Consider the following 144179-nt stretch of genomic DNA (forward strand, 5'->3'; position numbering starts at 1 on the left):
GATGTGGATGAGTTTGATAATCTTGATGAGATTGAGTCTTTGGGAGGGATTTCCTGAGGTCGAGGAGACCCGGAAAAACAAACGTTTCCAGACTATGGGTTCTAAACCTCCCCGGGCGTGTAGATCTCAATCTGCTTATGCTGACTCAATGCTGGATACATGGAAAGGTTTGCAGCAGGAGGCTCCGGGAAAGAAAGCTTTGATACTTGATGAAGAATTGCCCAGTTCATTGCTGAAATTCTTTTTGAATCCAAATGGCGGGAGATGAATAGAGCCGGTTTTGATGATGTTATTAAAGATTGCACTAGCCTCTAAGGCCATGTATAATTCTTTCTTGTTCATTATTTTTATCTTATTTTTTCTTTGACTTATTTTTTATTCTGTGACCTTTTGTTTGTAGCTTGGTGTGTCCATGGCCGGGTGGCCGCTATTTCTTATTAGGAGCTAAAGCATGTCCGGGAGGTCATTGTTGAGAAGGATAAGGAGCTGGTAGAGTTAAATTCTGGAATTGTTGATAAAGAAAATGCTCTTTCTGGATAGAACAAGCATATTAATGATGTATCAACCCGAGCCAAAACTGCTGAGAAGGAAGTCCAAGACCTGAAGTCCGAGATTGTTGAGCTCCGGAAATAGTTGGCGGAGTGGAAGCCGGAGACCGAGGTAATTGAGGCTTATAAGATATCTGAAGAATATGACAAGGCGATTTCCAAGGCCGGTGCTCCTGAAGTTGCTCTTTGCTGGGTTGTGGCCGAGAAATATATCAAAACTGACCCCGAGACTGACTGGGAGAGCTTTTGCCAAGAATTTATAAAGGTTAAACAAGACACTAAGGCCGGACTTGGGGAGCCTTAACCCTTCGAAGGTCCTTGCCCAAATTTCCTTCCAGAAAACCTTACTCTAGATGTTTAGTTACATATTTTAACTTGCTAATTGTGAACTATTATCGATAGTTCGTGCTCTGTTGTGTAAACTTTTGATTTCTTGTTTGTATTATTGCTATACTTTTTCCGGTCATGTGTTGACCCTGGTCTAATTGTTGTTTTAATCATTTTGCTGTTTATTGCTATTATTTGTTTCTTTTTGCCTTAGAAAATTTCTAAGTATAAATTGAGCCTGAAGTCCGGGTTCAAGCATGGCCCCATACTAGAGTTTCTTTTTTCCTTAGAAAAATATTTTCTAAGGAAAAATAATGCTTCTAGTCCGGGTTCAATCATGGCCCCGGACTAGAGTTGTTTTTTGCTTTAGAAAAATATTTCTAAGGAAAAATGATGCTTCTAGTACGGGCTCAAGCATGGCTACGGACTAGAGTTGTTTTTTTCCTTAAAAAATATTTCTCAGAAAAAATAATGCTTCTAGTCCGGGTTCAAGCATGACCCCGGGCTAGAGTTGATTTATGCCTTAGAAAAATATTTCTTTGGAAAAATAATGTTTTTAGCCCGGGTTCAAGCATGGCCCCGGGTTAGAGTTGGCTTTTTGCCTTAATAGAATATTTCTCAAAAAAATAATGCTTCTAGCTCGGGATTAATCATGGCCCCAGAATAGAGTTTTTGCTTTAGAAAAAGATTTCTAAGGAAAATTGATTCTTTTAGTTCGAAATCAAGCATGGCTTCAGACTAGAATTTTTTTTTGCCTTAAAAAAATATTTCTCAAGAAAGTAATGCTTCTAGTCCGAGTTCAAGCATGGCTCTGGACTAGAGTTGTTTTTTGCCTTAAAAAAATATTTCTCGGGAAAAATAATGTTTCTAGCCCGGGTTCAAGCATGACCTCGGGTTAGAGTTGACTTTTTGCCTTCGAAAATATTTTTCATAAAAAATAATGGTTCTAGCCCGGGTTCAAGCATGGCCCTGGGTTAGAGTTGGCTTTTGCCTTAAAAAAATATATATATAAGGAAAATTAATGCTTCTAGTTCGGGTTCAAGCATGGCCCCGGTTAGAGTTGGCGTTTTGCCTTAAAAATATATTTCTAAGTAAGAATAATGCTTCTAGCCCGGGTTCAAGCATGGACCCGGGTTAGAGTTGGATCTTTTCCTTAGAAAAATATTTCTAAGTAAGAATAATCCTTCTATCTCGGGTTCAAGCATGTCCCCGGGTTAGAGTTGGCTTTTTGCCTTAAAAAAATATTTCTAAGTAAGAACAATACTTTTAGCTCGGGTTCAAGTATGCCCCCGAGTTAGAGTTGGCTTTTTGCCTTAGAAAAATATTTCTAAATTTGTATAATTCTTTGAAAAAAGGAAATCGTCATTCATTGATATATAATTTTTTTTCCTTCATACAATAGCTTGGATTACAAGGAGATTGCTTGCCCTTGGCTATAACTTCATGGTTGCTTTGATTATTTTGCCTTTTCCTATTGATAGAACTTTCGAAGCCTGAGTCCATGCCAGATGTTAGGGATCTTAGATTTATCCGGGTTTATTAGCTTGTAGGTTCATGGCCTTAAGACTTCTTTCACCTTGTATGGCCCCTCCCACTTAGGCATCAAGTTTCCTGTATTGGTGAAATCCGAGGCTTCTGTATCTCGAAGTACTAGGTCTTCAACTTTAAAGTTTTTAACCCTGGACCTCTTGTTGAAGTGTTTCTTCATATTTTCCTTGTATTTTTCCATCCTTGATATAGCTTGGTCCCAGACTACATCAATGAGTTCCATGTTTTTCCTTAGCCCCTCCTCATTCGCTATTTTATCAAAGTTTATTGCTCGATGAGAAGGGGAGCCCACTTTGATTGGAAATATTGCTTCCATTATGTAAGCTAGCGTGAAATGGGTTCCTCATGTGCTTTTCCCAAGACTGGTTTTGTACGCCCATAGTACGTTAGGCAACTCTTCTGACCATTTGCTCTTGCTTGCTCAAAGTCTATTTTCAATGCCCCAGAGGAGAATTTTGTTTGTGACTTCTACTTGTCCATTCCCCTGAGGGTATGCTACTGATGATTTTTTGTGTTTGATTCCCCGCTCTTGGAGATATAATTTCTGACCCGATGAACTGTGGTCTATTGTCTGATATCAGGACCCTCGGGATTTCGAACCTCATCAAAATGTTGTTCATAAATTTTATATAGTCTTGATGGTTGATGGTCCGCATCACCTTCACTTCTACCCATTTAGTCATGTAGTCGATGGAAACTAAGAGATATCTCAGGTCTCCTTTGGCCAGGGGAAAAGGTACCATTATATCTATCCCCCAAACATCAAAGGGGATTGAAGATAAGACTGAAAAGGGTGGGCTGAGCTGAGACACATTGCTGAATAGTTGGCACTGTTTGCATTCTTTCACGAACTCAATAGCATCTTGGTGAATGATAGGCTAGTAATAACCTTTCCTTATGATTTTATGAGCAGGGCCTTCACGGATATATGGTCCCCACATATTCCCTCATGGACTTCCATTAAACAATACTTAGCTTCCATCGGCCCAACACATTTCAGGATTGGGGAGGAGAAGGTCTGTCGATAGAGTAGTCCTTCTTTCAGAAAGAACTTAGTTGCCTTAGCCTTTAATCTTTGAGCTTTTCCTTTATCTTCTGGAAGCTCTCCCTTTTCCATGTAGTTGATGAAATGAGTCATCCAGCTCGGGATTTTGTCTATCTCCAAGACCTCTTCAGTTTCTATTATTGGCTTTTATAATTATTCGAAATAAACAGAGCAGTCCAGGTCTGATAGTTCTGGACCACCTTGGATAGAGCGTCAGCCTCTGCATTCTCCTCTCGACAGATTTGTAGGACTTGGTGTCGGGGTATCAATGCAAGGTAACTCTGAACGAAAGCCCGATACTTGGCTAATATGGGACATTTCACTATGTATTCTCCATTTATTTGCTTGACTATGATCTGAGAGTCACTATAGATGTTTAAGTCCTGCACCCTATGGGTCCTGGATAGTTTTAGTCCCGCAACTAGTGCTTCATACTGTCCTTGGTTTTTTGTTGCTGGAAAGCCAAAGGATATAGCAGTTTGGATCATGAAGCCATCAGGGCTCTTCAGGATGAGTCCGGCTCATGACCTTTCACTTGTTGAAGATCTGTCGACCTTCAGAGTCCAGGCTCCCAGGTTAAGAGTTTGGTTACTTTCTGGGTCAGTGTTCATAGGTTCGGGCTCAGCTTCTGGAAAGTTGCATTCAATGATGAAATCAGCAAGTGCCTGAGCTTTGATAGCAGTCATGGGAATGAAGTTTAGGTTGAACTGACTTAGCTCTAATGCTCAATTCATAAGCCTTCCCGAGACGTCTAGTTTATGTATTATCTTCCTCAAGGGATGATTAGTGACAATCCGGATCTCCCTTCCTTGAAAGTAATGTCTGAGCTTCCTTGATGCTGTAACCAAGGCATAGGAATATTTTTTCAAACTTGGGTATCTGGTCTCGGCATCCTTCAGTACTTGGCTTACATAATATACTAATTATTGTTTCCATTTCTTCCCGAATTAGTGCTGCTCCTACCGCCAGGTTGCTGTGCTCTTTGACAATCCGGGCTCCAATTTACTTCCTTCTTGTTGTTGGCTCCTTTTAGCAGATCAAAGAAAGGAAAGCATGTCTTTCTTCTAGTTTTGATACAAACCTCCTAAGTTCGGCTACTGATCCCGCTAGCTTTTGCACATCCTTCTGGGTTCGGGGAGCCTTCATCTCTTGATTACCTTTATTTTTTCAGGATTGTCCTCAATCCCCCTGTTGCTTATCATGAATCCTAGGACTTTGCTTGCTCCCACTCCGAAGTTACATTTCTCTAGATTCAGCTTTAGTGCATGCTTCCTTAATTATCGAAGCATTCTTTACGATCACCCGAGATTTTTGTGAATTTTACAATCATATCATCAATATATGATTCCAAATTTTTTCCGAGCTGTGACTTAAATATTTTATTCATTACCCTCTAGTAGGTTGAGCCCGCATTCGTCAACCGAAAAGATAGCATGATATAAGCATAGACTGCTCTGTGGGTGATAAATGCCATCTCTGAAATGTCCTTTGGATTCATCTTGATTTGGTTGTATTCGGAGAAGGCGTCCATGAAGCTTAACATGAGGTGCCTGAAGGTGGCATCTATTAGTTGCTCTATGTTTGGCAGAGGGTAGGGATCCTTTGGGCATGCGTCATTCAGGTCAATGTAGTCCACAAACATTCTCCATTTGCTATTGAGCTTCTTCACCATGACTACATTAGCCCGCCACTCCGGGTATTTAATTTCACATATAATATCTGCTTTGAGTAATTTCTCCACTTCTTCATCTATCACCTTCAGCCTCTCCAAGGCAAAATTCTTTTTCTTCTGCTTAACCGACTTCCTGCCCGGGTTCACATCCAGGATGTGCATTATTATGGATTCGTGCAACCCGGTCATTTCTTTTGGACTCCAGGAAAATACACCAACATGCTCTCGGAGCAATGGTATCAATTTTTCCTTAAAAACTATTTCGAGCCTGGACCATATCTTCACCTTCTTGGAAGGATTGCTTTCATCGATTATGATAGTTTCTGTTTCTACTGCAGCCTCCACCTTTTTTTGGTCCTGGGTTGAGACCATGTGCTCGAGCGGGCCTCGACATTCTTTTTCATGTAAGTTTGAGCCTAGGATGATGTCCTTGCTTGTTTGATTTCCCTTAGTTTATTCATTCCAAAATTGGTTGCTTTCATAGTAGGATTGCCCTAGTCTAGAGACAGGTCTTCATCATGTTGGGTTTCGTTCGCAATCGCAGCGAAAAAATTGAAAAAAATACGAAAAACGAAACCCTAAACACAGGATCCATGCGAAACATGATATTTAATTTGGAGATTAGATGTTTACCTTAAACGAAGCTTTAATAATAGTTGAATAATGAAGGTTCAAGCTTGAATCACCACATCCACGAGAAAAGAAGAACACATAACATCTTGAACCACCATGTATCCCGTATGTACGATCTACATCTCTATCGGTATCCACACGAACACTTGATCTTCGAAGGAGGAACGATGTACTAGCACCCAAGGTTATTTCTCCCTATCTCTCTCTTTCTCAAAAGGCTAGGGTTTTGTCAAAACAACATTAGGTTAACCAGCCTAGAAAAAGATGTATTTATAGAGCACATAAACAGGCTTTCTAGCCCATAATCTAATTGAGCCTTTAATTTATTTAAAATTTGAATTCTAATTTAAATAACTAATTAAGTCATACTTAATTAATATTTAAATATAATTCGAATTCAAATAAATTCAAATTTCTTGTTTTATTAATTAATTAAGTCCAACTTAATTAATATAATAAATAAATATGAATTCATATTTTATTTAAATAAATTCTCCTTCAAGTGTTCTTTGTGTGTGACCCTATAGGTTATTATTACGTTGGCAATAATTTTATTATCCAATAATAAAATTATAAACAATGAGCGGCATCTAGTAATGCATCATTACTACCCAAGTAATAATTATTAATCGGTAATTTGATTAAACCTTTTGCGACAAATGTTCCATGTAATATAATCCTTTTAACCTTGATATTATAGATTAAACTCGAGGCATGGTTTGTGTCATCCTCTTCATAATTTAATCTTTATTTTCTTGATCGATGAGTAGATTATATTAAACAAATCAATATTTGAGCACGACCATACATTTCATAGTCTCACTCAAACAAGAGGCCAATAATATCACTCCTAAAATAGGAGGGTTAAATCTCATCTAGATCATTCATATTTCTCACACGATTCATAATATATCCAATGTCCACCTTTATCATTACCCGATTAAAGGTAACTTTGGATGGAATCAAAATATATCAATCCACGTGTAGAAATATTATAATTTCAGGTCATAGGATCATTACACCATTGTCACTATGAGAATTACTTATGACACAATTATAATACTCCATGTAGAATTCTCATGGTGGGTCAGTCCAGTACACTGTACTCTTACATGTACCTATACATTGACTTTAGTATCCCTATACTTATGACCAATGAGATATGGTCATCATTCAATCAACATACTAGTCTCGATGTATTATTATTGTCCTTAATAATAATACTCGACTAGGGACCTTTAAGAATATGATACACATAAATTATATAATCTCATGTTCAAGTCACGTACTTGCAACTATATAATTTGTATCAAAATTCTAAGGACATTTATTATGCTAACATTCGCATCGCAGTAAATAAAGACATAATAAATTATATATTGAATAATCAAAACATAAGGACAAAATAATGTTTCCTAAACTATAATGTATTGCCTCTAGGGCACCTACACTAACAATCTCCCACTTGTACTACAGACAATCATTTATCCAATACCCATTGCACTAGTGTGACCTTAGCACTTTTGCTGTGATTAAAGTGTAGTCTGTGGTTCTGCTTATAAATTATTTCAATGCACTTTGAATATATGTATATATATACCTTTGTAGAATTTGTTACTGTCTCATGCTATGAATAAAATCATCATTGTGGGTCTGTAATCAAGCAAGTGTAACCTATTACAACTAGCTTCTTATCTTCTCCATACACTAAGAATGATTTTGTAGTCCAATCATTCATCATTACATCCAGTGACCTTCACCTGTATTAGACTTTTATAAGCTCGTCATGTTCAAAGCATACGAGACATCAATGAGAGTATATATCATTGCATACATTATAGAACCAATTGTTGATGCATATGGAACTTTACTCATACGGTCCTTATCATCCAATGATTTAGGACTGTTTTATTTTGAGATCGATATCTCATGAGATATTGGGACAAATCCCCTTTTGCCTCTTGCATTACAAATTGATGCAAAACTTTGTCAATGTATGTACTCTAACTTAGGCCGATCAATCTTCTTGATCTATCTCTATAGATCCTGATCCCTAATATATAGGTCGCATCGCCTAAGTCTTTCATGGAGAAACTATTACTCAACCAAGTGTTAACATCTTGTAAAGAAGGAATATCATTCCCTATCAATAATATATCATCAACTATAATACTAGGAATATCACATGGCTCCCACTAACCTTCTTGTAAACACATAGTTCATCTTTATTTTGAATAAACTCAAACTCATTGACAGTTTCATCAAAAAGAATGTTCCATCTCCTCGAGGCTTGTCTCAATCCATAAATAGATCGACACAACTTACAATTTTTTCCGGCATCCTTCGGATCGACAAAACCCTCAGGCTGTGTCATGTACACATCCACATCTTCTTTAAGGCTCTCATTTAAGAAAGCAGTTTTGACATCAATCTGCCAGATCTCATAGTTATAGTAAGAAACTATAGCAAGCGAAACCCTGATGGACTTGACCATAGCCACTAGTGAAAACTTTTCATCATAGTCAATACCATGAATTTTCTTGAAACCTTTTGCCACTAACCGTTCCTTATAGGTCTTTACATTACCATCCATGTCGGCCTTCTCCTTGAAAACCCACTTGCACCCTATAGGTTTTACCCTGTCAGGTGGATCCACCAAAGTCCATACTTGGTTAGTATACATGGATTCCATCTCAGATTTCATGGCATCCAGCCATCTCTTAGATTCTAGAGTGTTCATAGTCTCTTGGTAGGTGAGAGGCTCATCTTCGTCCGCAAGCATCAAATCACCATCTTGAGTTAAGAGAAATCCATAATATCTCTCGGGCTCATGGCGAATCCTACTAGACCTATGAACAACCTGTGTTTCTTGAGCAGTATTGTACATTCTGCTCAGGTTCTTCCATTGGTTCAATGTTATCATGTAGGTCTCGAACTTTATCGAGGTCTATAATCCTCCCACTATTTCTTTTAGAGACTAGCTCTCCTTTTAAGAGCACATAGGTTCGAGCAACAAACATTTTGTTCTCAGAAGGATTATCGAAGTAATACCCTTTAGTTTCCTTTGGGTAACCCACAAGATTACCTATTGCCAATTTACGTCGAAGCTTGTCTGAGATAAGACATTTCATACACGCCTTACATCCCCAAATTTTTATGAAAGACATATTTCAATGTTGTTCGGTCCATATCTAATATAGGGTATTTTGAACCATTTTAACAGGAACATGGTTAAGTGTATATCAGCCGTTTCTAGGGCACAACCCAAAAAATATATTGGAAAATCAACATGTTTCATCATCTATCGTACCATGTCCAACAAGGTGCGATTTCTCCTCTCAATGACCCCACTCCAATGAGGTGTTCTAAGAGGAGTGAATTGTGGTACAATACCACACTCCTTTAAGTAATCATGAATTTCAAGACTTAAGTATTCATCCTCTTGATCATATCACAGAGGTTTTTATACTTCTACCTCCGACAACTTGCTTTTCTACTTCAATCTTATATTCTTTGAACTTTTCAAAAGAATCGGATTTGTTCTTCAAAACATACATGTATCCGTATCTACTGAAACTATCAGTTAATATAATGAAGTGCTAGAAGCCACCTCTTGCCATCATGTGTATAGGACCATATACATCACTATGTATTATTTCTACGTGTTAGATGGCCCTTTTGAAAGAGATGTGTCCTAAGTCCAATCATGTATGATGATTTAGGAATAACTTTTATGTAATCTATTTTGATTTCATTGATATTAATAAAAGACTTGTTTTGGTTTTATTGCGGGCTTTATCTATTTAAGTGTTTAAATAAGATATACCATAGTTTAGAGTAAAGCTTTTTATGGATTATGATGAGATCATAATAATGAGACCTAGAAGATGATAACTCTAAACTTAAATATTTCCTGGTCGTAGGATTACTAACTGGTAATTAGTAATCCACAAAGATCGGTACATACTATGCTTGCTTCATTATGAAGAATGTCTGTTCTCATAGACATTTGTGTGGTGACACTATAGCTAGTATGTAGGTGCTTATTATAGAATAAGTTCACTGAACATGACTCACACAGCTGAACAGCTGATGGAGTTCACTCACGTGTCAGCAGTTGTTCACATAGTGATAGTTGTACAAGTATCCTTAGACTTGAGGTCGTCATAGTCATCTTGTGTACACTGAACTATGCTTTGGTTTAGTTCTTAGTCTCCAGGGACAATTATAAGGGCTCTACTGGGTATAGGAATTTGTACACGAAGATAGTGTATGATCAATAAAGGATCTACCCCTTCCAGTGAAGGAAGAGAATGTTCAATGCTGATCCACTTATGCTAGTTCTGGAATCTCTGGCCAGTGTGAATGAAATTAGAAAGGAGTTTCTAATTTACATTAAATAGAACTAAGCATAGTGAATGGGAAAGCAAATGATTAAATAAGAAAGGCTTGACACAAGTTCCATGCCTTGTATTTAATCGTGACATTGCAGGGTAGAAGGAATTGATTGTACAGTAACTACTCACTAAATAGGTTCTTGGTATTCTAAGCAGTGAATTCTTATTATCCAGATAGTCGCGATATACTGAGAAGTATCCCTCACGATGTAGAATAAATATGATTAATTTATTAATTAATCATATTTAATGAATTAGAGAATTTATATAAATAATGATAAAATAGTTTTTTTATTATTTATTTCTACTACCGGCTTAATATTGAACCTACAGGGTCACACCATAAAAGAGAATGATTTAATGGTGGAGGAATTAATTAATAATGGCTGGTAATTATTTATTTGTGAAATAAATAATTAATTAGCAGATTTAATAATTGATTAAATGAGATTTAATTAATTCTTAATATTATTAATTAAGAATTTAATTTTGAAAATTAAATCAAGTGAGAGAATTATTTTTCTAAAGTGTTTAGAAAAGGGATTAATGATTAAAAGGTGTTTTAATTATTAGTTAATTGGTTAATAAGAATAATCAATTAAAGGGTTAATAATAATAATATTTTATGAAAAAATTTCAGCTGAAAATTTTGCCTATAAATATACTATTATAAACCCTATTTGCCTCAACCCAAATAATTAACCCTAATTCTAAAGTAGAACAAGAGGGAGACTACTAATTCTCTCAGCCTCTTCCTCCTCCATCACATTGTACTCTTGGTGGATACTGGTGGAGTGCTTCACACTTGAGGAGCAGCTGCTAGGGATTTCCGTTCATCGTTCTTGGATCGCTATTAAAGACCCCCATCTTTCCATTAACGTAAAGCTTCTTAAGGTAAACATACTGAACTACGAATTAAATATTATTTTTCGCATGGATCCTGCGGAGGGTTTCGGTTTTTTTAAGATTTAAATTTACATTTTCGTTGCGTTTATGTGATAAAAACCCTTCAATGGCATCAGAGCTACTTGCGAAAAGTTTTTAATTCATTTATGTGTTTAACTATTTTCGATATATGAGCATGTACGTGATTCGCCATGATTTGATGTTGATATAATATGCTTATATATGTATGGTTTTGAATATATGATATTCATGTGAGTTATATAATCATAAGATGATTATGTAATCTGTATATATACTGATATATACATGATTTATGTTTGTTATAATTATGAGAATTATATTAGATACGGATTCTGAATTGGCTGCTGCATATTTGCTGAAATCTGGGTCTGGTGTCCGATTTACGCAAACGAATACCCTATTCTATAGGTAAACGAGCGTCTGAACAAAACTGATAGCTAAATCTATCAGCGACTCGTCTGTAAAGCGTTTGACGTCGTTTACTGCCCGTAAACAGTGATTCTTGTTTTTCTGATTTGATTCTGATTTTTCTGATTTTTGTCATATTTTTTTTATGATTAGATCATGGATAATATGATATGTTAAGATCAGATTATGTGTTTTAACATGCTTTTATGTGTTGTATGAGCATGGTGGATAGTTATGGCCTTTCGACCTTAGTGTAATGGTTTTGGTTTTGGTTTTAAATACGACTTGCATGTCGTCAATCTTTGTAATCATAAATCTCGAATGTAACTCGAGTTATTCTTGTAAGTTCATTAGATTAGTTTTACTTTCAATCTATGTAATTTAATTGAAGACTCAAGAAGGCTATCCAATGGAGTGATACAAAGAAGAAAACGAGGCATACAAGCAGTCTAAACAAAGAAGAAGACTTATGTAATAAGTAGTTGTATTTATTTCCATCACCATATTAGATTGACCTTGATCTTTATCATGAGCTTGATAAAGATCACATAGGATGGGGCCATAACCAAACACATTTACTTTATTTCACTTTACATTTACTTGTTTATTTAATTTTATATGTGAGATATATGCCTATGTTTATCATGCGATGATAGATTTAGGTGAACTTAAATTAATATAAGGCGTGCTCTAGAAAATCTAGAATAGGAATCGTTTCTTGCCTTAACAATAATATTATGAATACAATCATGAGATTCTTGTGTTTATGAAATACGTAATTAAATATGAATTTTTAATATTGAGAGAAAGGATGATTCTGTCAAAAGCAGATTTCTATCTGTAAGAAAGGGCTATTAAGTGACGCCTCTTGACAATGCTCCCCCCGATCTGGGAATAATCTGATTATCGATTATTGATTTGAAATATTTAATTTAAAAGGAAGAATTTCTTTATAATATGATTATGATTGTAACATAATATAATCCCTCTAAAATTAAATAATATCAAGTAGTAATTGGCCAATGACACAACGGGCTTGTGTCGGTCATAGCCTTCCAACATGGTAGAAAGTGGTTCTTATTTTTAAATCATTATCGTTTCGTGCTACAGCCAAGGGCTTTGATTTCGAAATAAGAAATACTTGTCTATTACATAGAGATGTGTACATTGAATTATAATCTAAAGGTCGTTACGTGCTACAGCCGTGGGCCGTTGGAGACTGATTCTATTGTACGAAATGTTGGGTTAGAATTGACTTAGAATATTGAGTTTGTCGTGCTACAGTCGTGACTCAATTATTCAAGAGGCTAAATTTTATTAGGGAATAACATAAGATGTAATTGACAAGAGTTGTCTGCCTATTGAACATCACATGACGTTTCGTGCTACATCTGAGGTTGTGTTATGGAATGTAGGATCCCTATTCCCACTAGCATTATGAATGCTTAATTTTCACTTAGGGGTTGTATAAATTAGATAAACTAGTGGGAGCCACTTATGAATAAAGACCCGATTCTTATAGTGTCTTGAAATGAAATTGAATATTTGCTAAGTGTTGTTATGTGTTCATCATTTACAGATTTACTATATTCGTTATGTCTTCTGCACTATCACTCCAGAGTATACTAGATGCTCACAAGTTGACTGTGTTGGATTTTTAACGCAGCGGGGGCATGACAAAACACTTTTACACATATAAAATCCAAATAAAAGCATACAGATCATGAATAAAAATTCGAGGGATCGAATCTAACCTTTAAAATTAATTCAGAGACAACGATCAGAGATCCTTAGCAGTTGCTCCTCAAGTGTGAACCACTCCACCGGTATCCACCAAGAAAACGATGTTAAGGAGGAGGAAGGAGGTGGAGAGAATTGGGTTTTCCAAACTTTTTGGGTTTTCGGGTTAGAATAAAATTAGGGTCTATAATAGTGTATTTATAGGCAAAATTTTCAGCTGAAATTTTTCCATAAATATTATTATTATTATCTCATTTATTATTCTCATTAATAATTAAAACACCTTTTAATCATTAATCCTTTTTCTAAACACTTTAGAAATAATTCTCTCTCTTGATTTAATTTCCAAAAATTAAATCCTTTAATTAATAATATTAAGAACTTTTCTTAATTAATTTATAATCAATTAAATCTCATTTAATCAATTATTAAATTTGCCAATTAATTATTTATTTCACAAATAAATAATTATTTAGCCATTATTAATTAATTCCTCCACCCTTAAATCATTCTCTTTTTATGGTGTGACCCTGTAGGTTCAATATTAAGCCGGTAGTAGAAATAAATAATAATAAAACTATTTTATCATTATTTATATAAATTCTCTAATTTATTAAATATGATTAATTAATTAATCACATTTATTCTACATCGTGAGGGATACTTCTCAGCATATCGCGACTATCCGGATAATATGAATTCACTGCTTAGAATACCAAGAACCTATTCAGTGAATAGTTACCGTACAATAAACTCATTCTACCCTACAATGTTCCGATTAAATACAAGGCATGGATCTCGTGTCAAGCCTATCTAATTCAATCACTTGCTTATCATTTACTATGCGTAGTTCTATGCAAATTAGAAACTCCTTTATAATTTCATTCACTCTGGTCAGAGATTCCTGAACTAGCATAAGTGGATCAGCCTTGAACATTCGCTTCCTTCACTGGAAGGGGTAGATCCTTTATTGATCATACACTATCTTCGTGTATAAATTCCTATACCCAGAAGAGCCCTAATAATTGTCCCTGGAGACTAAGAACTAAACCAAAGCATAGTTCAGTGTACACAAGATTACTATGATGACCTCAAGTCTAAGGATACTTGTACAACTATCACTCTGCGAACAACCGCTGATACGTGAGTGAACTCCATCAGTTGTTCAGCTGTGCGAGTCATGTTCAGTGAACTTATTCTATAATAAGCACCTACATACTAGCTATAGTGTCACCACACAAATGTCTATGAAAACAGACATCCTTCATAATGAAGCAAGCATAGTATGTACCGATCTTTGCGGATTATTAATTACCAGTTAGTAATCCTATGACCAGGAACTATTTAAGTTTAGAGTTATCATCTTTTTAGGTCTCACTATTATGATCTCATCATAATCCATAAAAAGCTTTACTCTAAACTACGGTATATCTTATTTAAACACTTAAATAGATAGAGTCCGTAATAAAAACAAAACAAGTCTTTTATTAATATCAATGAAATCAAAACAGATTACATAAAAGTTATTCCTAAATCCTAATACACGATTGGACTTAGGACATATTCCTTTCAATCTCCCATTTGTACTAAAGCCAATCACTCTGGTATCTAATACCCATTTTGACGATCAAAGTGACTTTCATAAAGTAGCTTTGTGAGTGGGTCTGCTATATTGTTATGTGTGTCAACTCTATTTCAATACAACACAAGAAATGTTATCACGCTCCCACTAACCCTTTTGTAGACGCATGGTTCATCTACGTTTTTGATAAAATCAAACTCTTTGATTGTCTCATCAAAATGAATGTTCCATCTTTCGAGAAGCTTGATTTAAACCACATATGGTTCGCAGCAGCTTACACACTAGGTTTTATTTCCCTTGGAAAGAAAACCATTTGGCCATCTGCCAGATTTCATAGTCATAGTAAGCAGCATTCGCAAGCAAAATCCGAACTGATTTTAACAGGGCTACAGGTAAAAAGTTTCATCAAAGTCAATCTATTGCCTTTGTTTGAATCCTTTTGCCACAAGCCTGGCCTTAAAGGTCTCCACCTGGCCATCTGCTCTAATCATTCTTTCGTATACCGTATACATAGATTCCATTCCGGATTTCATGGTACTATGCCATTTCTCTGAGTCAACACTACTCATAGCCTCATTATAGGTCACAGGGTCGTCATCTTCAATGATCGATAACTCATTGTCATTCTCAATGACAAGGCCATAATACCTCTCAGGTTGGCGAGACATTCTTCCTGACCTATGAATGGGCTGTTCCACAAAAGGTTGTTCAGTCAGAACAGGTGTTTCCACTTGATCCGTAGTAGTTTGTGCTTCTTGAACTTCATCAAGTTCAATTTTGCTCCCACTGTTTCCTTCAAGGATAAACTCCTTTTCCAAGAAGGTAGCATGTCTGGATACAAACACCCGATGATCGGTGTAAAATTAATACCCAAAAGTCTCTTTAGGATATCCCACAAAACTACATTTTACGGATCGATATTCCAGCTTATCTGGGTCAACTTACTTGACATAAGCTGGACATCCCCAAATCTTAACGTGTTTAAGACTCGGTTTCCTTTCTTTCCATATCTCATACGGAGTTTGAGGAACAGATTTGGAAAGCACCTTATTCAGTTAATATGCTGAGGTTTCCAATGCATAACCCCATAGGAATACTGGAAGATTCTCATAGCTCATCATGGACCGAACTATGTCTAACAAAGTTCGATTTCTCCTTTCAGATACCAATCTGGAGGAGTCCAGTGGGAGACTATACCATTTACTTAGAGATAATCTAGAAACACTCCATTAAAGTATTCACCACCTCGATCTGATCGAAGAGTTATAATACTATGTTTGGTTGTTTCTCCACTTCATACTTATATTCTTTGAACTTTTCAAAGGCCTCAGACTTGTGTTTCATCAAACACATATCCGAATCCAGATCTATCATCTATGAAAGTAATGAAGTATGAAAATCCACCCATGGCTTGCGTAGACATTGGTCCACATACATCTGTGTGTACCATTCCTAGCAAATTTGCAGTCCTCTCTCCATGTCTACTAAATGGAGACTGCAGTGCCACAATGAAGTGAGATTTTCATCATCCCTTTTCTTTTATTAGTTTGTTCAATCTGAAGTAAATTATGTCACATTTATACAGACCATTATTTAAAGTACCACGTCCATAAAGAATATTATCTCTAAGAATAAAACATTCATTATTCTCAATAATAAATGAAAATCCAGCCAAGTCTAACATGGGAATAATATTCCTCACAATCGAGGGAACAAAATAACAATTATTTAAAATAATAGTCTTGCCCGTAGGCATATGTAAATGAAATGATTCTACATCTTCAGCAGCAACTCTTGCTCCATTTCCCATCAGTAGAATCACCTCCTCTTCCTCAAGAGTCCTACTTCTCCTTGGTCCCTGCAACAAATTACAGATTTGATAACCACAGGCGGTATCTAATACCCAAGTAGAAATTTGATTTAATGACATATTCACTTCTATCATGAACATACCTGAATCAGAAGCGGTAGTCTCACTACCCTTCTTCTTCAATTCTGCAAGGTAAACCTTACAGTTCTTCTTCTAGTGCCCCACCTTGTTACAGTGAAAGCAAACAACTTTGCTCTTGGGGTCTTCAGCTTTTGGTGGAACCGGCATTTTCTCACCTACTTTCTTCTTCTTGGAAGAGTTCCTCTTCCTTTTCTTAGGATTGGAACCTTCACCAATTAGAAGAACAGAACTCTTCTTAGGGGGAAAATTCGATTCCGCAGTCTTCAACATGTTGTGGAGTTCAGGCAGGCTGACATCCAACTTATTCATGTGAAAGTTCACAACAAACTGCGAGAACGAACTCGAAAGCGATTGCAAGACCAAGTCTTGGCTCAGCTCCCCATCCATGGCAAAACCAAGTTGTGCAAGACGTTCAATCAAATTGATCATCTTCAGTACATGGTCATTCACAGATGATCCCTCAGACATCCTACAACCGAACAGCTCCTTCGATATCTCATATCGAGCTGTCCTCCCTGCCACATCATACAACTCTTGTAGATGCACGAGGATAGTGTGAGCATCCATATGCTCATGTTGCTTCTGTAGCTCAATGTTCATGGAAGCTAGCATGATGCATTGAGCAACATTGGCATCATCTATCCACTTACGATACACAACATGTTCATCATTATGTGCATCACTAGCAGGTTCAGTAGACTTAGGTGAGTCAATCACGTATTCCAGCTTCTCAATCCTGAGAACAATTCTCAAGTTTCGAAGCCAGTCAGCATAATTAGGACCAGTCAATTTATGAGCATCTAGTATGCTCCTGAGTGATAGTGCAGAAGACATAATGTATATTGTAAATCTGTAAATAATAAACACATAACAACACTTAGAAAATATTCAATTTCATTTTAAAAACACTATATGAATCGGGTCTTTATTCATAAGTGGCTCCCACTAGTTTTCCTAATTTATTCAACCCTCTACGTGAAAAATTAAGCATTCATAATGCTAGTGGGAATAGGGATCCTACATTCCATTACACAACCCCGGCTGTGGCACGAAACGCCATGTAACGTTCAATAGGCAGACAACTCTTGTCAATTACATCTTATGTTATTCCCTAATCAAACTTTAGCCTCTTGAATAATTGAGTCACGGCTGTGGCACGACAAACTCAATATTCTAAGTCAAGTCTAACCCAACATTCCGTACAATTGAATCAGTCCCCAAAGGCCCACAGCTGTGGCACGTAACGACCTTTAGATTCTTATTCAATGTACACATCTCTATGTAATAGACAAGTATTTCTTATTTCGAAATCAAAGCCCTCGGCTGTGGCACGAAACGACAATGATTCAAAAATAAGAACTACTTTCTACCATGTTGGAAGGCTAAGACCGACACAAGCCCGTTGTATCATTGGCCAATTACTACTTGATATTATTTAATTTTAGAGGGATTATATTACATTACAATCATAATCATATTATAAAGAAATTCTTCCTTTTAAATTAAATATTTCAAATCAATAATCAATAATCAGATGATTCCCAGATCGGGTGGAGCATTGTCAAAAGGCGTCACTTAATAACCCTTTCTTACAGATAGAAATCTGTTGTTGACAGAATCATCCTTTCTCTCATATCAAAAATTCACATTCAATTACGTGTTTCATAAACACAAGAATCTTATGATTGTATTCATAATATTATTATTAAGGTTATGAAACAATTTTACTATACTAGGATATCTAACAAACGCCTTATATTTATTTAAGTTCACCTAAATCTATCATCGCATGATAAACTAAGCATATATCACATATATCAATATGAATAAACATCAAGGTAGGCATGTTACATCATCTAGCACATTAGTCTAAGCATTATACATCTCTATGTATCACATGAAGCATTTCAAATCAATTCAAACGATCAAAAACAGCTTTAAAACACTTCATGGAATATAAACAGTTCAAAACTTTTATATAAACTAAAATTGATCACTCCATTAGATCCGTCTCGAAAAAACGAATCCAACGGTATATTGCACGCCTAAAACGGAGTTACGAAACTCCCAGAAAATCAATTTTAAAATCAACAGACGGGCTGTAACGCATTACAGGAACGCGTTACAAGCCCTGTAACGCATTCCGGTGATGCGTTACACCCCCTTTTAAGCCATTAAAGGGTGTAACGCATTCCGTGAATGCGCCACAGGTGTGTAACGCATTCCCGGAATGCGTGACACCCCCAATTTTTTTTTGTTTTTCCTGCAGCAGCCGCCGTTTTCCTCAGTTGATGTGCTGCCGTACTCTTCTTTGCTTCCGTGCCATCAGACAGACAAGACAGCAGCAGTACATATGCAGATGTACAGATATATACTTTATATACAAACTAACAATTTATATATATATATATGTGATTATTTAATTACGAATTTAATTGCAAGAACTTTAAAAATTCATAATAAAAAATCTATACATCCTAAAATTATGAAAAAAATACCCAGACGATCTACAACACTTGTAGAACCCAGATTAACATTCAAAATTATTATAAGAAACGATTTCTCATCAGAAAAAATTAAACCAGGATATAACTTGTAAAAATCATAATTAATTCATACAAACACATAAAATTCTGAAATTTTTACCACAGAACTATATGCATACAACCTATGCTCTGATACCATTGTTGGATTTTTAACGCAGCGGGGGCATGGCAAAACACTTTTACACATATAAAATCCAAATAAAAGCATACAGATCATGAATAAAAATTCGAGGGATCGAATCTAACCTTTAAAATTAATTCGGAGACAACGATCAGAGATCTTTAGCAGTTGATCCTCAAGTGTGAAGCACTCCACCGGTATCCACCAAGAAAACGATGTTAAGGAGGAGGAAGGAGGTGGAGAGAATTGGGTTTTCCAAACTTTTTGGGTTTTCGGGTTAGAATAAAATTAGGGTCTATAATAGTGTATTTATAGGCAAAATTTTTAGCTGAAATTTTCCCATAAATATTATTATTATTATCCCATTTATTATTCTCATTAATAATTAAAACACCTTTTAATCATTAATCCTTTTTCTAAACACTTTAGAAATAATTCTCTCTCTTGATTTAATTTCCAAAAATTAAATCCTTTAACTAATAATATTAAGAACTTTTCTTAATTAATTTATAATCAATTAAATCTCATTTAATCAATTATTAAATTCGCCAATTAATTATTTATTTCACAAATAAATAATTATTTAGCCATTATTAATTAATTCCTCCACCCTTAAATCATTCTCTTTTTATGGTGTGACCCTGTAGGTTCAATATTAAGCCGGTAGTAGAAATAAATAATAATAAAACTATTTTATCATTATTTATATAAATTCTCTAATTTATTAAATATGATTAATTAATTAATCACATTTATTCTACATCGTGAGGGATACTTCTCAGCATATCGTGACTATCCGGATAATATGAATTCACTGCTTAGAATACCAAGAACCTATTCAGTGAATAGTTACCGTACAATAAACTCATTCTACCCTACAATGTTCCGATTAAATACAAGGCATGGATCTCGTGTCAAGCCTATCTAATTCAATCACTTGCTTACCATTTACTATGCGTAGTTCTATGCAAATTAGAAACTCCTTTATAATTTCATTCACTCTGGCCAGAGATTCCTGAACTAGCATAAGTGGATCAGCCTTGAACATTCGCTTCCTTCACTGGAAGGGGTAGATCCTTTATTGATCATACACTATCTTCGTGTACAAATTCCTATACCCAGAAGAGCCCTAATAATTATCCCTGGAGACTAAGAACTAAACCAAAGCATAGTTCAGTGTACACAAGATTACTATGATGACCTCAAGTCTAAGGATACTTGTACAACTATCACTCTGCGAACAACCGCTGACACGTGAGTGAACTCCATCAGTTGTTCAGCTGTGCGAGTCATGTTCAGTGAACTTATTCTATAATAAGCACCTACATACTAGCTATAGTGTCACCACACAAATGTCTATGAGAACAGACATCCTTCATAATGAAGCAAGCATAGTATGTACCGATCTTTGCGGATTATTAATTACCAGTTAGTAATCCTATGACCAGGAACTATTTAAGTTTAGAGTTATCATCTTTTTAGGTCTCACTATTATGATCTCATCATAATCCATAAAAAGCTTTACTCTAAACTATGGTATATCTTATTTAAACACTTAAATAGATAGAGCCCGTAATAAAAACAAAACAAGTCTTTTATTAATATCAATGAAATCAAAACAGATTACATAAAAGTTGTTCCTAAATCCTAATACACGATTGGACTTAGGACATATTCCTTTCAGACTGGTCCTAATTTTGCTGACTGGCTTCGAAACTTGAGAATTGTTCTCAGGATTGAGAAGCTGGAATATGTGCTTGAATCACCTAAGCCTACTGAACCTGCTAGCGATGCACATAATGATGAACATGTTGTGTATTGTAAGTGGATAGATGATGCAAATGTTGTTCAATGCATCATGCTAACTTCCATGAACATTGAGCTACAGAAGCAACATGAGCATATGGATGCTCACACTATCCTTATGCATCTAAAAGAGTTGTATGATGTGGCAGGGAGGACAGCTCGATATGAGATATCGAAGGAACTGTTCGGTTGTAGGATATCTGAGGGATCATCTGTGAATGACCATGTACTTAAGATTATCAATTTGATTGAACGTATTGGACAACTTGGTTTTGCCATGGATGGGGAGCTGAGCCAAGACTTGGTCATGCAATCACTTCCGAGTTCGTTCTCGCAGTTTGTTGTGAACTTTCACATGAATAAGTTGGATGTCAGCCTGCCTAAACTCCACAACATATTGAAGACTGCGGAATCGAATTTCCCCCCTAAGAAGAGTTATGTTTTTCTAATTGGTGAAGGTTACAATCCTAAGAAAAGGAAGAAGAACCCTTTCAAGAAGAAGAAAGTAGGTGAGAAAAAGCCGGTTCCACCAAAAGCTGAAGACCCCAAGAGCAAAGCTGTTTGCTTTCACTGTAACAAGGTGGGGCACTGGAAGAGGAACTGTAAGGTTTACCTTGCAGAATTGAAGAAGAAGAAGGGTAGTGAGACTATCGCTTCTGATTCAGGATTGTTCATGATCGAAGTTAATATGTCACTAAGTCAAATTTCTACTTGGGTATTAGATATCGCCTGTGGTTCTCATATTTGCAATTCGTTGCAGGGACTAAGGAGAAGTAGGACTCTTGAAGAAGAGGAGGTGATTCTACGGATGGGAAATGGAGCAAGAGTTGCTGCTGAAGCTGAAGGATCATTTCATTTACATATGCCTACGGGCAAGACTATTGTTCTAAATAATTGTTATTTTGTTCCCTCGATTGTGAGGAATATTATTTCTATTCCATGTTAGACTTGGCTGGATTTTCGTTTGTTATTCAGAATAATAAATGTTCAATTCTTAGAGATAACGTTCTTTATGGAAGTGGTATTTTAAACAATGGTCTGTATGTATGTGACGTAGAGCATAATTTACTACAAATTGAACATACTAAAAAAAGAAAAAGGGATGATGAAAATCTCACTTTCTTGTGGCACTGCGGACTTGGTCATATTAGTGCAAATAGGCTGCGGACATTGCATTAGGAAGGGTTACTTGACCCCTTTGATTTTGAATCATATCCTACATGCGAGTCTTGTCTATTGGGTAAAATGACCAAATCTCCATTTAGTGGACATGGAGAGAGGGCTGCAGATTTGCTAGGATTGGTACACACAGATGTATGTGGACCAATATCTACGCAAGCCATGGGTGGATTTTCATACTTTATTGCTTTCATAGATGATCGATCTAGATTTAGATATGTGTATTTGATGAAACACAAGTCTGAAGCCTTTGAAAAGTTCAAAGAATATAAGTATGAAGTGGAGAAATTAACCAAACATAGTATTATAATTCTTCGATCAGATCGAGGTGGTGAATACTTGAATGGAGAGTTTCTAGCTTATCTCAAAGAAAATGGTATAGTCTCCCAGTGGACTCCTCCATATACTCCACAGTTGAATGGGGTATCTGAAAGGAGAAATTGAACTTTGTTAGACATGGTTCGGTCCATGATGAGCTATGTGAATCTTCCAGTATTCCCGTGGGGTTATGCATTAGAAACCTCAACATATTTACTAAATAAGGTGCCTTCCAAATCTGTTCCTCAAACTCTATATGAGATATGGAAAGAAAGGAAGTCGAGTCTTAAACACGTTAAGATTTGGGGATGTCCAACTTATGTCAAGAAAGTTGACCCAGATAAGTTGGAATCTCGATCTGTAAAATGTAATTTTGTGGGATATCCTAAAGAGACTTTAGGGTATTACTTTTACACCGATCATCGGGTGTTTGTCTCCAGACATGCTACCTTCTTGGAAAAGCAGTTTATCCTTGAAGGAAACAGTGGGAGCAAAATTGAACTTGATGAAGTTCAAGAAGCACAAACTACTACGGATCAAGTGGAAACACCTGTTCAGACTGAACAACCTTCTGTGGAACAGCCCATTCATAGGTCAGGGAGAGTGTCTCGCCAACCTGAGAGGTATTATAGCCTTGTCATTGAGAATGACAATGAGTTGTCAATCATTGATGATGACGACCCTGTGACCTATAATGAGGCTATGAGTAGTGTTGACTCAAAGAAATGGCATAGTGCCATGAAATACGAAGTGGAATCTATGTATACCAACCAAGTATGAACTCTGGTTGAGGCGCCTGAAGGTGTTAAGCCTATTGGGTGCAAGTGGGTATACAAAAGAAAGATTGGAGCAGATGGGCAGGTGGAGACCTATAAGGCCAGGCTTGTGGAAAAAGGATTCAGACAAAGGCAAAGGATTGACTTTGATGAAACATTTTTGCCTGTAGCCCTGTTAAAATCAATTCGGGTTTTGCCTGCGATTGCTACTTACTACGACTATGAGATCTGGAAAATGGACATGAAAACGGCCTTCCTCAATTGGAAACTTGAAGAGGAAGTGTATATGACACAACCAGAGGGTTTTCTTTCCAAAGGAAATGAACACCTAGTGTGTAAGCTGCTGCGAACCATATATGGTTTAAAGCAAGCTTCTCGTAGATGGAACATTCGTTTTGATGAGACAATCAAAGAGTTTGGTTTTATCAAAAACATAGATGAACCATGTGTCTAAAAAAAGGTTAGTGGGAACGCGGTAATATTTCTTGTATTGTATTGAAAGAGGAAATGTCAAGAGAGTTGACACACATAACAACGTAGCAGACCCACTCACAAAGCCACTTTCTCAAAGTCACTTTGATCGTCATAAAGACAAGATGGATATTAGATACCAGAGTGATTGGCTTTAGTACAAGTGGGAGATTGAAAGAGATGTGTCCTAAGTCCAATCATTTATGATGATTTAGGAATAACTTGTATGTAATCTGTTTTGATTTCATTGATATTAATAAAAGACTTGTTTTGGTTTTATTGCGAGCTTTATCTATTTAAGTGTTTAAATAAGATATAACATAGCTTAGAGTAAAGCTTTTTATGGATTATGATGAGATCATAATAATGAGACCTCAAAAGATGATAACTCTAAACTTAAATATTTCCTGGTCGTAGGATTACTAACTGGTAATTAGTAATCCGCAAAGATCGGTACATACTACGCTTGCTTCATTGTGAAGGATGTCTGTTCTCATTGATATTTGTGTGGTAACACTATAGCTAGTATGTAGGTGCTTATTATAGAATAAGTTTACTGAACATGACTCACACAGCTAAACAACTGATGGAGTTCACTCACGTGTCAGCAGTTGTTCACATAGTGATAGTTGTACAAGTATCCTTAGACTTGAGGTCATCATAGTCATCTTGTGTACACTGAGCTATGCTTTGGTTTAGTTCTTAGTCTCCAGGGACAATTATAAGGGCTCTACTGGGTATAGGAATTTGTACACGAAAATAGTGTATGATCAATAAAGGATCTACCCCTTCCAGTGAAGGAAGAGAATGTTCAATGTTGATCCACTTATGCTAGTTCGGGAATCTCTGGCCAGAGTGAATGAAATTAGAAAGGAGTTTCTAATTTACATTAAATAGAACTAAGCATAGTGAATGGGAAAGCAAATGATTAAATAGGGAAGGCTTGACACAAGTTCCATGCCTTGTATTTAATCGTGACATTGCAGGGTAGAAGGAATTGATTGTACGGTAACTACTCACTGAATAGGTTCTTGGTATTCTAAGCAGTGAATTCGTATTATCCGGATAGTCGCAATATGCTGAGAAGTATCCCTCACGATGTAGAATAAATATGATTAATTTATTAATTAATCATATTTAATGAATTAGAGAATTTATATAAATAATGATAAAATAGTTTTATTATTATTTATTTCTACTACCGGCTTAATATTGAACCTACAGGGTCACACCATAAAAGAGAATGATTTAATGGTGGATGAATTAATTAATAATGGCTGGTAATTATTTATTTATGAAATAAATATTTAATTAGCAGATTTAATAATTGATTAAATGAGATTTAATTAATTCTTAATATTATTAAATAATAATTTAATTTTGGAAATTAAATCAAGTGAGAGAATTATTTTTCTAAAGTGTTTAGAAAAGGGATTAATGATAAAAATGTGTTTTAATTATTAGTTAATTGGTTAATAAGAATAATCAATTAAAGGGTTAATAATAATAATATTTTATGGAACATTTTCAGCTGAAATTTTTTGCCTATAAATATACTATTATAAACCCTATTTGCCTCAACCCAAATAATTAACCCTAATTCTAAAGTAAAACAAGAGGGAGGCAACTAATTCTCTCAACCTCTTCCTCCTCCATCACATTGTACTCTTGGTGGATATCGGTGGAGTGCTTCACACTTGAGGAGCAGCTGCTAGGGATTTCCGTTCATCGTTCTTGGATCGCTATTAAAGACCTCCATATTTCCATTAACGTAAATCTTCTTAAGGTTAACATACTGAACTATGCATATATATACATATTATCTCACAATATAATCATGTCAATCATATACATGCTCATATATATCAAAAATTATAAACATACAACCGAATTAAAATGTTTCGCAAGTAGCTCTGATACCATTGTTGGGTTTCATTCGCAATCGCAGCGGAAAAATAAAAAAAATACGAAAAACGAAACCCTAAACACAGGATCCATGCGAAACATGATATTTAATTCGGAGATTAGATGTTTACCTTAAACGAAGCTTTAATAATGGATGGATAATGGAGGTTCAAGCTTGAATCACCAGATCCACGAGAGAAGAAGAACACATAACATCTTGAACCACCACGTATCCCGTATGTACGATCTACGTCTCTATCGGTATCCACACGAAAACTTGATATTCGAAGGAGGAACGATGTACTAGCACCCAAGGCTGTTTCTCTCTATCTCTCTCTTTCTCAAAAAGGCTAGGGTTTTGTCAAAACAACATTAGGTTAACCAGCCTAGAAAGAGATGTATTTATAGAGCACATAAACAAGCTTTCTAGCCCATAATCTGATTGGGCCTTTAATTTATTTAAAATTCGAATTTTATTTTAAATAACTAATTAAGTCATACTTAATTAATATTTAAATAAAATTCAAATTCAAATGAATTCAAATTTCTTGTTTTATTAATTAATTAAGTCCAACTTAATTAATATCATAAATAAATTTGAATTTATATTTTATTTAAATAAATTCTCCTTCAAGTGTTCTTTGTGTGTGACCCTAGAGGTTATTATTACGTTGGCAATTATTTTATTATCCGATAATAAAATTATAAACAATGAGCGGCATCTAGTAATACATCATTATTACCCAAGTAATAATAATTAATCGGTGATTCGATTAAACCTTTTGCGATAAATGTTCCATGTAATATAAACCTTTTAATCTTGATATTATAGATTAAACTCGAGGCATGGTTTGTGTCATCCTCTTCATAATTTAATCTTTATTTTCTTGATCGATGAGTAGACTATATTAAACAAATCAATATTTGAGCACAACCATGCATTTCATAGTCTCACTCAAACAAGAGGCCAATAATATCACTCCTAAAATAGGAGGGTTAAATCCCATCTAGATCATTCATATTTCTCATACGATTCATAATATATCCAATGTCCACCTTTATCATTACCCGATTAAAAGTAACTTTGGATGGAATCAAAATATATAAATCCATGTGTAGAAATATGATGATTTCAGGTTAGAGGATCATTACACCATTATCACTATGAGAATTACTTATGACACAATTATAATACTCCATGTAGAATTCTCATGGTGGGTCAGTCCAGTACACTGTACTCTTACATGTACCTATGCATTGACTTTAGTATCCCTATACTTATGACCAATGAGATATGGTCATCAGTCAATCAACATACTAGTCTCGATGTATTATCATTGTCCTTAATAATAATACTCGACTAGGGACCTTTAAGAATATGATACACATAAATTATATAATCTCATTTTCAAGTCACGTACTTGCAATTATATAATTTGTATCAAAATTCTAAGGACATTTATTATGCTAACATTTGCATCGCAGTAAATAAAGACATAATAAATTATATATTGAATAATCAATTAAAACATAAGGACAAAAATAATGTTTCCAAAACTATAATGTATTGCCTCTAGGGCACCTACACTAACACATCAATCACTACCATGACTTGGTTGCTTTTTGGTTCTTCAAAATCTGGCATGGTTGCTTTTGGATCTGGGTTGGATTCAATGACTTGAACCTTTTTTCCCCATCCTTCCCTCGAGTGAAGACGATGCTTCTTATGACTTTGTTGCTTTCGAAGGACTGTGGCCTTCCTTTTATTGTCTTAGTGAGTTTCTGCCATGACCAGGGCCTGGCTATAGCATCTTTCTGTGACTTCATAATCTCCTTTGACTTCTATGACTCCAGTCGGGGTTGGGAAATTGATTTTCAGGTGGGAGATAGAGGTTATTTCTTACATCCTAGTTAGAACCGGGGCGCCCAATTATAACATTATAGGATAAGGAGTATTGATCACATAGAATTTTATGACATGGGTGACTTGGTTGGGAGCAGTTCCAAATAGAACAGGCAGGTACAAGGTCCCCTGGATCGGGACCAAGTTGTTCCCGAATCTATAGAGTGGGTCCTCCCAACACTCATTTGAGTGGATGCTCCCCATCTGCATTTGATCCACAGTGTGCTTAAAGATAATATTAAGTGATGAGCCATTGTCTATCATCATTCTTATGACTTCATTGTCGAAAATGTCCAGAGTTACTACCAAAGCTTCATTGGGATTGACCTCTTTATAATCTTTATTGCCGAAAGAGATTATCCTCTCCGGGAATGACTGAATAGAGAGGACCTCATCCTCTGGGTCTGGGCCCCAGTGGGGGGGGGAGGACTACATTCACCACATTTTTTCTCTTTCTTGATTCTTCTCCTTTCTGATTAGTATTCCGAGATATATATTGGCTCAAGTTCCCGTTCTTGATTTTCTCCTCAATGAAGTACTTGAGAGATAGGCAATTTTCCGTCATGTGGCCATGCGTTTCATAATAATCACTTCGTCGATTATAAGGTAGGCTCTTCGGGGAAGTCTGCTTTGGCTTTGGCGGATAGTAAAATGACTTATCTTTGATCTCCTTCAGAATTCCCCCCCCCACGGGTCCGGTTTAGTGTAGTCCAATCCGGCTCCTGCCTAGGCTTCCTGGATTGCGTAATTGGTCCTGGGTCACTCTTGGATTTTGCCCTGGGACCAAGTCTTTGGAATATAGGAGTACTCTGCACCACATAAGTCTGTTGGCTTTGTTTGAACTTTTTGTCCCGATGGTAATCCCCTTTCGGTCGATCATTAGAGTTCTTTCTCCTGGATCCCCCATTCCAGGTCATCCTCATAGCTTGGAGCACATCGGTCTTCTTGATGAACCTGGAGGCCATGACTCTGAGATTCTTTTTTGATCAATTCCACTATGTACCTTTGGTTATGCTCCGGGTCCAAGTTCCACCGGAAAATGCTTATATCTTCCCGCTCATCTAAGTTGTAGATCTTATTGATTGCTTCCTAGAAACGCCTCATGTAGGTTGAGAGAGATTTATTGTCATATTGGCGGATAGTTTCCAGATGGCACATGTGTCTTGTTAGCTCGGAACCTTCCAGCCGTGAATGCTTCAGAAGGGGATCCGACCGAACCATCTCTAAGCCCCCTGAGAGTCGATGCGAAGAATCTGAACTTTGTTAAGTCATTATAGTAGTAATCTCGGCAATTTATTTGAAATAATTCAAGTATTCTTTCGGATCCCCTAGCCCGTCAAATGAATCGAAGTTATAATGCTTGAGACCTCTTTGTCGGGGAATGGCTTCTAAGAAATGGCTAAAGAGTGTTAGAGTTTACCCAGACTCCATTCCAGAGTCCTTCTTCATCTTTCTTCGCAGTTCATAAATCATATCTTTGAGGTCCTTCTGCCCCTTCTCATCATCATCGGAAATGACTTGAGGGTGGGGTCCCTCCGGGTCCTCTTGGTCCTGGGCTTGGACAGTAGCTTCTCTTCTTCTAGCTGCATTCTTTTCTGAATCTTGAGCCCAAGCTTTGCCTCCTGCTCTCTTCTGATCTGCTATCTAACTTCCTCCAACCTCTTCTGCCTGGTTGCTTATGTCTTTTTTTTTATTACTTTGGGATTTTTGATTATTCTTCCCTTTGGCCCCAATTCGGTCAAAGACAGAAGGCCGGGATTGTTGAGAGTCCCCGGACTCTTCTGGATTATCTTCCTGCTCGGCTTCTTCTTGAGCCCGGGCCTGCTCTTCCATGTAGAGCCGGATTGCTTTAGCCAGTTCATCGCTGGTTAGGTTGGCCATGTGATCCTCCTCCACTGGAACATTGGTGTACTTGTCCTTATTTAGCTCAATAAGGTTCCTGGCATCCCGGGGTGGTATTACTCTCTCCATAACTGGGGTGTGGGTTAATGGTTGCTCCTAGAGAGTGTCTCGGTTTGCTCCCGGGTCCTGTGCCTGTGTAAGGACCTGTTCCTGGACCTGGGTGCTTGTAGAGGGTCTTCCAGCTGTACTCTTACTTTCTCTAACCATTATCTCAAGTATACAAACAACAACCGACCAAGATTTCAAGCTACCAATGTAGATCTAAGGTTGCCTTTCAACAATAGTAAAAATTACCCTGAACAATAACAAACAAACTTTCTGGGTTTAATTAACAATATCGCAGAATAACTATAACTTGGTTTAAACCACACAGGTAATGTGCAAAACGAAGCAGATCTGGGCTCTAAAACAAACAAGACTATCTATAGCACCCACAAACATGACTTAAATAAATAAAATGAGGCCCACACAAAGGTGACGTAAAATAACGAGCACACACAAACATGGCTTAAATAAAAAGAAGTCATACTTATGACAGGGCTAGGTTGTTTGGGTTCTTACAGATTAAAAAAATGGATTATTTTAAGAGTTTGCTGATGAAGGTGAGTCCAGGAGCATCGAGACCCAAGGACGGGGAGCCCCTCCTTCTAGCGCCAAATGATAACTCCGGTGTGCGGGCTGCTCCTTCCGACGCCGCGCCTGAACCCTTCTTGCGGTTGTGGTGTAGCTGTTGTGGGGTATTTGCAAAATAACACCGGAGAGGAGTTTGAGTTCCGCGGCGCCTCCGGTGTGAGAGTAAGAACTCGTTTTGAGAATGTGAAGATAGATACGAATGTAAGGCGGCTGTGTGTGTATATGAGTGTGTAAGAGAGCGTAAAAATTAACCCCCAAACCTCTCCCCATTGAGCTATTTATAACCCAAGGGTTGAGTTTGGGGGTTGGTACTTTTGAATCGTGGCTGTCGATTTTGTGGGCGGAGGGCACCTGGGTAGAATGGATGTTACACGTGTCTAGGTAGGAATGGTTGAGAAATCTTCCAAGAATCTTCTAATACGTGCATTAATTATTCTCGTGATTGATCAATAACAGTTGTCATTGTTATGCATTTGGACATGTGTCTCACGTGTTGGGCTTCTTGAGGCTTGGGCTGCGGGGAAGTATACATCGCTTGTATGTTATGTAAATAGTAGCAACTCGATTCTTATTAACTTAAACACAAAAAAAGGGTCTGATATGCTTCATCTCGCGTTTTTAATCAGGAGACCGCGGTCAACACCTCTTAGGGCTCGCGTTCTAGTTCAAGTTTGCCATCAAAATGCCTCTCTCCGGTAATACCCAACCACATTCTGTTTATTTCTGTAGCATTTGTATTCAAGATTATTGCACTTCGTTTTCAAGCTGTAATGTGACCAAAGCCTGGTCCTGGTCCCCCCTTTTTTCGCATAAAAACAATAAGAATTTGATCACTTAGCATTTGTTTCAGGATGGGCCGGAGACTATTGCTATGTCTCAGACACTAGCTAGACTTTAATTCCGTGGGCCAATTCAAGCATTTCTGTTCCTCAAACAATCAACACTATATCTCGATAAATGAATATTCGATAAATACTATGGCACTGAAATCTCTTGTTTTCCAAAGTTTTTTCCCCCTCTTTGAACCTTGCATTTAGGATCAAATATTGAAATCTTTTCAAATTAAAATTCTTAGAGCAACTCCGATGGGCACTCTATGTATGCTCCCAAGTCAAATATTAACAAAATTAAGACAAAAATGAATTCCAACACACTCTTAAACATTTCCTAAAAATTGAAGAACTCTAATTTTTTCCTCGAAGAGCATATGTTGTCTCCTAAATGAATTTTATACTATATATAATATAGAGATGTTGTAGAATTTGTAGCTTGGAGAAGTGCAGGTGACCTTTTATGAATATAAAATAGAATTAAAAAAAATTGAGAATTTTTTGAGAAATGTTGTTAGAGTCATCTCCGGTAAATTGACTTAGGAACCCATTAAATATTTTTTATAAGGAGTTTTGCAAGCTTATTACTAGTCAAATATATGAAGAGAAGAAAAAGGCAAGGATTGAACATTTGATTTAAACCTGAGTTGTGATGGGAAAACTGAAAAGGTACTTACATTATGAAGGTGTCAATAATAATAATAATATTGCCTACCTCAGAAGGACCAGTCACTAATTACAAATGAAGACAAAAAGTAACAACTAACATGATTGCTTGAATAATTATGTATATATTCAAATCTACTCAGATCCAAAGAATTTATTGTTAGGCTTATCATGAAGTGACAAATTGTCCAGGATTAGATCAATGGTTAGTTACTACTTTAATTAACTCTGTAATGTGGTTCAACCATAAATTTAAGGCTGATCTCAATATGATGACAGCTGCCAGCCTGCCACTATGGAGAACTGGTGCTATGTTTGTGAAACTCGAGTGGGAGGGACCTAAACCAATGCACTACAAGATACCCACTACATTTACATAGACATATGTGTGAACAAGTTCTTGGTACGTAGACGATTGTTGCAGTATACTTTTAAGTGTTCAGTGGAAAAGATTATTACTTTTTTTTCTTATATGCTAATATCGGGAGCCCATGGTTATGTTCTGCATCTGAGGCAAAAAAAGATTTTTATCTTTTCGCGGAATGTATGCTACAACATATATCTCGGGTACCCTGAGTACTTATATCAGATTATGAATATGTAGTAAGTCCCAATCTTTTTGTTTCCATTGCTTAGCTATCACTCAGTGACAACTATTTAAAAAGACAAAGAGGAGGCTAAGATTGTTAAGTAATTGACTTCTCAGCAGAAACCAAGGAAAATGTGGGCTGAAAGGTGACAAATATGTAAATCAGAACCCACCATCATCCTACTTATATGAAAAGTTTACAGTTTCTTGTCTACATATATACACTACTGAGCACATTTTGGGGACAAAGAAGCACTGTGAACAAAAACCATCTTGTCAAGTTCAAACTTTAAAATCATCCCAAGAGGGAAAAAGATTCAAGTTTGAGTTTTGTTGATTAAATTGGAAAGTATGGAGAAGGGTGTTGTTTGTGTAACAGGTGGAACAGGATATGTAGCTTCTTGGCTGATAATGAGACTTCTTCAACAAGGCTATGCTGTCAACACCACTGTCAGATCTCACCCTGGTAAGTTTTTTCATTGTTTCCAAATTTATACAGGTTCCTATAGTGATTCTTTAAGTGTACACAATATTTTTTAAGCTATTATTTCAAAATTTGTACAGTGTGTTATGTTAGGAGCATTTTATTTTTTGGACTAATCAAACAGTAACCTAAATAGGAGTAGCTATTAGGAGAAGATTTGAATATCCTTAGGCATTAGAGACCCTTCTTTTGAAAATTGTAACTTTAGACTGACTTGCACCGTATGTTATCCGAAAATTCCTTCAAATAAAAGATTTTGGATGTTTAGGGCAGAGATGGGAATCAAGCATCCATTCACGTAGTTAACTCATGACAAAATCTATTCTCTCCAGGTTTATGTTGTAAACTTAATCACCTCATAATATTCAATGTTATGAAATGATTTTCTCAGACAAATCGGGACGTAATGATTTTGCTGAGAAGGGTTTACTGTGTTTGATGAGGTTCTTTTTTCTTCCTGATTCTATTTATCGACTACTGCCTTTAGTAATTGAATAAAGCTGCCAAGAGTATATTTAATATTGTTCCTTAGGAATGTTGTCAGTGCTTTCAAGAAATGAAGTATACTTTAATAATCTTATGTTGTAATTTTTTGTTCTGGGGTATTTGTATGTTTCAAACATAGCTAAAATTCTAGTGTTTTGATCACCTTTAGACCAAAAGAAGGATGTCAGTTACCTCACAAACTTACCAGGAGCATCAGAGAGGCTTCGGATATTTAATGCAGATCTTGACAGACCAGAAAGTTTCAGTGATTCAATCCAAGGATGTGTTGGGGTATTTCATGTTGCTCACAATATAGATTTTGAGGGGAAAGAAGATGAAGAAACAAACACAAAAAAATCAATTGATGCAACCATAAGCATTTTACAGGCGTGCCTTGATTCAAAAACAGTTAAGAGAGTTGTTTACACTTCAAGTGGATCTACTGTCATGTATAGTGGAAAAGATTTAAGTGTACTGGATGAGACAACATGGACCGATGTAGATTATCTTAAATCCCGAAAGACATTAGGAGAATCGTACTACATTTCCAAGACATCAACTGAAAGAGCAGCATTAGAGTTTGCAGAAACGCATGGACTGGAGCTTGTCACTGTAATTCCTACTTTCATTCATGGTCCTTTCATCACTCCTCATTGCCCTGGTTCAGTGCACACATTAATGACAATGATATTTGGTATGTGCTCTGCTCTCCTATCTTGTGAAATTCAACACTAATTTATCTCTTCATTGCTAGTAAGAACTTAAACTCAAATAGTTTGGCTATATGGGCTACAAGATAATGTCCTATTTAAGGCTATACTATAAAATCCGTTTAACACTTGGTATAAATGACCAATCCAGCAAACAGAAATGTCTGTTTTAATTTTTCTTTAAATCCGGGCAACTACATATGCTAAACCTTGTTAGTCCTGCAAAAACATGTGACATATTGTTCAATGTTCTCAATTTGAGCAGGTGATAAGAACATATTTGAATTTTCTGCTTGTACCCCCTTTGTGCACATAGATGATGTCGTTACTGCACATATCCATCTTTTTGAATATCCGAAAGCTAAAGGTAGATACATATGCTCAGCTGTTGATATAACGCTAGAGGAGTTCCCCAGATTTCTTTCACAACGATATCCAGAATACAATGTGTCGTCAAACAGGTAAAACCTTTTTTTATTGTAAACTCTATCTTAGCTAATTGTCAAAAACGTTCAACTCAGTGATGTCATATTTATGTTTCTGCAGTTTCCTAAAGAATGTCAAAGAGTCTAAGATTTTCAAACTTTCGTCAAAGAAGCTCCTAGACACTGGATTCAAATATAAATATGGACTTGAACAAATGTATGATGATGCAATTGACTGCTGCAAACAGAAGGGTCTTCTGTAATCCAAATCTGGCAAAGTTCTTACGTATTTAGTAGTCCTACCATAATTTACACTAAGTGTTTATTCCCCTATTGCTTCTTACTTTTCTTTAAAATTTAATTTTCCAAATGTTCTTAACTTTCGGTTTTAAATATGCATATGTTTTTAATTATCTTGGATATCAAGCATTTCCTTGCTAGATTGGATTGGATTTGAATGCACAATTTCTTATCCGTTCATCGATCTAAATATATATCATATGATCTTTTTTTTGGCAAAAGACTAGTGTTCACCAAAAATAACCTTACATGTTCTGAGAGCAGGGTAATGTTCTATTCAATGTGTTCATATGTGTGAGATTGGCCTGCATATTTTCAGAGCACAGCCGTGTACATTACAGTTTTGTTTTCCGTTAAATACATATCGTATTTGTTACTGAGAAAGCAAGGTTTGTTAAATGATGGTTACATCCTTGATGGTCCGGGTCTTGGACAGGTGACCAGATCCTGTCCGGTCTAAATTACATGTCCATACCGGAATTGTGTGTCTAATAGGCTGATCACAATTCTCTACAAGTTGAACAATTATATTTTGAAATAATATCTATTTTATACTTAAATATAAACTCCCTCCCTCGAGATACTCTAACAAATTCTATGGATTTTTGGGAACAGATTTGGAACCAGTCGTTTCTCATATTTTAATATAGTACATTATAAATACATGCAAAAAATGACAGTAGGCTAAACATGGAACCCTAGTAATAACCAATAAGCCGCCATCGATCCCTGCACAGCCATCATCCCTTGTTTGTTGATAACCTAATCAACATCAATGGCTTCAACATTCAATGACATACCAGATGAATTATTGATAAAGATATTTTACCTACAACCCATGAATTCTCTTGTACTATTGAGGAATGTCTGCAAATTATGGGATCAAATCATTAGCAGTGAATATTTCAATGGCTTCCTTCTTGCCCGAGAAAGAACCTCCTCCAACACAAGCAAATATCTTCTGCTCGAAGGCTTCCGTGGCTCCAAATCAACAAGTCTCGTGGACAGCGATAAACATGTATATTATGATATCCCATTGAAAAATTTTGTGTGCTACGGAATTTGTGACGGGTTATTATGTTTGTCTCCTATTATAGATCGTTCAAAGGCTGCAGACTCCGCCATAATTTTATGGAATCCCATCTTCCGCAAAACACTTCCTCCACTAGAAATCGAGGATGAGAAGCTTACCTATGTGTGTTTCGGGCATCACGATGATGATTACAAGGTAATCAAGCTTGTACTTTTTCGATGCATGTACTTTGTTTGTACCTATAGTTTGAGCAGTGACAGTTGGAAGGTTAAAAAATTTGATGGCGTTGTTTCTCGAGATTATAATTATGAGTATCTGCTACGTTCCTGGTCTAAGCGATTTTCAAAGGGCAGGTTGGTAAATGGTGCTGCATATTTTTTTCAAAGTTCACGGGAATATTATAATCCTAGACTTTTATCAATCGATATAAATTCCGTGATAGTTCGAGAAAGAGAGTTAGAATGCCTGGATAGTCGTGGTTCTGACTTCATTTTGGAAGAATATGGAGAATCACTAGCCTTTATACAATGTATTCTTACGGATGGTGATCTTGAGTGGAGGGAACGTGATGGTGTAACTGTTGCGATGTGGGTATTGAGAGAGAGTACTGATAACTCCTTTTCATGGGAAGAGATGCTAGTGGTCGAACTGAAAACCGAAGCACAAAACAATTACGACTTTCAAGCACTGGGTTTTATTAATAAAGATGAAGTTGTTATAAGGCGAACGGCTCCAAATGCAAAACAAAAGTATTCATTTTTCTTATACAGTTTAGAGAATCGATGTCTACAGAAATTTACAGCTCCAGAGCCACGTGCAACAATGGTGCAGTCCTTCAGTAATGGTCGAGTTAATGGTGAATTCAGTGGTTTTGATAATTCAATGGAGTATTTTAAGCCCGTCTCTTTACCTTAATACTTGGAAACCTACGATGAAGGAGGCGGCTTCAACTTCTAACAGCTATGCTGCGTTGGCTGATTCTTGTGGTGATGTCCTGGACGAGGATATGTAGTCTGGGTGTTGCTTCCAATTGCAGCAGAACACCCTTAGTTAAAGGCGTTGATCTGTATTCTGTATATGTATATGTGTTTACTTTTTGGCTTGATTTGTTTAACTGTTCATTGATCGCGATATCTGTGATATGTCTAGTCACGTTTCTCATTACAAGGTAACCAAGCTTGTACCTTTATTTTCCACGTATGAACTATGTTTGTATATGTAGTTTGAGCACGGGTAGTTGGAAAATTCTGGAATTTGATGAACTTTAAGGGAGGTGGCTTTCGACTTGAAATAGCTATGATGCATTAGCTGATTCTGGTGATGAGAATATATGGTCAACTGGATGAGGATGTATAGTCCAAATGCTGATTCTGTTATTCTGTTAGAAAATTAGAATTTTAGAACTTAATTTAATTATGTTCTTGATATTAATCCTAAAATCTAATGATTGGAAATTGTTCAATGATATTTGAACTTAAATTTTCATGTATGGTTTTAAGAATTTTCTTAATGAAATCCATAGAGAAATAGAGTTGAAACTAGTAGTTTGTAAAAACTTGAAATGAAGAATGTGTCATTTGTCCCACATTAAAAATAAATAAAGTGAGGATTTTATTTATTTGTGATTTAATTTTTTAATTAGAATTAATTTATCAGTCGGACTGGGTTATTGTATCTGTTGGGCTTGGTCACTTTGTAAGTGGGCTGAGTCAGATTCATCATGTAACTGATAAATAAAGATTCATAATTAAAAACATTAAAACTGATTTAATGTGTGGATTAAATACAAAAGCTGTTACATTTTATTTAAATTCAAAATCAGCAGTTTTGATTTATGTATTAAATGAGCAGTTTTGATTTCTGATATTAATGTATATTAAAGTCTATTAATGTCAAGGTTGTAAGTTACACTTAGCCTCTATTATAAATAGAGGGCCTAAGTTGTTGATGAAACATACCACACAACATTCTCTTCTCTTCTCCCTCTCTGCATTTTCTCTCCCAGAAACACAAGTTCGAAGTGCTGTAGGTTGGTTTTTCCGGCGACTGAGGTGCTGGTCGAGGTGGAGGTTTTGTTGCTGCTGTTAACATCAACTCCGAGCTGTTTTATCCTGGTGGAGATATTGCACGCATCCCAAACGCAGCAGGTAGGGGGCAATATTTTCTTCAAGAGCAGCCAGGACTTCGAGTAAGGCCTGGTGACTCAGCTGTGATCATTTTCTTGGTTTTTTTGTATCTGTGTACCATTATTTTCAGACTCTGTTGAAAGCTATGGTTTCGGGTACATCTTCTTTTCTCTCTTCGTTATTTCAGTTACTGATTTTGTTTACATGCATGCTTTTTTTGTTGACTGTGGTCTTGGCCTGAACTTGCTAAATTCTTTATACACTTGCCTCTATGTTGCAAGATTTGTTAGTGAAATTTTCAACATTCTTGAAGAGAATATTAGTTATTTAGAATTTAGCATAATGGTTAACGAAAGTGAGGTTATCGTTGGTGGTGGTAGCAGTTCGGGTGCAACTGCTGAGACCATTGATTAGACCACCTATAGTTTCCCACAAGCTGTTGAACTAACCGGTTTACCGGAGAAATTCAACGGTGGCATTGGCTTTTCTCGCTGGCAGAAAAGGATGAAGTTGTGGCTGACTATAAAGGGTCTGTGGCCGGTTGTGGAATATGAGAAACCAGTAGTGGATCAAGAGAAGGCTGACACAGTTACAAGCTTAAATTGGTGTTTTGGACTTAAGTTGTTGGTATTTTGATGTGTTTTTGTGTTAATTCATTTCAGGTATCAGTTATATGAAGAAAAGAGCTTTTAAAGGAAATATGATGAAAAGTGATCAGAATTGGAATCCAAGGCCATTGTCAAGTTGTAGAGAATCTCAATAGCTTCGCGTGGGCAGTTGAATCGCCTAATTCTGATGAGTAGAACTCAAGTTATGGTCAAAACAAGATTCATCAGAATATTTTTCCAGTCAGTAGCTGAGCGCCCGCTCAGCAGAGCTGAGCGGCCGCTCAGGAGAGCTGAGCGGCCGCTCAGGGCGCGGCTGGTCGCTGATTTCGCTGAAAAAGCCTTTTTTGAGTAGAATTTGACGATTTTAAGGGTCCAGGTCCACTAGGGGCGTATATATACTTAAAAAAAAGGGTTTTCATCATCCGGGAAGATTGGGATACGAAGAATAAGACCTAGAAGCATAGAACAACTCCGAAAAAGAAGATCTTGTTTTCAACTTGTGATTCTTTAAATTAGTTGTAACTTTGGATGCTCGTTTTCGTTCTTGTTGAACCTAGATCTCGTTTATTCGTACTTTGATTATTATTTAGTTTATTAAGACCTTATTTTATACCATGCTTTCATTGGAACCCATGGTGACGATGAGTTCGATTATGGGCCAATCGTTGTCATGGGATTCTAGCGGATTTACTTATGGATTTCAATAATTAATTGTTTCGATATCTTGGTGTGTGGTGATTGTATGATATCCTAGTATTGGTTGTGCTTATTCGTCTTATGTGCGTAGCTAACATATAAGATAGCGTGTTAATCTCTATTGAAGCGACAGTGAATATAGAGGTTTAGAACTTGCCATGCTAGCATAGGTTCATGTATGTGTATGCATGATTCGTAGGTAACTCTAACCGTTTTACTTGCCCTATGTAATCAAGATAGATAACTTGTGCTTAAACCATTATATTGTCAAATTCTATAGACATATAGGGTCTCAATATAATTGGTGCCTATTCAGCTTCTATCTCTTTTGTGGATGTCTGGTAGAATGGTACTCGTGCAACGAAAGTTGGCGTTTATCAGTTTCGTGTTATCTGATTAGTGTCCTCACCATCACATGCTAAGGTTAAGAACGAGAAGGTTATTGAACGAAGTATTTAATGAAGTTAGAATCCCATATTTGTCATATATATTAATTCAACCTCAATTCTCTTAGTTAATATTATTTAGTATAATCTCTTAGTTTAATAAAAACCCAATTTGTTATTTGTCTTAGCATTGAGCGATAACCATACATTGTTGCATAGGTGCATAAATTGAACTTAACCTAAACCAGTCTCTGTGGGAACGAATCTGATTTATATCTTATACTACTTGCGAACGCGTATACTTGCGTGAATATTAGCGCGTATTTTCGCCCTAACAAGTTTTTGGCGCCGCTGCCGGGGACTCGGTGTTAATTTTTAGTTTATGTGTTTGTCATCAGTGGTTGTTAAAGTTCAGTGACTCGGATTCTTTTACTTTCACGGTTTACTTGTTTGTGTTTCAGGTACTCATTACAATGGGAGATCCAGTAGCACGAACGAGAGCTTTGATGAATTTTTCTCAACCCAAGATCAATGACATTCAATCTAGCATTGTCAGGCCAGCTATCACAGCTAATACCTTTGAGATCAAGCCTGGCATAATTCAATGGGTACATATTTCAGTCCAGTTTGGGGGTTCTCCAATGGAAGATCCCAATACGCACATTAGGGATTTCATTGAGATCTGCGACACCTTCAAGTTCAACGGTGTTTCCGAAGATGCTGTGAAGCTGAGACTATTCCCATTCTCTTTGAGGGACAAGGCTAAGAGCAGGTTACACTCTCTACCAGCTGGTTCGATTACTACTTGGGAAGATCTTGCTCAGAATTTTCTTACCAAATTCTTCCCTAAGGCGAAGACAGCTGCAATGAGGAACGCTATTACTCAATTTGTGCAGCAAACGGGAGAATCGCTATGTGAAGCTTGGGAGCGCTACAAGGAGATGCTTAGGAAGTGTCCTCATCATGGAATTCCTGATTGGATGATCATCACTTCTTTTTATAATGGGTTGGGAGCACAGTCCAGACCCATGCTCGATGCAGCATCAGGCGGAGCACAATGGGCAAAGAGCTATAAGGAAGCTTATGATCTAATTGAACTGATGGCTGCTAATGAATATCAGTATCCAACCCAGAGATGTCCACAGGGCAAGGTAGCAGGAGTACTTGAGGTGGATACAGCTACGGCTATCACTGCTCAACTAAAGGCGTTGTCTATGAAGATCGATTCTCTGGCTAACTATGGTGTTAAGCAGATAATTAGTGTTTGTGAGCTGTGTGCAGGTCCGCATGCGACAGAGCAATGCGCTATATCTAGCGACTCAGCTCAGTTTGTGAGCAACTTTCAGAGATCGCAACAACCAGTTCCAGACACTTATCATCCTGACAACTGGAATCATCCTAACTTCAGCTGGAGCAACAATCAGAATGTGATGCAACAGCCGTTCCAGCCGTTTGGAAATAAGCTGTTCAACTCTCTTGGTTTTCAGCAACAACTCCAACTTCAACAACAAACTCATGATGCAGGTCTATCTTCGAATGAAAAATCTGAATTAGAGGAGTTGAGGCTTATGTGCAAAAACCAGGCTCTTATATGCCAAAGCCAAGCTGTTTCTATCAAGACTCTGGAGAACCAAATAGGGCAAATTGCTAATGCCTTATTGAATCGGCCACCAGGAATGCTTCCTAGTGATACGGAAGCCAATCCAGGAAAGAGGGAAGTTGAAGAACATGTGAACGCCATCACCTTAAGGTCTGGAAAGGTCGCAAGCCCCCAAATTCAGCAAGACAAAGAGCCTGAAAAATCTCAAGATTCAGAAAATGCAGTTATGGCTGAAGAAGATGTGCAGAAGGAAGTAGAGGTGGAACCAAGGAAGACTAGTGTGGAACACACTCCTCCTGAGGGTAATACAGGGGAGAAACAGATTTATCCTCCACCTCCTTTTCCTAAAAGGCTGCAGAAGAAAAAGCTGGATAAGCAGTTTGAGAAGTTTCTGGAGGTGTTCAAGAAACTTCATATCAACATACCTTTCGCTGAAGCTCTTGAGCAGATGCCTAGCTATGCGAGGTTTATGAAAGGTATTCTCTCTCGGAAAGTGAAGCTCGATGACTTAGAGACCGTTGCTCTAACGGAGGAATGCAGTGCTGTGCTGCAACAGAAGTTGCCTCCGAAGCTTAAAGATCCTGGAAGCTTCACTATTCCTTGCACCATCGGAAACTTGTCGTTCGACAAGTGTTTATGTGATTTAGGAGCTAGCATCAATCTGATGCCCTTATCTATCTTCAAGAAGCTTGGTCTGCCTGAGCCGAAACCAACATACATGTTATTATAACTAGCTGACCGTTCCATCGCTTATCCACGAGGTATAGTGGAGGATGTCTTGGTCAAGGTGGATAAACTCTTCTTCCCTGCTGACTTTGTAATTCTTGATTTCGAGGAAGATAAGAAGATTCCCATTATCTTGGGAAGACCATTCTTGGCTACAGGCCGAACTATGATCGATGTGCAAAAAGGAGAGTTTTCGATGAAGGTTTACGATCAAAAGGTCACTTTTAATGTGTTCAAGGCAATAAAGTTACCCACAGAAAAAGAAGAGTGCTTTAAAATAGAGCGGGTCGACTCAGTTTTTGAAGATGAAGGAGGAGTAGAACAACTACAGGTTTTGAATGCACCTCCGTGGGAGAAGAAGTTGGATATGCCATTCGATTCTCTTGGGTTAGCAGAGCTGAAAATATCTCAGGAGCGTTTTGAACCATTTACTCAAGAAGCTCCCATACTTGAGCTCAACCGACAGCCAGATCACTTGAGTTATTCATTCTTAGGTGCACCCCCTGAGAAGGGGTTGGGATATATCTTTGATGATGTAGAGGGTAGCCGAACGGATCCTCCAGTGCCTATAGAGGGTTCTTCTCATGTGCAACAGGTAGTTGATAGGACTGGTGTTGGTGATGAGCAGTACAGGCGAGTAATTAGGCGTATGGAGGCCATGCACGACATTCACCGTCATTTTGCTGAAGATTTGACACACGCTTTCGGTACTATTTTCCGAGACACTAGTGGCGAGGTTGATTGGCCACCTGATCCTCCACCCGACGAGGGTGATTCTCCCACTAATTAGGTAAGCCTGAAATCCTTATTATTACCTTCAATGAGGACATTGAAAATTTTAAGTTTGGGGGTGATAATGTAAGTATTAGTAGTGTGTGTCCATATAGATTCATATAGATTCATGTTGCATGTTTAGTTGTAGTTCATTCATATTTTTGTATGATTGTTCATTTAGGACATATTTGTTTGTTTTTATGTAATTTCATATAGTTGCATTTTCATGCATATTTAGCATGATCCCTTAAGATGAACTATGATATTTGATAAGTTGATGTTGATTTCAGTATGGTGATGACGAATAGAGGGATGTTTAAGTCCTAATAAATTGATTTGCATGCCAAAAACAAATATTTTCACAAAGTCTTATAGGGTTACTTTTGATCTAGATCATGATCATAATTGTTTGTTGTTGAGATTTAATCACTTGGTTATATTTAGAATTTGTGATCTTCTCGTAGTGACGTAAAAACACTGATTCTTTTTATCTGGAGAAAAACTTGGATTTCATTGCTAGTTATTGTAAGGCTAGGTGTCAAATGGCTAGTAGCCGGCTCATATTTTTATGAGTAGTCTAGGGTTGAATGAGATGGAGCGAAATGCACTCATTCAGAAATTGTTGAAAAAAAAGATAAGAGAAAAAAAAAAGAAAAAAAAAGAAAGAAAAAAGTATGTGTTTATGCATAATTGATCAAGAGTGAGCTCTTTAATACTCGAGTTATTAAGTTCTAGGGGACTTTGTGCCTAGTGACCTAAGGCTTTTATAGTCTAGGATCCGCTAACCTAACGCTCGCTACATGGGTATTATTGTATAAGTCTTTTGGGACCTTATTCATTGCACGATCAAATAAGCATCTTTGTTATGTGTTCAATAATAGTGTGAATCCTTGTATAACTCTAGTAGAAATAAGGTGTTGTGAGTCATAATGCGTTTATTGCCTATTCTGTTTATAAACTTTTGATTGTTTCGATGATAGATAAGTTATGGTTATTGATCTAGTATCGAGAGTATATCAGTTAAGCATCCACACACGCACGTTTCTGGTTAGTGAGTTGGTTTGTGGGTTTTATTCGAACTCTGTTTCAAGTTATTGCATTCTTAGAGGCATTGGCTTATTCATTTGGTTATGGTTATGGTTATTCAGAGGGGATCGATTGAATTATCATTTAGTTGCATTCACATAGTTGCATTCATGCATTAGGTTTGTTTTGTAGTTTTGAGTCTGTTTATGCTTGAGGACAAGCATCGATTCAAGTTTGGGGGTGTGATAAGTGGATTTTATATCCACTTGGAATGCTTTATTACAAGCTTAAATTGGTGTTTTGGACTTAAGTTGTTGGTATTTTGATGTGTTTTTGTGTTAATGCATTTCAGGTATCAGTTATATGAAGAAAAGAGCTTTTAAAGGAAATATGATGAAAAGTGATCAGAATTGGAAGCCAAGGCATTTGGAATTGCACAAAAAAGACTATTTATCTCAGAGAGGTCTGCGTAAAATTCTAGGAAAACGTCAACGGCTGTCAAGTTGTAGAGAATCTCAATAGCTTCGCGTGGGCAGTTGAATCGCCTAATTCTGACGAGTAGAACTCAAGTTATGGTCAAAACAAGATTCATCAGAATATTTTTCCAGTCAGTAGCTGAGCGCCCACTCAGCAGAGCTGAGCGCCCGCTCAGCAGAGCTGAGCGCCCGCTCAGCAGAGCTGAGCGGCCGCTCAAGAGAGCTGAGCGGCCGCTCAGGGCGCGGCTGGTCGCTGATTTCGCTGAAAAAGCCTTTTTTGAGTAGAATTTGACGATTTTAAGTGTCCAGGTCCACTAGGGGCGTATATATACTTAAAAAAAAAGGGTTTTCATCATCCGAGAAGATTGGGATACCAAGAATAAGACCAAGAAGCTCAGAACAACTCCAAAAAAGAAGATCTTGTTTTCAACTTGTGATTCTTTGAATTAGTTGTAACTTTGGATGCTCGTTTTCGTTCTTGTTGAACCTAGAACTCGTTTATTCGTACTTTGATTATTATTTAGTTTATTAAGACCTTGTTTTATACCATGCTTTCATTGGAACCCATGGTGACGATGAGTTCGATTATGGGCTAATCGTTGTCATGGGATTCTAGCGGATTTACTTATGGATTTCAATAATTAATTATTTCGATATCTTGGTGTGTGGTGATTGTATGATATCCTAGTATTGGTTGTGCTTATTCGTCTTATGTGCGTAGCTAACATATAAGATAGCGTGTTAATCTCTATTGAAGCGACAGTGAATATAGAGGTTTAGAACTTGCCATGCTAGCATAGGTTCATGTATGTGTATGCATGATTCGTAGGTAACTCTAACCGTTTTACTTGCCCTATGTAATCAAGATAGATAACTTGTGCTTAAACCGTTATGTTGTCAAATTCTATAGACATATAGGGTCTCAATATAATTGGTGCCTATTCAGCTTCTATCTCTTTTGTGGATGTCTGGTAGAATGGTACTCGTGCAACGAAAGTTGGCGTTTATCAGTTTCGTGTTATCTGATTAGTGTCCTCACCATCACATGCTAAGGTTAAGAACGAGAAGGTTATTGAACGAAGTATTTAATGAAGTTAGAATCCCATGTTTGTCATATATATTAATTCAACCTCAATTCTCTTAGTTAATGTTATTTAGTATAATCTCTTAATTTAATAAAAACCCAATTTGTTATTTGTCTTAGCATTGAGCGATAACCATACATTGTTGCATAGGTGCATAAATTGAACTTAACCTAAACCAGTCTCTGTGGGAACGAATCTGATTTATATCTTATACTACTTGTGAACGCGTATACTTGCGTGAATATTAGCGCGTGTTTTCACCCTAACATATAGTGGCAAACACGATAGTTGAATTTCGAGATGCGACATTCTTTGAGGATGTCTACCCTATGAAGACTGGAATACCTGAAACGATTTCTGAGGAAGATCCAACTCACACATCAAGTTCTATTCCTATCATGTGGAAAAGATGACAAATGTGGGGGCGGAACCTAGTAGTAGCTCTTTTCCTAAGGAACTAGAGGAACCAAGGAGAAGTAAGCGTGCAAAGGTAGTCAAGGATTTTGGAGGTGATTTCATCACTTACAATATCGAGGACGAACCTTTAACTTTCCGACAAGCTATGGATTCTTCTGAGTCAAGGCACTGGAAGGGCGCTGTGAAGAGTGAAATTGACTCTATTGTTTCTAATGGAACATGGGAGTTGGTTGATCTCCCTCCTGGGTGTTCTACTATTGGGTGCAAATGGGTCTTTAAAAGGAAGTTGAACCCTGACGGCTCAATAGACAAGTACAAAGCTAGACTGGTAGCTAAGGGTTTTAAGCAAAAGGAAGGAATTGATTACTTTGATACATACTCTCCGGTTGCAAGAATGGTAACAATCCGAATGCTTATAGCATTGGCTTCAGTCCATGGTCTTATCGTCCATCAGATGAATGTAAAGACGGCTTTTCTTCATGGTGAACTTGAAGAAGAGATTTATATGGATCAGCCTGAAGGATTTGTTGCATCAGGCAATGAAAGAAAAGTATGTAAGTTGATCAAATCCATTTATGGCTTGAAACAAGCTCCCAGAGATTGGCATAAAAAGTTTGATGAAACTGTATTGCCTTTCAGTTATAAGACTAATGAAAGTGATAAGTGTGTCTACACTAAAGTTAAAGGTAATGAGTGTGTTATTTTATGCCTATATGTGGATGACATTTTACTGTTTGGAACCAATATTGAGATTATTAACGAGACTAAAGAATTCTTGAAAAGGCATTTTGAAATGAAGGATATGGGTGAGGCAAGTGTGATTCTTGGAATCAAACTGATTCAGTCCCCTGAAGGAATAACCTTGACCCAATCTCATTATATAGAGAAATCTATACTTGAGAAATATGGTTATTCACAGTGTAGAATCGCTAGTACACCCTATGATTCGAAAGTTGCCCTTGTCAAGAATACTTCAGAAGTGCCTGTGTCTCAGTTAAGGTATTCTCAGATTATTGGGAGCTTGCAGTATCTTGCTAACTGTACTAGACCAGATATTTCATATTCTGTGTCTAAATTGGCTAGATATACAAGCTGTCCAAACAGAACTCATTGGGATGCTCTTGATAGAGTACTTAGATATCTAAAAGGCACAATGTACCTTAGTTTACACTTCAGGAGGTTTTCTGGTGTGCTTGAAGGGTACAGTGATGCAAGTTGGATAGCTAAGAAGTCTGGTTCCAATGGAGTGACTGGATACGTGTTCACCTTGGCTGGTGGAACAATATCCTGGAAGTCAAGCAGACAGACTATAGTTACCCGATCTACTTTTGAGGCTGAGTTGTGTTCACTTGATGCCATAGGGACGGAGGCTGAATGGTTACACAGACTTATGTCTGCAATACCTGTAGTAAGCAGACCGCTTCCTGCTATTGCTATTCACTGTGATAGTCGAACAACTATCGACAAGATTAGCAGTAAAAAGCATAATGCTAAAACTAAGAGACACATCCAAGTTAGACTTAAGTCTATAAGGGGTTTAGTGACTGATAGGATCATAGCTATAGAGTTCATAGGAACTCAGAATAATATAGCTGATCCTCTTACTAAAGGACTGGAACCTGCAGTGGTCCTTAAGTCAAGGTTGGGGATGGGACTGTCAACCCATCATAATTCATCAACAGTGGGAACCCAATACACATGAGAGGAGATCCCTCGAAGTGTATTCAATGGTTAATAACAAGCTGTAAGGATGAATTGGTAGTACCTTTGCTACATAGTTGATAATGTAGTATCTGAGTCTATCCCCTGTAAACCTAGAAGGTACTGACACTGCTAGAAAAGCAAGAGTGTTAAAACTCTGAATGGGGTCAAGTCATTTGACGAGATAGAAGCAGTATATCTCTGGAGATGCCCAGCTAAGCGAATGTAATTGTGTGGTCGCAATTAGAGGATAGGGTTAATCCTTGAAGCATTCGACGAACAGGATCGAGACATGACCATTAATGTCTCAAAGCCGTAGATTGGCACCATAGCCTTTGACTTGTCGTCGTCTATGGAACATGGTTATACTAAACGGATTAAGATTCAAGGTGAAACATTCCATCTAAATCCGATAGCCATTGAAGTAGAGGACTTAGGAGGGTTCAAACCCGGAAGGGTACCTACTCTGAAAAACAAGTCATGATGAAAAACCTGATCGTATTTCTGTATGGATTTGTGGGGGATTGTTAGAAAATTAGGATTTTAGAGCTTAATTTAATTATGTTCTTGATATTAATCCTAAAATCTAATTATTGGAAATTGTTCAATGATATTTGAACTTAAATTTTCATGTATGGTTTTAAGAATTTTCTTAATGAAATCCATAGAGAAATAGAGTTGAAACTAGTAGCTTGTAAAAGCTTGAAATGGAGAATGTGTCATTTGTCCCACATTGAAAATAAATAAAGGGAGGATTTTATTTATTTGTGATTTAATTTTTTAATTAGATTCAATTTATCAGTCGGGCTGGGTTATTGTCTCTGTTGGGCTTGGTCACTTTGTAAGTGGGCTGAGTCAGATTCAATGAATCTGGACATGTAACTGATAAATAAAGATTCATAATTAAAAACATTAAAACTGATTTAATGTGTGGATTAAATACAAAAGCTGTTACATTTTATTTAATTTCAAAATCAGCAGTTTTGATTTATGTATTAAATGAGCAGTTTTGATTTCTGATATTAATGTATATTAAAGTCTATTAATGTCAAGGTTGTAAGTTACACTTAGCCTCTACTATAAATAGAGGGCCTAAGTTGTTGATGAAACATACCACACAACATTCTCTTCTCTTCTCCCTCTCTGCATATTCTCTCCCAGAAATACAAGTTCGAAGTGCTGTAGGTTGGTTTTTCCGGCGACTGAGGTGTTGGTCAAGGTGGAGGTTTTGTTGCTGCTGTTAACATCAACTCCGAGCTGTTTTATCCTGGTGGAGATATTGCACGCATCCCAAACGCAGCAGGTAGGGGGCAATATTCTCTTCAAGAGCAGTCAGGATTTCGAGCAAGGCCTGGTGACTCAGCTGTGATCATTTTCTTGGTTTTTTTGTATCTGTGTACCATTATTTTCAGACTCTGTTGAAAGCTATGGTTTCGGGTACATCTTCTTTTCTCTCTTCATTATTTTAGTTACTGATTTTGTTTACATGCATGCTTTATTTTGTTGACTGTGGTCTTGGCCTGAACTTGCTAAATTTTTTATACACTTGCCTCTATGTTGCAATATTTGTTAGTGAAATTTTCAACAGATTCTTCTGTTGGCCCTTAAACTGAGCCTTCACTATGGTGTTCATCATAATTTTCTAAAGAGCATCTATGATTTTCTGGAGTCCAACAATACTGTACAATATATGATGATAATTGGACTTGGACAAATGTATGATGATGGAATAGAATGCCTGAGATGAAACAGTAGGGTCTTCTGTAAACCATTTTGAAAATATTGTATGATAATAATACTTCAACACGGTTCTGCTGCTAACACCACTAAACTTGACTTGATCGAGATTTTTGTATATTTACGATTTTTTTCTAAAATAGAATAAAATCCTAAAACTGCTTTGGCTAATGAAGCTTCTGAAACATGGCTATGGTGATAGAACCACTATCCTATCCTGATTTGACGGTTTTGTACAGCTGAGGTTCAAGTTAGGGTTCTTCATATTGTTCTTCATATTGTTGATCGAGTCACTACACTTCCTCCTGTGATTCACGGCCTCGTTTTTGTTCAACCACAACATTGTCTTGCTATAATTATAAACGTACAGTTATACACTCTGTTTATTACTACTCTTCTTGTTTCATCCACACATCAAAATGTCCTTGTATGATTTTACATAATAATAATAATATAAAGTGTGTCAAAACCAGAATACAAAGTCAATCTCAATATTCCTCAGGGTGACAAGACCTTGTTTTACATTGGGGAGTTTATACACTAAATAAGCTTTATCTTTTTGTATTCCCTCATCTCAATGATCAGCAATCGAAAACAAGGGTTTTTCTTGTCTGAATCCAATTTGAAACAGAAGCTTGCTATTTACGCTGAGGGTTCAGTTTGTTTTGCGGAAACCATTTTTAGAATAAAATGTTTTCTAAATTTTATGGCGTTTGATTGCTGATTGTGAATTTATCATCTGGCATGTTTTGACACTTAGATATTTGTTTTGGTGGAACATGTTATGGCCTCTCTTCTCTTTACATAAATTACTCAGCAGTATCTAGAATGACCAAACCGAAGGCAATCATTTTCCTTTTAACAACCCATCAAGGCCCTAAGGTTGACCTGTAAAGACGAGCCAATAAACAACAGGACCAACATATCTAAATGGACGCTATGTATTCCCAAAGAGATGGAGATTTGGAAACACAACGATGCTTGTTGTCCATATAATTTGATAGCCACAATTACAGTGTCCTAAAATACATGCGGGACAGTTTTAATTCCAGTTTTCATTTAATATTCTAACGCAAATTTATAGTCTTCATCAAAATATATATTCTGAGAGGGAATAATTGTAAAAGTGAAGTACATACCGAATATATTTGACATTGAAGAGCCCACTGATCCCGGACAATGAGGTGTAATAGTAGGAACTACAGTGACAAGCTCCAAGTCATGCGTTTCTGCAAACCGTAATGCTGCTCTTTCTGTTAATGTCTTAGCAATGTAGTATGGTTCTCCATATATCTTTAGAGATCTAACAAAATCTACATCTGGTGTCCATGTTGTCTCATCAACTACGTCCAGATTTTTTCCACTTAATATTATAGCAGCTGAGCTTGCAGGTGTATACAAACTCTATTGGATTATTTGAATAAAATTCAAATTGATCTTTGATTGTGTTTTGTAACTTATATTTTAATTTGTGTAACTCCAATACTAATGAGCTAGTTTTAATTTTGTTCATTAAAGTGTAGGTTACAAATTAATGACTTGTAAGTTACAAATCTTTCTTCCCCTAAAAATAAAATCTTTTACTTCATTATTAGAGGGTGGAAAAATAGCTGTTATTTTCTTCTTCTTTTTTTCTTTTTTTAGAGCTCTAGGTTCTGTTTCTGTGAGATAGTAGCGATGTTTGTTCAGTTCGTAGAAGGCGGGTTTGTTAAGTGTTTGAAAATCACCTTTGTTCATTGTATCCTGGGAGACAGAAGCCAATCAACCTTCAAGTATCACACGGAAGGGGCTAATTTGTTTAAAGGAGAGCGTGGTTTTCACGTGACTCGAACGATATTTTCGGTACTTTGTTATTATAATCTTTTCTACAGGTATACTCGTTTTCTATACTCCCTACAAGGTTAAAACAGATAAAATAATGTTTATGGATTAGTTTAATGATAAACTAGTTGATTTGATTTATATCAGGGAGTATAATGAATTTTCTAATTTTTTAAGTGTGTTTGTTTGTATAACTAGCATGTTTCCGTAAATTCTTATTTATTAATACGGGATGGTTTATTTGAAGTATGATATGTTTGATAATTAGTTGGAAATATTTTAATCTCAGACTTGTTACTTACTGATTCAGTTAGGGGGAGATCCGTTAATGCTTTTAATATGTGACATTATATTGGTTCTTGTTATTTTTTTATTTTTGTCATCCTAGAATGATAATAGTTTTATAACTTTTAGTTTCCCGGTAGTGTTCAGTCTTTGTGTTCTTGCATATTTAGATGTCTATGCTTTATTTTTTGATTTTACAAATAAAAGCATGTGATTGGGTTATTTATCACATACTTATATATAAGACATAATCATCTTTGATTTGTTTTAGATTTAATTTGCTTGGATTTAATATATGTGGTAATTAGTGGGGGAAAAAATTGTCCAATATTTTTTTTCTTGTATATTAAATTTGTTTTAGCATAATATCTAATTTTTAAAGATTTAGATTTTGTATTTAGTTCAGCTATTGAGTTATATCATGATATGTGATTTTGTTTACTATTGCATAAGTGATATCATATCAAATTATGATCAAGTCACTTGCTAATTTTCGTACGATTATTAATTGGAGTTAATTGTTTATTATTTATCTGTGACCTTTAATATATTTGGTGTAGTTAATAACCTGCTCTAGCATTTTGATAAATATTTGCAAGTGATTATTTGTTTTTCGTGTACATGCTTAATGTCGAACTAGTGATATAAATCATGTATTTATAGGTGTGCGATTTTTTTTAGGGTTTTATTTGTATTTTGTGACATATCTTGGTTGTTTAGAAAAAATAGTTTTATATTGGAGTGAAAACCCGCTCGATGTGTTGTGCAGTGATATGCATTACAAGTGGCATCCGATTTATTATTTTTTAGACATAATATATAAATACTGCATGATAGCATGATTAATATATTTATATTATTGTCTCAATATTTTTTTAATTTGGAAAATATTAGTTGCTTACTGAGTTGATTTGCTCAACTTGTGTGATTTTTTATTTTTATGTAAATATTAATGTGTACAGATAAAATGCAAGTGAGTTTGGAGTAATTCGTTAATATATATTATTTTTATCGGTCCCACAGTGGTAAATGATTTAATATTTTGGATGGTGTTATTATTGGTCCAACGAGAGAGGGACGTCATTTTATTTTTAAGAAATATAATATGACGTACTCTATTAGTTACATTCATGTATTGTGTTGATCGTGTAGAATAATAATAGTCATATTAAATGACTTCCTAAATTTAAATTGGATCTTTGGCATGACTATAACTATTTGGCATTTTTGGATAAAGATGCAGAAATAATGATAATTTATTTTTCGAAATGTTAGAAAAAAAATCCGAATAAGTTTGGGGTCGGCACGCGATATTTATTTATCTGTTTAGATTTGTTTCTCCGGTTAAATTATCAAATCTCATATAGGTGTCGGTCTACCACATGTGCTTTTTACGGTAGTCTAAGGGATACCTGATAAAGCAATACTGATGAGAGTTTTGAATATTTTGTTAACCCTAACACATCGGCTGATAGAGAATCATCGAATATGGGTTATTTAAATCTTATATTCCGTGCATTTGAAATAACGGGAGTTAGGAACCAACTTGCTGGTGTGGGGAATAAGGCTGCTCAGGCAGTGCCTAATACGGTGACCCTTACGGTGCCAAATACGGTTGTACTGGTAAACGCTCATGCGGAAAAACCAGAGAAATTCAGTTCAGTGGGTTGAATGTCATGAGGTGGCATGAAATATATTATTTTATCTGAACACCTTGAACCTGGTGAGGTTCTTAAATGAGGATGCACTTAAACATAAATAAGATGAGTCAGAAGTTGAGCTTTTTAGTGCAGTTCAAATTTGGAATCACTCGAAATTCTTATAAGTGTGGGGGTGCCTTGCAAAGGTTCTTGTACCAGAGTCAAAGTGGGTAAAAATTGGTCTAGGTATGGTAAACTGTATTTTTATTGGGAATGTGCCTAATCATGGGGCATATAAATTTCTTGTGTACGAGTCAAAAATCCCTGATATGTACAAGAATAGAATTCAAATATGAAATATTGTCAAAATCAATGACTTCAAATAATGCGATTGAGTTGCTAATTTGGGGACGCTCAAGTTGAGTAACTAGATCATTCTGAATAATCAATTTGAGAATGCTCAAATTTGGTAAAGTGAAATCACTAATTTTTGGGGAATTGAAAATTAGTAAAGTTATTTATGAATTGGAGCATTGATGATTGATTGAGTTTTGAAATAGACTCTCATGGAATGTCGAGGCGTATTCATCATTGAAAGAATTCTTTTAGCAATTACTCTCGACTAGAGTTATCACTATTGACTATAATAAGTCACAAGATAACGCTGTGAATCCGCCAACCAAAGGGTTAACAAGAGAGATAGTTGAGAAATCATCGAGAGGAATGTGTCTAAAGCCCATAATATAAGTCGTTACAAAGGAAACCCAACCTTGTTGACTGGAGATCTCAAGATCTTGGTTCAATGGTGTTAGGTCACACAACACTGTAAAAGGGGGTTGAATACAGTGTTATTACAATCAAATCGATTTCGAACGCAAGTAACAGTAAACAGATATATCCAATATAATAAACTCTGTTACAATGGAACTGTTTTCTCTCAGTGATGAACAAATATCACTAAGAGCTGCTAGGTTATAATGTATGATCTTCTTGATAATGATAACACATATAGTGTAAACCTATGTCTGTATTTATATAGTACACAGTTACAAGATAACTTTTAATTGATATGGAATATAATTCTGTCTCCTAAAATATATCAGTCAGATATCTTATACAAGTCTTCTTATCTTCTAACTCTTTCCATGCATATCTTCTTTTGTTTTAGTCTCGATCTTCTATCCTGTATATCAACTTCCTTCCTTAACTGTAAGTCCTCCCGTACTTAAGTTCTGATATGACCTTAAGTTCTGATATCTATCTTGTGACTTCCAGTAAGTACTGATTCCAGTAAGTCCTGATATGTCCTGTTTGTTAAGATCTGAAAACTAAACATGAAACATATTAGACATGACATCTCAAATATATCTAACAATCTCCCTCAACTTATAAATTATGCAAAAATATATAAGTTAATAGATTTGATGATGTCAAAAACATTTAAGTTCAAATACAACAAGAGTTTAATAAGACTATTAACTACAACTTACAGAACATGTAGCTTTACCAACATCACTGGATCAATCTGAATCCATAATGATTCTTAACAAAATATTTTACCAGCTTATCTTCAGCTTTTCTCAGAACTTCAACTAACTGTGCTTTGACCTGCATCAGTTCTTCATCTTTGCTGTCAACAATTTGATAAATGGCTGTTCTGAGAGCTTGAATTGATGTTCTTTCAAGTCCATCACCAAGTCTGATAACTCTAGGATTTGAAGAGTCTTCATTATAACATAAACATCTTCCTTTTAGAATAACTTCCACCTTAGCAGAGTTCTTCAGCATAGGAATTTCTCTTCCATCATCTTCAGTAATCATTGGAATGTACTGAGAAGCCTTTGTACCAGATATTCTGAGAAGATCTCTTATAGCCTTCGAAATATATTCTGACCATCTTCTTGTAATTTCAGATTTTACTTCCAGAAGATAGTGAATATGTTGAAGCTCTCTGACTGACTTCTTTAGCACATCAGTATCAGCTAGTCTGTAAGTTCTTCCATAATTGAGAAATAAGATAAATTTCTCTTTTAGATTTTCTTTATCATGAACATCTATCACAATTTGAGCAGACAACACTTTGTCAAGGTGCTTTTGTTTGATTTGTTCATATAATTTGTCTCTCAACATGAAAAGATCTCTTAGAGTAACTTCTACTCCTATTTGTATCTTTTCTTCATCATAACCTAATCCAGCTCTATCTCTAGGTTGCTTGGCTCTCAACCCAAACGCTGCGAGTTGATTAATCATAAGATTGGACTTTGGTTCAACTGGAGTAGCTTTCTTCCATAACAGCTTCTTCTTATCAGCAATTGTCATCTTTTTCAAATCAACTTGAGCATTGTTAGTAGTTGATGTCTTGATAGCTTGATCAGAATTTGCTGTTTCTTCTGTAGCTTGCTGTTCTTCATTCTGAACAACTCGAGCAATGTCATAAGTTATTTTAGTTTCTTCAATTATCTTTCTTCTCTTCAGAGTTTGAACAATTTCATCTTCTATCAAATCATGATCATGCATTATAGCTTGATAGACTGGAATGGAAGAACTTATCTTTTTCTGAATCTTTAAAGGTTCACCAACCTTTTCTTTTCCCTTTGACTTCGGATCAATCTCAACTTGTGATCTAGTCTTGGACTTTGAAGCCTCAGAATTTGACTTTTCCTTGATCACAATGCCTTTTTCCTTAGGTCTTGGAGGTTTCTTTGCATCAGAAGCTTTAGACTTTAGATTTGTCTTTTCAGCTGCAAATCTAGCTTCTTCCTCCTTGAGAGTTTCCAAATCCATTCCTGGATTTTGTTTCAGAAATAATCTTCTAGTTATCTCTTTATCAAGTGTCTGGATTTTAGGATCTTTGTAATAAACAGTAGTCTGCTTCCCCTTTAGCTTCAGAGTTTGTAAAAACTTTTGAGAGTCTTTAGATCCTGACTGAATCAGGATATCAGAACTTGACATCAGACTTTGCTTATCAGAACTTGACTTCATACTTTTAGCATTCACAGCATCAGAACTTGACTTGTTCTGTGTAGAAGATTTTCCTTGAACTTTTCCTTGACCTCTGCTCTTATCAGAGTTTCCCTGGTCATCACCTTTGTCATCCTTCTTCTTCAGTATTTGAGTAGGTGAGCATTTGGACTTAACTACCTTCTCCCCCTTTTTGGCATTATCGGGAAGTAAGAGAGAGAGAGAAGAAGTTTAACTGAAGATTGGATCTCATCCAATTGAGCTTTCTGAGAAGCTTGATTTTGTAGGACCTCGGTAATTTGGGCATGTTGCTTCTCTTGAATCTTCTCAATGGCTTCAATTTTCTCAAGAGTAGGTCTTATATATCTGTTCTTGTCAAGCTTGATCTGTAGATCTAGCTTATCAGCATTGTCCTTTAGTGTATCAACCTTATCATGAGTAATGGAATGTAGACCATGAAGACTTCTTGTACTCATAGCTGTAACCTTGAGTTGAGTCTTGAAATCAGAATTTGACAATAACTCATTAGCTTTTGACACATGTTATGTCAGAGTTTTGGTGCTTAGAATAAAATCTGATTCATTCCACTTCTTGGTCCACTCAACTCCCCTGTGAGTTTATTCCCAAGGTACATGAGCATCCTATACAACAAATTTCTTGACAAATTCTTCCTTTCCCAGAATAGGATTTGGAGTCTCAACGGAAACACTGTCTTCAGAACTTGAGAAAGATTCATTATTTTATGACAGCACAAGAGTGTGTGATTCAACTGGAGATTCAAGAATAACATCATCTAAATTCTGAGCATCAGAATTTATCTCCAGAGCTGGTGTGGTTGGTGTAGATGGTATCTCAACATTTAAAATTGGAGAATGAGTTGAAGATTCCTGAGCCACTGTAGATGGAGCTTCCAAAAATAAAACAGTTGGTATAATCAGCCTTTGAAGATCAATTTCAGGACTTAATCCTGAACCTTCAACTGTTGTCTCTCTGACTGGAGAAATAGTAGGATTGATCACTGTATTAGGAACAGTGTCTTGAGCTCTAGCTGGAAGGGCTTCAATGATAATTGGCTCTTTTGAGATCAGAGATTCCTGATCCCCTTCCTCAGCTTCTTCAGTATCTTCTGATGGAGATTTAACATTATACCTCTTTGCCCTCATTTTCTTCAATCTCCTTGCCAATGAAGGAGTTGCTGTTGCAGCATCAGAGCTTACAGATTTCCTCTTCAAAGTATCAGAACTTTGAGCTGCAGTTTCTTTCTGAGAAGTAACATTCTCAGCTTCAACTGTCACAGGTTCTGAAGCATGAACCTGTGCTTTGTTTTCACTATCAGATTCATCTCTGAGAATCATCTTCCTTATCTTTTGTGGAGGTTGAGGAACAGACTTTGCCCTCTTAGAAGGTTTGGAAGATGAAGGTCTGATGGTGTATGCTGATGGTTGAGATGATTGTGTTGGTTTGAAATATGTTCTGATAGTTGGTTGTGGTTGTGGTTGAGAAGTGTGAGGTGTTTGGGTAGTGGTGGTGGGTGCTGATGGTTCAGGTTCAGATGGTTGGACATCAGGATATAGTGCAGTGTATGTAACTGGATCATAGGTTATTAAGGCTTGTTTGACTGGATAAAGGAATTTGGAGGGGTCTTGACACAACCTTTTTATTATCAGTAGATAATAAGTCATTAAAATCTCTTTTAGCTAGTCTAAATGGCGGAATTAATTCAATGGCTAATTGGGGCTTATCAGTACAACAAAAACTATAAATAAGCTGACAGAATCTAGCAAAATAGACAGTATTCCTATCTTCTGTCATCCTATCCCCAATAAAGCCTAAAACGGCACTTGCATAATCAAAATTAGTTTGATTAATGAGAGCATACTGATAAGTGGCATTTTATACCACTTAGAACGTCTTAAAATGGCTTAAATTGGTGTCTTGAAATCAAGTATTTTGTGTATTTGATGCGTTTTTCTAGTGTTTATGCATTTCAGGGTATTAGTTGCATTTCGGAGAAGGAATCATCAAGAATAAGCCTTGGCGTGTGTACACCATTACGAGAGGAAAAGAACGGGCAGATTACGGTGAAGAAACGGAGCAAACCTGGAAATTTTCCAGTAGGGTCCTGCGCGCCCGCGCAGCAATGCTGAGCGGCCGCGCAACAGCCTTGCGCGCCCGCGCAGAAATGCTGAGCGGCCGCGCAGGGTCGGGGAAAAAGATATATTATTTTAGACTTCTACTTCTGTTTGGCTTCCAACTTCTATGTAATCTGAGTTTTATGGGACTATTATATAGGTAGATTTGAGACGTTTTTCACAGAGTATTAAGAGGAGATTATGTTTTAGATTGTGTTTTGCAAGAAGCGAAGGAGATAAGGAAGAAGACCGATTTAGCACACAGCAACGAAGAGGAAGCATATATTCTTGTGATTCTTGTTTTGTTGTAACGTTGGATGCTAGTTTTCTTCCTTTGACTTATTTACTCTTGTGACGTACTCTGTTTTAATATAATTAGTTTAGTTGTTATTTTCTTGTGTTTGTTTATCATGATTTCATATGAACCCATGATGGCGATAAGTTCTATTATGGGCTAATCGTGATCATGGGGTTGCAACGGATTTATTATGGAATTCTTTAGTTAATTGTTTAATACTTTAGTGTGTGATGATTGCATGATATCTAGTATTGGTTGTGCGTATTCGTCTTATGTGCGTCGCGAACATATAAGATAGGGTGTTAATCTCTTGTGAAGCGATGGTGGATCTTGAGATTTAGAACTTGCCATGCTAGCATAGGTTCATGTACGTTGTGCATGATTAGTGGGTAACTCTAACAGTTTTATTTGCCCTATATAATCAAAAAGGAATAACTTGTGCTTAAATCGTTGTGTTGTCAATTTCTGTAGACATATAGGAACTCAACATAATTGATGACTATTCAACTTCTATCTTAATTGTGGATGTTTGGTAGAATGGTATTAGTACAATGAAAGTTGGCTTTTATCAGTTTCGTGTTATTCGATTAATATCATCACTGTCACATGCTAAAGGTAATAACTATGGCTATAGAAGGAAGTAATAATGAAGTTGTGATCTCATGAGTGTTTTATTATTGATAAATTGAAGTGTTAGTTAAGTGGTTAATTAAGTAGTTAATTATAGTTAATATTTAATCAACAATTTTAAGTGTTATTATCTTAACATTGAGAAGTAGTCATACATTGGTGAGTGAGTTAAATTAGACAATAACTTAGTCTGAGTCTCTGAGGGAATGAACTAGAAAGTATTCTATATTACTTGCGAACGCGTATACTTGCGTGAATATTAGTGCGTGATTTCGCCCTAACAAGTTTTTGGAGCCGCTGCCGGGGACTCGGCGTATTTGTTTAGTTTATGTACTTACCATCATTGGTCATTAGGACTCAGTGATTAGGACGTAGTAGTTAATTACTCTTTTCGGTTGTGTTTCAGGTACTTTAGCAAACGTTTATGCAAACTCGTTCTCGTGCTCGCAAGAGGACCTTAGATACAGCTGAGGAGAAAGACGAAGTTCTTGATACACCGGAGAAGTTAGATTTTGAGGATTCGGATTCAGGAACTGAGCAGAAAGAACCAGTAAACATGGGAGATCGTATTGTTCAAGCTGATCCAGCTCTTATGGATTTTTCTCGGCCTAAAATTGATGACATTCAGTCAAGCATCCTTCATCCGGCTATTCAAGCTAACACATTTGAAATCAAGCCGGGCACTATTCAGATGGTGCAGAATTCTGTTTCTTTTGGAGGAGCGGCAACTGAAGACCCCAACATGCACATAAGGAATTTTGTCGAGATCTGCAGCACTTTTAAGTATAATGGCGTGACTGATGAGGCTATCAAGTTGAGGCTTTTCCCATTCTCACTGAGGGATAAGGCTAAAGACTGGTTACATTCTGAACCAGCTGGGTCAATCACTACGTGGCAAGATCTTGCGCAAAAGTTTCTGGTGAAGTTTTATCCAATGGCAAAGACTGCTGCTATGAGGAGTGCTCTTACTCAATTTGCGCAGCAACCTACAGAATCTATGTGCGAGGCTTGAGAACGCTACAAGGAAATGTTGAGAAAATGTCCACATCACGGAATGCCGGATTGGATGGTAATCACTGGTTTTTATAATGGTTTGGGGGCCCAATCTCGGCCCATGCTCGATGCAGCAGCTGGAGGCGCCTTATGGGCTAAAAGCTATACTGAGGCGTATAATCTTATCGAGACGATGGCTGCAAATGAGCATCAAAACCCAACTCAGAGGATGACGTCAGGCAAGGTAGCAGGTATTCTGGAAGTTGATGCAGCCACCGCTATTGCAGCCCAGCTCCAAGCGCTATCAATGAAGGTTGATTCTCTGGCTACGTATGGAGTTAATCAAATAGCTATGGTTTGTGAGCTTTGTGCAGGTTCTCATGCTATGGATCAGTGTTCTCTTGTCAACGAATCTGTTCAGTATGTGAATAATTATCAGCGACAACAGCAGCCTGTGCCAGCGACCTATCATCCTAACAACAGAAATCATCCAAATTTCAGCTGGGGGAATAATCAGAATGCTATTCAGCCACCATATCAGCAAGGAGTAAGTAAACAGTTTAACCCATCTGGATTCCAGCAACCACAACAGTATGCTACAAGGCAATCATATCCTCAACAGGGAAGTGCAGCTGCACCTACTAGTGCTGATTTTGAGGAACTTAAGCTGTTGTGTAAGAGTCAGGCGGTTTCTATCAAGACCTTGGAAAATCAAATCAGTCAATTAGCCAATGCAGTGCTCAATCATCAACCTGGCACTCTTCCCAGTGACACGAAAGTACCAGGCAGGAAGGAAGCCAAAGAGCAAGTCAAGGCTATTACCTTAAGGTCTGGAAAAGTAGCTGATGCTGAAAAGGCAAAAGAAGTCGAAGCTGAAGTTAGGGATGAAGAATCTAAGCAAAAGGAGAAAGCGGCGGAACCAAGGAAGACTACTGTTGAACACACTCTGCCTGAGGCTAATACAGGGGAGAAACAGCTCTATCCTCCACCACCTTTTCCTAAGAGATTGCAGCAACAAAAGCTGGATAGACAGTTCGGGAAGTTTCTGGAGGTGTTCAAGAAACTTCACATCAATATACCTTTCGCTGAGGCTCTGGAACAAATGCCTAGTTATGCGAAGTTTATGAAGACTATTCTCTCAAGGAAGGTGAAACTGGATGACCTTGAAACCGTTGCTCTCACGGAAGAATGCATCGCTGTTCTGCAGCAAAAGTTACCACCAAAACTGAAAGATCCAGGAAGCTTCACCATTCCTTGCACCATTGGCAATCTAACTTTTGACAAGTGCCTTTGTGATTTGGGAGCAAGCATTAATCTGATGCCCTTGTCGATCTTTAAAAAGCTGGATCTGCCTGATCCAAAACCCACATACATGTCGCTACAATTGGCTGACCGTTCCATTACTTACCCAAGGGGCATAGTTGAGGATGTGCTTGTCAAGGTGGATAAGCTCTTCTTTCCTGCAGATTTTGTTATTCTGGATTTTGAGGAAGATAAGAAGATTCCCATAATCTTGGGGAGGCCTTTCTTGGCTACTGGCCGTACCTTGATAGATGTGCAAAAAGGGGAACTTACTATGCGGGTCCAAGATCAGGATGTGACCTTCAACGTATTCAAGGCAATGAAATTCCCTACAGAAGATGAGGAGTGCTTAAAAGTGGATGTGATTGATTCTGCAGTTACGTCGGAACTCGATCACATGCTAATGTCTGATACATTGGAAAAGGCCTTAGTGGGGGAATTTGACAGTGATGATGAAGATAGCAACGAGCAATTACAATATCTGAACGCTTCTCCCTGGAAGCGAAAGCTGGATATACCATTTGAATCTCTTGGTACTTCTGACCTCAAGAACGCTGAAGGGAAGCTCAAACCATCAATAGAGGAAGCACCTACCTTGGAGCTCAAACCATTACCTGAACACTTGAGGTATGCTTTTTTAGGTGATTCATCTACGTTACCTGTTATTATTTCAGCTGACCTTTCAAGTAGTGAGGAAGTGATAGGGATAAATAAATTATGATTGTATAATTAAATACTGCATTAATTGTACAAGCTGTGGGCTGTTAGGCCCAATAAAAAGATATATGATACTCAGACCAGAAAGGTTAAGCCTGATGGACCAGATCAGGCCTGATGGAATAAAAAAGGCCCAAAAGCCCTGATTATTAATTAATTTCGTAATTAATTAATAAGGGACAAAACAGATGTTGAAAAGAGTCCCGATAAGGATATAAATCTTTGGAGATTAGCCTCAAGGGGACCTAAAAGGATAAGGAATCAGTTTCCTACTATCTAGGACTCCAAAGTCCATTCTAATTATGAGACTTGCCCACCAAGTCTCCTATACCAAGTCCAATTCAAGGACTCGCAACATCTATATAAGGGGCCTCACCCCACAAATCAGAACTACGTTTTTTGGCTTGATTCTCTAATTCACAGAGATACGTAGGCATCTCGTAAAGGCAGAATTAAGCTACGATACACGAGAGCAGCCATTAAAGGCCTTGAGCTCCCGAATCTTAGTAATAAATACAGCAAATAACAACCTTAGTTTTTTATCCATAACATTTGGCGCCGTCTGTGGGAAACACAACAACAACCATGGCGAGAACACGGAGAACAATTGGAGCTCTAGAGGAAGGAACACCATTAGAGATAACCCAGGTGATTTCATCAACCGTGGAGGTTCCTCCCCATTCAACTTATGCATCTACTCAGGAGGAAGCCCAGACAGGGGCAACTCAACCCCAGCTACAAGGGACAACTCCCCCGATTCAAGGTACGAATCCTCAAGTTCAACAAATACATATACCTGTGAATTCTCGACCCGTCGGGTATGAATATTCAACTATTGTTACTACTAACCCCCCTTATGGGATGCCCCTTCACCCTGAGGTTGGAGGAAGCGGATATGCTGGGCGAAGCGAAGCACGAGGGCGGTCGCCCCCCTATATACGAGGTTTGGATCCTATCCCTGAGGATCGGGAATTTTCTGGTCCATACACTGAGAGAGACTCCGAATCTTCGGATGTTGAAGTGGCCCCGAGAAGGAGGCGTCCTGGAAAAGAGCCAATGGCCGATGGAAGGCAACGCCCCAAAGCACCCCAGGGGCGAATCCCCAAGAAGTGCAGGAAAAGATCAGGGCTCATGAGGCTGAAATCCAAAGGCTGAGGCGTGATTTGGAGGCTCACCAAGCCACCAGACCCCACATACCTCCTAGGGGGAGAAATCCTCCTCCTATCATAGACCTGGATGGTCCGGTAAGAAGAAGGGCTGCTGTCCCAAGAACTGATCCAAGCAATCTCCTTCCCCTTGGAGATCCTGATGATCCAACTCCACCCTTCATAGAAGAGATAATGAATGCCCATATCTCAAGGAAATTCAAGATGCCCACTATCAAAGCCTATGATGGCACGGGAGACCCCGCTAATCATGTTAGGACATTCTCTAATGCACTGCTGCTGCAACCCGTGAATGATGCTATAAAATGTCGGGCCTTCCCTCAAACCCTGTCGGGTATGGCTCAAAGATGGTACAGTCGCCTACCCCCAAATTCTATTGGATCATTCAGAGAATTAAGTCAGGCTTTTATTAAGCAATTCATCAGTGGAAGAGTCCATGAGAAAAGTTCAGCATCTCTTATGAGTCTTGTGCAGGGAGCTAAGGAATCCTTAAGAGATTACCTGAATCGTTTTACAAAGGAGGCTTTAAAAGTCCCAGACCTTGATGATAAGGTAGCCATGATAGCACTGCAACAAGGAACTAGGGATGAGTTTTTCAAGATGTCTTTGGCCAAACGACCCCCTGAGAGCATGTTGCAGCTCCAAGAGAGGGCAGGGAAGTATATCAAGGTTGAAGAAAGTATGAGGAAGACCGTAGTAAGTAATGAGCCCACTGGAGGCAAGAAACGAAAAACTGATTTGGAGTATATCGCTAAGGACAAATATCCTAGAACTGAACAAAACCCTGATTCAACCCCCAAGAAGGGATGACCTGGGCAAAAGTTCACTGAATACGCTAAGCTGAATGCTCCTAGAAGTCAGATTTTGATGGAGATTGAGAAAGACAGAGATATTCGCTGGCCTAAACCCTTGAAGGCTGATCCCGCCAAGCTAGATAAGGGCAAGTATTGCAGGTTTCATAAAGATGTTGGCCATGACACCGATGAGTGTAGGCAATTGAAAGATGAAATTGAGTTTTTGATTCGAAAAGGAAGATTGAACAAGTATACTGGAGATGGAGGGGACAGAAATAATAATGGAAGGAAGAACTTTGAAGATCGTAGGAGGGACCAAGACGATCAGGGGCAAAACCCCCAGCCTAGAGGACCAGTTATAAACACCATTTATGGAGGGCCGAGACCTCGAGGGCCTGTGATAAACACGATCTTTGGAGGTCCAACTGCTGCTGGATTGTCCAAAAATTCCAGAAAGGCATATACTAGAGAGGTTATGCATATTGTTGGAGAAGCCCCGAAGAGGGCCAGGACAGAAGTAACATTGGCTTTTGATGATTCCGACCTAGAGGGTGTGAAGTTTCCCCATGACGACCCGCTGGTCATAGCACCAATAATAGGAAATAGCCCGGTTAAGAGGGTCCTTGTGGATAATGGTGCTTCTGTGGATATCTTGCTCCATGACACCTTTCTAAGGATGGGGTATAATGACTCCCAGTTAACACCAACCGACATGCCGATATATGGATTTGCTGGAGTAGAATGTCCTGTGGAAGGGATAATCAAATTGCCAATCACCATAGGTACGGAGCCAAGGCAAGCAACGCAGATGCTGGATTTCGTGGTGGTAAAGGATAGTTCAACTTATAATGCTATCATGGGGAGAACAGGGATACATACCTTCAAGGCAGTCCCCTCTTCCTACCATTCAGTCATGAAGTTTCCCACCCGAAACGGGATTGGAGAAGAGAGAGGAGATCAAAAAATGGCTAGAAGCTGTTATGTGGCCTCTTTGAGGGCAGATGGAGTCGGGGGGCAGGTTCTTCCTATTGAAGATATGGATGTTCGAGAAAATGATGAGAATAGAGGAAGGCCAGCAGAAGAATTGGTTTCGGTTCCTTTAGACCCAGAGAATCCTGAGAGGACGACTTTCATTGGAGCCACATTAGAGGAGCCCCTTAGAGGGAAGTTAGTGAAATTTTTGCAAGAAAATAGTGATGTGTTTGCATGGTCAGCAGCTGATATGCCAGGCATAGACCCGGAGTTAATTACTCACAAGCTAAACGTAGATCCAAGCCGGAAGACAGTAAAACAAAAGAAAAGAAATTTTGCCCCGGAAAGACAAGAGGCTATAAAGCAGGAAGTGGAAAAGCTCTTAGAGGCTGGTTTCATTGAGGAGATTCAATTTCCGGAGTGGTTAGCAAACCCTGTAATGGTGAAGAAGGCTAATGGAAAGTGGAGGATGTGTATAGACTTCACCGATCTGAATGATGCATGCCCCAAAGACTGTTTTCCGCTGCCTAGAATTGATACTTTGATTGATGCCACCGCTGGACATGAGATGCTGAGTTTCATGGATGGGTTTAGCCGATACAACCAGATCAAAATGCATAAGGATGACATTCCAAAGGTATCATTTATCACTGACTTTGGTGTTTATTGTTATCTTGTTATGGCGTTTGGTCTCAAGAATGCAGGAGCCACCTATCAAAGGTTGGTAAATAGAATTTTTAAGGATCTTATTGGTAAGACTATGGAAGTCTATGTTGATGACATGTTAGTCAAGAGTCTAGTAAAGACTGATCATATAGCCCATTTAAGGGAAGCTTTTGAGGTCCTGAGGTACCACAAGATGATGTTGAATCCGACGAAGTGTGCTTTCGGAGTAGGATCTGGAAAATTCTTGGGATTGATGGTCTCGAAGAGGGGAATTGAGGCAAACCCCGATAAAATAAAGGCAATCCTGGACATGGAACCCCCCAAAACTGTCAAGGATGTTCAGAAGCTCACAGGAAGGGTTGCTGCGTTAGGACGATTCATCTCCAAGTCAGGAGACAAGTGCTTGTCATTTTTCAAGTCACTAAAGAACATCAAAGACTTTGTATGGAGTGAGGAAAATCAGAAGGCATTTGAAGAGTTAAAGAAGTATATGGGCCAGGCCCCGTTGTTGGCCAAGCCAGTTCTGAATGAAGTTTTATTCTTGTACTTGGCTGTTTCAGAGAGCGCCTTGAGCGCCGTGTTGGTTAAGGAGGAACTGAAAGTCCAGAAACCCGTATACTATGTCAGCAAAATTTTGCATGGTGCTGAGTTGAATTATTCAGCCATTGAGAAATTCGCTTTAGCCTTGGTAATGGCTTCAAGAAAGCTGCGTCCTTATTTTCAAGCTCACCGGATTGAAGTGCTAACAAATCAGTCACTGAGAAACATCATTCACAGTCCCAAGGCAAGTGGGAGACTGATTAAGTGGGCAATAGAGTTGGGAGAGTTCGATCTCAAGTATAAGCCGCGCACGGCTATAAAAGCCCAGGCACTAGCTGACTTCGTGGTGAAATGTACCATACCCAACCAAGAAGTCGGGGGCAGGAAGATACCATACCTCAAGACAAGGGAGTCGATAATGGGGACAAAGAGAAGGATGATAAAGAATATTGGGTTCTCTATTTTGATGGGGCATCAAAAACAAACTCCAGTGGAGCAGGATTGGTTTCGCAAAGCCCTGATGGATTCTTAATTGAGTATGCTATGAAGCTAGACTTCCCAACCACAAACAATGAGGCAGAGTATGAAGCCCTGATAGCTGGCCTTGGTCTAGCTGGGACACTTAGAGTCAAAAACTTAAAGGTCCGTGGAGACTCGAAGCTGATCATATCCCAGGTAAAGGGAGAATTTGAGGCAAGGGATGAAACGATGGCTAAGTATGTCCGCCTAGTAAGGGCTGTGATGACCCAATTTAATGAATGCCATGTTGAACACATTCCAAGGGAAGAAAATGTTAAGGCAGATGCGCTATCAAAGTTCGCTTCGTCTGAGATTGAAGAAAGTTCAGGAAGTGTGTACTTCCGTGTTTTGAAGACACGAAGCATAGATGTTAAACTAGTGGCTCCCATAGGCTTGGGGACGTCATGGATTGATCCCATCAAGGCTCACATTCAGACCGGTTGGTTGCCAAGTGATGCAATTGAAGCACGGAAGTTAACTGTTCGGGCACTAAGGTACTCTTTGATAGATGGGATTCTTTACAAAAGATCTTTCGTGGTTCCCTACTTGAGGTGTCTCAGGCCCGATGAGGCACGCTTGGCTCTTGAAGAAGTGCATGAAGGTATTTGTGGACAACACTTGGGGGGCAGGGCCTTGACTCATAAGATAACCCGTTTAGGCTTCTATTGGCCAGAAATGATGGCTGATGCCAAAGAATATGTGAAGAAGTGTGATCGCTGTCAGAAGCATGCACCAGTTGTTAGACTACCCCCCGAGATGCTGACCTCTATCAACTCCCCAATCCCCTTTGCTATGTGGGGGATGGATATTCTAGGGCCTTTCCCTATGGCCACAGCACAAAGGAAGTTTCTGATTGTAGCCATTGATTATTTCACTAAGTGGATTGAAGCCAAGCCCTTGGCCAAAATCACAACTAAACAGGTTGCACAATTCCTGTGGGAAAACATTATGTGCCGATATGGAATTCCCCGTATCCTCGTCACTGACAATGGAACACAATTCAACAACGAGGAATTCAAGAAGTATTGTGAAGAAAATGAAATTGAGTTACGGTTCACCTCTGTGGCTCACCCACAAGCTAATGGGCAAGCAGAAGTAGCGAATCGAATAATCCTGGATGGATTAAAGAAAAGGATCGAGAAGTCAAGAAATAATTGGGTGGATGAGATACTTCCCATATTATGGGCCTATAGGACTACCTGTAGAGTTACGACAGGAGCAACTCCCTTCATGTTGGCGTATGGGGCAGAAGCAGTAGTTCCAGTAGAGATATCACATTCCTCTCCAAGGATTCAGGCTTTCAATGCAGAAGAAAATGAGGAAGGGCAGAGGTTAGCCCTGGATCTGATCGATGAAGTGCGAGATACGGCACATGCAAAGGTAGTAGAATATCAGAAAAAGGCTTCATTCTACTACAACCTAAGGGTTAAAGAAAGGTTTTTTAAACAAGGCGATCTAGTCTTGAGAAAAATAGAGGCTTCTGGTGTCGGACAGAAAGGAAAGCTAGCCCCAAATTGGGAAGGGCCGTACAGAGTCAAGAGCGTTCAGGGTAGAGGAACCTACAAGCTAGAAACTATGGATGGTTTTGAAGTCCCGAGGACCTGGCACGCACAAAACCTGAAGGTTTACTACGTGTAAGATAGGTGAAGTACGATTCTCACTTGTCATTATGACAAGTAGGTTTAAAAGCACCTTGAAGCTTTGCTTGCGTAGGATTTTATATTCCAGTAGAATTTACTTTGTCTAGTTATTATTAATTAGGGTCGAACCCATGCTATGTAAGGTTTTGAAAAACCAGACTTCATATTAAAGAGTTTGAAATTATTTCAATCTAAGGATGTTTAAGATTCAAATGCATATTAAGATTGTAAAGTCAAAACAGAAAGAGGCAAGAAAAGCAACATATAGAATACAAGCCCCGAAGGGTAATAAGTTCTGAATACGATTAAGTCAATACATAGAAAGCCACAATGGGCCAAACAAGAAAAACAAAATACTCAAAGATCCTTGAAAAAGTCATCATCGATGTTTCCTTCATTGGCAGCAGAAGAAGGAACTGGAACAGGATCAGCACCTCGAGGAGAAACAGCTTCGGCCTCGGCAGAAGAAGCAAGAATAGGAGAAAGAGGGATATCATCAAGAAGAGGCTCTTTCCCAGGAATATCAGGGACTGGATAGGCAGTGAGAGTCACCTCCGGAATCTTCTTCCCAATCTCCTCTACTATCTGCTCCCAACAGCTAGAAAAGGTCTCCGGGAAGTTAGCATCGTACTCAGCATTTAGGACATCCTGAAAGTCCTGAGATGCCTTATACTCAGCTATCACCTCAGCTCGGGCCCTTTGAGCATCCAGCTCCAGCTTACGAACTTTCTCCTTCTCGTCCGCCAGCTCCTTCTCTACCTCACGGAAACGAGTGAAGTTGGCCTCGGAAGCCTTGAGGTACCTATCCCTGTCCCTCTCAGCAATAGTTAGGCTGGTCCTCACATCCTTCAAATTGTGAAGGGCATCCTGGAGATAGGTATTCATCTGCACGAACATATCAAAGTACAGTAAGTAATAATAAAAAAAAATAGTTAAAAAAGGAAGAGGCTTACAGAAGCCACGGCCTGAGCACCCAGACGTTCAATCTGTAGGTCATCAGAAGACTCGACGATCTCAGCCCTGTCACGAGGCGTGATCACACTCTGAGACCAAACGGCGGCAGCCTCGGAACTCCCTACCACCGTGTCCCTCCTCTGAAGGCCCCAAGTGACGGTGAAGGGAGAGTTATCTTCATCAAGGCTAGGAGGCCTCTGGGATAAAAAAGTAGGGACGGCCTCCTGAACCGTGACTGAAGGGCCGTCACCAATCCTAACCCGCTTGTCGCGGTGGCTCTCAACAGCAGAGCCCTTGGCGGCACGGGCCTCCCGCTTCTTGAAGATCGTGTCCAAAGCGGCCCTAGCTGCAGGCAAATACGAGCACGTAAGAAAAATGACAAATAGAGAATGGAGGAAATGGAACAAAAAGGGGAAAGAAATACCCTCGGGACCAAGGTCACTTAGACCTAAAACTTGCAAATTACCCTCTGAAAGGATGAGAGCGCAATGGTGCAAGTTATCAGCAGTAATGGCCTTGATGGCCGCATCCTCATCTATCCCCAATTTTAGGTCTCTTAAAGACCCGTCTATACTTTTTGAGAAGTTGGGCCTGAAAAAATGGTCCCAACCCTCCTCGGAATCCAGAAATATATAAAACCACTCACTCTTCCATGTTGGATACGAGTCGGGATTGGTGCCAGAAATAAAGCAGGAACGAGCCAAGGATCTATGAACTATTTTGACCCATCCTTGGTCCTCAGAAGCATTTACAAATTTAAATAAATAACGAAAGACACAAACATTTGGCTCAAAACCGTGTTTACGAGATTGGGCCATATAACAGTGAATAAAACGCCAAGAGTTGGGTGTGAGTTGGGTCGGACAGACTCGGGCCTCAGCCAAAAGGCGAAAAACAAAAGGATGAGGAGGTAGGCGAAAACCAGCATAGAAGGTTTCCTTATAGACCCGAATGGCCCCAGGTTTTGGGTAGCAGGCCCTATCATTTGGGCCTGGAGCCTCGGCCCTATAAGGGTGAGAAATGCCAAAAAGGCGGGCTATGGTACCTACTTGATCTGGACCAAATCTAGAAGGATAATTATATGCATCTAAGTGTAACATGTTAGGAAAGGCTTGCCCAAATTCGGTTAAAAGATCCCTAAGAGAAATAACTGAGGAATGTACAAGAGATTTTTTACCTCGGCTGGCCCTAGAGGGACGGGCAACAGCTTGGGGGACATGGGAGTGAGATGAATCGGAATCCGCCATGGATGAAGACAAAAACCCAGGAAGCTCTTGAAAGTAAGTAAAGAAGATGAAGATTCAAACGGAATCTTCAAAATAAGCCCAGAAAGCGGCGGAGTAGAAAGCCGGAAATCGCTTGGAGGTGGCGATTCTTGAGAGACTAATTGCAGAGTTGAAATTTAGAAATTTTTGAAAGTGAAGTGTGAGAAATGAACTCACACTCCACCTCTTATATAGAGGAGCTCAAAGATGTACAAACGGGCCTGGGCCTAAGAAAAAGGCGGGAAGCCCATAAGATTTGAATTTTGAAAAGATTTAAAATTAAAGTTCATTGAATGAATCAAGGCTCGAACAGCCTCAACAACGCCCAGGATGCATCGTCCCTAGACGTTGTTAGAAGTATGGCTCCTAGGCGTGGTACAACAACGCCCAGGAAGCATTTGTCCCCAACAATGCTCAGGATGCATCGTCCCTAGACGTTGTTAGAAGTGTGGCTCCTAGGCGTGGTACAACAACGCCCAGGAAGCATTTGTCCCCAACAATGCTCAGGATGCATCGTCCTTAGCCGTTGTTAGAAGTGTGGCTCCTAGGCGTGGTACAACAACGCCCAGAAAGAATCTATCTTCAACAACGCCCAGGACGCAAGTTTCCTAGACGTTGTTAGAAAGCTGTCTCCTAGGCGTGGGTGCACAACGTCTAGGATCTATGAATGCATCAGCCTCCAACAACGCCCAGGACGCAAGTTTCCTAGACGTTGTTAGGAAACCGTCTCCTAGGCGTGGATCAACAACGCCCAGGAAGCATCAGCCTCCAACAACGCCCAGGACGCAAGTTTCCTAGACGTTGTTAGGAAACTGTCTCCTAGGCGTGGATCAACAACGCCTAGGATGTATTGAGCAGCAAAAGTTCTGTTTTTCTGATCATTTAATTAGAAAAATAAGAAAATTCCTTAAATATTTTCTGAAAAATGTTAATATTTTCAGAAATAAGGAATAAATCCAGAAAATTAAAGGATAAATCCCAGAAATTAGGGAAAAAATCCAGAAATTCCTTAAATATTTTCAGAAAATAGGGAAAAATCCCAGAAAATTAGGGAAAATCCCAGAAAATTAGGGAAAATCCCAGAAAATTAGGGAAAAATCCAGAAAATAAGGGAAGAATCCCAGAAATAAGGGAAAAATTCCTGGAAATTAAGATAATTCCTGAATAAAAGGAAAAATTCATTGTAAATGTGTAGGTCGCTCCACACTTTACGGAAAAATGAAACCCTGTAAGGGAACGAATAGACTTAACTTCTACGAAACCTAATCGATGTTTCCCAAAAGTTGGGGGGCAAATGATAGGGATAAATAAATTATGATTGTATAATTAAATACTGCATTAATTGTACAAGTTGTGGGCTGTTAGGCCCAATAAAAAGATATATGATACTCAGACCAGAAAGGTTAAGCCTGATGGACCAGATCAGGCCTGATGGAATAAAAAAGGCCCAAAAGCCCTGATTATTAATTAATTTCGTAATTAATTAATAAGGGACAAAACAGATGTTGAAAAGAGTCCCGATAAGGATATAAATCTTTGGAGATTAGCCTCAAGGGGACCTAAAAGGATAAGGAATCAGTTTCTTACTATCTAGGACTCCAAAGTCCATTCTAATTATGAGACTTGCCCACCAAGTCTCCTATACCAAGTCCAATTCAAGGACTCCCAACATCTATATAAGGGGCCTCACCCCACAAATTAGAACTACGTTTTTTGACTTGATTCTCTAATTCACAGAGATACGTAGGCATCTCGTAAAGGCAGAATTAAGCTACGATACACGAGAGCAGCCATTAAAGGCCTTGAGCTCCCGAATCTTAGTAATAAATACAGCAAATAACAACCTTAGTTTTTTATCCATAACAGGAAGACAAGCTCTTAAGGATTTTGAGAGAATTCAAATCGGCTATAGGATGGACCATAGCAGACATCAAGGGGATAAGTCCTTCATATTGTATGCATAAAATTCTGTTAGAGGAAGGTAGTAAGCCAACTGTGGAACAGCAACGAAGACTGAATCCCATCATGAAGGAGGTGGTGAAGAAAGAAATTCTGAAATGGCTAGATGCAGGCATCATTTATCCTATTTCTGACAGCTCGTGGGTGAGCCCTGTACAATGTGTTCCTAAGAAAGGAGGTATCACTGTGGTTGCAAATGAAAAGAATGAGCTCATCCCTACTCGAACAGTTACAGGATGGAGAGTATGCATGGATTATAGAAAATTGAACAAAGCCACAAGGAAGGATCACTTCCCTCTCCCATTCATTGATCAAATGCTTGACAGATTGGCGGGACATGAGTATTTTTGTCTTCTAGATGGTTATTCCGGGTATAATCAGATTTGTATTGCACCAGAGGATCAGGAAAAGACTATCTTCACTTGTCTATTTGGCATATTTGCTTTTCGTAGAGTTTCGTTTGGGTTATGTGGTGCCCCGGCCACCTTTCAGAGATGTATGATGGCTATATTCTCTGACATGATTGGAAATAACGTCAGAGTGTTCATGGATGACTTCTCCGTCTTTGGACACTCATATGATGAATGCTTGAATAATCTGCGCGCCGTACTCAAAAGATGCGTGGAAACTAATTTGGTGCTTAATTGGGAGAAATGTCATTTTATGGTGCGTGAAGGCATTATCCTTGGGCATAAGGTCTCTAGCAAAGGTCTGGAGGTGGACAAGGCCAAGGTGGGAGTCATTGAAAATCTTCCCCCACCTAATTCGGTGAAAGGAATCCGTAGTTTTCTCGGTCATGCGGGTTTTTATCGGCGATTCATCAAGGACTTTTCAAAGATATCTAAGCCGTTGTGCAATTTACTTGAGAAAGATGTGCCTTTTAAATTTGATGATGAATGTTTGGCAGCATTCGAAACTCTCAAGGAGAGTTTGATCACGGCACCAGTTATTACAGCACCAGATAGGACAGAACCGTTTGAGATGATGTGTGATGCGAGTGACTATGCGGTAGGTGCAGTTCTGGGACAGCGCAAGAAAAATCTCTTCCATGTGGTCTACTATGCGAGTAAGACTTTAAATGGGGCCCAATTGAACTACAAGACTACTGAGAAGGAGCTTTTGGCTATAGTCTTTGGCTTTGAGAAATTTCGATCTTATCTGTTTGGTACGAAAGTGACAGTATTCACTGATCATGCAGCTATTCGCTATCTGGTTTCTAAGAAGGATTCGAAGCCGAGACTCATTCGTTGGGTGCTTTTACTTCAAGAATTTGAGTTAGAGATCAAAGATAGAAAAGGTACTGAGAATCAAGTAGCTGACCATCTCTCTAGGTTGGAGAATCCCGATTCTACTTCACAAGATAGAACGTTAATCAATGAATCTTTTCCGGATGAGCAGTTGTTTGCAATTCAGGAGGAAGAATCATGGTTTGCAGATATTGTAAACTATCTTGTCAGCAATATAATGCCTCCTGATTTGACATCCGCGCAAAAGAAGAAGTTTCTGCATGAGGTGAAGTGGTATATGTGGGATGAACCATATTTGTTTAGACAGGGAGCTGACCAGATCATCAGGAGATGTATCCCGTTCTGTGAGACGGAGGGGATATTACGAGACTGCCATTCCACGGTTTATGGTGGACACTATGGAGGTGAGAAGACGGCAGCTCGTATTCTGCAAGCAGGTTTTTTCTGGCCTACCTTGTTCAAGGATGCTCATCAGTTTGTTTTAAGGTGCGATCGTTGCCAAAGAGTGGGAAATTTGTCAAGGAAGGATGAGATGCCATTAAATGTGATGCTTGAAGTCGAGGTCTTTGATGTATGGGGAATCGATTTCATGGGGCCTTTTATCTCGTCTTGCAATAATCAGTACATCTTGCTGGCAGTCGATTATGTCTCAAAATGGGTCGAAGTTAAAGCTTTACCGACAAATGATGCAAAGGCAGTGCTAAATTTTCTTCATAAGCAAATTTTCACAAGGTTTGGAACACCTCGGGTAATCATAAGTGATGAAGGATCGCATTTTTGCAACCGTAAGTTCACTTCTATGATGCAGCGTTATAATGTGAATCATCGAGTAGCTACTGCCTATCATCCGCAAACAAATGGTCAAGCGGGAGTGTCTAACAGAGAGATAAAGCGCATTCTAGAGAAGGTTGTTTGTCCGTCAAGGAAGGATTGGTCTTTAAAGCTCGATGAAGCTGTTTGGGCTTACAGAACAGCATACAAAATTCTACTTAGGATGTCACCGTTTCAGTTGGTGTACGGTAAGGGATGTCATCTACCGGCGGAGCTTGAGCATAAGGCCTACTGGGCATTGAAGAAATTGAACCTGGATTTAGATGCAGCTGGTAAGAAAAGAATGCTTCAGCTTAATGAACTTGATGAATTTCGACTTCAAGCGTACGAGAATAACAAAATGTATAAGGAAAAGGTGAAGAGGTGGCACGATAGGAAGCTACATCCTAAGTTATTTGTGCCAGGGCAACAAGTTCTGTTATTCAACTCTCGGCTCCGACTTTTTCCTGGGAAGTTGAAATCAAGGTGGTCTGGACCTTTTATTGTCAAAACTGTGTTTCCACATGGAGCGGTGGAAATTTTTGAGAATGATTCGGACCAAGCATTCAAGGTTAACGGTCAGCGGTTGAAGCACTACTATGGGGACATGGCAAACCGAGAGGTGGTTAGTGCCATGTTGTTGACTACATGAGAAAGGTGCGGAACGTCAAGCTAATGACGAAAAAGAAGCGCTGCGTGGGAGGCAACCCATGAATTGTTGTTACAGGAACCCTTAGAAGTTAATAACCTATCCAAAAACACAAAAAAATCAGAAAACAGGGGCTGAAAAAAAAATTCCAAAGACCCTCTGCGCGCCCGCGCAGCTATGCTGAGCGGCCGCGCAGCTTGCTGCGCGCCCGCGCAGAAATGCTGAGCGGTCGCGCAGGGGTCGAGTTCCAGAATTTTTTTTTTTACAGTTCAGAAAAAAAAAAAAACAAAAACACACAAAAAACCCATCACAGCCCATAAACCCACGAATTCTTTTCCCATTACCCCATGATTTTATCCCTCAACCCCACTCCTAATTTAATTTAACCTACTCCACACCCTATATATACATACACCTATCCCACATATCTCCCACAAACTTCCTACACTTAAACCCTCACATAAACATCAAAAATCAGTTCTTACACACTTTTATTCACAAATCAATGGCACCCAAGAGAGCACGCACTATTGACAGCAGCAGCACAGTTCCTACTGCTGATTCATCAAGGGGTACTGCTGCAAGTCCTCGGTTAACTGACAGAGCCGCGGAGGAGGAGTACACTAGGCTGTTGGGGAAGCCGATTCTGAAGGAGAGGGGGTTTTTACCATCAGGGAGGGATGATGAGTTGTTGCCCATGATTGCAGAGAAGGGGTTGATAGCTTGTGAGTCACCCGAAGTAGTACTGATGAGTGTTGTTCGCGAGTTCTACGCGAACGCGAAGGCTGAAAAGAATGGGTTTTCTGTAGTTCGTGGGCTGACGGTTGATTATCATCCTGCGGCGATTCGCCGTGTGATTGGACAGCGAGAGAGGAAGCCCGAGGAGGAGAACTGGAATGAAAAGACTGCTGAGGACTTTGACTTGGATTTGATTTGTGCGACTCTCTGTCGACCGGGCACAGTTTGGAACCGCAGTCCAGCCAATAATGAGTATCGTCACTTTCCGGCGATCGCCATGAACAGGTATGCCCGTGCATGGAATGCATTTATATGTGCTGATATTTTGCCTTCTTCACATGCACACGAGGTCACAGTTGAGAGAGCACAGTTGTTGTGGGGAATTCTGAATGAGGAATACTATGTGGACCTTGGTGAGTTTATCTACCAAGGAATTCTGAAGTTTTTGAGGGGAGCAAAGCATATGAACATCCCTTATGCATCCACGGTTACAAAGCTATGCCGTGCAGTAGGAGTGAACTGGGTGGCTCATGAGCAGTTGCAGTTGCCAGCAGCTCCGATAGATTCTGACACTCTGAATGGGATGCAGGAGTGGACCGGTGGTGAGCCTGAGGAGCATGGGCTGGGTTATCGTCTTCCAGGAGGGCGTCCAGCACGAGGTGCTACTATGGCCAGGCCAGGGCATGGTGAGGCTAGTTCTTCGAGAGCTCAGGAGGGTGCTGGGATGGGTGATGCCCAGTATAGGAGGCTTTCACGGCGGATGGATGCCATGTATGAGACGCAGAGCAGGTTTGCTCAGGAGCTCACCCTTGCGTTAGGGACTGCTTTTCGAGGCCTTGGAGCTGATATCCAGTGGCCAGTTTTTGGTGAGGACTCTGCATACCCGCCGCCTGATACTCAACCCACTGAGGGTGATGATGATGATGACTCCGAGTAGGTATACCCTGTGTTCCTTTCTACTACCTTCACTGGGGACAGTGAAGATTTTAAGTTTGGGGGTGGTAGTTAAGGAATATTTTGTGTGTGTCATATAGCTGCATATTCATGATAGTTAGTTCATATAGTTGCATAATTTTTGCCATATAGTTTTTTTTATATATATAGCTTTATTTGTTTGTCATATCATATAGCTCATGCATATACCATGATCCCTTTTGCAATGATTTATCGACTGAATTGTGATATTGATGCGAGTGTAGTGATAGCATTAAAGTGATATTAAGTTGTGTAGGTTGATATGCATGCTAGAAGCACTTGTATTGTCACTAAGTCTTAGAGAATGCTTAAGGACTAGATTGTTGTTATGATCTGATTATTTTCGAGGATAATCTATTTATTATGCTTAGAATTTGATAATAGGTTCTTAGTGGTAAAGGCATGAAAAAGAAAAAAAATGGAGTAAAAATGGAATTTGTTGCTAGTTGTGGCTAGGCGTCAAATGGCTAGTAGCCGGCTCGCATGTTATGCGAGTAGTCTAGGGTTGAGCAAGATGGAGTGAAACGCACTTGCTCAGAGTTATTAAAAAAAAAAAAATTTGCAAAATTGATCAAGAGTGGGCTCTTTGGTATTCGAGTTATTAAGTTCTTAGGGGACTTTGTGCCTAGTGACCTAAGGCTTTTAGAGTCTGGGATCCGCTAACCTAACGCTCGTTACATGGATACCATTGTATAAGTCTTTTGTGGACCTCACTCATTGCACGGTCAAATAAGCATTTGAGTTATAAATAAAAAGCACGATTCTGTAGTAAGCTCCAAAGTTCTTGTAGTGTTGTATATCACTTTGTGCCTAGAATTTTTATTCTTTGTATAATCGTAGGATTGCCTTGAGGATAGTCTAGTCATAGTAATTGGTCTAGTTCCAAAGCATATTTGTTAAGCATTTGCACACACCACGTTTCTGGCTGTATGTCCGTTTGCATGAGTTTATTGATCTTTAGTGTCTAACTGCATTCGTTGAGACATGACAATTTGGTTGGTTAATTGTAGTAAGGGGGATCGTTGCATTTTCATATAGATTGCATTCATGCATATTTTTATTTGTTTTTGAGTCTGTGACGCTTGAGGACAAGCATCGATTTAAGTTTGGGGGTGTGATAAGTGGCATTTTATACCACTTAGAACGTCTTAAAATGGCTTAAATTGGTGTCTTGAAATCAAGTATTTTGTGTATTTGATGCGTTTTTCTAGTGTTTATGCATTTCAGGGTATTAGTTGCATTTCGGAGAAGGAATCATCAAGAATAAGCCTTGGCGTGTGTACACCATTGCGAGAGGAAAAGAACGGGTAGATTACGGCGAAGAAACGGAGCAAACCTGGAAATTTTCCAGTAGGGTCCTGCGCGCCCGCGCAGCAATGCTGAGCGGCCGCGCAGCAGCCTTGCGCGCCCGCGCAGAAATGCTGAGCGGCCGCGCAGGGTCGGGGAAAAAGATATATTATTTTAGACTTCTACTTCTGTTTGGCTTCCAACTTCTATGTAATCTGAGTTTTATGGGACTATTATATAGGTAGATTTGAGACGTTTTTCACAGAGTATTAAGAGGAGATTATGTTTTAGATTGTGTTTTGCAAGAAGCGAAGGAGATAAGGAAGAAGACCGATTTAGCACACAGCAACGAAGAGGAAGCATATATTCTTGTGATTCTTGTTTTGTTGTAACGTTGGATGCTAGTTTTCTTGCTTTGACTTATTTACTCTTGTGACGTACTCTATTTTAATATAATTAGTTTAGTTGTTATTTTCTTGTGTTTGTTTATCATGATTTCATATGAACCCATGATGGCGATAAGTTCTATTATGGGCTAATCGTGATCATGGGGTTGCAACGGATTTATTATGGAATTCTTTAGTTAATTGTTTAATACTTTAGTGTGTGATGATTGCATGATATCTAGTATTGGTTGTGCGTATTCGTCTTATGTGCGTCGCGAATATATAAGATAGGGTGTTAATCTCTTGTGAAGCGACGGTGGATCTTGAGATTTAGAACTTGCCATGCTAGCATAGGTTCATGTACGTTGTGCATGATTAGTGGGTAACTCTAACAGTTTTATTTGCCCTATGTAATCAAAAAGGAATAACTTGTGCTTAAATCGTTGTGTTGTCAATTTCTGTAGACATATAGGAACTCAACATAATTGATGACTATTCAACTTCTATCTTAATTGTGGATGTTTGGTAGAATGGTATTAGTACAATAAAAGTTGGCTTTTATCAGTTTCGTGTTATTCGATTAATATCATCACTGTCACATGCTAAAGGTAATAACTATGGCTATAGAAGGAAGTAATAATGAAGTTGTGATCTCATGAGTGTTTTATTATTGATAAATTGAAGTGTTAGTTAAGTGGTTAATTAAGTAGTTAATTATAGTTAATATTTAATCAACAATTTTAAGTGTTATTATCTTAACATTGAGAAGTAGTCATACATTGGTGAGTGAGTTAAATTAGACAATAACTTAGTCTGAGTCTCTGAGGGAACGAACTAGAAAGTATTCTATATTACTTGCGAACGCGTATACTTACGTGAATATTAGTGCGTGATTTCGCCCTAACAAGTTTTTGGCGCCGCTGCCGGGGACTCGGCGTATTTGTTTAGTTTATGTACTTACCATCATTGGTCATTAGGACTCAGTGATTAGGACGTAGTAGTTAATTACTCTTTTCGGTTGTGTTTCAGGTACTTTAGCAAACGTTTATGCAAACTCGTTCTCGTGCTCGCAAGAGGACCTTAGATACAGCTGAGGAGAAAGACGAAGTTCTTGATACACCGGAGAAGTTAGATTTTGAGGATTCGGATTCAGGAACTGAGCAGAAAGAACCAGTAAACATGGGAGATCGTATTGTTCAAGCTGATCCAGCTCTTATGGATTTTTCTCGGCCTAAAATTGATGACATTCAGTCAAGCATCCTTCATCCGGCTATTCAAGCTAACACCTTTGAAATCAAGCCGGGCACTATTCAGATGGTGCAGAATTCTGTTTCTTTTGGAGGAGCGGCAACTGAAGACCCCAACATGCACATAAGGAATTTTGTCGAGATCTGCAGCACTTTTAAGTATAATGGCGTGATTGATGAGGCTATCAAGTTGAGGCTTTTCCCATTCTCACTGAGGGATAAGGCTAAAGACTGGTTACATTCTGAACCAGCTGGGTCAATCATTACGTGGTAAGATCTTGCACAAAAGTTTCTGGTGAAGTTTTATCCAATGGCAAAGACTGCTGCTATGAGGAGTGCTCTTACTCAATTTGCGCAGCAACCTACAGAATCTATGTGCGAGGCTTGGGAACGCTACAAGGAAATGTTGAGAAAATGTCCACATCATGGAATGCCGGATTGGATGGTAATCACTGGTTTTTATAATGGTTTGGGGGCCCAATCTCGGCCCATGCTCGATGCAGCAGCTGGAGGCGCCTTATGGGCTAAAAGCTATACTGAGGCATATAATCTTATCGAGACGATGGCTGCAAATGAGCATCAAAACCCCACTCAGAGGATGACGTCAGGCAAGGTAGCAGGTATTCTGGAAGTTGATGCAGCCACCACTATTGCAGCCCAGCTCCAAGCGCTATCAATGAAGGTTGATTCTCTGGCTACGTATGGAGTTAATCAAATAGCTATGGTTTGTGAGCTTTGTGCAGGTTCTCATGCTACGGATCAGTGTTCTCTTGTCAACGAATCTGTTCAGTATGTGAATAATTATCAGCGACAACAGCAGCCTGTGCCAGCGACCTATCATCCTAACAACAGAAATCATCCAAATTTCAGCTGGGGGAATAATCAGAATGCTATTCAGCCACCATATCAGCAAGGAGTAAGTAAACAGTTTAACCCACCTGGATTCCAGCAACCACAGCAGTATGCTACAAGGCAATCATATCCTCAACAGGGAAGTGCAGCTGCACCTACTAGTGCTGATTTTGAGGAACTTAAGCTGTTGTGCAAGAGTCAGGCGATTTCTATCAAGACCTTGGAAAATTAAATCGGTCAATTAGCCAATGCACTGCTCAATCATCAACCTGGCACTCTTCCCAGTGACACGGAAGTACCAGGCAGGAAGGAAGCCAAAGAGCAAGTCAAGGCTATTACCTTAAGGTCTGGAAAAGTAGCTGATGCTGAAAAGGCAAAAGAAGTCGAAGCTGAAGTTAGGGATGAAGAATCTAAGCAAAAGGAGAAAGCGGCGGAACCAAGGAAGACTACTGTTGAACACACTCTGCCTGAGGCTAATACAGGGGAGAAACAACTCTATCCTCCACCACCTTTTCCTAAGAGATTGCAGCAACAAAAGCTGGATAGACAGTTCGGGAAGTTTCTGGAGGTGTTCAAGAAACTTCACATCAATATACCTTTTGCTGAGGCTCTGGAACAAATGCCTAGTTATGCGAAGTTTATGAAGACTATTCTCTCAAGGAAGGTGAAACTGGATGACCTTGAAACCGTTGCTCTCACGGAAGAATGCAGCGCTGTTCTGCAGCAAAAGTTACCACCAAAACTGAAAGATCCAGGAAGCTTCACCATTCCTTGCACCATTAGCAATCTAACTTTTGACAAGTGCCTTTGTGATTTGGGAGCAAGCATTAATCTGATGCCCTTGTCGATCTTTAAAAAGCTGGACCTGCCTGATCCAAAACCCACATACATGTCGCTACAATTGGCTGACCGTTCCATTACTTACCCAAGGGGCATAGTTGAGGATGTGCTTGTCAAGGTGGATAAGCTCTTCTTTCCTGCAGATTTTGTTATTCTGGATTTTGAGGAAGATAAGAAGATTCCCATAATCTTGGGGAGGCCTTTCTTGGCTACTGGCCGTACCTTGATAGATGTGCAAAAAGGGGAACTTACTATGCGGGTCCAAGATCAGGATGTGACCTTCAACGTATTTAAGGCAATGAAATTCCCTACAGAAGATGAGGAGTGATTAAAAGTGGATGTGATTGATTCTGCAGTTACGTCGGAACTCGATCACATGCTAATGTCTGATGCATTGGAAAAGGCCTTAGTGGGGGAATTTGACAGTGATGATGAAGATAGCAACGAGCAATTACAATATCTGAACGCTTCTCCCTGGAAGCGAAAGCTGGATATACCATTTGAATCTCTTGGTACTTCTGACCTCAAGAACGCTGAAGGGAAGCTCAAACCATCAATAGAGGAAGCACCTACCTTGGAGCTCAAACCATTACCTGAACACTTGAGGTATGCTTTTTTAGGTGATTCATCTACGTTACCTATTATTATTTCAGCTGACCTTTCAGGTAGTGAGGAAGACAAGCTCTTAAGGATTTTGAGAGAATTCAAATCGGCTATAGGATGGACCATAGCAGACATCAAGGGGATAAGTCCTTCATATTGTATGCATAAAATTCTGTTAGAGGAAGGTAGTAAGCCAACTGTGGAACAACAACGAAGACTGAATCCCATCATGAAGGAGGTGGTGAAGAAAGAAATTCTGAAATGGCTAGATGCAGGCATCATTTATCCTATTTCTGACAGCTCGTGGGTGAGCCCTGTACAATGTGTTCCTAAGAAAGGAGGTATCACTGTGGTCGCAAATGAAAAGAATGAGCTCATCCCTACTCGAACAGTTACAGGATGGAGAGTATGCATGGATTATAGAAAATTGAACAAAGCCACAAGGAAGGATCACTTCCCTCTCCCATTCATTGATCAAATGCTTGACAGATTGGCGGGACATGAGTATTTTTGTCTTCTAGATGGTTATTCCGGGTATAATCAGATTTGTATTGCACCAGAGGATCAGGAAAAGACTACCTTCACTTGTCCATTTGGCACATTTGCTTTTCGTAGAGTTTCGTTTGGGTTATGTGGCGCCCCGGCCACCTTTCAGAGATGTATGATGGCTATATTCTCTGACATGATTGGAAATAACGTCGAAGTGTTCATGGATGACTTCTCCGTCTTTGGACACTCATATGATGAATGCTTGAATAATCTGTGCGCCGTACTCAAAAGATGCGTGGAAACTAATTTGGTGCTTGATTGGGAGAAATGTCATTTTATGGTGTGTGAAGGCATTATCCTTGGGCATAAGGTCTCTAGCAAAGGTCTGGAGGTGGACAAGGCCAAGGTGGGAGTCATTGAAAATCTTCCCCCACCTAATTCGGTGAAAGGAATCCGTAGTTTTCTCGGTCATGCGGGTTTTTATCGGCGATTCATCAAGGACTTTTCAAAGATATCTAAGCCGTTGTGCAATTTACTTGAGAAAGATGTGCCTTTTAAATTTGATGATGAATGTTTGGCAGCATTCGAAACTCTCAAGGAGAGTTTGATCACGACACCAGTTATTACAGCACCAGATTGGACAGAACCGTTTGAGATGATGTGTGATGCGAGTGACTATGCGGTAGGTGCAGTTCTGGGACAGCGCAAGAAAAATCTATTCCATGTGGTCTACTATGCGAGTAAGACTTTAAATGGGGCCCAATTGAACTACACCACTACTGAGAAGGAGCTTTTGGCTATAGTCTTTGGCTTTGAGAAATTTCGATCTTATCTGCTTGGTACGAAAGTGACAGTATTCACTGATCATGCAGCTATTCGCTATCTGTTTTCTAAGAAGGATTCGAAGCCGAGACTCATTCGTTGGGTGCTTTTACTTCAAGAATTTGAGTTAGAGATCAAAGATAGAAAAGGTACTGAGAATCAAGTAGCTGACCATCTCTCTAGGTTGGAGAATCCCGATTCTACTTCACAAGATAGAACGTTAATCAATGAATCTTTTCCGGATGAGCAGTTGTTTGCAATTCAGGAGGAAGAACCATGGTTTGCAGATATTGTAAACTATCTTGTCAGCAATATAATGCCTCCTGATTTGACATCCGCGCAAAAGAAGAAGTTTCTGCATGAGGTGAAGTGGTATATGTGGGATGAACCATATTTGTTTAGATAGGGAGCTGACCAGATTATCAGGAGATGTATCCCGTTCTGTGAGACGGAGGGGATATTACGAGACTGCCATTCCACGGTTTATGGTGGACACTATGGAGGTGAGAAGACGGCAGCTCGTATTCTGCAAGCAGGTTTTTTCTGGCCTACCTTGTTCAAGGATGCTCATCAGTTTGTTTTAAGGTGCGATCGTTGCCAAAGAGTGGGAAATTTGTCAAGGAAGGATGAGATGCCATTAAATGTGATGCTTGAAGTCGAGGTCTTTGATGTATGGGGAATCGATTTTATGGGGCCTTTTATCTCATCTTGCAATAATCAGTACATCTTGCTGGCAGTCGATTATGTCTCAAAATGGGTCAAAGTTAAAGCTTTACCGACAAATGATGCAAAGGCAGTGCTAAATTTTCTTCATAAGCAAATTTTCACAAGGTTTGGAACACCTCGGGTAATCATAAGTGATGAAGGATCGCATTTTTGCAACCGTAAGTTCACTTCTATGATGCAGCGTTATAATGTGAATCATCGAGTAGCTACTGCCTATCATCCACAAACAAATGGTCAAGCGGAAGTGTCTAACAGAGAGATAAAGCACATTCTAGAGAAGGTTGTTTGTCCGTCAAGGAAGGATTGGTCTTTAAAGCTCGATGAAGCTGTTTGGGCTTACAGAACAGCATACAAAACTCCACTTGGGATGTCACCGTTTCAGTTGGTGTACGGTAAGGGATGTCATCTACCGGCGGAGCTTGAGCATAAGGCCTACTGGGCATTGAAGAAATTGAACCTGGATTTAGATGCAGCTGGTAAGAAAAGAATGCTTCAGCTTAATGAACTTGATGAATTTCGACTTCAAGCGTACGAGAATAACAAAATGTATAAGGAAAAGGTGAAGAGGTGGCACGATAGGAAGCTACATCCTAAGTTATTTGTGCCAGGGCAACAAGTTCTGTTATTCAACTCTCGGCTCCGACTTTTTCCTGGGAAGTTGAAATCAAGGTGGTCTGGACCTTTTATTGTCAAAACTGTGTTTCCACATGGAGCGGTGGAAATTTTTGAGAATGATTCGGACCAAGCATTCAAGGTTAACGGTCAGCGGTTGAAGCACTACTATGGGGACATGGCAAATCGAGAGGTGGTTAGTGCCATGTTGTTTACTACATGAGAAAGGTACGGAACGTCAAGCTAATGACGAAAAAGAAGCGCTGCGTGGGAGGCAACCCATGAATTGTTGTTACAGGAACCCTTAGAAGTTAATAACCTATCCAAAAACACAAAAAAATCAGAAAACAGGGGCTGAAAAAAAAAAATTCCAGAGACCCTCTGCGCGCCCGCGCAGCTATGCTGAGCGGCCGCGCAGCTTGCTGAGCGGCCGCGCAGCTTGCTGCGCGCCCGCGCAGAAATGCTGAGCGGTCGCGCAGGGGTCGAGTTCCAGAATTTTTTTTTTTACAGTTCAGAAAAAAAAAAACACACAAAAAACCCATCACAGCCCATAAACCCACGAATTCTTTTCCCATTACCCCATGATTTTATCCCTCAACCCCACTCCTAATCTAATTTAACCTACTCCACACCCTATATATACATACACCTATCCCACATATCTCCCACAAACTTCCTACACTTAAACCCTCACATAAACATCAAATATCAGTTCTTACACACTTTTATTCACAAATCAATGGCACCCAAGAGAGCACGCACTATTGACAGCAGCAGCACAGTTCCTACTGCTGATTCATCAAGGGGTACTGCTGCAAGGCCTCGGTTAACTGACAGAGTCGCGGAGGAGGAGTACACTAGGCTGTTGGGGAAGCCGATTCTGAAGGAGAGGGGGTTTTTACCATCAGGGAGGGATGGTGAGTTGTTGCCCATGATTGCAGAGAAGGGGTGGATAGCTTTTTGTGAGTCACCCGAAGCAGTACCGATGAGTGTTGTTCGCGAGTTCTACGCGAACGCGAAGGCTGAAAAGAATGGGTTTTCTGTAGTTCGTGGGCTGACGGTTGATTATCATCCTGCGGCGATTCGCCGTGTGATTGGACAGCGAGAGAGGAAGCCCGAGGAGGAGAACTGAAATGAAAAGACTGCTGAGGACTTTGACTTGGATTTGATTTGTGCGACTCTCTGTCGACCGGGCACAGTTTGGAACCGCAGTCCAGCCAATAATGAGTATCGTCACTTTCCGGCGATCGTCATGAACAGGTATGCCCGTGCATGGAATGCATTTATATGTGCTGATATTTTGCCTTCTTCACATGCACACGAGGTCACAGTTGAGAGAGCACAGTTGTTGTGGGGAATTCTGAATGAGGAATACTATGTGGACCTTGGTGAGTTTATCTACCAAGGAATTCTGAAGTTTTTGAGGGGAGCAAAGCATATGAACATCCCTTATGCATCCACGGTTACAAAGCTATGCCGTGCAGTAGGAGTGAACTGGCCGGCTCATGAGCAGTTGCAGTTGCCAGCAGCTCCGATAGATTCTGGCACTCTGAATGGGATGCAGGAGTGGACCGGTGGTGAGCCTGAGGAGCATGGGCTGGGTTATCGTCTTCCAGGAGGGCGTCCATCACGAGGTGCTACTATGGCCAGGCCAGGGCGTGGTGAGGCTAGTTCTTCGAGAGCTCAGGAGGGTGCTGGGATGGGTGATGCCCACTATAGGAGGCTTTCACGGCGGATGGATGCCATGTATGAGACGCAGAGCAGGTTTGCTCAGGAGCTCACCCTTGCGTTAGGGACTGCTTTTCGAGGCCTTGGAGCTGATATCCAGTGGCCAGTTTTTGGTGAGGACTCTGCATACCCGCCGCCTGATACTCCACCCACTGAGGGTGATGATGATGATGACTCCGAGTAGGTATACCCTGTGTTCCTTTCTACTACCTTCACTGGGGACAGTGAAGATTTTAAGTTTGGGGGTGGTAGTTAAGGAATATTTTGTGTGTGTCATATAGCTGCATATTCATGATAGTTAGTTCATATAGTTGCATAATTTTTGCCATATAGTTTTTTTTATATATATAGCTTTATTTGTTTGTCATATCATATAGCTCATGCATATACCATGATCCCTTTTGCAATGATTTATCGACTGAATTGTGATATTGATGCGAGTGTAGTGATAGCATTAAAGTGATATTAAGTTGTGTAGGTTGATATGCATGCTAGAAGCACTTGTATTGTCACTAAGTCTTAGAGAATGCTTAAGGACTAGATTGTTGTTATGATTTGATTATTTTCGAGGATAATCTATTTATTATGCTTAGAATTTGATAATAGGTTCTTAGTGGTAAAGGCATGAAAAAGAAAAAAAAATGGAGTAAAAATGGAATTTGTTGCTAGTTGTGGCTAGGCGTCAAATGGCTAGTAGCCGGCTCGCATGTTATGCGAGTAGTCTAGGGTTGAGCAAGATGGAGCGAAACGCACTTGCTCAGAGTTATTAAAAAAAAAAAAATTGCAAAATTGATCAAGAGTGGGCTCTTTGGTATTCGAGTTATTAAGTTCTTAGGGGACTTTGTGCCTAGTGACCTAAGGCTTTTAGAGTCTGGGATCCGCTAACCTAACGCTCGTTACATGGATACCATTGTATAAGTCTTTTGTGGACCTCACTCATTGCACGGTCAAATAAGCATTTGATTTGTAAATAAAAAGCACGATTCCGTAGTAAGCTCCAGAGTTCTTGTAGTGTTGTATATCACTTTGTGCATAGAATTTTTATTCTTTGTATAATCGTAGGATTGCCTTGAGGATAGTCTAGTCATAGTAATTGGTCTAGTTCCAAAGCATATCTGTTAAGCATTTGCACACACCACGTTTCTGGCTGTATGTCCGTTTGCATGAGTTTATTGATCTTTAGTGTCTAACTGCATTCGTTGAGACGTGACAATTTGGTTGGTTAATTGTAGTAAGGGGGATCGTTGCATTTTCATATAGATTGCATTCATGCATATTTTTATTTGTTTTTGAGTCTGTGACGCTTGAGGACATGCATCGATTTAAGTTTGGGGGTGTGATAAGTGGCATTTTATACCACTTAGAACGTCTTAAAATGGCTTAAATTGGTGTCTTGAAATCAAGTATTTTGTGTATTTGATGCGTTTTTCTAGTGTTTATGCATTTCAGGGTATTAGTTGCATTTCGGAGAAGGAATCATCAAGAATAAGCCTTGGCGTGTGTACACCATTGCGAGAGGAAAAGAACGGGCAGATTACGGCGAAGAAACGGAGCAAACCTGGAAATTTTCCAGTAGGGTCCTGCGCGCCCGCGCAGCAATGCTGAGCGGCCGCGCAGCAGCCTTGCGCGCCCGCGCAGAAATGCTGAGCGGCCGCGCAGGGTCGGGGAAAAAGATATATTATTTTAGACTTCTACTTCTGTTTGGCTTCCAACTTCTATGTAATCTGAGTTTTATGGGACTATTATATAGGTAGATTTGAGACGTTTTTCACAGAGTATTAAGAGGAGATTATGTTTTAGATTGTGTTTTGCAAGAAGCGAAGGAGATAAGGAAGAAGACCGATTTAGCACACAGCAACGAAGAGGAAGCATATATTCTTGTGATTCTTGTTTTGTTGTAACGTTGGATGCTAGTTTTCTTGCTTTGACTTATTTACTCTTGTGACGTACTCTGTTTTAATATAATTAGTTTAGTTGTTATTTTCTTGTGTTTGTTTATCATGATTTCATATGAACCCATGATGGCGATAAGTTCTATTATGGGCTAATCGTGATCATGGGGTTGCAACAGAATTATTATGGAATTCTTTAGTTAATTGTTTAATACTTTAGTGTGTGATGATTGCATGATATCTAGTATTGGTTGTGCGTATTCGTCTTATGTGCGTCGCGGACATATAAGATAGGGTGTTAATCTCTTGTGAAGCGACGGTGGATCTTGAGATTTAGAACTTGCCATGCTAGCATAGGTTCATGTACGTTGTGCATGATTAGTGGGTAACTCTAACAGTTTTATTTGCCCTATGTAATCAAAAAGGAATAACTTGTGCTTAAATCGTTGTGTTGTCAATTTCTGTAGACATATAGGAACTCAACATAATTGATGACTATTCAACTTCTATCTTAATTGTGGATGTTTGGTAGAATGGTATTAGTACAATGAAAGTTGGCTTTTATCAGTTTCGTGTTATTCGATTAATATCATCACTGTCACATGCTAAAGGTAATAACTATGGCTATAGAAGGAAGTAATAATGAAGTTGTGATCTCATGAGTGTTTTATTATTGATAAATTGAAGTGTTAGTTAAGTGGTTAATTAAGTAGTTAATTATAGTTAATATTTAATCAACAATTTTAAGTGTTATTATCTTAACATTGAGAAGTAGTCATACATTGGTGAGTGAGTTAAATTAGACAATAACTTAGTCTGAGTCTCTGAGGGAACGAACTAGAAAGTATTCTATATTACTTGCGAACGCGTATACTTACGTGAATATTAGTGCGTGATTTCGCCCTAACACATACCCGATTTGTTGACTGAGTATAGGGATTGCATCGAAATTTGAATTTTGTTTGCAAAAGCCTTTGTAATGCAGTCGAAGAAGAAACTCCATTCCCTCCTTGTGTAAGGTCTCTTTAATTGACCAAGCTTTGCCAATGTCACGACATGCTCATCCTCCCCTATTGTAAAGATGATACTTGGGGACCCTTGAGCACCACCATCATCATATACGCCACTTTAACAAAACTCCAGCACTTGAGTTCCATAGATTGCTTCAGGTTGGGTTAAAGCATACCCAATATCAGAATTAGCAAGAAAATCCTGAATAAAGTGAAGTTCCGATGGAGCTTCAGCCTTGATAAGAATAGACGAGTAGTTGTTAGGAACAAACTTAGCTCCATTGAAAATTAAGTGAGAAAATAGATTGCTTGTAAGGTGTTTGTGAAAATGCCTGTAAGAAAAACTGTTTCAGAGAATATTAGTGGGTGAGAGAAATAAGAGAGATGAGAGAATAAGAAACGTAGGTAAAAGATTAGAAAATCTTTTAACTCTCTTATTTATACAGCCCATGTGATAACAATTAATTTTTGAAGCATGACAGACAATGTACACCTAACAACGTGTGAAAAGTCAGTAAAAAGTTAAGGCAGGAGTTAATGGGCAGGGGAAATAAGCAATAATTACTGTGCACATGCAGTTTTTTAGGACATACACGTTTACCACTAACCCTTAATGATTATGACTATTTTTATCTCACCTTAATATATTCTGATTAAATATGACCGTTTTAGTTTTTACCACAAATAAGTCAAGTAAGAATAATCCCACGTAAGCATCAAGGATTCCATCAGGATTTAATATCAAAACTTTAACTTATATCAGATTTTAACATTCATCAGAATATGGCTTACCAACTCAAACAGTGAATATCTTTTTCTGTAATTCTTCATACAAAAACTGACTGGATTCTTCAGAGTTTAATCATCAGAACTTGTCCTCAGAAATTTATGCAAATGACACTTAAGTGTTTGTCAAAAACATCTTAATCACTACAGTAATTTTTATCATTCATATGGATTGAAAGTGTGTGCATTCAGCAGAATATCAGATAAAGATTAAAGCCTGATAAACTTCAGTACATCTTAGAAATAAGGTATAACTAATAAAAGTGCTTAAAATCTGTCATCAATCATGAAGTCTACTCAAGAACAAATTTATGCTAGAGTCCACCTCAACTTTTTGTGCTCATTCTATGCATCTTTTAAAATTTCTTTTTACAGTGGCTTCTCAGGGTAAGTGAGTCACAACTGCTTATCAGAATATATGCTATTATCAGAGTATTTCTCCAGTAATAAGAGAATGTGAAAAGTCACCAAGAAAATTTATTTGCTTTTCTAATGCATATTACTTAATACCAGCAATGCACTTGGGTCTTCCCTTCCATATTATTTTCTCTAGATCTCAAAGGAGTGCCTGATTTTTATTATTCTTTTCTTTTCTTTTCTTCAGATAAGTGAGGCTTTATCAGCATTTAGATTCATCCTTAAGATTTACTGACATCAGAATTTGACATATAAGAAACAAGAATCTAGTTTGTGACTTAGTAATAAGATACACAAAGTAAACTTGACTAAGCTCAATATCAGAATTTGATTGTGTTAATGAGTTTCCACATAAACAACTAATTCAAATATGGGATTTCAAGTATGTTAAAGACTAGTAGGTCAGCATCTAGCACATGTATCCTCATTGGATTGAATAGTCACAGAACATTCAAATCACTATCAGAGTATATAGATCCACATCAGATAACAATCAGCATTTAATGTATTATATTTTAAGCACAGATTACATGAAGATAAGATAATTTGTAAACACTAATCATAAAGTCTGATATATGAGAACAAAAACTAAGCAGATTTAGAGAAAGAACCTGAAACCATTCCAAGTTCATTTATGATTCTTGTAAAGGTAGCTTCACATAGTGGTTTTGTGAAGATATTTGCTAGTTGTTGATCTGTTGGAACAAAATGCAATTCCACTGTACCTTCCATCACATGTTCCCTTATGAAATGGTAACTAATGCTGATGTGCTTTGTCATTGAGTGTTGAACTGGATTACCTGTCATAGCAATAGCACTTAGATTAACACAGTAAATATGGATTTTAGAAAATTCTAACCCATAATCCAGTAACTGATTCTTCATCCAAAGAATCTGTGCACAACAGCTTCCTGCAGTAATATATTCTGCTTCTACAGTTGATGTGGAAATTGACTTCTGTTTCTTGCTAAACCAAGAAACTAATCTGCCTCCAAGAAATTGGTAGCTTCCACTTGTGCTTTTCCTGTCTATTTTGCATCTTGCAAAATTTGCATCTGAGTAACCTATTAGCTTAAAATCTGATTCTCTAGGATACCACAATCCTAGATCAGCTATACCCTTGAGGTACTTGAGAATTATTTTCACAGCTAATAAGTGAGGTTCTCTAAGATCAGCCTGAAATCTTGCACAAAGACAGGTAGCATACATGATATCAGGTCTACTTGCAGTTAAATAGAGTAAAGAGCCAATCATACCTCTGTAGTTAGTAATATCTACTGATGAACCAGTATCTTTATTATAACACCCAAGCCCACAACCGAATATGTACCGGACCCAACAACCCACCACAGGTCAGTCCAAAAAAGCTAGCAATTTGGTACATATTGGTTATTTACTTGTATCTATAAATGTCACAAACACTCTTATTCTTATCGATGTGGGATGTTACAAACAACCCTTCTTATAGGATCGACGTCCTCGTCGATCTCACAAACACACATACGGAACCCGGGCAGTGCCTCTGCACTTCCGGCCGGGCAGAGCTCTGATACCATTTATAACACCCAAGCCCACAACCGAATGTGTACCGGACCCAACAACCCACCACAGGTCAGTCCAAAAAAGCTAGCAATTTGGTACACATTGGTTGTTTACTTGTATCTATAAATGTCACAAACACTCTTATTCTTATCAATGTGGGATGTTACAAATATCTAACTTGGTTGCAATGGCCATGGGAGTGGATGCAGTTGAACAATCTTGCATTCCAAATTTTTTCAGTAAATTTCTGATGTACTTGGATTGACAGATAAAAGTACCTTCTTCATTCTGCTTGACTTGAAGTCCCAGAAAATAGCCGAGTTCTCCAATCATACTCATTTAATATCTTGACTGCATTAGTTTTGCAAACCTTTCACAGAGTTTGGCATTTGTAGAACCAAATATGATATCATCAACATATATCTGTACCAAAAGTAGGTCTTTCCATGGTTGAGGTAGAACAGTGTTTTATCAATTGTACCTCTGTGAAATCCACTTTCCAGAAGGAATTGAGCTAAAGTCTCATACCATGCTCTAGGAGCTTGCTTAAGGCCATAAAGTGCTTTGTCAAGCCTGTAAACATGATTTGGAAATTTTGAATCTACAAAGCCTGGAGGTTGTTCTACATAGACCTCTTCTTCCAATTCTCCATTAAGAAAAGCACTTTTCACATACATTTGAAAGACTTTAAACTTTTTGTGAGCAGTATAAGCCAAAAAGATTCTTATGGCTTCCAATCTAGCAAATGGTGTAAATGTTTCATCATAATCAATACCCCTCTTTTGAGAGTAGCCTTTAGCAACCAGCCTTGCTTTATTCCTTGTAATTATGCCATCACTGTCATTTTTATTTCTGAACACCCATTTTGTGCCAACAATGGATCTGTTTTTTGGTCTTGGCACTAGGGTCCAGACTTTATTTTTTTCAAATTCGTTTAACTTTTCCTGCATTGCTTGCACCCAATCAGCATCTTGAAGAGGTTCTTCCACTTTCTTTGGTTCAGTCTGAGATAGAAAGGAATGATAGAGACATTCATTTGAAGTTGAAGTTCTAGTTCTGACATCTGCTTCAGGATCTCCAATTATTAAGTCAGGTGTATGTGATTTGGTCCACTTCCTTGTAGATTAAGTTGACTTCTAGAACTGGATCCTCCCCCATGATCCATGTTGTCTCCATCAGCATTTTCTGATGTTCCCCCTATAGTTATGCTCTCTGAGACTTCAGAATTTGAGTTGAATCATTCAGGATTTGAAGAATCAGAGTTTCCAGAATTATCAGAATTTGGTTTATCAGAACTTGATGAATCAGAACTTGAAGAGCCAGTGATAGGTTCTGATGCTTCTTGAGAGTCTTGAGATGTGGTAGGATCTTCAGCTTGCTCCCCCCTGGACAGGTGCATTTTCCTTTGGAGTTGTTACCACAGATTCAATGATATCAGTACTTACAGGATCAGAGTATAAGTCATCAGAATTTACAAAATCAGAATTTAAGTCTTTATTTTCAAATCTCATCTGATCATGATCATTGAAATATTCAAGTCCAGTAATCTTCTTATCATCAAAGATACATTGATAGATTTCATGACAACCCTAGTTCTTAAATTTTAGACTCTAAAGGCTTTTGTGGAAAGTGGATATCCAACAAAAATTCCTTCATTAGCTTTTAGATCAAATTTTGACAGCTGTTCAGGATGAGTCTTAAGAACAAAACACTTACATACAAATACATGAAAGTATTTCAGATTTGGCTTCTTTTTCTTCACCATCTCATATGGTGTTTTTCCATGCTTGTTTATGAGTGTAGCATTCTGTGTAAAATAAGCAGTCTGCACGGCTTCAACCCAAAAGTAAGTAGGTAACTTTGCTTTATCAAGCATAGTTCGTGCAACTTCAATGAGAGTCCTGTTCTTTCTTTCTACAACTCCATTTTGCTGTGGAGTTCCAGGTGTAAAAAATTCCTGTTTGATTCCTTGCTCTTTGCAGAACTCTTCCATGATTGAATTCTTGAACTCAATGCCATTATCACTTCTTATAATTTTAACAGAATCTTTGACCAACTTATCCAGTTGTCTGACATGATCAGTTAGTGTAGATGCAGTTTCATTCTTCTTGTGCAGGAAATACACCCAAGTGTACCTTGTGAACTCATCCACTATAAACATAGCATATTTCTTCTTTGCAATAGACATGACATTGACTGGACCAAATAGATCAACATGCAGTAAGTGATAAGGCTCAAGAATTGAGGATTCAGTTTTGCTCTTGAATGAAGATTTTCTTTGTTTTGCCTTTTGACATGAATCACAAAGGCAATCAGGAGCAAATACTGATTTTGGAAGTCCTCTCACAAGATCTTTCTTTACAAGCTCATTTATATTGTTGAAATTTAAATGAGAGAGTCTTTTATGCCAATTCCAGCTTTCTTCAATTGATGCTCTACTCATCAGACAGATTGCAGAACCATCAGTACTTGTTGAAAGTCTGGCTTCATAAATGTTACCATGCCTGTAACCTTTCAGAACCACTTTGCCTGTAGAATTTCTAACAACTTCACAGTGTTCTTCAAAGAAATCCACATAATAACCTCTGTCACAGATTTGACTCACACTTAGCAGATTGTGTTTAAGTCCTGAGACAAGAGCTACTGCTTCAATGATGACATTCCCAAGATTAATATTACCATATCCCAGAGTTTTTCTTATGTTGCCATCTCCATAAGAAACTCTAGGGCCAGCTTTCTCCATAAAGTCTGAGAATAGGGCTTTATTTCCAGTCATATGTCCTAAACATCCACTATCCGGTACTAGGATGTTTTTCCTGTTGCCCTGCAATTACAAAGACCACTAATGGTTAGTTTTAAGGACTCAGACTTGCTTGGATCCTTTGGCCTTTTTAGGTTTGTTAGCATTTACAGCGGATTTAACATCAGAGTTTATGCTAACATGCTATTTATCAGAACTTATATCAGACTTTGCATCAGACTTTACACTAGAAGGAATTAAAGCAACTTTCTTCAAAGAAGGTTTTATTTGATAATAATTATAGTACAAACTATGATATTGCTTACAAGTATAAATGGAATGCCATAAACTACCATAATGAAAACAAGGATTTTGTGGCTTAAACCTAACAGACTGACTCTTAATTCCTGACTTAGGAGGTAAAGAGTTAATATTCTTATTCTTTCTGCAAAAAGAAGCAAGATGGTTAGAGTTTCCACAGTTATAACATTTCTTTCTAGGAGCACTAGGAACAGGCATATAATTATTACTTTTATTCACACCTTCCTTACCATTCCTATTTTTCCTAGCTGCTTTTACCTTGTTGTCATTTCTAATTTCTTTCAGCTTACGCTTAAGCTGCTTCTTTTTCATTAAGCCTATGTTAACTTCAGCTGGTTTATCCTGTTCTAACTTGTCAAAAGTTGACTTTTCCTTAACTTCTGCTACAGACTCTTTCATCTTTTTAGAATCAGACTTAAAGTTTTAGCTACAAACTTAACAGGATTTACCTTTGGCTTAGCAGTCTGTTTAACAATAATAGGCTCAATTTGTTCAGTTCCTTTTTCACTTTTATCATCTCCATAACCTAAGCTCTCTTTCCAGTTTCCACTACTTAAGAAATTCTGAGTTGTTCGGCCAGAGTTAGTCCAAGTCCTGATAATCTCTCTTTCCTTTTCTAACTCAGTTTTTAGAGATTCATTTAATTTTAGCACTTTATCTCTAACATAAAAAGCATAATCTCTTTCTTTCTGAGTTTAATGGAACATAACTAACTCTTTTTCTAAATAGTCATTCCTTTTCTTATAAGCAAGATTTTCAGAAGTTAATCTTTCACATATTAAAGTTTGATCTCCGTAACTAATAAACATGGTTTTAAGATATAATCTCAACTTAGTAATATCATCAGTATGAAAAGCATAAGTTGTTTGAGGTACGTTCAATTCAGCAGTTTCATGGCTACCATCAACATTTGCCATTAAAGCATAATTTACCTCATCTTCAGAATCTGAAGTGTCTGTCCAGCTTTTCTTCTTTGTGACAAGTGCCTTGCCTTTGTCACTCTTTCCTCTCTTACAGTCAGGAGATATGTGGCCTCTTTCACCACAATTGTAGTATTTGACATTTGAGTTGTCTCCTCTGTCAGACTTTGCACTTTTGCCTTCATATTTTCTGAACCCTTTCTTATTAGAACTTCCACCTTTCTTGGAAAACTTCTTTCTCCTTGTGAATTTCCTGTAGGCTATTTTTGTGATACCCTTCACCATAAGAGCACATAATTTCATCATCTCTTCATCAGCATCTATTTCAGGTAAACTTTCAGTTTCTGAATCATCATCATCAGAACTTGATGATTCTGAATCAGAATTTATGATGAGAGCGTTTCCTTTACCTTTCTTTGAGACAGCCACCTTGGGGGATCCCTCCTCAGCTTTAAGAGCAACTGTCCTTGACTTTCTCCCATGCCTCTTGCTCCTTTGATCCATCTCAAGTTCATAAGTCTTGAGCATACCATAAATTTCATCAAGAGTAGTTTCATCAAGAGCATAGTTGTCTTTTATACTAGTAGACTTCAAATCCCAAATTTCAGGAAGAGCTAAAAGGAATTTTAGATTTGAATCTTCAAGATCATATTCCTTGTCCACCAGTGACAGATCATTCAAGAGTTTGACAATCCTGTCATATAAGTCAGTTAATGACTCATCACCTTTTGAGTCAAAGTGATCATACTCTTGAGTGAGTATAGTTCTCCTGTTCTTCTTGATTGCATCAGTTCCCTGGCATCTTGTCTCCAAAGCATCTTATATCTCTTTTGCAGTCTTGCAATGAATTACCCTGTTTGACATGACATTATCAATGGCACTATGCAGCAAATGCCTTACCTTTGCATCCTTGGCAATGGATGAGATATCTCCAGCTGTATACTCACTTTTCTCCTTTGGTATGGTCTTTGCTGGTTGATCTGCAACTACAACAGAGAGCTTGGTTGGCTTATGTGGTCCTTCATTAATTCTGTCAAGGTATTCTGGATCTGTAGCTTCCAGAAACATAGCCATCTTCACTTTCCATATGGGATACTCAGAAGGTCTCATTATGTGTTAGGTCACACAAGACAATAGAAGGAGGTTGAATACAGTGTAGAATACAATCAAATCGATTTAGAACACAAGTAACAGAAAACAGATGTATTCGATATAATAAACTCTGTTACAATGGAACTGTCCTCTCTCAGTGATGAACAAATATCACGACAGATGCTAGGTTACAATGTATGATCTTCTCGATGATCGTAACACAGATAGTATAAACCTATGTCTGTGTTTATATATACACACAGTTACAAGATAACTTCTAATTGATATGGAATATAATTCTGTCTCCTAAAATATATCAATCAGATATCTTATATAATTCTTCTAGTCCTCTAACTCTTTCCATGCATATCTTCTTCTGTATCAGTCTCGATCTTATTTCCTGTAATCAGCTTCCTTCCTTAACTGTTAGTCTTCCAGTACTTAATTTCTGATATCTATCTTCTGATATTATCTTTTGATAATCTAAGTCCTGATATCCTTAAGTCCTGACTTCCAGTAAGTCCTGAATCCAGTAAGAACTGATATTTCCTGTTTGTTAAGATCTGAAAACTAAACATGAAACATATTAGACATGACATCTCAAATATATCCAACAATCTCCCCCAACTTGTAAATTAGGCAAGAATGTAAAAGTTAATAGATTTGATGATGTCAAAAACATTTAAGTTCAAATGCAATAAGAGTTTAATAAGACTATTAACTACAACTTACAAAACATCCAGCTTTACCAACATCACTGAATCAATCTGAATCTATAATGATTCTTAACAAAATCATTTATCAGATTATCTTCAGCTTTCCTCAGAACTTCAGCTAGCTGTGCTTTGACCTGCATCAGTTTTTCTTCTTTACTATCACCAATTTGATAAATGTCTGTTCTGAGAGCTTGAATGGATGTTCTTCCAAGTCCATCACCTAGTCTGATAACCTTCGGATGTGAAGAGTTTTCATTATAACATAAGCATCTTCCTTTCAGAATAACTTCCACATTAGCAGAATTCTTCAGCATATAAATTTCTCTTCCATCACCTTCAGTAATCATTGGACTATAATGAGAAGTCTTTGTACTAGAGATTCTGAATAGATCTCTTATAGACTTCAAAATGTATCCTGACCATCTTCTTGTAACATCAGATTTTACTTCCAGAAGATAGTGAATATGTTGAAGCTCTTTGATAGACTTCTTTAGTACATCAATATCAGCTAGTCTATAAGTCCTTCCATCATTGAGAAATAAGATCAATTTCTCTTTTAGATTCTCTTTGTCATGAGCATCTATCACAATTTGAGCAGACAACACCTTTTCAAGGTGCCTTTGTTTGATTTGTTCATATGGTTTATCTGTCAACATGAAAAGATCTCTTAGAGTAACCTCTACTCCTGTTTGAATCTTCTCTTCGTCAGAACCTAATCCAGCTCTATCTCTAGGTTGCTTGGCTCTCAACCCATAGGTAGCGAGTTGATTAATCATGAGATTGGATTTTGGTTCAACTGGAGTAGCTTTCTTCCATAACAGCTTCTTCTTATCAGCAATTGTCATTTTCTTCAAATCAGTTTGAGCATTGTCAGTAGTTGATGTCTTGATAGCTTGATCAGAATTTGTTGTTTCTTTTGTACCTTGTTGTCCTTTATTTAGAACAACAACCTGAGCAGTGTCATAGGTTATTTTAGATTCTTCAATTATCTTTCTTCTTTTCAGAATTTGAACAGTTTCATCATCAACAAGATTATCATCAGTTACTTGAACCATTTTGCACACTGGTTTCATCAGATCTTGTGAAGTTTTCAAGTCCAGTGGCTTGGTTGATTCATCAACTTTTCCTTTCTCTTTGTCTTTGGGATCACTACCAGTCTGTGATCTAGTCTTGAACTTTAAAGATTCAGAATTTGACTTTTCCTTGATCACAATGCCTTTTTCCTTAGGCCTTGGAGGTTTCTTTGCATCAGAAGCTTTAGACTTAAGATTTGTGTTCTCAGCAGCAAATCTAGCTTCTTCCTCCTTGAGAGTTTCTAAATCCATTCCTGGATTGTGTTTCAGAAATAATCTTCTAGCTATCTCCTCATCAAGTGTCTGGATTTTAGGATCTTTGTAATAAACAGTATTCTGCTTCCCCTTTAACATCAGAGTTTGCAAAAACTTCTGAGAGTCTTCAGATCCTGGCTGAATCAGAATATCAGAACTTGACATCAGACTTTGTTTATCAGCACTTGATTTAGTCTTTGAGCATTCACAACATCAGAACTTGACTTGTTCTGAATAGAAGATTTTCCTTGAACTTTTCTTTGACCTCTGCTCTTTTCAGAGTTTCCCTGGTCATCACCTGTATCATCCTTTTTCTTCAGTTCATAAGTAGGTGAGCATTTGGACTTAACTACCTTCTCCCCCTTTTTGGCATCATCAGGAAGTAAGAGAGAAAGAAGAAGTTCAACTGAAGATTGGATTTCATCCAATTGAGATTTCTAAGAAGCTTGATTAGCCAGGACTCAGCAATTAGGGCATGTTGCTCCTCTTGAGTTTTCTCAATGGCTTCAACTTTTTCAGAAATAGGTCTGATATACCTGTTCTTATCAAGCTTGAGCTGTAGATCAAGCTTATCAGCTTTTTCTATGAGTGTATCAACCTTTTCATGAGTAGAAGTATGTAGACCTTGAAGATGTTTTGTAGACAGAGCTGTGATCTTGAGTTGTGTCTTAAAATCAGCATTTGTGAGCAACTCATCAGCTTTTGCAATATGCTCTGTCAGAACTTTAGAACATGGAATAAAATCTGATTCATTCCACTTCTTGGTCCACTCAACACCTCTGTGAGTATCCTCCCATGGAATAGGTGCTTCCTTTTCAACAAATTTCTTCACCAATTCTTCCTTGCCCAGATTAGGAACCGGATGCTCAGCAGAAACACTGTCATCAGAACTTGAGGAAGACTCATGCTGTTCTGATAGCTCAACAGTGTGTGAAGCAACTGGAGATTCGGGAATAACATCATCTAAATTCTGAGGATCAAAATTTATCTCCAGAGCTGGTGTCTTTGATGTAGATGGAGCTTCCAGGTAAAGAACTTCAGGTATATCCAAATTATGAATATCTATTTCAAAATTTTTAGTTTGTTCTTTAGCATCATCTGTAGCTTTAATAGGAGAGACAGGAGGGGTAACAACTGTAGCATTAGCAGTATCTTTGGCTTGAGCTGAAAGGGCTTCAATGACAACTGGTTCTTGTAAGATCATAGATTCATGATCCCCTTCCTCAGCTTCTTCAGTATCTTCTGATGGAGCCTTAGCCAAATACCTCCTAGCCTTCATTTTCTTCAATCTCCTTGCCAATGAAGGAGTTGCTTCAGTAGCAACAGAACTTACAGATTTCTTTCTTTTCAAAGTATCAGAACTTTGAGCTGTTGTTTCTTTCTGAGAAGTAACATTCTCAGCTACATCTTTCACAGGTTCAGATGCATGAACCTGTGCTTTAATTGTTTCCTCAAATCATCAAAAATTTAATCAAGACATTCATTACATGATAAAGTTAAAAAAAAAATCAATGAAATAAAGATTAACAAATTTCAATTAGACATGCACAGTCATATAATTTGAGAAATAAAGAACAAATCTTGTAATTAAAGGAAATTTCACTAATATATCAGATGAGTAGATTTCATGAAATTTATCAATTACATGCAAAAAATTACAAGATAGTCATATTCTAAGATTCTTAACATCAACAGCCTTAGTCCTAGTCTAAGAAGCCTAACGACTAGTTCCTTCTGCTGCTGACGAAGAGCACTGCAAGACGGATAATCCGTTCTTGCTGACGGAGAGCTTCTCTCCTTTCCTCTTCTAAACGATCAATATGGAGGTGGTAGTCCATCGAAAAGAACAAGAGGTTTGTGTGAACCTCTTGTGGAACTGAGTTCCAGAGCTCTTCAGGAATGGCGGTGATATGCCACTCCTATTGCCAGTCATCACAACTCAACTCTATATTGAAACTTTCATAGTTCATTAACAAGTTGAAACTAACCATTTTTTTATGAGAATAAAAAGAGAGTGAGTTTGTGAGAAAATGAAAGATGACTTTGGCTTTGATGAGTAGTCGGTTTAAATATCCAATGGAAGATCAAGGGACGCAAGAACCTGATGTGTAATAATAACAGCCAGTAAGGTTAAAGCGGGAGTTAAAGGACACGTGAAATAATTAACAATTACTGTGCACATGCAGGTTTTCAAGACATACACGTTTACCACTAACCCAAAATGATTATGACTATTTTTATTCTACCCAAATATATTCTGATTTAAATATGAAGGTTTCAGATTTTACCACAAATAAGTCAAGTAAAGTATAATGCCACGTAAGCATCAAGGATTCTATCAGGATTTAATATCAGAACTTAACTTATATCAGATGTTAACAGTCATCAGAACATGGCTTCTGCACTCAAAAAGTGAATATCTTGTTATGTAATTCTTCATACAAATACTTACTTGTTTTCTTCAGAATTTAATCATCAGAACTTCCATCAGAACTTGTCCTCAGCATTTATGCAAATGACACTTAACTGTTTGTCAACAACAACTTAATCACCACAGTAATTTTCATCATTCATATGGAGTGAAAGTGTGTGCATTCAGCAAAATATCAGATAAAGATTAAAGTTTGATAAACTTCAGTACATCTTAGAAATAAGGCATAACTGAGAAAAATGCTTAAAATCTGTCATCAGTCATGATGTCTACTATAGAACAAATTTATGCCATGGTCCACCTCAACTTTTTGTGCTCATTTTATGCATCTTTTGAAATTCCTTTTTACAGTGACTTCTTAGTGTAAGTGAGTCACGACTGCTTATCAAAATTTATGTTGTTATCAGAGTATTTCTCCAGTAATCATAAAGTGTAAAAAGTCACCAAGATTTTTTTTGCTTTTCTAATGCATATTACTTAATACCAACAATGCACTTGGGTATTCCCTTCCACATATTTACTCTAGATCTCAAAGGAGTACCTGAATTTTATTCTTTTCTTTTCTTTTCTTTTCTTTTCTTTTGATAAGTGAAGCTTATCAGCACTTAGTTCATTCTTAAGATTTACTGACATCAGAATTTGACAGATAAGAAACAAGAATCTAGTTTGTGACTTAGTAATAAAATACACAAAGTAAACTTGACTAAGCTCAATATCAGAATCTGCTTGTGTTAATGAGTTTCCACATACACAACTAATTCAAACATGGGATTTCTAGTATGTTAAAGACTATTAGGTCAGCATCTAGCACAGTTATCCTCATTGGATTGAATAGTCACAGAACATTCAAAACACTTATCAGAGTATATAGATCCACATCAGATAACAATCAGCATTTGATGAATTTTCAAATTAAGCACAAATTATATATATATAATACAATCTGTAAACACTGATCATAAAGTCTGATGCATGAGAACAAAAACTAAGCAGATTTAGAGAAAGAACCTGAAACCATTCCAAGTTCATTTACCAATCTTATAAAACTAGCTTCACATAGGGGTTTTATGAAGATATCTGCTAGCTGTTGATCTGTTGGAACAAAATGCAGTTCCACTGTACCTTCATCCACATGTTCTCTTATGAAATGGTACCTAATACTGATGTGCTTTGTCATTGAGTGTTGGACTGGATTACCTATCATAGCAATTGCACTTTGATTATCATAGTAACTAGGGATTTTAGAAAATTCTAACCCACAATCCAGTAACTGATTCTTCATCCAAAGAATCTGTGCACAACAACTTCATGCCACAATATATCCTGCTTCTGCAGTTGATGTGGAAATTGACTTCTGTTTCTTGCTAAACCAAGAAACCAATCTGCCTCCAAGAAATTGGCAACTTCCACTAGTGCTTTTCCTGTCTATTTTGCATCCTTCAAAATCTGCATCTGAGTAACCAATTAGCTTAAAATCTGATTCTCTAGGATATCACAATCCTAGATCAGCTGTACCCTTAAGGTACTTGAAAATTATTTTCAAAGCTATTAAGTGAGGTTCTCTTGGATTAGCCTGAAATCTTGCACAAAGACAGGTAGCATACATGATATCAGGTCTACTAGCAGTTAGATAGAGTAAGGAGCCAATCAGACCTTTGTAGTTAGTAATATCTACCGATTTACCAGTAGCCTTATCTAACTTGGTTGCAGTGGCCATGAGAGTGGATGCAGTTAAACAATCTTGCATTCCAAATTTCTTCAGTAAATTTCTGGTGTACTTGGATTGACAGATAAAAGTGCCTTCATCATTTTGCTTGACTTGAAGGCCCAGAAAATAACTGAGTTCTCCCATCATACTCATTTGATATCTTGATTGCATTAGCTTTGCAAACTTCTCACAAAGTTTGGAATTTGTAGAACCAAATATGATATCATCAACATATATCTGTACCAAAAGTAAGTCCTTTCCATGGTTGAGGTAGAATAAAGTCTTGTCAATTGTGCCTCTGTGAAATCTACTTTCCAGAAGGAATTGAGCTAAAGTCTCATACCATGCTCTTGGAGCTTGCTTAAGGCCATAAAGTGCTTTGTCAAGCCTGTAGATACGATTGGGAAATTTAGGATCTATAAAGCCTGGAGGTTGTTCAACATATACCTCTTCTTCCAATTCTCCATTGAGAAAAGCACTTTTCACATCCATTTGAAAGACATTAAACTTCTTGTGAGCAGCATAAGCCAAAAAGATCCTTATGGCTTCTAATCTAGCAACTGGTGCAAATGTTTCATCATAATCAATACCCTCTTGTTGAGAGTAGCCTTTAGCAACCACTCTTACTTTATTCCTTGTAATTATGCCATCACTGTCAGTTTTATTTTTGAATACCCATTTTATGCCTACAACAGATCTGTTCTTTGGTCTTGGCACTAGGGTCCAAACTTTATTTCTTTCAAATTCATTTAACTCTTCCTGCATTGCTTGCACCCAATCAGCATCTTGAAGAGCTTCTTGCACTTTCTTTGGTTCAGTCTGAGATAGAAAGGAATGATAGAGACATTCATTTGAAGTTGCAGTTTTAGTTCTGACATCAGCTTCAGGATCTCCAATGATTAAATCAGGTGTGTGTGCTTTAGTCCATTTCCTTGCAGATGGAAGTTGATCTCTAGAACTGGATCCTCCCCCATGATCCATGCTGTCTCCATCAGTATATTCTGATGCCCCCCTGTAGTTATGCTCTCTGAGACTTCATAATTAGAGTTTGATTTTTCAGGAGTGGAAGAATCCGAGCTTCCAAAATTATCAGTACTTGGCTCATCAGAACTAGATGAATCAGAACTTGAAGAGTCAGTGACAGGTTCTGATGCTTGTCGAGAGTCTTGAGATGTGGTAGGATCTTCAGCTTGCTCCCCCTGGACAGGTGCATTTTCCTTTGGAGTTGTTACCACAATTTCAATGACATCAGAACTTACTCCAGTAGCACTTATAGGATAAGGATTTAAGTCATCAGAATTTCCAGAATCAGAATTTAAATCTTCATTCTCAAATCTCAACTGATCATGATCATAGAAATCTTCAAGTCCAGTAATCTTCTTATCATCAAAAGAGACATTGATAGATTCCATGATAACCCTTGTTCTTAAATTGTAGACTCTGAAGGATTTTGTGGAAAGTGGATATCCAACAAAGATTCCTTCATCAGCTTTTAGATCAAATTTTGACAGCTGTTCAGGATGAGTCTTAAGAACAAAAACTTGCAACCAAATATATTAAAGTATTTCAGATTTGGCTTCTTTTTCTTTACCATCTCATATGGTGTTTTTTCATGCTTGTTTATGAGTGTAGCATTTTGAGTAAAACAAGCAGTCTGCACAACTTCAGCCCAAAAATAGGTTGGCAACTTTGCTTCATCAGGCATAGTTCGTGCACCTTCAATCAGAGTCCTGTTCTTTTTTTTCTACAACTCCATTTTGTTGTGGAGTTCCAGGTGCAGAAAATTCCTGCTTGATTCCATGCTCTTTGCAGAACTCTTCCATAATCGAATTCTTGAACTCAGTGCCATTATCACTCCTTATTATTTTAACAGAATCTTTGACCAACTTATCCAGCTGTCTGACATGATCAGTTAGAGTAAATACAGTTTCATTCTTCTTGTGCAAGAAGTACACCCAAGTGTACCTTGTGAATCATCCACTATAACCATAGCATATTTCTTCTTTGCAATAGACATGACATTGGCTGGACCAAATAGATCAACATGTAGTATGCGATAAGGCTCAAGAAATGATGACTCGGTTTTTCTCTTGAAAGAAGATTTTCTTTGTTTTGCCTTCTGACATGAATCACAAAGACCATCAGGAGCAAATACTATTTTTGGCAGTCCTCTCACAAGATCTTTCTTTACAAACTCATTTATATTTTTGAAATTTAAATGAGAGAGTTTCTTGTTCCAAATCCATCTTTCTTCAATTGATGCTCTACTCAATAGACAGATAGCAGAACCATCAGTACTTGTTGACAGTCTGGCTTCATAAATGTTACCATGCATGAAGCCTTTCAGAACCACTTTTCCTGTTGAATTACTTATAAATTCACGGTGTTGTTCAAAGAAATCCACATGATAACTTCTGTCACATATTTGACTTATACTCAACAGATTGTGTTTAAGTCCTGAGACTAGAGCTACTGATTCAATGATGACATTCCCAAGATTGATCTTGCCATATCCCAGAGTTTTTCTAATGTTGCCATCTTCATAAGAAACTCCTGGGCCAGCTTTCTCCACAAATTCTGATAGCAAGAATTTATTTCTAGTCATATGTCCTGAACATCCACTATCCATAACTAGGATGTTCTTCCTGTTGCCCTGCAATCACAAAGACCACTAATGGTTAGTTTTAAGGACCCAAACTTGCATGGATCCTTTGGCCTTATTAAGTTTGTTAACATTTGCAGCGGATTTAACATCGGAGTTTATGCTAACATTTTTCTTATCAGATTTTACAGTATCAGACTTTGCATCATACTTTACACTAGAAGGAATTAAAGCAACTTTCTCCAAAGAAGGTTTTATCTGATAATATTTATAGTACAAACCATGATATTCCTTACAAGTATAAATGGAATGACATATACTACCACAATGAAAACAATGATTTTGTGGTTTAAACCTAACAGACTGACTCTTAACTCCTGACTTAGGAGGTAAAGAGTTTATATTCTTATTCTTCCTGCAAAAAGAAGCAAGATGGTTAGAGTTTCTACAGTTATAACATTTCTTTCTAGGAGCATTAGGAACAGGCATATAATTGTTACTTTTATTCACACCTTCCTTTTTCATTCCTATTTTTCCTAGCTTCATTTACCTTGTTCACACTGGTAATTTCTTTCAGCTTATGTTTAAGTTGCTTCTTTGTCATTAAGCCTATGTTAACTTCAGATTGTTTATCCTGTTCTAATTTGTCAGAAGTTGACTCTGCTATCACTTCTGTCTCAATATCTTTCATCTTTTCAGAATCAGACTTTACATTCTTAGCTACAAATTTAACAGGATTTACCTTTGGCTTAGTAGTCTGTTTAACAATAATTGGCTTAACTTGTTTAGTTCCTTTTTCACTTTTATCATCTCCATAACCTAAGCCCTCTTTCCAGTTTCCACTACTTAGTATATCCTGAGTTGCTCTACCAGAGTTAGTCCAAGTCCTGGTAATCTCTCTCTCATTTTCTAACTCAGTTTTTAGAGATTTACTCATTTTCAGCAGTTCATCTCTAACATAAAAGGCATCATCTCTTTCTTTCTGAGTTTGATGGAACATGACTAACTCTTTTTCTAAATAATCATTCCTCTTTTTAAAAGCAAGATTTTCAGAAGTTATTTTTTCACATGTTAAAGTTTGATCTCTGTAACTAATAAACATGGTTTTAAGATATAATCTCAACTCAGTAATATCATCAGTATGAAAGGCATAAGTTATTTGAGGTACCTTTAACTTAGCAGCATCAGAACTGGTATCAGCATTTGCCATCAAGGCATAGTTCTCCTCATCTTCAGAATCTGAAGTGTCTGTCCAGCTTTTCTTCTTTGTGACAAGAGCCTTGCCTTTATCACTCTTTCCTTTCTTGCAGTCAGGAGATATGTGGCATTTCTCACCACAATTGTAGCATTTGACATTTAAGTAATCTCCTCTGTCAGACTTTCTTCCTTTACCTTCAGATTTTTTGAATCCCTTCTTATCAGAACTTCTACCTTTCTTGAAAAACTTCTTTCCCTTTCTGAATTTCCTGTAGGCTATCTTTGTGATACCCTTCACCATAAGAGCACACAGCTTCATCATCTCCTCATCAGCATCTACTTCAGGTAGACTTTCAGTTTCTAAATCATCATCATTAGAACTTGATGATTCTGAATTAGATTTTATGATGAGAGTCTTTCCTTTGCCTTTTTTTGAGACAGCCACTTTGGGGGATTCCTCCTTAGCCTTAAGAGCAACTGTCCTTGACTTTCTCCCATGCCTCTTGCTTCTTTGATCCATCTCAAGTTCATAAGTCTTGAGCATACCATAAATTTCATCAAGAGTAGTTTCATCAAGAGCATAGTTGTCTCTTATAATAGTAGCTTTCAAATCCCAACTTTCAGGAAGAGCTAAAAGGAATTTTAGATTTGAATCTTCAATATCATATTCCTTGTCCACCAGTGACAGATCATTCAAGAGTTTGACAAACCAGACTCATCACTTTTTGAGTCAAAGTGCTCATACTCTTGAGTAAATATAGTCCTTTTGTTTTTCTTGATTGCATCAGTTCCCTGACACCTTATTTCTAAAGCATCCCATATCTCCATTACAGTCTTGCATTGAATTACACGGTTTGACATGACATTATCAATGACACTATGCAGCAAATGCCTTACCTTTGCATCCTTGGCAATAGATGAGATATCTTCAGCTGTGTATTCACTTTTCTCCTTTGGTATGGTCTTTGCTGGCTGATCTGCAACTACAACAGAGAGCTTGGTTGACTTATGCGATCCTTCATAAATTCTGTCAAGGTATTCTGAATCTGTAGCTTCCATAAATATAGCCATCTTCACTTTCCATATGGGATACTCAGAATGTCTCAACATGGGAACCCTAATAGTATCATATCGATTGTGGGATTGAGTCTTTGGAGTTTCTTCAGTTTTGGCGGGTTTGGTTGGATTTTCTGCTTCTTCGGACATGATTGTTTTAGATCTTTACTGTATGTGTGTTAACAGATAGGCTCTGATACCACTTGTTAGGTCACACAACATTGTAGAAGGGGGTTGAATACAGTATAGAATACAATCAAATCGATTTAGAACACAAGTAACAGAAAACAGATGTATTCGATATAATAAACTCTGTTACAATGGAACTGTCCTCTCTTAGTGATGAACAAATATCACGAGAGCTGCTAGGTTATAATGTATGATCTTCTCGATGATCGTAACACATATAGTGTAAACCTATGTCTGTGTTTATATAGACACACAGTTACAAGATAACTTTTAATTGATATGAAATATAATTCTGTCTCCTAAAATATATCAATCAGATATCTTATATAATTCTTCTAGTCCTCTAACTCTTTCCATGCATATCTTCTTCTGTATTAGTCTCGATCTTCTTTCCTGTAAATCAGCTTCCTTCCTTAACTGTTTGTCCTCCAGTACTTAAGTTTTGATATCCATCTTCTAATATTATCTTCTGATAATTTAAATCCTGATATCCTTAAGTCCTGACTTCCAGTAAGTCCTGATTCCAGTAAGAACTGATATTTCCTGTTTGTTAAGATCTGAAAACTAAACATGAAACATATTAGACATGACATCTCAAATATATCCAACATTATGGGAACCCTAATAGTCTCATATTGATTGTGGATTTGAGTGTTTTTAGTTTCTTCAGTTTTGGTGGGTTTGGTTGGAGTCTGTGCTTTTTCAGACATGATTGTTTGGATCTTTACTGTATGTGTGTTAACAGATAAACTCTGATACCAATTGTTAGGTCACATAACATTGTAGAAGGGGGTTGAATACAGTGTTAATACAATCAAATCGATTTAACACAAGTATGTAACAAAGATCAAGTGTATTGAATAAACTCTGTTACAATAAGAATTGTTGTTCTCTCTCAGTGATGAACAAATGTATAATCTTCTCGATAGTGATAACACATATAGTGTAAACCCTAAGTCTGTGTTTATATAGTACACATGTACAAGATAACTTCTAATTGATATGGAATACATTTTTGTCTTCTAAAATATATCAATCAGATATCTTCTATGAATCTTCCAGTCTTCTAACTCTTTTCATGCATATCTTCTTTTGTCTTAGTCTCGATCTTCTACTGTAAATACCACACGGAAGGGACTTATTTGTTTTAAGGGAGCGTGATTTTCACGTGACTCGAACGATATTTTCAATATTTTGTTATTGTAATCTTCTCTACAGGTATACTCGTATTCTATACTCCCTACAAACTGTTCTTAGTGTTTTTAATCAACACACGCCTGTAAAATACTCAAGGTTTAAGGTTGGTTGCATTGATTGATCTTTTCGTGTTTGTTTCCTCGTCGTCTTTACCCTCATAATCTAGGTTATGAGCGACATGAAATACCCCAACGCATCCTTGAATTGATTCATTAAAACTTTCTGGTTAGTTCAAATCTGCATTGAATATCCGAAGCCTCTCTGATGCTCCTGGTAGATTGGTCAGGCAAGTAAAATGGTTCTTGTCTACAGGTTGAAAAATAGTATTAGGCCATTGTGAAACATGGGATCTGGAAAGAACAGAGAGCCAAAACGACAACTTCAAACGATTATCATAGTAAAATCGGAAGGACTAACAACATACCAAAAGAACAAGATTAAAAATCAAGCCTCAACAGAACAATTTTAAACACATAAAAAAGAAGTGAAGTTTCAAACTCGAAGTATACAAAAGGAAAAACCAAACAATTCGTTATGGCACGACATAAAATGCACAAGGTGATTTACAGTTCATACTTAAAGAGTCGACCAAAGGAATAAATTACCAGGGTGAGATCTGACAGTGGTGTTAACAGCATAGGCATGTTGAAGAAGTCTCGTGATGAGCCAAGAAGCTACATATCCTGTTCCACCTGTTACACAAACAACACCTCTGTCCTTTTCGGCCATCATATTGAAAAAGAGAATACTTGTTCTTAATGTTTTTTTTCTTTCAGCGTCTTTTGGATTCGGTTTTAAGTTTAACACTTGAACTTTAACAAAACGGCAAGATGGAACAAGAAGTTCAGATTTTTGGTATACATGTTCAAAAAATTCCGAAAGTCTGTACTTTCGGGGATTCTCAATTAACACCCAGAACAAGTGGCGTTCTGGGGTCATTTATAATTTTTTTTTCTGCGAGGAATAATGACTTGTGTTTGTTTTGTTTTGAACGGAATTAAATTAGATGACGGACTATTTTTGGACTCCCATATTAAATAAATGGAAAATGTTTTCAGTTAGTTTTTTTTGTTGGCTTGTAATGTAAACCTATTTTATGTGTGTATTTTTTAATTTAAATAAAAAACCGTATAAATAAGACTTTTGTAGTTCCAAAAAGGGTGTTGTGACATAAGATCAAAATTTTTAGGTGAGGGCATGTTTTGGCATGGGTGTATGTAAATAACCGTAGATTTTTTGGGTTCCAAATTTTTAGGACGTGAGGGTTTAAATTGGAAGTACAGAAAACAGTATTAGGCTATGCTTGAAACACGGGATTTGGTGAGGACAGAGAGCCGAAATGACTGCACTAAACCAATACCATAGTAAAATCGGAAGAACTAACAACATACCTAAAGAACTAGTTAAAAAACTTACCAGGGTGAAATCTAACAGTGGTATTAACAGCATAGCCATGTTGAAGAAGTCTCATGATGAGCCAAGAAGCTACATATCCTGTTCCACCTGTTACACAAACAACTCCTTTCTCCATTTTAATCAACAACTTAAAAAAACTCTACTGCATAAGTGTGTCTATGAACACAAGAAGCTTTCAGTTCTTCGTACAAGTAGATGATGGCAGGCTAGGCTAGCTGTCTATAATTCTCACGTATCTGGTGTGTCAGTACTTATCACGTATTTTAAAGTGTTTTACCCATGGTAACATAGTTGCAGATTTCGAAAATCGAAATTAATCGGTTGAGATACCGATTTCTGATTTGTCGGTCAATTTTAAAATTCTGAAAATTTATAAGCGATTTTTGACCGATTTATAAGCGATTTATCGACAATTTTTAAAAAATTAGCCAATTTCTAGTCCCATATTAATTATTATTCCCTCTATCCCGCTTATTTTGTCACCAATCAGATTTATACATTTTATTCAATCATTCTGATAATACTTATTACTCCCCCGTCCCACTTATTTTATCATCAATTAGATTTACATATTTTATTCAATTATATTAATTAAACTATTAGTTACCAAAAAATTGTATTGTTTTTCAAAAATACTAACATAATTAACACTTAATTTATCATATCAACTAAAAATGGACTATTTTAGGATAAAGGAAATAGGAAATATGACCGCAATCAATGGGAGTGGGAGTAATTGAAATAACTTTTCTTTAACCAACAACGATAGGCGACAACACTAAAATTGGTTGTTTGTAATGATTGATTGATAAGTTGACAAGGAACTATGTCGTGTTTTGTATAATATCAGTTTTTCGCTCAAAAACAACTAAAATATTATTTGGTAAAATTAAAAAGTTAATTTTATAAAAAGTGTTTTTGGCTTAAAAGCCCATATTAGAAAAAGTAAAACCCCCATCCTTTTCGTAAACGCTGCTTTTCAGTTTTTCAGGGATCAAATACCGATTTCACCATCAAATCTCATCATCTGATTTTTTCAAGAGCACTTTTTACATCATCACTTTTTCTAACAGTACAGCAATTTTTAGCAATTTTTAACAGCAATTTCAAAAAAAGCCTTCCTTATCAATTTTTTTAATTATAAAAAATAGTTGATATATGATTGCATTAATCTTGATATATCTCCTTTTTGAAGGCCACACTATAAAACTAATCAACTTTAACTAAAAATTTATCTAATCACACAATTTGTCACTTTCTCATAAGCCTAACAACAAATACTTCAAATTTGAGTACATTTGAATAATTATGCAGGCAATCATTTAGGTACATTTTAGCATCATGAAACACCCCCATCACATCCTTGAATTGAAACTTTCTGGTTTGTCAAGATCTACCTAAAATATTCGAAGCCTTTCCGATGCTCCTGGTAAGTTTGTGAGGTAACTGACATCCTTCTTTTGGCTACAGATTCAAACAAAATTTAGGTTATTAGTCTAGTAAACCCGAAAGCCTAAGAGAGAAGATTAAAGATCAAGTCTTGACAGGTAATTCAAGAAACTTACCTGCATGATCAGATTTAACAGTTGTGTTGACAGAAGTCTCATGATCAGCCAAGAAGCTACATATTTTGTTCCACCTGTTAAACAAACAACTCCTTTCTCCATTTTAATAAACAACTTAAAAGAAGACTCTACTGCATAAGTTTTTATGAACACAAGAAGCTATTAGTTCTTATATAAGTGGATCATGGGTGAAGTCAGGCTATCTAGTATAGTTTGCTAAACAATCTGCCTCTAGCCAATCAAACAGGAAGAGAGTTCTGCAAGCAGATAAACAAACGTGCTGGTGCACCTAACCGAAAGGGAGTATAAAAACAGATATGTTAAACATTAAGAATATCATACATATAGATACATGTTGGGAGAATAGAAGGGTGATAAAAGGAGGATGAGCATGAGTTACCAGGGAGAGCGCTATGTTAGAATGAACCCCATGGTCAAGGACTCGAGGGTACCTTGACTGCTTGAGCAAGATAGAAACTGAGGGAAAACTGAGGGAGAACAGTAGCAGGGTGTGAAGGAAGCAAAAAGATAGAAGCAATTTGCAAGGTGCAATCAGATGGAATGACATAATAATGATTTTCAAAAAATGAAAGTACTTTAATTCTGCAAAACAGAAGCTTTGTTTTGCTTAAAAGCTAGTATGATACATAGTATATATAGGGCTTAGGTCCACAACAGAGGAGTGTTGCTTCTAATGTGTAGTGAAGCTAGCTAGCTGTATAATTAAAAGTCAAATAACATTACACTGCAACACAACAGTTGGTTCAGTTTCACCTTCAAAATTTGGTTCGGTAAAGAACGGTTTAGGTTACAAAACAGTTTATTTAAAACTTATTACATACTAATGTTAACTAAAAAGTTATGTACGGAATTATAAATACTTGAGGTTAATGACAGAAAGTTGTAGACACTGGAAAAACAAAAGTTGTAGACACTGGAAAAACAAGCAGACTAACCATTACAAAATGAAGTTATGCGACACATAATGTAAAAAACGATTATATCTATTCAAGACATTCTGTAAACTTCAAAGCTACATATATTACAAAGCAACACTTCCCTCCCCAGGCAGAGTGCAAATCTAGATATATTAGAAACCAAACTACAGAATATATACACTGCCATATTAAAAGTTATAACTATCCTTTGTCAGATACATTTACAAACACCAAAACCTTCACTGTCCATATTTCACTTCACTAGCTATTGTATAGTCATCAATTGTATACTAACCAAATAATTTTCCAAGAACATTCAGCTCATCTACAGTTTCACCGGCTATTACTGAACAATACTGATTTAATAGAGGTGAATATGATTGTGGAAATTAAATGGTGATATGCAAGAAGGCATGCAGTCACATATAAGCAGAGATAGAGAGAAGTAGAGGAAAAGTACCTTGTACGAAGGTGAAACACATTAGTTCCCAGTACCCTGCAATCAAATTTAAATGAAGTGTATACCATAATTTAACTTAACAGTTATAGTCTATGTGTATTTAATATTTCAGACTTCCTCCATTGCTAACTTTTTGGCCTATTCTTTAACGTAAGAAAAGTAATTCTACAAAAAAATTGCTAATCTTCAGGGTCTGTACTAAGTATCAATTTAGTCGTCATGCTGGGCTTAGTGGTTGAACATAAGGGTAGACGGAACTTTGTTAAAATCATGTCTACTCTATCCCTTTGCATTCTAAAAACTCTATCCAGCAGTTTCTTCTCCCTTCATCTTGTGAACATCACAATTCCCCTAGCAATTATTAGTTTGGTTATCGCTTTCTAATCCCCTACATCAATTTATTAGGCCACTATAGATGCTTTTTCTTCTATGGATATATCTAGTCTAGTGTCCATATTCTTGATCTATAACAACCTTTGCATTATACTGTGAACTATCAACTATTATCATTGATAATAGTAGCTGGTTCCAATTTTCCCGCAATACCATAATTCCTTATGTAGCTCCAATACAAGTCTTACAATACACAACTCAACTGAACAAACCAACTAAAAGCATGATCTTAATGTAGCTCCAACACAACTCTTTAAACACAACTCGACCGAACAAACCAATTAATAGATTGATCAAAAAGCCGCAACAAAAATCTTTACTAAAAGCTCATGTAGCCTAACACAACTCTTTGCACGCAATTGAACTGAACAAACCAAACTAAAGGCATAATCCTGAAGTCACAACACAACTCTATACAACCGAACAAACCAAACGAAAATGCAAGATTATCAAATAAACACTAACCCATAATAATAATAATAATAATAATAATAATAGCCTTAATCAACAAAAACAAACTAAACAACGGGCAAAGCAAAACACATATTATAACAAATTAAAAACCCAACAATCACAATGCTAATAACACAAACTCCGAAAACCAAATACTATAACAAAAACAGAAGCCTGGAAATACATAATCCATAACAAAGCCGTCCAGTCCATGAAAACATTACATAAGAAAAACCCCCCTAAAACATTATTAATAGTAAAATAATAAACAATAAAACGAGATCAAACGGGGCTTAGAAGCTGGGCAATAGAAGGCTTGGGGTCCGTATTCATCCCAACAACAATGATCAACGGAATGAATCCATAGTGAGCAACAACCTTGGCCTTTTTGAGGAACCAAGTGGGCCATTCTTTAACAGGTTTGGGTATTTCCATCATGTCGCCGAATCCACCTTTGCCACCGCCTCTTGAGATAATCTTGTTGTTGCTTGTAGAGCTCATGGTTGACTTCCCCTTCGCCTTTAGTGTTAGTTTTGATGCCATCCTTCCTCGATTTCTCGATCTCTTTCTCGCTCGGTTAGATGTTATGTGTGTTTGTTGATAATTGATATTATATAATATAAGCCCTAATTTGTTGAATCAAGACAGGCCGGGTGGGTGGCCGGATGGCTTTGTGTTAGTCCAGCCCAAACTCCTGTCACGGGCCTGTTTACTCCTTTATTTTAACAAATTTTCATCCTCTTTTTTCCTTATCGCACGTCATTTCCTTTTATAGAAGTTAAATTAACTAATTTTTGATCAAAAATTAAATATTATTTCTTATATTATTTTGAAAAATTAAAATTTTTATACCAAACTAGATTAATTACCCTGTTTGACATGACATTATCAAATGACACTATGCAGCAAATGCATTACCCTTGTATCATTGGCAATAGATGAGATGTCTTCAGCTGTGTAATCACCTTTCTCCTTTGGTATGGACTTTGTTGGTTGATCAACAAGTGCAACAGAGAGCTTGGTAGGCTTATATGGTCCTTCATTAATTCTGTCAAGGTATTCTGGATCTGTAGCTTCCAGAAACATAGCCATCTTCACTTTTCATATGGGATACTCAGAAGGTCTCAGTATGGGAACCCTAATAGTCTCATATCGACTGTGGGTTTGAATGTTTTGAGTTTCTTGATTTTTGGTGGGCTTAGTTAGGGTTTGTGTTTCTTCAGACATGATTGTTTGGATCTTTACTGTATGTATGTTAACATAATAGCTCTGATACCACTTGTTAGGTCACACAACACTGTAGAAGGGGGTTGAATATAGTGTTTATATAATCAATTCGATTTCAACACAAGTATGTAAGAAAGTTCAAGTATATTTAATAAACTCTGTTACAATATGAACTGTTGTTCTCTCTCAATGATGAACAAATATCACTAAGAGCTGCTAGGTTACAATGTATAATCTTCTCGATAATGATAACACATATAGTGTAAACCTTAAGCTGTGTTTATATAGCACACATTTACAAGATATATTCTAATTGATATTGAATATAATTTTATCTCCTAAAATATATCAATCAGATATCTTCTACAAGTCTTCCAGTCTTCTAACTCTTTTCATGCATATCTTCTATTATTTTAGTCTCGATCTTCTCCTGTAAATCAGCTTCATTCCTTAATTGAAAGTCTTCCCGCACTTAAGTACTGATATGACCTTAAGTTCTGATATTAAGTTCTGACTTCCAGTAAGTCCTGATATGTCCTGTTGTTAAGTTCTGAAAACTAAACACAAATCATATTAGACATGACATCTCAAATATATATAACAATCTCCCCCAACTTGTAAATTATGCAAAATATACAAGTTAATAGATTTGATGATGTCAAAAACATATAAGTATAAATGCAATAAGAGTTTAAATAGACAATTAACTACAACTTACAGTCCTTGTAGCTTTTACCAATCTCACTGAGTCAATCTGAATCCAAAATGATTCTTGACAAAATTTGATATCAGCTTTTCTTCTTTATTCCTCAGGACTTGAGATAATGTAGTCTTGACTTTCTTCATCTGTTCATCTTGACTTCCAATCTGGTAGATTGCAGTCCTTAGAGCAGAGATATGGTTTCTTTCTAAACCATCGACCAGTCTTATTACCCTTGGATGAGAAGAATCTTCATTGTAGCATAGACATTTCTCTTTCAAAATCACTTCAAGTTTAACAGAATCCTTCTTCATTGGAATTTCACTTTCATTATCTTCAACTATGTTTGGAATGAATTCTGTAACCCTTGAACCAGAAATTCTTACTTTATCTCTTATGGTCTTCATTATGAAATTTGACCATCTCCTGGTAATATCAGACTTTACCTCTAAAAGGTAATGAAAGAATTGAAGTTCTTTCAAAGATTTGTTCAGTACATCTGATTCTGACATTTGATATGTCCTTCCATCTTCAAGAAATAGAATCAGATTTTCTTTGACATTATGCTTGTCATGAGCATTTAGTACCACTTGAACAGTGATAACCTTATCAAGGTGTTTCTGTGTAATATCTTCAAGAGGTTTGTCAGTCAACAGAAATGGATCTCTAGTAGCAACTTCAACTCCTGTCTTGATCTTAAATTCATCAGAACCTAGCCCTGCTCTGTCTCTTGGTTCTCTAGCATTTAACCCAATAGTCATGAAATCAGACAACAATTGGCTTTTCTTTGGATCTGATGATTTGACATTTTTCCATAGAAGTTTCTTTTTGTCAGCTAGTTTCATCTTGTCTAAATCAACTTGAGCACTTTCAGAGGTTGATGTCTTGATGACTTTATCAGAACTTGTTGTTTCTTGTTGTTCTTCACTCTGAACAACTTAAGCTCTGTCAGAGGTTGTCTTTGATTCTTTAGAAATCTTCCTTCTTTTCAGAGTTTGGACAGTTTCATCTTCAGCAAGAGTATCATCAGTAACTTGAACTATTTTGCACACTGATTTCATCAGGATTTGAGGAATTTTCATCTCCAGTGGCTTGGTTGGTTCATCAACTTTTCTCTTCCCTTTGTCTTTGGGATCAATCTCAGTCTGTTTGATCTAGTCTTGGGCTTTGATGCCTCAGTATTTGATTTCTCCTTGATCACAATGCCTTTTACCTTAGGCCTTAGAGGTTTCTTTATAACAGAAGCTTTTGACTTTAGATTTGTCTTCTCAGCTTTAAATCTAGCTTCTTCCTCCTTGAGATTTTCTAAATCCATTCTAGGATTATGCTTCAGAAATAATCTTCTAGCAATCTCTTCATCAAGTGTCTGAATCTTGGGATCTTTGTAGTAGACAGTTGTCTGTTTTTCCTTGAGCTTCAGAGTTTGCAGAAACTTCTGAGAGTCTTGACTTCCACCTTGAATCAGAACATCAGGTTTTGTCATCAGACTTTGCTCATCAGAACTTGATATCAGATTTTGAGTTTGAGCACTTGCTATCAGAGTTTGAGTTTGAGTAGCTACAAAACTTGTCTTCTTTTGAATAGAAGATTTGCTTGCATTAGTAATTAGTTTCCTAGAAGAAACCTTGCTGCTTTGACCTTGACCTTGACCCTTTCTAGGGTTTCCTTGGTCATCTTCATTATTATCTCTTTTCTTCACTATCTGAGTATTAGAGCATCTGGACTTATTTACCTTCCCCCCCTTTTTGGCATCATCAGGTAGTAGGAGAGAGAGAAGAAGTTCAACTGAAGATTGTATTTCATCCAATTGAGCTTTTTGAGAGGCTTGATTCTGTAGGACCTCAGAAATTTGGGCATGTTGCTGTTCATGAATCTTCTCAATGGCTTCAACTTTCTCAGAAATAGGTCTGATAAACCTCTTTTTATCAAGCTTGGTCTCCATATCCAGCTTTTCAGCCTTTTCCAGAAGTTTTTCAACCTTTTCATGAGTTGTAGAGTGTTGACCTTGAAGAGTCTTGAGACTTAGAGCTGTGACTTTGAGTTGAGTCTTGAAATCAGAATTTTTCATCAGCTCATCAGCTTTAACAATATACTATATCAGAACTTTAGAGCTTGGAATGAAATCAGTTTCATTCCACTTCTTGGTCCATTCCACACCTCTGTGAGTATCTTCCCAAGGAATAGGAACAGCTTGCTTAATAAACTTCTCAATAAATGCCTCCTTTCCTAGAATGGGAGCTGGAGCATCAACAGAAACACTGTCTTCAGAACTTGAAGAAGACTCATTATCTTCTGACTGTACAAGTGTGTGTGTTGTTGTTGGAGATTCTGCAGTAGCTTCATCTAAATTCCGATCATCAGAATTTATCTCCAGAATTGGTGTAGATGGTATCTTAGCATTTAAGATTGGAGAGTTGACTGTAGGAGCTTCAAGATATAGCACAGTTGGAATGATCAGCTTGTGGATGTCAATTTCAGGACTTAATCCTGAATCTTCAATTGTTACATTTTCATAAATTGGAGAGACAGGAGGTGTGATCACTATATCATGAACAGTGTCTTCAGCCTGAGTAGGATGTGGCAAAGATTCAATCACAATTGGTTTTGAGATCAGAGATTCCTGATCCCCTTCCTCAGCTTCAGTAGTATCCTTAGATGGAGGCTTAGCCATGTGCCTTCCTGCTCTTTGTTTCTTAGATCTCATAGATGGTGTAGGAGTTTCCTTAGCAGCATCAAAACTTACAGTTCTCTTTCTCTTCAAAGTATCAGAACTTTCAGCTTCAGTATTTATCTGAGAAGTTTCCTTTTCAGCTGCTATTTCTTTCTGAAAATTGACATTTTCAGCTTCAACCGTCACAGGTTTTGATGCATGAACCTATACTTGCTCCTCTTCATTATCAGATTTATCCCTGAAAATCATCATTCTTCTCCTTGGTGGAGATCTAGGAACAGACTTTGCTCTCTTTGGCCTGGAAGATGAAGGTCTGATGGTAGGTGCTGATGGTTGTTGTTGTTGGGATTGAGCTGGTTGGAAGTATGTTCTCATGGTAGGTTGAGTTGGTTGAGGTTGAGATGTGGTTGGTTGTGTAGTGGTTGGAGGTGCTGATGGAGGTTGGGTTGGTTGGGCATCAGGATATTTAACCGTGTATGTGGTTGAGTCAGAGTTTACTAGAAACTATTTGAGTGATTATGGAATTTGGAGGGATCTTAGAACATTTTTCTTATTATGAGTAGATAATAAGTCAGTAAATGCTCTCTTAGCAAGTTTAAATGGTGAAATTAACTCACTTGCTAAATGGGGTGCATCAGAGTTACAAAAGTTGTAAATAAGTTGACAAAATCTAGCAAAATATACAGTATTTCTATCTTCTGTCATCCTATCCCCTATGAATCCTAGTACAGTAGTAGCATAATCAAAATGAGATTGAGTAATCAGAGCATACCCAATTTGCTGACTTAGGATAGGAATTGTATCAAAGTTTGAACACTTGTTTGCAAAGGTTTTGTGATGCAGTCAAAAAAGAAACTCCACTCCCTCATGATGTGGGGTCTCTTTAGTTGTCCAAGCTTTGCCAAAGTCTTTTCATAGCCTAGATTGGCCATTAGCTGTTGAAGAGCTGGCTCCTCAACTGTGGAAAAAGTGTAGTTTTCTGGTAGATGTAGAGCTTGGCGAACTGTAGACACAGTCACCACATGTTCATCCTCCCCTGTTGTGAAGATAATACTAGGGGACCCATTTACTCCACCGTCATCATACACACCACTCCTCCAAAACTCCAGCACTTGAGTTCCTGAGAGTGTGTCTGGTTGGGTCAAAGCATAGCCTATTTCACTTTGAGACAAAAAGTCTTGGATGAAGTGAAGTTCTGATGGAGCTTCATCCTTGCTAAGAATAGCTGAGTAATTGTTAGGAACAAACTTATCTCCATTGAAAACGATGTCTTTTGGTGCCATTTCTGTGAAAAATAAGTGAGAAAATAGAGTGTACACAAGGTGTTTGATAAAAGGCCTGTAAGAAAATAGCTTCAGAAAATATTAGTGAGAGAGAGAATTAGAGAGATTAGAGAAAGAAAAGTAAGTAAAAGATTATAAAATCTTTTAACTCCCATATATATACTCTCTTTTTGACAACTATTATGATTGAAGCAGAATAGACTTTAGACACCTGACAGCATATCATTAGTCAAAACATTATTAGTGGGCACGAGTAATAAGCAGTAATAAATGTGCATATGCAGTGTTTCAAGGAAAAAATGCTTCCCACTTATTAAATGATTATGACTGTTTTTATCTCACCTAATTATATTCTAATAAAATATGACCGTTACAGTATTTACCATAAATAAGTCAAGTAAATAAATAATGCCACATAAGCATCAGAGTTTCCATCAGGATTTAACATCAGAAATTGACTACTATCAGATTTTAACGGTCATCGAAACATGGCTTATGTACTCAAAAAGTGAATGTTTGTATCTATGATTCTTCATACAAATACTGACTTGTTTCTTCAGAGTTTAATCATCAGAACTTCCATCAGAACTTGTCCTCAGAATTTATGCATATGACACTTAACTGTTTGTCTAAAACAACTTAATCACCACCGTAATTTTCATCATTCATATGGAGTGATAATGTGTGCATTAGAAAAATATCAGATAAAGATTAAAGTCTGATAAACTTCAGTACATCTTAGAAATAAGGCATAACTAAGAAAATTACTTAAAATATGTCATTAATGATGAAGTCTACTATAGAATAAATTTATGCAAGAATCCACCTCAACTGTTTGTGCTCATTTTATGCATCTTTTGAAATTCCTTTTTACAGTGGCTTCTCAGTGTAAGTGAGTCATGTTAGGTTACACAACACTATAGAAGGGGGTTGAATGCATTGTAGAATACAATTAAATCGATTTCGAACACAAGTAATAGTAAACAGATATATTCGATATAATAAACTCTGTTACAATGGAACTGTTCTCTCTCAGTGATGAATAAATATCACGAGAGCTGCTAGGTTACAATGTATGATCTTCTCGATAATGATAACACATTTAGTGTAAACCTATGTCTGTGTTGATATAGTACAAAGTTACAAGATAACTTCTAATTGATATGGAATATAATTCTGTCTCCTAAAATATATCAATCAGATATCTTATATAATTCTTTAAGTCCTCTAACTCTTTCCATGCATATCTTCTTTTTGTATTAGTCTCGATCTTCTTTCCTGTAAATCAGCTTCCTTCCTTAACTGTTAGTCCTCCAGTACTTAAGTTCTGATATCCATCTTCTGATATTTATCTTCTGATAATCTAAGTCCTGATATCCTTAAGTTCTGACTTCCAGTAAGTACTGATTCCAGTAAGTACTGATATTTCCTGTTTGTTAAGATCTGAAAACTAAACATGAAACATATTAGACATGACATCTCAAATATATCTAACGAATCACAACTGCTATAAGAATTTATGCTATTATTAGAGTATTTCTCCAGTAATCAGAGAATGTGAAAAGTCACTAAGAAAAATTTATTTGCTTTTCTAATGCATATTACTTAATACCAGCAATGCACTTGGGTCTTCCCTTCCACATATTTACTCTAGATCTCAAAGGAGTACCTGACTTCAATTTTCTTTTATTTTCTTTAGATAAGTGAGGCTTATCAAATATGTGCTTCATCCTTAAGATTTACAAACATCAGAATTTGACATATAAGAAGCAAGAATCTAGTTTGTGACTTAGTAATAAGATACACAAAGTAAATTTGACTAAACTCAACATCAGAATTTGCTTGTGTTAATGAATTTCCACATAAACAACTAATTCAAACATGGGATTTCTAGTATGTTAAAGACTACTAGGTCATCATCTAGCACAATTATCCTCATTGGATTGAATAGTCACAAAACATTCAAAACACTATTAGAGTATATAGATCCACATCAGATAACAATCAGTATTTAACGTATTACAATTTAAGCATATATTACATGAAGATAAGACAATCTGTAAACACTGATCATAAAGTCTGATGCATAAGAACAAAAACTAAGCAGATTTAGAGAAAGAACCTGAAACCATTCCAAGTTCATTTACCAGTCTTGTAAAAGTAGCTTCACATAGTGGTTTTGTTAAGATATCTGCTAGTTGTTGATCTTTTGGAATAAAATGCAATTCCACTGTACCTTCCGTCACATGTTCCCTTATGAAATGGTACCTAATGCTGATGTGCTTTGTCATTGAGTGTTGAACTGGATTACCTATCATAGCAATTGCACTTTGATTATCATAGTAAATAGGGATTTTAGAAAATTCTAACCCATAGTCCAGTAACTGATTCTTCATCCAAAGAATCTGTGCACAACAGCTTCCTGCAACAATATATTCTACTTCTGCAGTTGATGTGGAAATTGATTTTTATTTCTTGCTAAACCAAGAAACCAATCTGCCTCCAAGAAATTGGCAGCTTCCTCTAGTGGTTTTTCTGTCTATTTTGCATCCTGCAAAATCTGCATCTGAGTAACCTATTAGCTTAAAATCTGATTCTCTAGGATACCACAATCCTAGATCAGCTGTACCTTTGAGTAACTTGAAAATTCTATTCACAACTATTAAATGAGGTTCTCTTGGATCATCCTGAAATCTTGCACAAAGACAGGTAGCATACATTAGATCAGGTCTACTTGCAGTTAAATAGAGTAAAGAGCCAATCATACCTCTGTAGTTAGTATTATCTACTGATGAACCAGTATCTTTATCTAACTTGGCTGTAGTGGCCATGGTAGTGGATGTAGTTGAACAGTCTTGCATTCCAAATTTCTTTAGTAAATTTATGGTGTACTTGGATTGATTTGTGAAAGTACCTTCTTCATTTTGCTTGACTTGAAGTCCCAGAAAATAGCTAAGTTCTCCCATCATACTCATTTGATATCTTGACTGCATTAGCTTTGCAAACCTTTTACAGAGTTTGGCATTTGTAGAACGAAATATGATATCATCAACATATATATGTACCAAAAGTAAGTCCTTTCCATGGTTGAGATAGAACAGTGTTTTATCAATTGTACCTCTGTGAAATCCACTTTCTAGAAGGAATTTAGCTAAAGTCTCATACCATGCTAATGGAGCTTGCTTAAGGCCATAAAGTGCTTTATCAAGCCTGTAGACATGATTTGGAAATTTTGAATCTACAAATGTTTCATCATAATCAATAACCTCTTGTTGAGAGTAACCTTTGGCAACAAACCTTGCTTTGTTTCTTGTAATTATGCCATCACTGTCAGTTTTGTTTCTGAACACCCATTTTGTGCCAATAATTGATCTATTCTTTAGTCTTGGCACTAGGGTCCAGACTTTATTTCTTTCAAATTCATTTAACTCTTCCTGCATTGTTTGCACCCAATCAGCATCTTGAAGAGCTTATTCCACTTTCTTTGGTTCAGTCTGAGATAGAAAAGAATGATAGAGACATTCATTTGATGTTGCTGTTCTAGTTCTGACACCTGCTTCAGGATCCCCAATTATTAAGTCAGGTGTATGTGTCTTAGTCCACTTCCTTGCAGATGGAAGTTGTTCTCTAGAACTGGATCCTCCCCCATGATCCATGCTGTCTCCATCGACATTTTCTAATGCTCCCCCTGTAGATATGCTCTGTGAGGCTTCAGAATTAGAGTTAGATCCTTCTGGATTTGAAGAATCAGAGTTTCCAGAATTATCAGAATTTGGCTCATTAGAACTTGATGAATCAGAACTTGAAGAGTCAGTGACAGGTTCTGATGCTTCTTGAGAGTCTTGAGTTGTGGTAGGATCTTCAGCTTGCTCCCCCTGGACAGGTGCATTTTCCCTTGGAGTAGTTACCACAGTTTCAATGACATCAGAACTTAACCCGTCAGAACTTACCGGATAAGGATTTAAGTCATCAGAATTTATGGAAACAGAATTTAAATCTTCATTTACAAATATCAGCTGATCATGATCATTAAAATCTTCAAGTCCAGTAATCTTCTTATCATCAAAAGATACATTGATAGATTCCATGACAATCCTTGTTCTTAAATTGTAGACTCTGAAGGCTTTTGTGGAAAGTGGATATCCAACAAAAATTCCTTCATCAGCTTTTAAATCAAATTTTGACAGCTGTTCAGGATGAGTCTTAAGAACAAAACACTTACATCCAAATACATGAAAGTATTTCAGATTTGGCTTCTTTTTCTTCACCACCTCATATGGTGTTTTTCCATGCTTGTTTATGAGTGTAGCATTCTGTGTAAAACAAGCAGTCTACACAGCTTCAGCCCAAAAGTAGGTTAGTAGCTTTGCTTCATCAAACATAGTTCATGCAGCTTCAATGAAAGTCCTGTTCTTTTTTTCTACAACTCTATTTTGCTGTGGAGTTCTAGGTGCAGAAAATTCCTGCTTAATTCCATGCTCTTTGCAGAACTCTTCCATGATTAAATTCTTGAACTCAGTGTCGTTATCACTTCTTATAATTTTAACAGAATCTTTGGCCAATTTATTCAGCTGTCTGACATGATCAGTTAGAGTAGATGCAGTTTCAATCTTCTTGAGTAAGAAATACACCCAAGTGTATCTTGTGAACTCATCCACTATAACCATAGCATATTTCTTCTTTGCAATAGACATGACATTGACTGGACCAAATAGATCAACATGTAGTAGGTGATAAGGCTCAAGAATTGAGGATTCAGTTTTGCTCTTAAATGAAGATTTTCTTTGTTTTGCCTTTTGACATGAATCACAAAGGCCATCAAGAGCAAATACTGATTTTGGCAGTCCTCTCACAAGATCTTTCTTTACTATCTCATTTATGTTGTTGAAATTTAAATGAGAGAGTCTCTTGTGCCAATTCCAGCTTCTTCAATTGATGCTTTACTTAACAGACAGATTGTAGAACCATCAGAGTTTGTTGAAAGTCTGGCTTCCTAAATGTTACCATGCCTGTAACCTTTCATAACTACTTTGCCTATAAAATTGCTTACAACTTCACAGTGTTCTTCAAAGAAATCCACATGATAACCTCTGTCACGGATTTGACTCACACTTAGCAGTTTGTATTTAAGTCCTAAGACAAGAGCTACTATTTCAATGATGACATTCCCAAGATTGATATTGCCATATCCCAAAGTTTTTCCCATGTTTCCATCTTCATAAGAAACTCTTGGGTCATCTTTCTCCACAAAGTCTAATATCAGGGCTTTATTTCCAGTCATATGTCCTGAACATCCACTGTCCAGCACTAGGATATTTTTCCTGTTGCCCTGCAATCACAAAGACCACTATTGGTTAGTTTTAAGGACCTAGACTTGCTTGGATCCTTTGGCCTTATTAAGTTTGTTAGCATTTGCAGCGAATTTAATTTCAGAGTTTATGCTAACATGCTGTTTATCAGACTTTATATCAGACTTTGCATCAGACTTTACACTAGAAGGAATAATACTAACTTTCTTCAAAGAAGGTTTTATTTGATAATAATTATAGTACAAACTATGATATTCCTTACAAGTATAAATGGATTGTCATAAACTACCGCAATGAAAACAAGGATTTTGTGGCTTAAACCTAACAGACTGACTCTTAACTCCTGATTTAGGAGGTAAAGAGTTTATATCTTTATTTTTCCTGCAAAAAGAAGCAAGATGGTTAGAGTTTCCACAGTTATAACATTTCTTTCTAGGAGCATTAGGAACAAGCATATAATTATTACTTTTATTCACACCTTCCTTTCCATTCCTATTTTTCCTAGCTTCCTTTACCTTGTCCACATTTCTAATCTCTTTCAGCTTATGCTTAAGCTGCTTCTTTGTCATTAAGCCTATGTTTACTTTAGCTGGTTTATCCTGTTTTATTTTGTCAGAAGTTTACTTTTCTTTGACTTCTGTCCTAGATTCTTTCATCTTTTCAGAATCAGACTTTACAGTTTTTGCTACAAACTTTACAGGATTTACCTTTGGCCTAGCAGTCTGTTTAACAACAATTGGCTCAATTTTCACAGTTCTTTTCTCACTTTTATCATCTCCATAACTTAATTCCTCTTTCCAGTTTCCACTACTTAGTAAATTCTGAGTTGTTCTGCCAGAGTTAGTCCAAGTTCTGATAATCTTTCTTTCCTTTTCTAAGTCAGCTTTTAGAGATTCATTCAATTTTAACACTTCATCTCTAACATACAAAGCATCATCTCTTTCTTTCTTAGTTTGATGAAGAAAAACTAACTCCATTTCTAAATAGTCATTTCTGTTTTTAAAAGCAAGATTTTCAGATGTTAATCTTTCACATGTTAAAGTCTGATCTCTATAACTAATGAACATGGTTTTAAGATATAATCTCAACTCAGTAATATCATCAGTATGAAAAGCATAAGTTGTTTGAGGTACCTTCAATTCAACATTTTCAGTACTGCTATCAGCATTTGCCATCAATGCATAGTTCATCTCATGTTCAGAATCTGAAGTGTCTGTCCAGCTTTTCTTCTTTGTGACAAGTGCCTTTCCTTTATCACTTGTTCCTTTCTTGCAGTCAGGAGATATGTGGCCTCTTTCACCATATTTGTAGCATTTGACATTTGAGTTATCTCCTCTGTCAGACTTTCCTCCTTTGCCTTCAGATTTTCTGAATCCCTTCTTATCAGAACTTCTACCTTTCTTGAAAAACTTCTTTCCCTTTCTGAATTTCCTGTAGGCTATCTTTGTGATACCCTTCACCATAAGAGCACACAGCTTCATCATCTCCTCATCAGCATCTACTTCAGGTAGACTTTCAGTTTCTGAATCATCATCATCATCAGAATTTGATGACTCTAAATCAGACTTTATGATGAGAACCTTTCCTTTTCCCCTTTTTGAGGTAATCACTTTCGGAGATTCCTCCTCAGTTTTAAGAGCAACTGTCCTTGACTTTCTTCCATGCCTCTTGCTCCTTTGATCCATCTCAAGTTCATGAGTCTTGAGCATACCATAAATTTCATCAAGAGTAGTTTCAGTAAGGTCATAATTGTCTCTTATAATAGTAGCTTTCAAATCCCAACTTTCAGGAAGAGCTAAAAGGAATTCTAGATTTGAATCTTCAAGATTATATTCCTTATCAACCAGTGACACATCATTCAAGAGTTTAACAAACCTGTCATATAAATCAGTTAATGACTCATCAGCTTTTGAGTCAAAGTGCTCATACTCTTGAGTGAGTATAGTCTTCCTGTTCTTTTTGATTGCATCAGTTCCCTGGCATCTTGTCTCCAAAGTATCCCATATCTCCTTTGCAGTCTTGCAATTAATTACCCTGTTTAACATGACATTATCAATGGCACTATGCAGTAAATGCCTTACCCTTGCATCCTTGGCAATAAATGAGATATCTTCAGCTGTGTAATCACCTTTCTCCTTTGGTATGGACTTTGCTGGTTGATCAACAACTGCAACAGAGAGCTTGGTAGGATTATATGGTCCTTCATTAATTCTGTCAAGGTATTCTGGATCTGTAGCTTCGAGAAACATAGCCATCTTCACTTTTCATATGGGATACACAGAAGGTCTCAGTATAGGAACCCTAGTAGTCTCATATTGACTGTGGGTTTGAATGTTTTGAGTTTCTTGAGTTTTGGTGGGCTTAGTTAGGGTTTGTGTTTCTTCAGACATGATTGTTTGGATCTTTACTGTATGTGTGTTAAAAGAATAGCTCTGATACCACTTGTTAGGTCACACAACACTGTAGAAGGGGGTTGAATACAGTGTTTATACAATCAAATCGATTTCAACACAAGTATGTAACAAAGATCAAGTATATTTAATAAACTCTGTTATAATATAAACTGTTGTTCTCTCTCAGTGATGAACAAATATCACTAAGAGCTGCTAGGTTACAATGTATAATCTTCTCGATAATGATAACACATATAGTGTAAACCCTAAGCTGTGTTTATATAGCACACAGTTACAAGATATATTCTAATTGATATTGAATATAATTCTGTCTCCTAAAATATATCAATCAGATATCTTCTACAAGTATACCAGTCTTCTAACTCTTTTCATGCATATCTTCTATTATTTTAGTCTCGATCTTCTCCTGTAAATCAACTTCATTCCTTAACTGAAAGTCTTCCCGCACTTAAGTACTGATATGACCTTAAGTTCTGATATTAAGTTCTGACTTCCAGTAAGTCCTGATTTTAGTAAGTCCTGATATGTCCTGTTGTTAAGTTCTGAAAACTAAACACAAATCATATTAGACATGACATCTCAAATATATCTAACATGTTGCATCTAGGTGTAGGGTTGCACAAAGGTTAAAAATTGGACCGGACCGACCCGGACCGAACACCGGATTTTATAAAAATTAAGGACCGAGGACCGGACCGACTCTATTCGGTCTTGGGACCAGACCGGACCGGAAAATCCCGGATTGGACCAGCACCAGACCGATTTTGACTGGTTTAATTAATGTTTATATATAAAAATTATTTATATAATTTTATTTTAATTTTTCTTTCAAATTTATATACATTAAAAATTTTGTTACTTGGTACATGAATAAAAATTTTAAATTAGTACATATTTTATTACATGAAGTACGAAATTTATAAAAATAAAGTGTAGCATCAATATATTTTATTATATAAATTTATTATCTATTAATTTGGATCAATAAAATATAATATGTGTTAGTCCCTTAACAATATGACAAGAATTACAGAAGGGGGGTTGAATGGAATTCTTGAAACTTTTTCTCGAAATAAAAATGTTCTAACTCAAATCTATATATAAGTGTGAATTGATTAGCACAATGCGGAATAGTTACTTAAATGAATCAAAACACAAATAATTAAAAATAAGAGTCTTTAAAAACTTTCTGGTGGATTTGAATGATTCCACCAGAGATATATATTATATATCGAGAGAACCCTGTGTGCAAAATACTCACAACTGCTTACAAATATTGAACAACTAAGAGTATAGAGAAATGCTAAGAATTCTGCTTACAAAATGTTTCTCTGCTTGTATCTTAGATAATTCCCTAGTTGCTACTTCTTGGTTTATATATATCACCAAGATTACAAAGTAATGAGATAGGATAATAAAACAAAAACTATCTAGTCTATTACAGTGCTACTTCGTTACTCTATTTCAGCATCTTTGAATATCTTCAAAATAACATGGAAATGGTAATGCTTCTTTGTTCTCGAAAACCCAGTTGAATAGGCTACCACATTCCATTTGCATCCACTCAACGCATGTGACCGTGTTGTCACTGTCAACAGATATTTGAATTCTTTATCCGTCGGGTTCATGATCATCCGTCGAGATATTGATCATCCGTCGGGTTGTTGATCATCCGTCGAATTCATTGTTTGTTCATCTGTCGGGTAGAAATCAGGCACTTAACTTCATTTCACTTATGCAGAATTACAAGACATCATCTATGTACAATTAATCAACCTATTCTGCATATCTAACAAAAGTCATCATGACTTAAGTAATACTACAGATTCTAAACAATGTGTATGCAGGAATGTGCTACAGAATTATTGTTACATAAGCTACTCATTCGATGGATAATAAGTCATCATCCGTCGGGACTATATTGAGTCATCCGTCGGGACTATAAACCTTATCTGTCGAGTGCTGCATAATTTCACTAAGTAAAATCTACCAAGGTGTTTTGTTCAAGTAATCATCAAGTACACAACATATACACAATAATATGAGTGAATGTTTAATATTTATATATGATCTTATAAGACATAAATTAAAGGTAAAATAATTATATATATAAATTCAGGTCCATTCAGGTCTGGACCAGATTTTTTCAGGTCTTGGATCAGACCGTACCAAAAACCGGATTTTTTCAATTAAAAGGACCAGGGACCGGACCGGGTATGTTCGGTCCGGTCCAGGTCTTGGACCGGTGGACCCGGTCTGGTCTGGGTTACGGGTCCAGACCGGAATTCTGTGCAGCGCTATCTAGGTGCATGAAGTTGAAATTCAATTTTTTAATACTAAATTAACAAAAAAAAATACGAAGTATAGAAATGAACTAATTTTAAGGAAATTAATAATAAAAATATTCCTGCGTGTAACCTTTTTTTATTTGATATGTTTGTTTGAGTACACTATATTTAAATTAGTTGACTAATGAACCATATCTAATTTGATTTAATACTAACATATATGGTTGTAAAAATCGAAAATCGCCCTAAATCGGCTGATCTACCGATTTGCGATTTATTGAGATCTTAAATTGGAATAAAATCAGATATATTTAATTATTTTTATAAAAATATACAAATATTTATTATTTTTATTTATTCAATAAAATATTTTTAATTTTTAATTTCTTTATGAATTTAAAGTTGAATAAATTTCTAAATTATAGGAATCATTAACTTATAACTTATAATAAAATTAAAAAAATAATTATTATTAATATTAATAGTTTATTGGCCACGTCACTTCAATTTTAACAAACACGAGCTAGTCATTGTTAATCATTATAAAATACACATCTTTTATCAATTTCCTCCCTATGTGATTATTCATTACCCGATCTATTCATTTTCCCTCATTCCATTTTCGTTCGATATTCTTGCCTTGTTTTAGTGAATTCTTTCTTTTCCTTTATCACAACTACCCACTGTATTCATTCTTTCTCGTGCCATTTTTGTTTAATTTTCTTATCTTTTCTAAGGGAATCTTTTCTTTTCCTTTATCAGAGAGGGTCGGCAGACCATATACCTTTCAACCTCGTATTCTGAAATCAACAATCACAAGTTTCAATCGAAAACAGAATATAATTAGTATCATATTCTATTTTTTAACCTGATATTTAAAAACTTGACCCGATTTTAACCTGACTTTGATCCGATTACTGCAATACGTTTTCATAGCCGATTTCAGGACATGCTTTCGATTGCCGATTTATAGGCGATTTAGCCGACTTTTAAACCATGCTAACATATCATTAAAATGTTATTGATGAATGTATAGTTATGAAAATGAATTTAAAAAAAAATATTTATAGAGAATAATCTAGTATTTTAATTTATCAAAGATTCCCGCCAAAATTCGATGTTACACCGGTCAATCGAATATGCCTTTGACCAATTGTTTGTATCACAAAAATTTAATGAAAATTAATTTAGTATTTTAATATGACAAATGATCCAAACATTGTGTTACACACCCTTGGTATTTTGATAAATTTAATGAAATTTATCAAAATTTTAATGATATTAAGTTAAATTAAAAGCTTCCAATAAATTGTGGCAAAAAGCAGGAATTATAAAAATTCAAAATTTACATATAAAATTTAATAAGAAACATTTGATTACTCATCAATCTATTAAGATAAATCTATACTATACTATTATAAGCGAAACATGACTTCGTTTGGTCCGTTGGTTAACACTTTCCTAAAAAGTATACAAACACCTTCCAAAATAAAACTTAAGCAAATATAATTTTATTAAAATAAATTAATCAAGTAATTAATATAACTACAGATCTCTATGAATTCTTATCCAACTTAGTATCTAATTGCACTCAACTTCTTTCTTATCTGTTTTGTAGGAAACCAAACACTTTCAAATTAATTTTAGTAATTCAAATTATAATATAACAATATATTTAATAAATCTATACTATACAATTATAAGTGAAACATGACTTTGTTTGGTCGGATAGTTAACACCTTCCTAAAAAGTATGCTAACACCTTCCAAAATAAAACTTAAGCAAATATAATTTTATTAAAATAAATTAATCAAATAATTAATATAACTACAGATCTCTATGAATTCTTATCCAACTTAGTATCTAATTGCACTCAACTTCTTTCTTACCTGTTTTGTAGGAAACCAAAAACTTTCAAATTAATTTTAGTAATTCAAATTATAATATAACAATATATTTAATAAATATATACTCTACTATTATAAGAGAATATGGTTTCGTATGATTGGTTGGTTAACACATTGTGACGGCCTCAACCCCGGGGTCAGGAGTTGACGTCACCAAACACAATTACCAAAATATAAACAACAAGATTATTATTAAAATATACTAACTTGACCCAAAACCAAGATCCGATCCAGATTCAAGTATGATTCAGGTTCACATTATTACAAACCATTATTCAACATCTAACACACTCTAACTTTATTCAGCAACTCATCAGACCTCATTGTCTGATACAAACTACCTCAGAGGAGCCGGGTCCTGAAGGGGCGGGAACACGGGTCTGTCTGACTGGTCTTCTAGGCATCTGCGATATATACATAATAGTTTGAAAGGGTGAGCATAATCGCTCAGCAGTACCAACATATGAATAACGGAATAAAAATAGTAATGTAAACAATAATAGGAACAGAGCTGTAATCATGTCATCAACATTATATAATAAAAATCTGAGATAACTGGATTTCACTGACTAGCATGCTTTATCAAAACAACGTAGTATTGTGCTGTGTAAGTACTAGAGTCCAATTTTAGCATGCTATTCACATTTATAAAACCGCTGTATCAACTACTTATACCCTTACGGGAATAACAAATCCAAATCAGATATGTAACAAATATGTGAAGACAGCTGATCAGGCTATGAACACCAGACGGCTCTAACTGCCATCCCATTTACCTGTTCCGGAACTCAGAGACTAGCTAGGTCTCTAACTGCCATCCCATTAGCCTCTTACGCCACCTCAATAGGCCTACTCTGGCCCCAATGTATCCCATATCTGATCGTTTTATCCAGTTTTCAAAAAACTTGTACCTATCTCATGTTCAAAATCATTCATTTTACCAGAACACATATAAAATCCAGTTCGCAAATCATTTCATTCAAGATAGGTACCTTTCGAAGTTACTTTTCCCCAAAATAAATTGAAAACAGTGATTTATAGCTACAGGGGGATACTTAACTTAAAACATTTCTGTTCCATTACAAGAATAAAACATTTAGCTTTTTATATGTACCGAACCGTAAAAGAATGGCCAGGGGTACTTGCCTTGCAATGCTTTACAAAACCTTAAGTAGCTTTCACGCTGACTTCAGTCCTGGGGAAACTCGACTAGGATCTACAAATACAGAATATCCTAATCAGTTATACTGACATGTTTGATATCCTCAAATCCTAATAACCCAATCCGATAACCCGACTCGTATAGTTATTATACACATAATCACGTAATCCGAACACAATTAGGGGTAACACATATAATATAAATACGTACATTTACAAATACATTTTTAGAAAATTTTGGCAGCAACTCCTTTATTTATAGGCCTACCCGTCGATTACAATCTCCGTCAATAATCACAACAATCCACAACATCAAGTTCACCACTCTCATATCACTTATACCACATAACAATTCGTATCTAATTATTTAAGTCCAAAAATATTTTACGTAAATCATTTTATTTATTTATAAAATTTAGGACTTAGAACAACATCATCACCGTCCACCGTCCGCTTGTAACTAGTCATCGCGGTACGGCGGCAAAATTCTCGGGGTACCCGATGATTCGGATTCCAACCAAAAATTTCGCCGATTAATTACTGAAATTTTTCCCGTATAAATTCATTTTTATCATGAATATTACTCAAAATTCCCTGCAATACATAAATTACAATTAAAATTCTGCACAGTCCACATCACAGCACACAAGCGGCCCAACAAGGCCCAACAACAAAATACAACTGCACAACCAGGCCACAGGGAAGGCCCAATAACAGAGCCCAACTGCAAGCCCAGCACAAGACCCCAAAACCAAGCCCAAACCAAAACACAGCCGCACACTGCACAGCCACACACGCGCCACACACAGACACACACACTGATACACACATAATCAAACACACACAAGCACATATATATCTACATATATAGATATATACATACATATAAGCAAAGGACCACCAAGCTCACCGTAAAAACATGACGGCGGCGAGACCGGAGCAGCAGGAAAGCCGGAGAAGAACGTCAGAAAAAGAAAAGAAATGCACGGGAGAAAGAAACGGGATAGGGAGAGATATGGAGAGAGATAGATTTGAGAGAGATTATGTAATAACCCCAAAATTTTCAACTTTTTGTAACCCTTGTGAATAGTGTTTTAGCTGAATGAGAAAACTTTTCACGCCACACTATGTAGGGGTTCTGTTATGGATATTCTGGGATATTATTAGTACTCTATGAAGTATATAAGTGTATGTAAAGATCGTCAGAATCCAATTCCGAACACTTTGGTTTTTCCCGGAAATCCACAAGATACGGAGAGAATTGAGTATAAGGTAACAGGATAAAAAGGATTTAAATTAAAGGATTATAATAGAGGATCATAAAAAGGAATATAATGTATTGGGAAAGGTTAAGGGAACCTAAGTAATAAGATCCCGGGTATGATCCTTCAAACGATAAACGAGAACGAAAGTTAAGCGAACCGTATAACAGATCAGCGGTCATTAGGCAAACGATTAGGAAGTTAATCAAAGGGATTAGTGGGAATGATGTCATCCAACCAATAGAAAGAGGACAAGGAAGGGAGGATGACATCATGAGGATGACATAAGCATGACATGGGAAGGAAGGAGGTGTGGTAGCTTTGTAACCACACAATTTCAAGGGCAAGAAGGTAATTGACTAAATCAAATACAAAACAAGTCAACCAAGCCAAGTAAAAATCATTCTCATCAAAAATCAAAAAGCAACCAAGGCCTTAGTTCTTCATTGCTCTCGGCTTTCTTGCTTTTTAAAGGCAAGATTTTTCAAAATCCAAGATCCAAGCTTCCTAAATTGGTAAGATAATTCCCTAATCATCTTCATGCTTAGTTAGGACTATATCATGAGTTTAAGCCATTAATTCTTTCTCAATCTTCTTCATTTAATCAAAGAAGAAGACAATGAATAGTGTTTTCAAGTTTTTAACTTGAACTTTTTCTTGTTTTTCTTGAAGATCCAAGCATTCTTAAGACTTCTCCAAGCTTCTTAAGGCTTCCTAGCTCATCCCACCACTTCAAGGAAGGTATACCATCTCCAAACCCTAGATTCCTATATATTATAAGATGATTTTGATTAGTGGGTTGATATTGTAGCTTGTTGTTATGATTTAGAGTTTGGGATTTGGAATGGTAGTGAAATGGAATGGTAATTGTTGTGGTTTTGATTTAAAGGAACTTAAGTATGATTAAAGTTAAGTTTAAGCATAAGTATGAATGATTAAATTGAATTGGTTGGGGTTGTTATGATGTGATAAGGATGGATGTTGGTTTTATGTTGGATTTGAGGTTGGTTTGTGGTTGGTTTTGTATGGTTTAAAATTTGGAAATCGCGTAAACATAGCCGTCGTAACGTCCGATTTTCTTTGGACTGTTTTTGTGCATAGCATTAGGACCCGAGAACCCCCTGCTAGATTATGACCACTGCCATGTTTAGATAGCTCATGTTACGAGCTTCGTTTTGATATGTAGTTCGTTCGATTCCGATGCACGGTTTAGGAGAAACGACCGTTTCAAGTAACGGCGTTTCGCGAACGAAACTTTTTCCCTCGCCTTACTTTGAAATGTAGGTTAAAGACCAAAAAGGGTTAATTAATGTATAAAACATTTATGGTAAGTGTGTTAGGCAGTTGGTAAGACATTCGCGAAGGAATCGCTTTAAAACTCGTAAAGGTTAAATTATTAAAAATGGTGGAGCCGCGGGTACCCGAGTGACTTAAGCAAATCAGTGAGCGCAAAACAAGCGTTAGAGTCTAAGTTAGTTAAAGTATAGATTTACAAGTGACTTTGGTTTAATTCCAACTTACTTGTTGTTTATAGGTTATCAGACTCGTCCCGAGCCTTTCTCACCCCCAAGTCGCTCAGGCAAGTTTTCTACCCGTTATACTGTTGTTGTGATGTATACACTTGTATATGCATTATCTTGCGATAGATGCATGTTGGTTATTTAGCAAATTCTTGCGATATATTGTAGCATGTGATATGGTATATATGCATGCCTGTTTCATATTCTTGAAATATATATCTGTTGGTTCAGTTGATAATACCTATGCTAGAGGATAGCGGTATCTTGCATATACCCTTAGTATAGGGACCCAAAGGTGAAAATATTTTCTAAAACCGGGAGTCGAGGATCCCGAGTAGATTTTTGTATATATGGATATGGATATATATATATATATTTATATTTATATATATATGGTTATAGTTTTCCAAACTATTAATCGAATAAGGTTTATTCGATAACTTTAACTTTATTTATTTATTTAAATATTATTTGAATATTCATTCGAGGGCTTATGACTCTTTTATATATTATTATTGAATATTATTTGAATATTCATTCGAGGGCTTATGACTCAGTTTATATTATTTAATGAATATTATTTGAATATTCATTTGAGGATCTATGACTCCGATTATTTGCTGAAATATATTCTTTATTTTATTAAAGAATAAGGTGTTAATAATCAAACTTATTTTCGATTATTCAAATAAAGATAATACTTTCATATAAGTATATCTTTGGTTATTTAATACTCGTTTCAAGTATAAGTTTTAATACTTCTACTTCAATTATTTTTATAAAGATTATTCTTTATGGGAATATTATTTAAATAATAATATTCAGATATTTTCTAATATATGGGGACTGATTTACTTCATTAAATCAGCTTTACTCCAAACACTCTTTAAAGTGTTTTCGAGTCTTCAAAATGATTTTTAAAAGTTAGAGCGGATCCCAAAACTCATTTTTATATTTAAGATCTTCCTTTTTAAGGGGATTTAAATACTCGCTTAAAACCTGAGGGATCCGGCTCTGTGGTGTATTTTATATTCGCAACAAGGTTGCAGTTTTGGTAAATGAATTGATTACTTACCCAACGTTCGGGAAGTAAGTCCATCTATTGAGTCGGCATAAGCAACATGGGCTCAGTGGGCGTCCATGATAGTGTAAGTGGCTCAGTGGGAGTCCATCAAATGCATAAGTGGCTGAGTGGCAGTCCAGCATAGGTCCTAATGCGGCCAGGGTGATGACCAGTGGGGAATTCGTCCATCTACTAGTAGAAAAGGTTACTAATGGGTATCTTTGCCTGATCAGCAAGATATCTGGTTTATGCCAAAATTCTTTTCCTTTCCAAAATTCATTGGATGTTTCAAACTCTGTTCATACTTTACATAACAGAGGTTCCAGGAAATGTTTTAGAGATATATATATGTGGATATATATATATCGGGACTAAATAAAGTATCTCATAACTTTTTCATTCAATAATATTTCAAAGATTGAATCTATTCAAGTCTTAACTTGTGGTCTCATCTATGGGATGTTTTTCTTAAAACTTATAATACTTTGAACGGTGGTAGTTCAAGTAGCTTTATAAATGATATAAGTGTAGTGAAGTATTGGTGACTTCATTCCTTGTTTTTACTTATATCTAGTAAGTAATTATCCTACACTCGATAAAGATTCTAGTAAGTATCCATTTAGATACTCATATTATTGTTATCACTATATATTATCTTGCGAGCTGTAAGGCTCACTCTTGCTTTATTTCTTCATCACACAACAACAGTTAGGAGAGATGGCCAGACTCCAGCAGACCCAGCGCAAGCGCGTGGGAAGCGCCCCGCGTCTTCCCGATGATGTTGTAGCTGCTATAGCTGCAGAGGTAGATCCATTATAGTTCAGACCATCTACTTTTGAGAATCAAATTATGTATAATTATAACTTGTGGCAGATAATGGCAATTAACTGTAAATTATCAAGTAATCATTTTGGGTTGTAATAATTTTAAATTGTGGATTCAAAGACTTGTACTTATTTCAATTTCATCTCTGAGACTATAACGGGTTGTGGTGTGTGTTAGTATGGGGTCACAGCATGAGGTTATTTATTATTAATTAAGTGAAGTGATATTGTGGAAAGAAAGACCGTGACAACCCGCATCCCCGACCCCGGATCTGGGGGTGTTACAGAAATGGTATCAGAGCTAAGCGTTATAAACCTCAGAGATGATGCGACGATATAATAACAAACTCACAAAGATAATAAGAACTCTTGCCAAGTTCATGGTCGGACTACTTAAAGTAGTGCTGACAGTTAAAACCCTTACGGGAACCCTTATAAGTATCATGATAGTAACTTAGCTCGTTTAATGTGTAGGCGCCTGAGATAGAGGACCCTGAGATGTTCGAGCGTGAGCATGATGAGGCATTGCTAGATGTTGAGGATCAGGAGGAGCCTGAGATGGAGGAGGATGAGGAGGACCCCTCAGAGGAGCCTGAGACAGAGGTCATTGCTGTTTCAGATGAGGAGGACCCCTCAGAGGAGTCAGAGACAGAGGTTATTGCTATTCCAGATGAGGAGGACCCGGATGAGGTCCCAGTAGCTGAGGAGCGTGTTGGATCTATGGTAGTGTATGCTGGTATCCCTTTACCCACACTTCCGGTGGTCAGAGCCCCTACCCCTCCACCACTATCTTGGATTCCTGATGATGACAGCTCAGAGACCCATACTTCCGAGCCTAGGCAGACCGAGGAGGCACCCTCAGCAGCTCCGGATTCACCACCTCTTGACCCTGCCCACAGGCAGTCTTCGTTAGCTCATAGATATGTTCAGGATGTATTGAGGACCCGAGTGGCTGTTGTCGAGGGCCGACTAGATGAGGCCAGGAGGGAGTTGGATGCAGAGAGGGCGGGTAGGCGTACCCAAGCTTATGAGACCAGGGCTTCTATACCCCGATCCTTGAGGAGGGAGCTTACGGGGATAGAGCTCACGTCCCGAGCGAGACTCAGATCTCTCCAGGGGGACAGGCATGGTAGGATCTCCAGGCGGCAGGCCGACTATATCTTCCGTCGTGCGATGGAAAGGGTTTGGGAGCTGACCCGCTCCGGTGTGTGATTCAGGATTGATGATGGAATAGTCTAGTTGTCTAGTTAGCCGAGGCCTTAGTAAGAGCCAATTTTCCGGGATAGTTGACTTGTATATAGCATCCCTTTTTCTGACTAGACAGATAGACTCTTGTGTATCACTTTTGGGACAGATGACTGTAGCACTGTTGTACTTTTGACCAGATCAAACTATGTATTCTCGCATTATGTATATATTTGTTTCCTTTCGGTTCAGTTCCATAGTGACGGGATCACTGTTTTATCATTATTATTATTGCACTTCGTATTAGAACTTTCTTAAAATAATAGAATTGCGATATACGTTCTCCCCATTATAAGAGCTGTGCAAGGCACAATGTTGTATATGATAGTGACCTAACGTTGAATTTTCCCAATAATTGTTTTATTATTATCAGAATCATGCCGCCAAGAAAGATTGGAACTAGGGCGAACCCTGGATCTGAGGACCAGGGAAGCCATAATCAGGACAATAGAAACCAAGAACACAGTGAAGAGGAAGATGAGGATTATGTGGAACATGATGACTCCCTGTATGAAGAGGAAGAGGAAACATATGATGTTGAGGGATTTGAGATAGAGGCTGAAGAAGGAGAAACCGAGGTTGAGCAACCAGTACCAAACCCAGGCATGGATCCCATGAGCCAGTTCATGCAACTCCTAAGGCAGAATTTGGAACGTCAACCCAACCCACCCCCTCAAGGAAGTAACAATGCAGTGGCAAACTCTTTCAGGGCTTTTAAGTCCCTTAAGCCCCCTGAGTTCCACGGATCAGCCGACCCAGTTGAGGCAAGGGCATGGTTAAAGGAAATGGAGAAATCTTTTGAGATTTTGAGTACCAAGGAGGCACAGAAGACTGTATTTGCTACCTACCTTCTGAAAGGAGAAGCTAACTACTGGTGGGAGGCCAAGAAAAACATGGAGACAGATGCTATTATAACCTGGGAGAGATTTAGTCAGTTGTTTCTGGGAAAGTATTTCCCGAGGTTTATGGAAAGCCAGATGGAGCTCAAGTTCTTGGAGCTAAAGCAGAATAACTTGTCTGTAGCAGAGTACGAGGCGAAATTTACTGAGTTATCAAGGTTTATGCCGGAGTTTGTGAGCACCGAGGAAAAGAAAGCTAGGAGGTTTCAGCAGGGACTGAAACCGTGGATTCAGAATAGGGTGGCAATCCTTGAGCTTACGGACTATGCCACTCTGGTGCAAAAGGCAACGATTGTAGAAGTTGGAAGTGAACAGATGCAGAAGGAAAGAGAGGAGAAGGGAATAAAGAGGAAAAGTATGAGCATGGGTGGAGGTTCCACAGGAAGGAGCTTCCCAACTAGATTTAATCGAGGAGCAGTGTCCCTACCAGGAAGGAACACTGGGTTTAAGCGGCCAATGAGTGTGAGTGTGAGCCAGGGCGGCCAGAAGTCAAGAATGTCCTATTCCAACCAGTCTCGACCCCCATTGCCAGCCTGTAACATATGTGGAAGGAATCACACTGGGGAGTGTAAAGGAAGGCCAGTAACCTGTTTTAAGTGCGGTCGGGAAGGCCACTATTCAACTAAGTGCCCATCATCAATCCCTGCCGTCATCCCAACCACCACTTGTCATCAGTGTGGATGCCCGGGTCATTGGAAGAAGGAATGCCCAATGAACAAACCAGCAGCTTCGGGAGCAAGCAGGGCTGCTTCTAATAAGCCACCTACTGCGAGGACTTTCAATATGACAGTCCAGGATGCTATGAAAGATTCAGATGTGATAGCAGGTACCCTTTCTCTAAATTCAGTCAGTGCAAATGTTTTATTTGATTCGGGAGCAACTAAATCTTTTATATCAAAGGACCTTGCGCGTAAGTTAAGACTTAAGGCTGAACCCTTGATAGAACCCTTACAAGTAGAAATAGCCAATCATGAAATTATTCCTGTTAACCAGATTCACCCCGCCTGTGAGATAGGCATAGGGGAGCAATCTTTCAGTGTTGATCTGATTCCTTTTAAATTAGGGGAGTTTGATGTAATTTTGGAAATGGACTGGCTATCTAGCAACGATGCTCAGATAGACTGTAAAGGGAAGAAAGTTAAGTTAAATGTCCCAGGGAAGAAAGAAGTTATATTTAGAGGAAAGAGGCAGACGCAGAAATTTTTGACTATGGTCCAGGCCAAAAGGATGCTACGAAAAGGAAGTGAGGCTTACCTAGCCTATGTGGTGGACACGCAGAAGGAGGTGCCCAACTTACGAGATATTCCAGTAGTCAACGAATTTGAAGATGTATTCCCACAAGACCTTCCGGGATTACCACCCGATAGAGTGATTGAATTTGCTATTGAGTTGGCCCCAGGGACGGCGCCAGTTTCAAAAGCACCTTACCGGTTAGCCCCGTTAGAAATGAAGGAATTAGCTATCCAATTGCAGGAACTCTTGGATAAGGGTATGATAAGACCCAGTGTGTCTCCGTGGGGAGCACCAGTTTTATTTGTTAAGAAGAAAGATGGGAGCATGAGGTTGTGCATAGACTATCGAGAGTTGAACAAGCTAACCATAAAGAACAGGTACCCATTGCCTAGAATAGACGATCTGTTCGACCAGCTAAAGGATGCTGTTTATTTTTCCAAGATCGACCTGAGAACTGGATATCACCAACTAAAGATTAAACCCGAAGATATTTCCAAGACAGCGTTCCGTACCAGGTATGGGCATTATGAGTTCTTGGTAATGTCCTTTGGATTACCCAACGCCCCAGCGGCTTTCATGGATTTAATGAATAGAGTATTTAAGAAGTACTTGGACAAGTGTGTGATAGTTTTTATCGATGATATTTTGATCTACTCAAGGGCTGAGGAAGAACATGCAGAGCATTTGAGGATAGCTCTAGGAATACTCAGAGAGGAGCAGTTATATGCCAAATTCTCGAAGTGTGAATTCTGGCGGAATGAAGTACAGTTTTTAGGACATGTGATCAATAAAGAAGGAGTATTGGTCGACCCCTCCAAGATAGAGGCGGTCTCAAATTGGGAAAGGCCAACCACACCCACAGAGGTAAGGAGTTTCATAGGATTGGCCGGCTACTATCGTAGATTTGTACAGGACTTTGCGAAGATCGCAGCCCCTTTGACACGACTTACTCGTAAGATAGAGAAGTTTGAATGGACGGAGAAATGCGAGAACAGTTTTCAGGAATTAAAGAAAAGGTTGATAACGGCTCCGGTATTGGCATTGCCGGACGGAAAAGGAGATTTTGTGATATATAGTGACGCGTTGCACAAAGGATTAGGATGTGTGCTTATGCAGCACGGTAGAGTTATTGCGTATGCGTCGAGACAATTGAAGGAATACGAGGTTAGATATCCTACTCATGACCTTGAGCTCGCGGCAATAGTATTTGCTTTAAAAATTTGGAGGCACTACTTGTATGGAGAGAAGTGCGAGATTTTCACAGACCATAAGAGCCTCAAGTACATATTTACGCAGAAAGAGCTCAACATGCGCCAGAGGAGATGGTTAGAACTAATCAAGGACTATGATTGTGAGATTCTCTATCATCCAGGGAAAGCCAATGTGGTGGCTGATGCCCTTAGTAGAAAGGAAAGACTCAGAATGATAACGACTTCGGAAGAGTTGATAAGGGATTTTGAGAAAATGGAAATAGAAGTAAAGGTAACCGGAACCGGAACTGAAAAGCTTTTTGAGATCTCAATGCAGCCAGAGTTATTGGAAAAGATCAGATTGTGCTAGGAGAAAATAATGAATGAAGGCAGAGAGTCAATGACTGGAGAGGAGATCCATACTGAAAAAGATGATAAGGGGATAATGAGGTACTCCTACCGAATTTGGGTTCCGAATGTTCAAGAACTTAAAGATGAGATTTTGGATGAAAGCCATAGTTCAAGGTATTCCATTCACCCAGGAAGTACCAAGATGTATAGGGATTTGAAGGAATATTACTGGTGGCCCAACATGAAGAGGGACGTAGCAGAATGGGTAAACAAGTGTTTGACTTGCCAAAGAGTAAAGGCAGAGCACCAGAGACCCAGTGGACTTTTGCGACCCCTGGAGATTCCCGAATGGAAATGGGAACGGATAGCGATGGATTTTGTTGTAGGCTTGCCAAGGACGAAAGCCAATTACGACGCCATTTGGGTAATTATAGACCGACTGACAAAGTCAGCTCATTTCATTCCTATCAATGAGAGATACACAGTCGATAGACTGGTGGATATTTACCTTAAGGAAATAGTGACGCGACATGGAGTCCCAGCGTCCATTGTCTCAGACCGAGACCCCAGGTTCAACTCCAGATTTTGGAGGAGCTTTCAGGAATGTGCGGGGACCAAGTTAAATATGAGTACCGCGTACCATCCCCAAACGGATGGACAGAGTGAAAGGACCATCCAGACACTAGAGGATATGTTGAGAGTCTGTGCAATAGACCTTAAAGGAAGTTGGGATGATCACTTGCCGTTGATCGAGTTTTCTTATAACAATAGCTTTCATG

General features: G+C 37.6%; 3 protein-coding genes, 2 non-coding genes and 1 pseudogene across 6 annotated transcripts; 2 read left to right on the forward strand and 4 right to left on the reverse strand.

Moving 5' to 3' along the window:
• Positions 1-32113: 32113 nt before the first annotated feature.
• On the forward strand, positions 32114-34941 carry LOC141688838 (vestitone reductase-like). Of its 2 annotated transcripts, none has more exons than XM_074492956.1 (4): positions 32114-32889; positions 33563-34087; positions 34489-34564; positions 34650-34941. In XM_074492956.1, exons 1-4 carry the CDS (start codon positions 32775-32777, stop codon positions 34789-34791), a joined length of 858 nt encoding a protein of 285 aa, XP_074349057.1. In that variant the 5' UTR covers positions 32114-32774; the 3' UTR covers positions 34792-34941. The 2 variants fall into 2 exon arrangements, with proteins under 2 accessions (XP_074349057.1, XP_074349056.1); XM_074492955.1 differs by having other exon boundaries at positions 32462-32889; positions 34369-34564.
• Positions 34942-35603: 662 nt separating this feature from the next.
• LOC141690651 (F-box/kelch-repeat protein At3g16740-like) lies at positions 35604-36776 on the forward strand. The gene has a single exon (XM_074495432.1). The coding sequence runs from the start codon at positions 35604-35606 to the stop codon at positions 36774-36776; it is 1173 nt and encodes a 390-aa protein (XP_074351533.1).
• Positions 36777-40540: 3764 nt separating this feature from the next.
• Positions 40541-40647, reverse strand: LOC141694765 (small nucleolar RNA R71). Its single transcript, XR_012564049.1, has one exon. It is a non-coding gene; the product is annotated as a small nucleolar RNA R71 (small nucleolar RNA).
• Positions 40648-50156: 9509 nt separating this feature from the next.
• Positions 50157-111251, reverse strand: LOC141690653 (vestitone reductase-like; annotated as a pseudogene).
• On the reverse strand, positions 80138-80244 carry LOC141694083 (small nucleolar RNA R71). Its single transcript, XR_012563414.1, has one exon. It is a non-coding gene; the product is annotated as a small nucleolar RNA R71 (small nucleolar RNA).
• A 3732-nt stretch (positions 111252-114983) lies between the features above and the next one.
• LOC141690159 (mitochondrial import receptor subunit TOM7-1-like) lies at positions 114984-115478 on the reverse strand. Its single transcript, XM_074494820.1, has one exon. The coding sequence runs from the start codon at positions 115394-115396 to the stop codon at positions 115136-115138; it is 261 nt and encodes an 86-aa protein (XP_074350921.1). The 5' UTR covers positions 115397-115478; the 3' UTR covers positions 114984-115135.
• Between the last annotated feature and the right edge of the window lie 28701 nt (positions 115479-144179).

Source organism: Apium graveolens, chromosome 10, assembly GCF_009905375.1.
Source record: "Apium graveolens cultivar Ventura chromosome 10, ASM990537v1, whole genome shotgun sequence".
Lineage (NCBI taxonomy): Eukaryota > Viridiplantae > Streptophyta > Magnoliopsida > Apiales > Apiaceae > Apium > Apium graveolens.

Bases quoted from the DNA above. Each gene is read 5' to 3' on its own strand.
- LOC141688838 (XM_074492955.1), top strand. From the start codon at position 32,775: ATGGAGAAGGGTGTTGTTTGTGTAACAGGTGGAACAGGATATGTAGCT. The intron at 32,890-33,562 runs GTAAGTTTTTTC...GATCACCTTTAG, and splicing joins CACTGTCAGATCTCACCCTG to ACCAAAAGAAGGATGTCAGT. The intron at 34,565-34,649 runs GTAAAACCTTTT...ATGTTTCTGCAG, and splicing joins TACAATGTGTCGTCAAACAG to TTTCCTAAAGAATGTCAAAG.
- LOC141690651 (XM_074495432.1), top strand. From the start codon at position 35,604: ATGGCTTCAACATTCAATGACATACCAGATGAATTATTGATAAAGATA.
- LOC141690159 (XM_074494820.1), bottom strand. From the start codon at position 115,396: ATGGCATCAAAACTAACACTAAAGGCGAAGGGGAAGTCAACCATGAGC.